General features: G+C 35.9%; 11 protein-coding genes and 1 long non-coding RNA gene across 17 annotated transcripts; 7 read left to right on the top strand and 5 right to left on the bottom strand.

The window, feature by feature from the left end:
* Positions 1-13,712: 13,712 nt before the first annotated feature.
* LOC132641399 (protein NRT1/ PTR FAMILY 1.2-like) lies at positions 13,713-18,065 on the top strand. 3 transcript variants are annotated; one of them, XM_060358381.1, is made up of 5 exons: positions 13,715-13,876; positions 13,981-14,198; positions 15,961-16,511; positions 17,046-17,776; positions 17,903-18,050. In XM_060358381.1, exons 1-5 carry the CDS (start codon positions 13,861-13,863, stop codon positions 17,941-17,943), a joined length of 1,557 nt encoding a protein of 518 aa, XP_060214364.1. In that variant the 5' UTR covers positions 13,715-13,860; the 3' UTR covers positions 17,944-18,050. The 3 variants fall into 3 exon arrangements, with proteins under 3 accessions (XP_060214363.1, XP_060214364.1, XP_060214362.1); XM_060358380.1 differs by having other exon boundaries at positions 13,713-13,849; positions 17,046-18,065; XM_060358379.1 differs by having other exon boundaries at positions 17,046-18,065.
* A 15,323-nt stretch (positions 18,066-33,388) lies between these two features.
* On the bottom strand, positions 33,389-34,156 carry LOC132639739 (uncharacterized). The gene has a single exon (XM_060356164.1). The coding sequence runs from the start codon at positions 34,154-34,156 to the stop codon at positions 33,389-33,391; it is 768 nt and encodes a 255-aa protein (XP_060212147.1).
* Positions 34,157-34,640: 484 nt separating this feature from the next.
* Positions 34,641-38,108, top strand: LOC132641398 (protein NRT1/ PTR FAMILY 1.2-like). The gene is made up of 4 exons (XM_060358378.1): positions 34,641-34,970; positions 35,065-35,282; positions 36,351-36,901; positions 37,091-38,108. Exons 1-4 carry the CDS (start codon positions 34,901-34,903, stop codon positions 37,986-37,988), a joined length of 1,737 nt encoding a protein of 578 aa, XP_060214361.1. The 5' UTR covers positions 34,641-34,900; the 3' UTR covers positions 37,989-38,108.
* Positions 38,109-59,398: 21,290 nt separating this feature from the next.
* On the top strand, positions 59,399-63,956 carry LOC132642691 (protein NRT1/ PTR FAMILY 1.2-like). Its single transcript, XM_060359757.1, has 4 exons — positions 59,399-59,626; positions 59,713-59,930; positions 62,140-62,690; positions 62,922-63,956. The coding sequence occupies exons 1-4, from the start codon at positions 59,557-59,559 to the stop codon at positions 63,805-63,807; spliced, it is 1,725 nt and encodes a 574-aa protein (XP_060215740.1). The 5' UTR covers positions 59,399-59,556; the 3' UTR covers positions 63,808-63,956.
* A 2,003-nt stretch (positions 63,957-65,959) lies between these two features.
* LOC132642690 (protein NRT1/ PTR FAMILY 1.2-like) lies at positions 65,960-69,811 on the top strand. The gene is made up of 4 exons (XM_060359756.1): positions 65,960-66,149; positions 66,283-66,500; positions 68,030-68,580; positions 68,787-69,811. The coding sequence occupies exons 1-4, from the start codon at positions 66,080-66,082 to the stop codon at positions 69,676-69,678; spliced, it is 1,731 nt and encodes a 576-aa protein (XP_060215739.1). The 5' UTR covers positions 65,960-66,079; the 3' UTR covers positions 69,679-69,811.
* A 4,683-nt stretch (positions 69,812-74,494) lies between these two features.
* LOC132641397 (GCN5-related N-acetyltransferase 5, chloroplastic) lies at positions 74,495-80,970 on the top strand. The gene is made up of 3 exons (XM_060358377.1): positions 74,495-75,333; positions 76,180-76,466; positions 80,214-80,970. The coding sequence occupies exons 1-2, from the start codon at positions 74,702-74,704 to the stop codon at positions 76,463-76,465; spliced, it is 918 nt and encodes a 305-aa protein (XP_060214360.1). The 5' UTR covers positions 74,495-74,701; the 3' UTR covers position 76,466; positions 80,214-80,970.
* On the bottom strand, positions 77,122-80,547 carry LOC132641396 (probable serine/threonine-protein kinase PBL28). Of its 2 annotated transcripts, none has more exons than XM_060358375.1 (7): positions 80,410-80,547; positions 80,074-80,261; positions 79,722-79,920; positions 79,480-79,643; positions 79,274-79,405; positions 77,862-77,984; positions 77,122-77,749 (listed from the first exon to the last, which is right to left on the bottom strand). In XM_060358375.1, exons 1-7 carry the CDS (start codon positions 80,477-80,479, stop codon positions 77,513-77,515), a joined length of 1,113 nt encoding a protein of 370 aa, XP_060214358.1. In that variant the 5' UTR covers positions 80,480-80,547; the 3' UTR covers positions 77,122-77,512. The 2 variants fall into 2 exon arrangements, with proteins under 2 accessions (XP_060214358.1, XP_060214359.1); XM_060358376.1 differs by having other exon boundaries at positions 79,274-79,378.
* A 2,471-nt stretch (positions 80,971-83,441) lies between the features above and the next one.
* On the bottom strand, positions 83,442-88,427 carry LOC132641394 (small ribosomal subunit protein uS13c). Its single transcript, XM_060358373.1, has 3 exons — positions 88,224-88,427; positions 87,181-87,405; positions 83,442-83,754 (listed from the first exon to the last, which is right to left on the bottom strand). The coding sequence occupies exons 1-3, from the start codon at positions 88,329-88,331 to the stop codon at positions 83,587-83,589; spliced, it is 501 nt and encodes a 166-aa protein (XP_060214356.1). The 5' UTR covers positions 88,332-88,427; the 3' UTR covers positions 83,442-83,586.
* LOC132641395 (uncharacterized) lies at positions 84,955-86,873 on the top strand. The gene is made up of 3 exons (XR_009582834.1): positions 84,955-85,250; positions 85,598-85,669; positions 86,422-86,873. It is a non-coding gene; the product is annotated as an uncharacterized LOC132641395 (long non-coding RNA).
* A 7,259-nt stretch (positions 88,428-95,686) lies between the features above and the next one.
* LOC132641393 (MLP-like protein 423) lies at positions 95,687-97,245 on the top strand. Its single transcript, XM_060358372.1, has 2 exons — positions 95,687-95,952; positions 96,784-97,245. Exons 1-2 carry the CDS (start codon positions 95,763-95,765, stop codon positions 97,053-97,055), a joined length of 462 nt encoding a protein of 153 aa, XP_060214355.1. The 5' UTR covers positions 95,687-95,762; the 3' UTR covers positions 97,056-97,245.
* A 24,457-nt stretch (positions 97,246-121,702) lies between these two features.
* LOC132641391 (WAT1-related protein At1g70260-like) lies at positions 121,703-127,653 on the bottom strand. Of its 2 annotated transcripts, none has more exons than XM_060358371.1 (7): positions 127,318-127,520; positions 127,167-127,206; positions 125,649-125,765; positions 123,674-123,920; positions 122,952-123,110; positions 122,687-122,838; positions 121,703-122,198 (listed from the first exon to the last, which is right to left on the bottom strand). In XM_060358371.1, the coding sequence occupies exons 1-7, from the start codon at positions 127,373-127,375 to the stop codon at positions 122,021-122,023; spliced, it is 951 nt and encodes a 316-aa protein (XP_060214354.1). In that variant the 5' UTR covers positions 127,376-127,520; the 3' UTR covers positions 121,703-122,020. The 2 variants fall into 2 exon arrangements, with proteins under 2 accessions (XP_060214354.1, XP_060214353.1); XM_060358370.1 differs by having other exon boundaries at positions 121,704-122,198; positions 127,144-127,206; positions 127,318-127,653.
* Positions 127,654-133,784: 6,131 nt separating this feature from the next.
* LOC132641388 (WAT1-related protein At3g28050-like) lies at positions 133,785-142,789 on the bottom strand. 2 transcript variants are annotated; one of them, XM_060358366.1, is made up of 8 exons: positions 142,470-142,789; positions 142,340-142,402; positions 141,693-141,806; positions 140,476-140,707; positions 140,236-140,394; positions 138,410-138,561; positions 138,089-138,252; positions 133,785-134,002 (listed from the first exon to the last, which is right to left on the bottom strand). In XM_060358366.1, the coding sequence occupies exons 1-7, from the start codon at positions 142,655-142,657 to the stop codon at positions 138,102-138,104; spliced, it is 1,059 nt and encodes a 352-aa protein (XP_060214349.1). In that variant the 5' UTR covers positions 142,658-142,789; the 3' UTR covers positions 133,785-134,002; positions 138,089-138,101. The 2 variants fall into 2 exon arrangements, with proteins under 2 accessions (XP_060214349.1, XP_060214350.1); XM_060358367.1 differs by lacking the exon at positions 142,340-142,402 and having other exon boundaries at positions 142,470-142,787.
* Between the last annotated feature and the right edge of the window lie 747 nt (positions 142,790-143,536).

Genomic DNA, 143,536 nt, shown 5'->3' with positions numbered 1-143,536 from the left:
ACTTGGTCAGTGAGACATTTTCTTTAGCCTGGCCACTTGGTCAGTGAGACAGAATGCCTGACCTACGGGTCAATGAGAATTTTTCAGAATGCCTGGCCGATGGGTCAGTGAGAATTTTTCAGAATGCCTGGCCGATCGGTCAGTGAGAATTTTTCAGTTTCCTGGCCATTTGGTCAGTGAGATATATAATAGTATTACATTGCATTTCATATGAGACATGTCAGGTGAGATTTTCAGGGCATTTTTTGGCCTCCGGATTGTATTATTTTCAGTTCAGTTTCAGTTATCTGTTGCCTTACATACTCGGTACATTATTTCGTACTGATGTCCCTTTTGCTTGGGGACGCTGCGTTCATGCCTGCAGGTTCAGGTAGCCAGACAGACGATCCAGCTCAGTAGGCCTTCCACTCAGCTACAGTCAGTGCGCTCTACTTGGTTCGGAGCTGCAGCCTTTTTTGGTATGTTATTTTGACATGTATATAGATGGAGATGACGGGGCCTTGTCCTGTCCTTTTGCAACTCGTGTTCCCTAGAGGTCTGTAGACAGTTGTATGTAGTTGGGATGTTATGTATCCTTGTTGACTCTCAGTTTTGTTGTTCATCATACGTGGTAGCCTCGTCGGCTTGCTCAGTTGTGTATTTATATTTTAGGTATGTGTGCCCAGTTCAGATAAGATGGTCCGTATATATATATATATATATATATATATCCAGATTACGACCTCGTCGGCTTGTTGGTATTATCTGTGTGCAGGTAGTCCTTAGCAGAGTATTAGATTTTGAGTGGTTTGCTCGGGTCTATTTTGGCACCGAGTGCCGGTCATGCCAGATTTGGGGCGTGACAATATTCAACAGGCTTGTGATGTCTTCTTGTTACACCTCGAAAACTTCCAATCTCGTACAGTGAATAGACTAACGAAGAATACAAGTATACGATGTTTTAATTAGAAGGGAATGACGTTTGACGACCCTAATTAAGATTTCAAAGGCAATGGGAATAAGAGGTAGGTTATGAGCCCAACGACTATTTATAGGTTCTGAAAATGTGAAAAGTTGCAGATTCGCACTTTGGTCTCGTCGATGAAATACGGACCGTAGAGTGGTATACGGCCCGTAAACTACCATGTCGTATTTCAACTTCCAAAACTTCAACTTTCTGTCAAATGCTTGAATGGTTAAAGACGACTTGAAATACGGACCGTAAACTGAAATACGGGCCGTAAATTGAGTTCGTAAATCACCATGTCCTCAGCCTACCTTTATGGTTCTGTTATGCTTAAATACGCCCACAGAATATGGACCGTAAACTGGGTTTACGACCACTGTGCAGTTCAACTACTATTCATTTCGGATCAGATTTTAAGTCATTAAAAAGGAGACCCAAGCTCATTAATTCATTTCATTTCATTTCCACGTTACTTCTCTCTAGAAACCTCTAGAATATTCTCCACTCTTCATCTACAAGAAAACAAAGGAAATCAAAGATCAATATCAAGAATCCAAGTGAACCAAGTGTGGGAAACTCATCAAAGTTCATCCAAGTTAAGAAATTTCAAGAGAAATAAATTAGGGTTTTGGTGCAAAAAGAGTAATACGCCTCAAGGCTTGTTCCTACAACATCTAAGGTAAGTTTTATGGCATCTACATGTTATTTAGGGTATGGAAGAGTTGAAACACTTGGATTATAGAAGGATGTAAGAAATGGGTCATGAAAGTGTGAATAGTAGCATTGTTGAGTAAAGGTTTGAATTGAGCCATGATCATTGATAATTTGTGATTATAAAAATGTTATGAATGACATTTAGAACATGGAATAAGTATCCTATGTAAGAAAAATGCAACAATGAACCATGGCCATGATTATGGAGAAATTGAAGATAAATTGTGAAATACGAATATTGTAAACGAATGATGAGTATTGTCTATCATATTGAGAATGTTGTTATGAACGTTTGAGAGTGGATATAGAATATGGGAAGAGTTGTATAAACAAAGGAAATGCTGTCCAATTTTCGCTAGAAATAGTAACGCGTTCTTGTAGCTGATTAACTATAGTAATGCGAATTCTCTCTTGAAGGTAGAAGCGTGACGTTGAAGGAGAACAAGCGAACGATAACTTAGTTAAACGTGAAAGGTATGTGAGGCTAGTCCCTTCTTTCTAATGGCATAAATCCTATATCATGAATCTTCTTTCTTATTCATAAATTCTCACATTCCTAAAAGCTAGAGGTCTATGTCCATGAATAGTTGTAAAAGATAAGAGACATGTTATGAGCCCTATAATGACGGTGATAAGCTAAAGTATAAAGATTCTAAAATGTATGACATGATGATCCTATAATGATAATGATGTTATTTATTGCTCACACTCACCTTATATGCAAGTTCCTTCAAGATGAGGCAGAATGTCAAAGAATGCTCCATAATGAAATCGGGGGATCACGACCTTATGTCACCCCGATAGAGTATAGTTGTCCTTGAGCCTTATACATGTACTATGATAAGCATATTATAATGAGCATATTATAATGATGATATATATTACGCCTATATGGGCGGGCAGTCACCGCTAAGGCGGGCAGCGTATACACCATGGCCAGATGGCATGGGCAGACACCACTAGTGGGCGGCATGAGATAATACCCCCGGACGCGGGAGGCCTGGACGCAGGCTAATGTTATGATTATCACACCGATCCGATACGGACGGGCAACTTATACAGTATCACACCGTACCTATATGGACGGACAACTTATACGTTTATGCATATATGATATGACAATGAGTATGAGTAAGACAGTATGCATTATTCTTTTATATTTGACAGTCAGATACAGATGTTTCATATTGATACTTCATTTATATCTTTGTCTTATTTCATTGTTTATGCCTCTCATACTCAGTACAATGTTCGTACTGACGTCCGTTTTCTTTGGACGCTATGTTCATGCCCACAAGTAGACAGGGAGGAGAGCTTGACCCAGATCCGTAGTAGCTGCTAGCTAATTGAAAGCACTCCTTTGTTCCGGAGGTGCTTGATTATTCTTTTGTGTACATTTGTATATGTATTTTGGGCATGACGGGGCCTTGTCCCGTCCTTGTATCTAGTACTCCAGTAGAGGCTCGTAGATGCGCAGTGTGGGTTATATGGTCTCACGAGATTGCTAATATGTATATGTATTATTTTGATAACCTAAAGGCTTATGTTTATAAAGGTATTTGTATCTTCAAATGAAAGATGATTTTCCTATGTCTCGAGTATAAAATTGATAAAAAGGGCATTAAAAGAGTAAGATGAGTGGTAGAACGAGTGGTGCTCGGTGGTTAGCCTCGGGTATACGTGGCCCCTAGATGGGTCGTGACACTTCTGACAAGAAGTGGTTTCTATCCTTTGGATACAACAAAAATTCGTTTGACACTTCAAGGATTTTAACATCGTCCCTCCTAAATCTTTGTGCAAATCCTTTATTGTACTGAAGTAGGGTGCCTTTTAGTGTTTTAAAAATTTGCAAACACATAAGACAATTTTCTTTATTTGCCATCCCTTGTTCAGAACATTTGTCCATGAGCTGGACATCCCTCTCTTCTCTCCTCTCAATTCATCTTTGTGAGGAGCTTTTGATGTTCAACGCTCTTTCCTTGAGTAGTGAGCAACCTTATCAAGTTGAAGTGATAGCTTAGGAACCTTAGGTCATATAAACTTACGGGATCAGGTCCTTTTATATTCTTTGGACATCTGGCTGTACCTTTTTCTTTTACTATCCTCTGCTTGAATTATTATCTCAACCTTACGCCCTGTCCTTCTCTGCTTTGTGATCTTCGTTTCTTTTCAGAGGACTTTATTAAAGAGTCCAAGGAGGAGTTCTTCATACCCTTAGAGTTGAGCTCTTTTCAAGTCTTTCTCACGATCATTCAGACAGGAGGATTTGCACTCACATCTCTTTAGAAAATTCAACTTGGGCCCCTTTTTATACTAATCAGCTCACAGTGAATACTCAGGAACAGGATCTCAACTACACACTCATTTAACATAATCTTAATGAAAATACCATTTATCATCAGCACTGTCTTGAAAAATCTTCATGAGTCTTGTCTTTCTTTTCCCAAAAGAGACAGTGGTGAGTTCTAGAGACAGAGCACACACCGATTACCCTTGTCTTATCTTTAGCACACCACTTGTTGTGATTTACTGTTGATCTCATATGAACCTGGTCCTCCAGAATTTGTGCCCTTTTCATTTATCATTGATAGGGACCAAGCATATATCTGTTTATAATATAAGATTAACCATATTGAGCTCCCCATAGCTGACCTATCTTAGTATACTTGCAATTCAACCCTTCAACATGGTATGCACATTCAAATTCATGAGAGAGTGTCTTGCCGACTTTTGTTCACATAAAGAGTGCATAATCTCTTCATGCTACCATTCGACACACTCCCACCTTTCAAAGCCTTGAGTGAGAGAAGATTAACCATTTCTTCAATTTCTGCGCTCAGAGCAATCATATTCACCAATTGTTGACTGCTCCTTTCTCACTCCGGACTATTTCTCCAATTACTTACAGAACTTAGGAACCCAAATCAGCTTGGGTCCCAAGTAATGATAGAATGGGTGAACTAGATGTCTTCTTGTCCATGCAGGTAACAAGCTCTTCTTTATTTTAGGAACAGGTCCTTCACGTCTTGGTTTGCTTTCAACATTCTCTTTGTTTCTCTGTGATGAATGACCTTTGTCTTTGTTCAAATCCTCAGAATTACCAGAATTATTATCTTAACCTTACGCCCTGTCCTTCTCTGCTTTGTGATCTTCGTTTCTTTTCAGAGGACTTTATTAAAGAGTCCAAGGAGGAGTTCTTTATACCCTTAGAGTTGAGCTCTTTTCAAGTACAGATATATATTTCTCTTCCTTGTCATTGTCATCTTCTAATCTTGCTATCAGGGCAAAGTTAGAGTTATATCCTGAATCTTTATTATCAGTGTTCATCATGGATGTCTCCCTTGCATCCTTACCATTTTCAGATTCATTATAGGAATCTTCCCAATCAGCTAAAACTTCCTCAACCAAGGTGTCGGCTTCCGTTTTTTAGTTGAGCTTGTCCCGGGGGACCAGGTACTGCTCTTTTTCTTCTTCGACATTTCTGATGCTGCTTCCTAACTTTGACAAGCCTTTAGTGATGTGCAACATTTCAAAATCACCTCCACTTGAGTCACTTTTCTCTTCTGATTTGACACCCTTCTTCTTCTTCTTCTTCTTCTTCTTCTTCTTCTTCTTCTTGTTCTTGATTTCTTGATTTCTTTATTTCTTTTTCTTAACTCATAGATCTAGAGGTCATTGATCAGTTCATGGAGTGTCAGTTCTACCAGATCCATGGATTCAAGAAGTTGGCAGAGCCCTCAACACTTTGCGAACTAAGAGATGCTCCTCAATGACTCTATTAAGGGAAATAAGTTCTTCAATGATGGAGGAGAATCTAGTGTACATATCATGAACAGACTCACTTTCCTTCATTTTGAAGAAGTTATACTTTATGGTAAGCATCTCAATTCTGAGATGCCTTGTTCTACTAGATTCTTCATAGACATTTTTTAGAACATCCCAGATTTCCTTTGCCGTTTTGCAGAAGGCGATGAAATTATACTCTTCTGACCAAGACTGCGAATAAGGATTTTCTTGGCTTTGAGATCCTTTTGTATGGCTCTTTCATCAGCATCGCTGAGTTTCTTCTTTTCTTTTGGATTTGTTTTTTCTTCAGCCTCACAATCCTTGACAGAAACATGAGGACCATCATAAATAATGCGCCACAACTCAGGGTCCTCTGTCAAGATAGAATCCCGCATCCTTGCCTTCCACCATTCATAACATTTTCCGTTGAACCTTAGTGGTCTTGTGATAAATTCTCCTTTCTCCATGTTTGGTGAACTAGCCATGACAAGGATCCTTTCTAGGTATTACCTTTTAGAAAGAACCTGCTTTGATACCAATTGATAAAACCTATGAGTTCACCCTTTTAGTGTTCACCACCTGAAAGTTCACTAGAACAGTCTAAGGAACCTGGTCCCTAAGCTGTTTCCACATATAATGGCGGAAAGTAAATAAGGCAAGATATTTACGTGGAAAACTCTTTGCTCAAGGGATTAAAAACTACAACAACTGAGCAATATTCAGATTACAACCTATTGCAACCTAGGAGTTAAACTCTTAATTCCTCTCCCTTACAATGTCTCTATTGTAAGCAACTCTCGACTACCACTAGCCAAGCAAACTAATACACCTTGCCTATACTTAGACAAACGTACCACTCAAAGGTTAAGTGGGGGAACAACCCACAGACACCTTCCGAGAATTCAAACTAATACACCTAGACTAACTCTAGCCTAATGTACCACTCAAAACTTGTAAAGATAAACTTCTTACAAGCAATCCCCTTAGAATTCAAGCACCTACAAACAACTTCTTAAAAGAGAAGAGTAGGTTTACAATTTATAGAACACAGGAACAAAGACTCAACAACTTAAGGACTTAAAGCATCTTCAGTTCAGCGATCTGGTCCTTTGGCTTGTTGAGGCTTTGTTCTTAAGAGCACCTTAGAGGGGTGGCGGTTGCACTTGAGAAAAATATAATTTTCAGATTTGCAAGTGTTAGGTCAAACTAATCGCAACATGTTGTATATATATGAGACCAATATAGAGAGCATGTGAGAAACATGTGACCATGGATGGTGGCTTTCCAAGGGCTAGTAGCTCCCAACACATACAGCTGTGTTGCTGCAGTTCTGCTAGAACCGTGCAGCAGTTTTACCAGTTGTCATGTTTCGTATAGTGCTCAGGGGACCTGATCAAGAACCTGATCCTTTGTGTGTTTGTCAAATCATCAAAACTACGACATATCATAACTCATCAATTATTTTCCGACATGTTTTTCTTTCTTCTATTTGTATTTTCAGAGAAATAGTGGGGTTCTTATGGAGTTTAAAATAAACAAAAGCAGAAGTAATGCCAATTGAAATACTCTGCATCGCGTAAAGAACAAAGAAAGGTTGAATTTTTACATTATGCAAAGAGCCCCTACAAAATCACACTTTATTCCAATACATTTATAATTGCTCTCATAGAGTCAGTGCTAATATATGTATTTGTTCTAATTAAGATATCATTAACACGGAATTGTGCCAGAACTACTTGCAAAGGAAGGAATCAAGCGGGCAAATTCTTTTATTTTTGTATTCCTATCAGTTCTACGTACCCTTATTTGTTTTTTTGACCTTATTTGCTTTACCTATTTTAAAGGCCGATAAAAGTGGAACAACTTATGTTATAATTATTTCAGCTGGGACTTATAATATTTTGGCCCGCCTGGGAAACAATTATGCTAAGTAGCATTTACATTCCATTATGTAATAGCTCTAGCTAGTTAATGGTCAAAAGGTTAAAAATAAATGTCGTCTTTCCCAAGAAATAAGTACAAGGTTACAAGCTTCATGTTACTTTGTCCCTATTCAGTGGAAGATTACGAAAATTTTAAGCTGTGATTGCTCGACTGCCTTTAATTTAGAATTATTTTCTAAGATTCGGTGTTCGGTCAATACTTTTGTATATTATTATTAGTTTTCAATACAAAAATATCGTATTCGGGTAATATTAGTATTTAGGCCCCGTTTGTCCATAGATACCAAATAAAATTTCACTTTTTTTGGAATTTTGGAGTTGGAGTTGGAGTTGGAGTTGTATTTAGTCATAGTTTTTGAAATTATAATTTTTGGTGAAATGTAATTGTAAAGAGGTGAAAAAAGTGAATTTTAAAAAAAAAAAAAAGTTTTTGGTATTACGAAATACAACTTCAGGTTATATTCGGAATTCTTATGGCCAAACGCTGTAAAGTGGAAAAAAATCCGGAATAAAGTGAATAATTCTTATGGCCAAACGCCTACTTAAAAAGAAGATTAGAATTTTTCTGAACCTGCTGCTTGTTTGTATCTACTTTTACGTTAGGCATTTTGTGCTTAGATCATTTGATCTCCTATATTCAAAAGCAAGTTAAAATGAGTAGCTGAATGAAGAAGCTTAAATTAAATTGGATTAATATAGGATGCGAATACATCAGATGTCACATATCATTGAATGTGGAGAAGCATTGAGAGCGTTAATTTTTTTGTTCGCAAAAAAATCAACTTACGTCTTGATTTGGAGGAAAGTGCATTGTCTACCCGTTGGGAAGCTGGGGTTCAAATCTGTCTCTTTGAAAGGGTGAACACCGTGAAGTCCACCTTATTATCCTAGAGGGAATTTTTAAGTGACTTGTGATGAATTAACAGATGGCGAGATAATGTGTGATGAACCTGTAGCAAGAAGTGGTAAATAAGAGGTTTGCACACCTACCTATTCTATTAAACTGACATTATAGTTCTATGAGAATTATTTATTTATTTACAAAATAATTTGTCACTTTATTTTAAAATTTGTGTTTTGTTATAAAACTTTCAAATCAAACTTGGAGTCGGATTTTCAAGTTTGTAAAAATGCTCCAAACCTCTACCCTATCTTCATAAATTTCAAATAAAATATTCTCCTCTCCTTTGCAAAAGGTATAACCAAACACAATTTCATTTTCAACTCCAACATCATAAATTTTAAATAAACCAGACTACTTGATCAAAGTTAGTTCCCCAAAAGCAGAACCAATATTGTCATATCCCAATTCTCGGAGGGTTTAGAAGCAACTAGTATCACACTAACTTCTTTAGTACTTGGGCTCTAAATGACAGACCAAGTTGGGCTTAGTGATTCTTTCAGTTTATGGCCTATGAGTTTCTTCTAGCTGATTTACACGATTATTTTTTTTATTTTTTTTTTAAATTACCATTTAGATGTTATCCTTATTTTTATAATTGTGTAAACATATCTCTTAGAAAAATTATTCTTCCAAAAACTATTAGATTCAGATATAATATTTGCTCATACTAATTCAATCTTACAAATAGACATTAGACTGTCGTCTAGCATTTATAATAACTTACAAATTTTAAATCGTAGTTTGCTCAATTCTTTAAACCGTGATCTAAAAGGTCCATAAACTGTAAGTGAAATAAAAAAGAAAGTTATTACTAAACAATTATTCGGCAAAAAAATTCACGTTTCTTCTGCTTCACAAATTTTATTGAAAACTTCCCTTACATTTTTTTCCTTAGAACTATTTTCAATTTCATATTACTTGTTCCGACAAATGATTATATGTACTATCAATCTTTAGCACTCAAAAACTTCATCAAAACCTCCGATTTGAACATTATTATTAATAGAACATTAAAAATTATTTTCATGAAAACATATATTTTAGACAAGCATTTTTCTTTATAATTACTTCGGTTATATCAAACAAGGTTAGTGAGTATTCATCATCAAACAAGTCCAATTAGACAAAAAACAAGAAAACCAAGAAGCAAAATTAGAAATTATCAAACAAGTCAAATTAGCAAAAGACAAAGGTTATAATAAATTGAAAGTGGAAACAAAATCCCTATTGATTGTAAAGCTTATCACCAAAGAGGACATATTGTTTCGACCCCTCAGAGTTATTATCAAAGATTATAAATATATGTTCGAAGCTAATCATAGTTTACACTTGTTGCACTTCAAATTGAATCACCACCTCTTCCTTCCAAAACACTGAAAATTGGATCGACACTTGGAATAGACTTAGGAAAGAGAATTTTGATCATTTCATCCACTGGACTAGCCTCGTGCCATTCTGTTTCTGGGGAATTTGGTTGAATAGGAATAGTAATCTTTTCAACCACAAGCATGAGTACCCCTCTTTTTCTCATATATATATATATATATATATATATATATATATATATATATATATTGCCAGGCCATAGAATATATCCAGGTATGCCACTACACTACAACACCTATGGCTAGGACCACAATCTCCATTAAGTGGGAACCCCCGGAGCTCACCCCCTATAAGCTCAACAGTGATAGAGCCTGTCAAGGCAATCCTGGGGTAAGAGGAATAAGAGGAGTAATCCGGGATAGAAGTGGGAACTGGGTCTTGGGCTACATGAAGAGACTCCCACGTACCACTAATAATCTGAATCCGCGACTTAAGTAGTACAAAAAATAAAAAGTTGAACCAAACTAGTATAAAAAAAAAAAAAAAAACATAAGTAGTATTCACGCATGAAATTCGTGCGTGAAAGGACCAAACTGCAAAAACACAGTTTTGACCTTTCACGCACGAATTTTGTGCGTGAATGGGGTTTTCACAAAAAAATAAAGAACATTAGTATTTTGTGCGTTAATGGTGTGGCTTTTTTTTTTTTTTTTTTGCGTTACCTTTCCAATCACGTTTTTTTCCATACTTTGGGCAAAGATTAGTCATGTTTTAAAATCCCAAAATATCAATATTTTATATAAAACTTAATATCTTTTTTTGCGTACAATAATGTCGGCTCATTACATCAAGTCCACCTAAACGTTTGGATCGTCGTTTTAGGGGTTCTAAAGTGCCCCGAAGCAAATTTTGAAACTTGTAATATTTATAGGGTTTTGATTTAAGTGTTTTATTATATTTGAATGTACAAATTTAAATATTTGATTTAATAATAATTCATCCAATACGAGAGGTCTATACTAATTAAAAAATAATTCATTCCATTTAATTACAATACTAATTCAAAGCAATACAATCTTCAAGTTCTAGAGGCTCTATTACTTCGAGACGTGCTTGTACTACCACGGCCTTGTTGCCCACACGAACGCTTATCATGGCCATATTGCTTACATATAAAGATGTGCTTGTACTACCACGGCCTTGTGGTAAGTGGCAAACGTACCACATGTCGTGTTCTCATGCTGTCAAGTGCTTCGAGAGAATGGGAAAAACGGTAACAAATTATGTGGCGGGGGAATACAAGGTCCACAGTTACCTTAGAGCATATTCCGGCCAATTCCACCCACTTGGTAATGAAGCTTATTGGCCAAACGAGCCGTTTTCGATGGTTGCTAACAAGGATTACATTAGAAAATTGAGCATTAACTCACGGAGTCGTAGACCCAATCAAATGGATGTTAGTGAAAGAACTTACTTTCGCAAGTGCTCTATATGTAAGCAATATGGCCATGACAAGCGTTCGTGTGGGCAACAAGGTCGTGGTAGTACAAGCACGTCTCGAAGTAATAGAGCCTCTAGAACTTGAAGATTGTATTGCTTTGAATTAGTATTGTAATTAAATGGAATGAATTATTTTTTAATTAGTATAGACCTCTCGTATTGGATGAATTATTATTAAATCAAATATTTAAATTTGTACATTCAAATATAATAAAACACTTAAATCAAAACCCTATAAATATTACAAGTTTCAAAACTTGCTTCGGGGCACTTTAGAACCCCTAAAACGACGATCCAAACGTTTAGGTGGACTTGATGTAATGAGCCGACATTATTGTACGCAAAAAAAGATATTAAGTTTTATATAAAATATTAATATTTTGGGATTTTAAAACATGACTAATCTTTGCCCAAAGTATGAAAAAAAACGTGATTGGAAAGGTAACGCAAAAAAAAAAAAAAAAAAAAAAAAAAAAAAAAAAAAAAAAAAAAACCACACCATTAATGCACAAAATACTAATGTTCTTTATTTTTTTGTGAAAACCCCATTCACGCACAAAATTCGTGCGTGAAAGGCCAAAACTGTGTTTTTGCAATTTGGTCCTTTCACGCACGAATTTCGTGCGTGAATACTACTTATGTTCTTTTTTTTTTGTACTAGTTTGGTTCAACTTTTTATTTTTTGTACTACTTAAGTCGCGGATTCCTAATAATCTTGTGGAATTAACAGCTATCATGCAGGGACTCAAACTTGCTATGGAACACAATCTAATGCCTCTAGAGATCAACACTGATTCAACTGAGGTAATTAAAATGATCAATGAGGGACATTTGCCTTACAATTCTATTATTTCTTATTGCAGATGCTTGATGAGAGAGCTAGGACATCCGGTGCTAAGGCATAGTTATCGAGAGCAAAACAAGGTTGCAGACCTTTCGGCTGAGGAGGGTGGGAAGCAGCATCTTTTTGAAGGAATGGAAATCCTGGCAGTTCCACCAATGCTTGTTAGGAAAGTTTTTTGGGCGGACAGGGTTGGAACTGTTTATGATCGGAATGTAAATTTTTTGTGCTGTAACACCCATAAGGGTGCAAATTCTGGACAACCTAATGGCTCTAATGCCATAAACTCCAATGTAGTTTCTGTAGATATTGGCTAATATATATCAATAATGTCTATTTAATCCAAAAAAAAAAATAGTTTACACATGTTGGAGGGACCAAATTTTCTTGTATAAATGAAAGTCTAGATATGTCGAAGAAAGATGCACTTATTAGATATGAAGTTCTTCGCATGGTAGATTTGTGCCATGTAGATTATGAAAGAATTTAAAACGATTGTTTAGTACTCTTTTCCAATATAGAAAAAAAAAAGAAAAAAAAAAGCACGAACACTACGTGTTAGACGGAGCATTAAATTGCTCTGAGCTTCTACGATGAAACCTACACCAAGTCTCCTGTCTATCTCGATCTGCTTATCTTCAAAGTTTCAATTAGATGCTACCTAGTTGGCGTATAACGACTAACGAGTGATGTATTAAAGTATAATTTTCCCGTTGAATGAGGTTACAGGCTTATATAAATATATATTTTTTTTAAATTATATTTACTTAAATTATGGTGAAACTTATTTTATATCGAGTTGGAATTTGACATAGAGTATATATTTAACAAAAAAGTTTGAATTTTAAATTTTATGTTATATTTTCGGTTTCAATTTATTTGTTTTAGTAGCATTGACTTGTTATTTCATGTTGCATGCCCTTCATTATTCAATTAGAATTGATATGTTTTGGTATATGCGTCCATGATAGTATTACAAAATGTATGCTTTTAGTTTTCATAATTAATTAAATTAAATATTATTAATATGAAAAAATATATATCAATTATTTTTTACAATATTAGTTACAAGTATATAATTGTTAATTTATATATTTTTAAGAAACGGTATGTATTTTAAATATTTAATTTAGTATCATTTATAAAGGCACATATTTGTCAAATATTAACTTTTAATTTTTGAAGATTAATTTTTATTTTTAAAATTCAATCAAATTGTGTAATTACATTTGTGCAATTAAACAATACGCTTGTAATTACACTATAGTTGCATTATGATAAACAAACAAGTCATCATAATTATCATACTGCGTAATGAGTAGGTTGTGTAATTACTACCCTAGAAATTACATCAATTTCAATTATCATGTGGCTTTCCAATAGACCCTAAATTCTTTCATACTGGGGAGCAGCAACGTTGACATTAAACACAGTGCAGAAAGCTAATACTCCCTTCCGTTTATTTTTACTTGTTCAATATTTTAAAAATAAATTTTCACTTTTAATTGTTACTTTTAGCACATCAAAAAAAGATAATATTTTTTTTCCGTTTTACTCATAGTATCAATTACTTATTTTAAATCATTTTTCAAGTCAATTAAAAATATATACTAATTAATTATGATAAATTTTGTACTTCATTTATATTTTTTAAGGGGTGCAAAGTCTAGGACAAGTAAAAATTAACGGAGGAAGTATTTCAAATATTTGGACTTATGAGTTACCTGATCAAGTTCTATTCAGAGTCTCAGACTAAAAGGTTTGGCCTTTTCTGCTCTCTCTTTCTTTTCACTCTACTTGGAGTAGGCAAAACTTTGAAGAAGGAAAAAAATGGGCAACAGCCAGAACAAGAAGAGTACTTACTCAACCACTCACATAATTCAAGAAAGGTCTAAAAACCATGCCTTTTATCATTTGTATGTGTCTATCTTTTTTTTTCTTCTCATTTCCTTGCTCTTTTTGTTTCATCTTTAATTGTTTCTTTGTGTTGCATGTTGTTCTTTTTGAACTTTTTTTGTAGTGAATGAAACATGTGAGAGATTGGCAGGTTTTGGGTTGCTCCCAAACATGATAATCTACATCACAACATTTTATCACATGGAAGCTGCTCCTGCTTCAGTGTTACTTGGATTATGGTCATCACTTTCAAATGGATTGGCTATTTTAGGGGCCTTTGTTTCTGATTCTTACTTGGGAAGGTTTAGGGCTGTTGCTATTGGAACCATCTCCAGTCTAATTGTAAGTCACACCTAATTTTGTCTGTTCTTGTTTTCAATTTGTTCTGTTTAGCTTAGCACAAGCTTTGCTATTTCATTATTGAATTAACATGCTCTTTTCTCAATTCCTAATATTTTAGAAGTTTAGTAGCTGGGTAACTCAATTTGGACAACATTGTGTGCTTCATTTGGTGCTTATTTTTATTTTTTTCCTGAACAACGGTGGAGTCTAGGGCAACTTGCATGCTCCTCGACTGGTACACTAGATTCATGCTATCTTTCACCAGCATAGTTACACGGTAACACTTCCACAATGTTTAGATAAATGAGAAGAAATCTTATAGCTTTGTAATGCAGCATGTTTGGAAAATTCTATAATTTATTGCATGAGAATGTCTAGTTAAAACAAGAAAGTTCCAATGTAGGTGTAAACATAATTTAAAGAAAAATAATGCTGTTTGTTCCAAGAAACTGGTTTTTTGCCTTTAAGATCTAGTTTAGATGTTGCTGTTGAGAGTCAATAGCGTGCGGATTGTTGAAGTGGAGAGCATCAGGAGTTCACTTATAATTACAAAAATAGGGCAATAGTAGCAACTGTATAGGGCGAAATCCGTATACACCAAGTGGACGTATAAAAAAATGACATGTGGCGATGGTGACAGGGCAGATTTGAGTCAGCAAGCGAGGGGCTCAGGGAAACATACAACGTTCCGGAGAAGTAATTTGGTAATCGCTACCGGAGACAGAAACTACAAAGGGTCTGGCGGAGTGTGCCAACTCACCGGTCAAACATTATTCAATGCACAACCATTACAAAAGACCCCCAAGATTCTTCCAGCCTTTATCTCCTCTTAATTACCTCTTATTGCAGCATTAACATTGGTAATAAAGGGGCACATGATTCATGGAACTTGTACCCCATAGCTCAAGTATAAATAGAGCTTTTCTTTCCATTGTAAGGGATACTAAAAATATATACAAGAAACACCTTGCTCTTATTTTGCTCTTAGTTCCTAATTGCTCTTATTCAATTAAGCAAAGTTTTGATTGTTCGCTTGCTCGGAGACTCTAGCTCAAAGCTTCTCTAAGGCCCAGGCTACACATCTAGCTTATGTTTTACTTTCAATTATCTTGTTAATTATTACTTGCTATTTCATAATTTTGGTTACATTGATCCACATGTCATTGACCACGTCTACCTATTTTCCGTGTAAACAGCAACGAGCTGATATTTTGTGCAGAAATAGTGAATATGTCCTTGCTTACCAATTCATTTGGTTCTGTGTGCAGCACAATTTGCCTACCAATTTTTCGCTTAGGATGGATATAGTTTCTTTCTGAACTTCGTCAATTATTTCTTACTGTTATGTGGACATGGTCAAGTTATAAATATCAGAAACACTCACATACTTCAAGCTCTCTTCTTTTGTATCACCAATCGGGTTACTGATAGCCCATAAATGGAAGATTTCTCTACTAGCTGAATTAAGATTTGGTGATCATAAAAGTTTCGGTGCAAAAGATCTGGTTGAGGCAGATTAGCCTATAGGATACAAAAAATGAAACTAGCACAAACTGCCACTTTTATGCCATGTTCTTATACTTGCTCCATCACTTTGATTGCAAATATTATAACTATTGTAGGTAAGATTTCTTAAGAATGTTATAGTGCTCAATTACTCATCAGTGCTATTTTCTTGCAGAATACAAGAGTATGTGACTTATTACTGTTTTCATCTTTTGACCTAGTTTAGTTTAGAGGTTTATTCCTTTTTTCTCAACAGGGAACATCTCTTCTTTGGTTCACCACAATAATTCCACGACTCAGGCCTTTACCGTGCGGTCAGTATCAACACGGCTGTAATGGAACAACAGCAGCTCAACTTGCTGTACTTGTGTGTTCTTTTGGGCTTATTTCCCTTGGTGCTGGTTTTGTTAGACCTTGTTCCATAGCATTGGGTGCCGACCAATTGGAGAACAAAGAAAATCCAGATAATGAGAGGGTTATGGATAGCTATTTCAACTGGTTCTATGCCAGTGTAGGAGTTTCAATTGTTCTTGGAAGTACTGTAATTGTTTATATCCAAGACCATTTTGGTTGGCAAGTTGGGTTTGGTGTCCCTGGTTTGCTCATGGTTTTATCTGTTTCCGTTTTCTTGATCAGATCTCCTCTTTATATCAAAGCAAAAGCTAGAGGCAGTTTGTTCACTGGATTGTTTCGAGTAGCAGTTGCAGCCTTCAGAAAAAGGCATATCAATGTCCAGTTGAATTATAACGACGAATGCTACTATACAGCACCTGAATCAAAGCTCCTGGAACTATCAGCTGACTTCAGGTATAGACATACAATATTTGTTTTACCGACTTGTTATGTTACATGAACTCGTGCGATGCATTTAATTAAGAAAATTATTAGTGTGTTGCGGCTTTTCATTTACCCATATCATACTCGTTTGACATATATTAAAGGAAATGATGAGTTCATAAAATAGCTAGTTGAAGGGTGTGTTTGGTACAATTTCCCATGTTTGGTTGGTCAAAGTTTTTGGAAAACATTTTTTCTAGGAAAACAAGTTCCTTAAAAATAAGGAAAATGACTTTCCTAATGGAAGTAGAGAAAACAAGTTCCATAGTGACATTGCACTTTGATCGTCTCCTCCCCACCCTCCTGCATGCTCATAGTGTTTGCCTAGATTATATACAAAAATTTCTGCGGGAAACATTTTCCTTCATACCTTATACACCTCAATTAATCTGTATTATTGTAGTGCGTAATAGATAATCTAACCTGCCTTTCACTGGAAATGTGTTTTCAGTTTCATAATGCTACTAATGGGAATACACTCCCACCATTCATTGTATTTTATAGGTGTTTGAATAGAGCTTGCATAATTCAAGATCCTCACATTGAGTTGAAGCCTGATGGAAAAGCTTCAGATCCATGTTGTCTCTGCTGTGTGGAACAAGTGGAAGCGATGAAGTCTTTTCTTAGAGTTCTTCCTATGTGGTCAACCTGTCTTATGCTTCTTGTGTCGTTAGGTCAGAACTTTTTGATATTTCAACTGATGACCATGGATAGACATGTGTTCCCGCAGTTTGAAATCCCAGCAGGATCATTCGGCATGATTACTATTATATTTGCTTTGACAATCTGGATTGCTTTTTATAATCATGCTTTAGTGCCTTTACTGTCAAGGTATACAGGACAGCCAACAGGGCTAAGTCCAGTTTCTAGAATGGGGATTGGCTTAATTCTCGGCTGCTTGGCTATGGCACTTTCAGCAATAACAGAAACCATACGACGCAACAAGGCAATCGATGCAGGGTTCAAGGATGACCCGAGAGCCGTGTTAAACATGTCAGCTATGTGGCTCGTGCCACAGTTTTCACTATATGGGGTAGCTGAGGCTTTGAATGTGGTTGGACAGATTGAGTTCATATACACATTATTTCCAAAAAGCATGTCCAGCTTTGCAGCAGCTATTTACACGGTTGGTCTTGCTATTGCCGGCTTGATTAGCAGTCTCTTGGTGAGCATAGTGGATGGTATTACCTCAGCCGGAGGCAACACGAGCTGGCTCTCGAGCAACATAAATAGAGGTCACCTAGATTACTTCTATTGGCTAATGACTTTTTTAAGTGTAATTAACTTCCTCTATTTTCTGGTCGTTTGTCGGTGTAATGAACATCGCCATGATGGTAGGGCTAGTTTACTTCCCCATGCAGAAGAGGAACAGTTCGAAAATAGGCTTTTACATGGTGCCTAATTGTAAATATGTCAGCAATCAAGTGTGTGCATTATGTTTAGGTCTGAATCATTTGAATGCCTTGTGCCTTCCCCTGACCTAAAATAAGATTGAGGCCCTCTTTCTTTCTCCTGCCTGGATTATTCTTTGCTTTTCCTTTATAGGTGCCAGGATATCACACATAAGGGGCAATAAGACCTTGCTAAATTGGCAAGGAAGGTCTTTGATAAATTTAAGGGAACCTCTCTCATGGACCTGAAATAAACTAAGCTATCTATTGTGAAGGAAAGATAATTTAGTTGATAAAGAGTTATATTTGGAGAGGTCACATATCCCAGAACTTTCATGGGAAAGGAATGGACTAACTTGCCCTACTTCCAAAGATAGATCGAAAAGGTCAAAATTTCTCAATTGGTGAGCGCCTCTTAACAGGTGATAACATACTAATAAAAGTAGTGTCAGTGTCAGTTGTGTAAGACATATAAAAAATTTCATAGAAGTAACAGAAGGTCTTCCCATAGTATATTCATCGGGAAATATCTGTTTATGCATAAATAATAGTACTTGAGTTCCTTTTTCCATGGCTAAAACGGTATCGGCCGAATTCATGAATCCATTAGCTTCTTGAGAGATACTCTTATCTACTGTGTGTTTTAATTTTCAAATAGTTAAATAGCGTGGTACTATGATTTTGTAATTAACTTTTATTGTGTAATTTATAAGACTTAAGTTTACCTTCATGAATCCCTTTTACATTTTGTTTTGTAATAGTGTGGTACTTAACTTTTATTTTGTAAAATTTTGTTTTCTTAAATTTGATAGGGCAAACTGTATTTTTAAGATATTAGTATCTCGGCAGGTCCACTGCATTGCACATGTCCATGTAGTCATATAGTATACGGTTTTTTAAAAATAATATCAATATTATCAAAATAAAATTTTAAATAAATAATTATACATTAAAGAATAAAGTACAAGTTTATGTGACTGATTAATGTGGATCGTCAAATTTTACAGGGTAAAAGATGGAGGTTATGTGTTAGATTTGATATAGACAATGAATTGAAGAAAAGAGAACAATGAAACCCTAACTTTGGGAGAAGAAAAACGAAGAGAGAGAAAGAGGATTTATTTCTGTAGAAAGTCTAAAATGTTTTAATTGAGTAAAGAAAAAAGAATAAATGGCCTTATATATTTACATTGTAGTGGGCCGGGTCTGAACATAAAATGAAACTAGACTATTACAATTAAAATGGGCCAGATCTATCAGCTGGGCCTTTAAGCCGGATCTTTGCTATATCCAACACCCCCCCCCCCTCAAGTTGGAGGGGGTTTGTACTCCAAGCTTGCCAAGCATAGTATGATGAAGAGGACCAGGCAAAGACTTGGTGAAGATATCTGCCAATTGCTCATTTGTAGCCACAAAGTGCAGAGAAATCAGCCCAGACTGCAAACTATCTCGCACAAAATGACAGTCAATGTTGATGTGTTTTGTGCGCTCATGAAAAACTGGGTTCTTGGCAATGTGAATGGCAACCTGGCTATCACAAAATATAGGAACATGATCAGTAATCAACAAACCAAGGTCACCAAGTAGGTGCACCAACCAAGACACCTCTGCTACAACCTTTCTCAAAGCCCTATATTCAGCCTCAGCCGATGACAAGGAAATGGTAGGCTGTTTATTACTTTTCCAGGACACAGGACATGAACTAAGTGCGATGTAATACCCAATAACAAATTTTCTGGACTGGGCACAAGCTTCCCAATCAGAATTAGAGAATGCAGCCAAAGAGAAATCAGGTGAATTAGAAAGGAGAATACCCTGATCCGGAGCATTTAACAGGTATCTCAAAACATGTAAAGAAGCCATCATGTGAGGAACCTAGGGGGACTGAAGGAATTGACTAAGATATTGGACTGAGAAAGCAATATTTGGTCTTGTACGCTAAAAGAAGTTGAGCTTACCAACTATTCTCCTATATGTGGAAGCATCAGTTAAAGGAGCTCCCATGTCAGCAAGAAGCTTCACTGAAGACTCAAGTGGTACCACAACAGGAGAAAAATGGTCATATTTGAATTCTTGCAAGAGATCAAGAGTAAACTTCTTCTGACTCATGAAGTAACCTTGAGGTACTTTACTGACCTCCAAACCCAAAAAATAGTGAAGATCACCCAGGTCCTTAATCTTGAAAGTGGCATCCAGAAAAGACTTCAGAGAGTCCAGTTCAGAGATATCATCTCCAGCTAAAAGTATGTCATCAAGATATACTGCTAATATAGTCAAAGAAGTCCTAGAAACTTTGGTAAATAGGGAGTAGTCATTTTTACTGGATGTGTAGCCTTTAGAAGTCAAGGCTTCAGACAGTTTAGAGAACCACTATCTAGAAGCCTGTTTCAGACCATATAGGGACTTCTTCAACTTGCAGACCAGGGCTGTGAAGGAAACTGAAGAAGTGGGAGAAAACTGAAGAACAGGTGTAACTTTCATGTATACCTCCTTATATAGATCACCATGAAGGAAGGCATTATTCACATCCAGCTGATAGATGGTCCAACCTCTTTTAGCAGCAATGGAAATGAGACATTTAATTGTAGTAAACTTGACAACTGGAGAAAAGGTCTCAGTATAATCTATTCCCTCTTTCTGTGTGTCACCTCTAATGACTAGCCTAGCTTTATACCTTTCAATAGACCCATCAGACTTCTGTTTAATTTTATACACCCATTTGCATGATATAGGCTTTTTATGAGATGGTAGAGGCACAATATCTCTTGCGTTATTAGCCTCAAAAGCTGCAAACTCCTTAAGCATGGCATCCTGCCAAACAGGGTGTGAAGCAGCCTATTGAAATGATTGGGGTTCTTGCATGTGCAAATCAACAGAAGAAACCTTAGAGGGTTGAGAAGAAGCGGTGGACAGGACAGATGTGCATATGTAATCATCTAGATGAGCTGGTCTGGAATGAGGTCTAGGTGATTGCCTTAGAGGGATTGCAGGTGGGGGAGGGATAACTGGAACAGGAACAGGTTCAGGTGGAGTGGGAGGACCAAGGTTAGGAGGAATTGTTTGAACAAGAGTAGGTGGAGTGTGAGGACCAGGGTTATGAGGTGGAGATTGAGGAGGAGATGTTGCAGATTGTGGAACAGCATCCTCATGAAAGAAATGGGGAGGAGGAGGGAAGATGGCAGTAGCAGAGCAAGAGTAAGGGAAATGTGACTCATGAAAAACTACATCTCTAGGGGAAAATATGGCATGAGTGGACAAGTTGAGAAGTTTTTAGCCTTTCTTGCCACAGAGATACCCTAAGAATACACTTGGAATTGCTCTAGAGTGAATTTATCCCTACTAATCTTAGGTGTTGTGGCATAACAGAAACAGTCAAAGGACCTAAGATGCTCATAGGTGGGAGGATGATCATGTAATTTTTCAAAGGGAGATAGATGGTGTAAAACAATGGAAGGGAGTCTATTAATGAGATAGGTGGCAGTCAAGACACAGTCCCCTCAATACTTGGTAGGTAATTTGGATTGGAATAGAAGGGCTCTTGAGGTTTCTAACAAGTGTTTGTGTTTTCTCTCAACTACCCCATTTTGTTGAGGGGTATGTAGAATTGTAGTTTGGTGAAGGATACCATTCTCAGGAAAAAAAAAAGCTTTAGAACTAGCACCTAGCTCAAAGGCATTATCTGATCTAAAAGATTGGACAGAACTGTGAAAATGTATTTTAACCATGGAAACAAAAGCTCTAAGAACAGATAGGGCATTGCTTTTGCATGATAAGAGATGTGTCCAAATGACTCTGGTAAAATCATCTACCAGGGTTAAAAAATACCTAAAACCATTGTAAGTTCTAGTGTGATAGGGCCCCCAGATGTCAATGTGGACCAACTGAAAAGGGACAGTTGTATGTGTGTGGCTGTCAGCAAATGGAAGTCTTTGCTGTCTTTCCATAGGGCAAATTGGACACATAAAAGATTGTTTAGCTGATATTTTAGAAGCTAAAAAAGGAATAGATTTCATTCTATGAAAAGGCATGTGCCCCAATAGTTGATGCCAAAGTAAATCAGTTTTATTAACAACATCATGTGAATTACAAGGAATACAATGGGAAGTAGATGCAGTAATAGCATTGTATGGAGAAGAAACAAATTGAGAGACAATACTAGCAGTAGGATTCAAAGTTGATGTACTTGATGGGTGAGTACTATCCAGAGTAGAGTGGGGATGGAAATAGTACAGACCATTGGCTGCTCTACCAATTTCTAGTGGCCTCTTCATAGAAGGGCCCTGTAAATAACAAGCAGTAATGGTCAGGATGGCATAACACTGAAATTGTTTAAGTAATTGATAAACAAAAATTAGATTGAAATGAAAAGAAGGGACTAAAAGAACATTGTGTAAAATCACGTCCTTTCTTAGATAGAAAGAACCTGTTGACATTACCTTTACTTTATAGCCATTAGGTAGGGTGATTAAGAAAGGAAAAGATAAAGGCTTAAGATCATGTAATAGATGCTTGTGTGGTGTCACATGATTAGTGGCTCCTGAGTCTAGGATTCAAGGATTTTTATCTATCTGGGATGAAGCACATACAGTATAACCATTTAAACTAAAAACAGACCCACAACGCACACTTGCAAATGGGGAACCAGCAAAGTTTGCAAAACCAGATGGCTCAGTAGGTGAGTTCACTCCAAGAAAGTTGTTGGGAAGATGTGTCTGGAACATAGACATAAGATGATCAACTTGTGCAGGAGTGAATCCATGCGAAGAATATTCAGGAGTAGGCCTTGGACCAGGAGAGGGTGTAGAGGATCTTGGGATAGGAGGGACCATAGAGTTGACAGAACCAGAAGCACCTTTTACTTGAGCACAAGCCACAAACTTCTTATTCTTTGTGAACTTGAAGTCAAGTGGGTAACCATGTCGCCTATGACAGTCATCAATGGTATGGCCACCTCTCTTACAATACTTGCAAGTGACCTTAGATGGATCATAGTTGAGAGGCTTCTTAGGGTTGAAATTAAAATTGACCTTCTGCTGGGAAGGTCTGTTGTTGTGCATGTGAGCAGAAGATGCAGAAAAAGACACAAAGTCATTTGAGAAATTAGGTGCACTAGAGTGTGCCTCTCTCTGACTTTCATCTTGTTGGAGAAGGGAATAAGCTTTGTTAATTGATGGTAATGGGGTCATCGTCAGGATGTTGCTCTTAACAGAAAAGTAAGTGTCATTCAGTCCACTTAGGAATTGGTATAGTTGTTGATCCTCTATGAACTTGGGCAAGGCCCCACAAGTACAGTTTGGGCCCACATATGCTGAATTCAGCTTATCCCAAAGGCTTCTCATCCTAGTGAAGTACTTTGCTATATCAGATACCTCTTGACTTGTTGAGTTAATTTCCTTTTGAAGTTGTATATATATAGACCCATTAGACTGCCCAAACCTATCATTTATATCATCCCAAACTTCTTTTGCAATACCACGACACATAACACTGATAGCTATTTCCCTAGTCAAAGAATTAGTGATCCAGGCCTTGACCATATGATTACATCTCTCCCAGAAGGAATAAAGGGGAGAGTTATCTTCAGGTTGAGGTGTCTTACCATTAACTATACTAAGTTTGTTTTTAGCAGATAAAGAAGTGATCATTCCATTTCTGCAGATAGCATACCCAGTTCCATTGAAAGGAACACATACAAGTTGGAAACCCGGGTTGTCTGATGGATGTATGTAAAAAGGATGAGTAGGTTCTACAGTGAACTCATTAAAACCATTAGAATCAGATGCAACATTCGTATTTCCGGTACTACGATTCCCAGTACCAGTACTACGCATCTAGACAAAGTAAAAAGAACTAACAAACAATCCAATTATACAGTATAGGTGATTGAAACAACCTAAAATTGAATTTGAAGTGCGGAAGCTCAAATACAACTCAATCTAAACAGATTTGGATCATGGAAAATTCAAAATCAACTCAAATTAAACATAAATCAAACAAAACCTAATGAATGTGCACAATCGTCAAATTTAACCCTAATTTGAACTTGAAAAACGAGAATTGGAAGGATGTTACCCGATTTCTTCGTAATTGAAGAAAATAAAATCTTCTCACCAAAAAAATCACACACAAGATCAAATAAATCCTAGATTTTGCGAATTTGAACTCAACAGACTCGAACAAAATCTCATTGGAAAATTCGAGATTTTCTTCACGGGTAATACCGGACAAAAGCTTAAAACAAGATCTATCCAACGCTTTGCTCTAATACCATGTTAGCTTTGATATAGACAATGAATTGAAGAAAAGAGAACAATGAAACCCTAACTTTGGGAGAAGAAAAACAAAGAGAGAGAAAGAGGATTTATTTATGTAGAAAGTCTAAAATGTTTTAATTGAGTAAAGAAAAAAGAATAAATGACCTTATATATTTGCATTGTAGTGGACCGGGTCTGAACATACAATGAAACTAGACTATTACAATTGGAATGGGCCAGCTCTATCAGCTGGGCCCTTAAGTCGGATCTTTGCTATATCCAACAACATGGGGTTTCTTTGGGATGAGCAACAACATGGGATAATATTGATGAAATCATTAGAGATATGCAAATCAGAAGAGCCATTTTTGCTGCTCAATGCCTTTAGGTTGAGGTAATAGATTCTTTCCTGAATTTTGCTGTTAGTCCACCCAGTGGGACTGGGTATGGTCCATATTGCATCCTACCTTCCACCTTTAAATAACAAAAAAATAAAAAAAAATCACAAATAACTTATATTTGTCAATCGACTACGTCTTAATTTCATTAAGTTTTAAGAATTATTCTAATTATGTGAGAACCTAAACAAACTTTTTTTCTTCTCAGAGTCAGATCAAATGGCTCTATTTCGGCGTAAACCGTATGGTTAATTATGAAATACTCCCTCTGTCCCATATTAGTTGTTCTGTTTGCTTTTCGAGAGTTAAAGTTGACCAATCTTTGGAGCTAAATTGGATTAGATTAATTTAAAATTTTAAAAATATAAAGATATTAAAAAATTATACGAAAAGTACTACAAGTTGCAATTCTTTTCATATCAATATGGTGAAAAAATAAAATGTTGGTCAAAATTTATATAATTTGACTTTTACAAAAAGAAAAGCGGACAAATAATATGGACGAAGGGAGTACATGATATCTATCTAGAAATCTATATATATATATATAAATAAAAGAGAGACATAGGCCCGGTAACGTGGCACTCTCTAAGACCAGAATACATATTTATCTTTTTCCTTTAATTTTCACCCTTTATCTCTATTTCAAAATTGAAACAAAAGCTTAAAAATATGGAAACTCTTCGGAAAGGTTGTGTTCTAATTAGTGACAAATCTCTCCACTAACCGTTGGCTTCTTCTTATTAAAAGAACGTCAAACTCGAAGCACCAAATACACATGGAAACCATTCAACTCTACTCAATATACAATCACCAAAAAATAGTGATAATTTTAAACTTTTGCCATGCAAACGTACCAAAAAACCAGATAACATTTGAAAATTAAAATTCTTTTACTACTCTTACACTCAGCCAAATCGCAATGGAGTTGAGACTCGGACTATCGGGCATAACTAATCAATTGTCGTAATATTCCCAATCCTCTAATTTTTCATCATTCCTTTAGAGGCGCTACATCTTCTTTAACAAGATAAATATTTATTTTCCCCCAACTTTTATATCTAAGTGGTGCATATAACAAAATAATTAAGTAGTTGTAAGTGGGGCAAAAGGGAAAGAAAAGGAAATAAAGTATTGGGGAGGATGATTGAGAGGGAGTTTGAAAAAGGAAAAAAAAAAAAACGAGAAAAGCAGCATTAAAAGGAAAAAATGAAAAAGAGTTTTTTTTTTTTTTTTTTAGGAACATAAATACATAACAGAAGTCAATGGACAACCTATGCAAATGTTGGTATTGCCACTTATTTCATTTTCTTTTTTGTTTTTTGAATTATTTACTTTTGGTTCCATGCTTTTGTTATTTGAATAGAAAAAGTTTTTAAAAAAACATCTACTTTACTTTACTATCTTATAAAAATAAATCTAAAAGAAAAATTACTTATTTATATAATTAAATTAATATGATTATGTGTTAAACCCCATCAGACACATATATAAAAGTGAAAATTTTGTTCAAAATTATTTCTTATACAAATTTTGACAGTGAAAAATGTAGTTGAATGTATGCTCTAATACTAATGAAGATGTTTTATTTGTGATTTAATTAATATATTTCAAAATTTATACTCATATGTTTGAAAATTTTATCTAGACTAAAAGTATATAAAAATGTTAATTTTAAATTTATTGATGTTTTGGGTAATATTACTAGTCTATATATGAAGCAAGGACTTAGGCACGCTTACGTGGCAGCCTGACAGGCAAGTATTCTCATTTATCTTTTTCCTCAATTTTTTGGGGTTTTCTCCATTTTTAAATTTAAGCAATATGCTTTAAAAAAAAACCAACAATCACCTCATTTTTAAGAAAAGATGCATTTCCAGATGCAAATAGTGACTGTTCAATTTCCCTTAATATTACTACTTTTTCTTCTTAGCCGTTTTTTGTATTCCATGTGTGACAATGTTCATCCAAAAAACACCTCCTTGGATATGATTCCCTTCCTTATCTCTTTTAACCACTCACAACTCTCCGTCTAAGAGTGACATTTCAAAGGGCCCCCAAATTTCACAACTTCACTCAAATCAAAGAGAAAATTAACATAAAACACAGTCACATTTTCAATTTTTCATTTCTTAAACAGAGCATCGTAATGGTTCAACTGATAACTGTACTTCTGGCACTTGTAGAAGAAAAAGAAATTGGTAGCCATCTTTCGTCTCCTTTGACTCCCCTATCTCCTATAAGTGATAATTTTTGTTCTATTCCGGCGAGAGATTACTCTTCCTATTCGGTTTATGTTAATACGAAGATGGCTTTCACTAACTGCAGAAATGAAACGGACAAGATGAAGCAAAATAAGTAGAGCAAGTATCACTATATTCTGGATAATTTCCAACAACACCTACTCAAAAGAAAACATTGAACTTTGAAATAAATAAATTCTCGAAAGCTAACGTTTACTGAGAAAGCCCATGTATACCCTAAATCCAAAGAATCAAGTATGCATACATAATCAGAACATGGGATCAACCAACAGGAAGAGAAAATTAGATGGAACAATCAAATGGAAAAGGGGAAAGGTAAAAAAGAGGCGAAGAAGCAGGAGATTTTCTCAAGGAGCGTTTCTTTTCAGTTACTGGAAATTTATGAAGGAAGCGACTGTTGGTAGTATCACATATAACACTTTTTTGTTTGAGGTTTTTTTTAGTAATGATTAAAGAAGAAAATGGCCAAAAAAAGAAGAAAATAAATAAATACAAATACTGGCTTGTGAGAAATGCCGCATCACAAAGAGCAAGTATCACTATATTTCAGATAATTTCTCATCACTTGATCAGGTTTGCTCTTTGATTTGTTAACCATTAATTTTATTAATTATAACAAAAGCGAAACATTTTATTGAAATGACACGGCCCCCTTATTGCGGTTTCTTCTTCCTTTTGATAATGACGAAAGTCATTTTGTTATAAATAAATAAAAAGAGTCTTGAAATTATTACCAAATGAGAGAGACATCTTTTTGTCTTTACAGCAAAAGTGATCCAAATATATGCTTCATGGATCGTCCTCTTCACCGATGATTTCTGCCAAACATAAGCTTTCACTTACCAGGTTTTGAAAGAACACATCGCACAAACCTAATGGTGTTTGAGAATCTTTCTTATGTAAGTTACTATTAAATAGAATAACCTGCTTGGTGAAGATATTCATTTTCTTTTCCTTTTTGAAATAGTACGTTCTCTGAATGAATTATGGCCTACACATCATCTTAATTCGTTCTGTTCGTGAAAAAAATACAGTATTTATTTTTTATCTTTTCTAAGATCGTAATGTTATTACTTAGAGAATTCATAGTTAGTGAGATTTTTCATTGTTAATGCAGAGGGCATAGTACTTTTTATATAAAAGATATAAATTTTTATATAACTAAACATATATGATATGTCAATTCGCGAAACAAAAAAAAAAATATACGCAATATGTATTAATATCTTACTATTGTTTTTACACGTAGGAAGACTTTCTTAACAGATTATGGGAGTGTTTTACAAGAATTTGTTCCCTACAGTGTGATACAGAAAAGGAGAAATAACATCGTATTTAAGTCAAAGGACATGTACATACTATTAATATGACGACATATTTATTTGAAGAGGATGGAATTTGTGGATAAAATTAGTTTTTTCCTACTGTGACAACAATTTATGCATAGTGAATCACTTCCATTTATTTGAAGAAGAAGAAGATATTTTGTGGTATATGTGTCCATTTTCAGCACTCTAACTCAACTTCTGTTGAATTTTCTTTTTCAAATGAATGACATTCTACTTGTATGTTGCTTCACATCTACTACTAACTTGTGGCTCCTAGTGTTTCTTTGAATTATGCTTTTCACCGTATTTTCCAATAAAGTAATTTAAAAGTTGCTTATTCTTTCCGCGCAGACATTTGAACGCAATAGCTGTCACTTCTAACTATTTCTTGAAAGAAGATTATAATGTCAGTTAGACAGTTATCAAAATGACATTGAGTTTCCTTCTGACTTTGTTTATAAGTATTTATTAGTGCAAAACAACGAAACATACAAATTGAATTGTTGGATTAAACTTTCCAAGTAGGCATGTGCTTAAATGGTCTTTTGGATATTTTGCCAAGTTTCATGTTATAGGAGAGTCATCGAGTTTGGATCGATTGGCAAACTTACGTACTATCGTTTGTTCGCACATTATGTTAAGCTCGAAGTTTATTTTGGTGTCTTCATTTGGATAGGATATTTACTCAAATGGCCAAAGATAAATTTGGCAAATCTTTTCCGTTAGGAAGTAAACGTATTATTGGGCTCGGTGTCGAGCTACAGTGAGAGGTATACCCTGCAGTACATTTTTCAGGAGAATATTCACATTCATGATGTGCTTTTGTATATTATATATAGAGTTGTAGAGAATAACTTGATAAATTTTTTAATGACCGCGCGAAGTGTGGGTCAATTAACTAGTTATAAATAAAATAAACAAAAAAGGGCAGAAAATACTCCTAACGTATGAGAAATGGTTCACAAATACTCTTCATCTACCTAATAGTCAAAAAATACGCTTAACCTATTATTTTAGCGCAAGAATACTCCTAAAACTAACGCCCGAATCTGATGGTTTTTTGCAAATTAAAATAGTCAAATGACTTATTATGATTGGTCAGATATATTATTTTCTAATTTAGAAATTAAACCCACTTTTTAAATCCAAACCCATTTAGGTTGACGCTAAACCCACTAAATGGATTAAACGTATTTTTAGATCAATAGGTAGATGAAGAGTATTTGTAAATCATTTTTCATATTGAAGTGGATGTCTAGATAACGGTGACGGCGTACATTCTACATATGCGTGCCTCGAGTATAACGACTTATTGTTTTGAAATTGCTTAGTACAAAATCATAAACACGTTTTACTTTATCTTTCCAGTGAATTTTGTTATAAATAATGACAGTAGACTTGTTCGTTGAGGCTTAAGATAACTGGATCTCGTCTTTGAATTTAACATGATTAAAAGAACTCGTTCCTTGTGGGGTGGTGGGTGAGCTTAAGCAAATTTATTAATCATGGTGTAGATGCTAAGCTTGTATACCTGTCATGCATCTGACATTTTTATATAATTATTTCGTGTACAAACTTTACTAACTTAATTAATTCGAATTCGATCTTATAATGTTCATAATTTAGTGTGTTGAAAATTTGGGAGAGCAAGACAACACAAATAATATTCAAAACTCACTAGAAGAGAAATGGAGGAAAGATAATTTTCTATTCAACTTGGCTTGATTAAAATGGCTAGATTACATGACTATTGATAGGTGAATTCATCCATGTATCTAGCCTAGCATACATGTATCACTATTAATAATTTCACACTTCACATCCTCTAAGTACATGAATAAGTACTCACTAGACTAATATAGAATTTTCCACCAATTCATGTATCTCCTAATACATTAATCTACTAGTTCATGAACTAAATCAAATATAATGTGAACAAATTAAATAATGTGAACAAGTTTATATTTTCAACATCCCCCCTTAAATTTGATTCACTACTCCAAGAGCCATCCGCAGCTTCTGAAAAATATCAATCTTCAACGGCTTGGTGAAAATGTCCGCAACTTGGTCTTGAGATTTCACAAAATCAAGCTCTACCTCCTTCTTCGATATGCAATCTCTAATGAAATGATGCTTAGTATCAATATGTTTGCTCCTTTCATGAAAAAACGGGTTCTTGGCCAACGCAATGGCCGATTTGTTATCAATACAAATCTTAGTTGCATCTTCTTGTGGTTGGTGAAGTTCTTTCAACAAGTTCCTTAGCCAAATTGCATGACAAACACAAGAAGAAGCTGCTACATACTCTGCTTCACATGTTGACAAAGTCACAATTGGTTGCTTATTGGAATTCCATGTAAATGCAGAATTTCCAAAAAGGAAAACAAACCCGGTAGTACTTTTCTGGTCATCAACATCACCAGCCCAATTTCTATCACAATAGCCAACAAGCTTGAAGTCCTTGGAAGATGAACAAAAAATTCCATAATCAAGTGTACCTTTGATGTACCGGAGTATTCTTTTGGTTGCTTTTAAATGAGAAGTTGTTGAAGTTTCCATAAAGCGACTGACAAGTCCAACACCAAAAAGAATATCGGGTCTCGTACAAGTTAAATACCTTAAGCTTCCAGCAAGACTTTTGAAATATGTGGGATTGATATTTTCTCCATCTTCACGCTTGGACAGTTTAACTCCACAAGCCACGGGGGTGCTAATAGGCTTGCAATTCTCCATCTCAAATTTCTTGAAAATCTCCTTTGCATATTCTCCTTGAGAAATAAAGATGCCATCATTCTTCTGCTCCACTTTAATGCCAAGATAGTATGACATTAGGCCAATGTCCGTCATCTCAAATTCTCTGGTTCTTGATTTCTTGAATTCTTCAAACATCTTTGGATTATTTCCTGTCAAGATCAAATCATTCACATACAAACAAACAAGTAATGTGTCACCATCTTCATTAATTTTTACATAAAGTGCATGCTCATGTGGACACTTTAAAAAATCATTTGCTTGGAAGTATTTGTCAATTCTACAATTCCAAGCCCGTGGAGCTTGTTTCAAACCATAAAGAGCCTTCTTCAGTTTCAACACTTTATCTTCATCTCCTTCAACCTTATAGCCCAAATGTTTATCAATGTATACTTCTTCCTCCAAAATCTCATTCAAGAAAGCCGACTTCACATCCATTTGATGGATTTTCCACTGATTCTGAGCTACCAAAGAAATAATCAAGCGGATTGTCTCCAAACAAGCAACTGGTGCAAACACCTCATCATAATCAATACCGGCCTTTTGCTTGTACCCCTTTTCTACCAATCTTGCTCTGTACCTCTCTACTTCTCCTTTGGAATTTTTTCTTTATCTTGTAAACCCATTTAACTCCAATGGTGCTTTTTCCTTTTAGAAGTTTTGCCAACTCCCAAGTGTCATTCTTCTTGATTCCCCTAATTTCTTCATCCATCGCATCTCTCCATTTTGGATTATCGCAGCATCTTTATAACTTACAGGCTCGCTGTCCACCAATAAACAAAAGTGAGTTAAATCACTTAAATTTTCTGTTACTTCTTCCGTTGCGTCATACAAGTCTCGAAGACTTCTAGACTTTCGAGGTACACTGCTTGAACTTGATTCCCCAATCTGCTCCATAACTTCTTCATCATGTTCATCATCAAGGAATGGACTAAAAGAGTAATCTTTATCTTTAGATTTACATTCCCAAGCACTATCTTCATCAACTTCAACATCTCTGCTTATGGTAACCTTGCCATTTCTTGGGTTATATAACTTATAACCTTTAGATCTTTGCGCATAACCAATGAAAACATACCTCTCACTTTTTTCATCAAGCTTAGATCTTTTCTCATCTGGCACATGTTCATAAGCAATGCTTCCAAACACTCGCAGGTGAGCAACTTTTGAAACCACTCCAAGCCTCTTGCGGTGTTTTGCCACGAACACTTTTGGTGTGACGCCGATTTGATAAATACACCGCACCGCACAAGCAACTGTTTCAGCCCAAAACTCCTTTGGCATATTTTTGCTCTTCAACATACTTCTTGCCATGTTGAGAATAGTTTGATTCTTCCTCTCCACCACGCCATTTTGTTGAGGCGATCTTGGAATGGTCAAAAAATGACGTATTCCATTTTTTCCACAAAAAGCCTTGAATTCATTTGAAGTGAATTCTCCACCATTATCGGACCGAAGTGACTTTATTTGATAGCCACTTTGTTTCTCCACCATGCTCTTAAAATTCTTGAAGTTTTCAAACACCTCAGATTTTTCCTTCAAAAAATATACCCAAGTTTTTCGAGAATAATCACCAATAAAGAGAAGGAAATAATTACTTTTACCAAGTGAGGCTGACTTGATAGGTCCGCACACATCCATATGAATCAACTCTAAAGGACACCGTGCACTTGTCAATGATTCTTTGGGAAAGCTTTTTCTTGACTGCTTCCCAAAAGACATCCTTCACAAAGCTGATTAGGATGGTTAATGATTGGCAAGTGGCAACCCTTTCACCATATTTTCCTTTTTCATCAACCTTAGACTATCAAAATTCAAATGGCCAAATCTCATATGCCAAAGCCAAGATGAATCTTTGACACATGAAAATAAGCACCTTGGTACATCACTTTGAAGATTCAAAACAAACATTTTATTTTTAGCCATAGGAACTTTGGCTAACAATCTCCCATTTTCATCTTTCATAGTCAACTTTTTATATTTCAAATGAATGTCATAATTTTTCTCCAAAAGCTATCCCAAACTCAGAATATTACTTTTCATTTCCGGTATATACATGACATTGGAGATAAATTGATGACTTCCATCTTTCAAACGAATTAAAATCGTACCTTTTCCTTTGATTTGAACTTTTGAAGAGTCTCCAAGAGTGATATTGCCACCATTAAATTCCTCAAACTCAGCAAATAAATGCTTCTTCCCGCAAATATGGCTGCTTGCACCGGAATCAAGGTACCATTTATTTCTTTCTACACTTTCTTCTTCTTTACATGCCATGAGTAAAGTGTCATCTTCATCTTCATTTTTGCTCTCCACAAAATTATTTATCTCCTCCAAATTATTTTTACATTCCCAGGAAAAATGACCATATTTATAACAAGTATAACATTCAATATTTGATTTATCATACCTTCCTTGATTTGACCTCCATCCTCTACCTCTTCGGCGGCCTCTACCTCCATCATCTACCTCTTTCTTGGTTGGAGTCTTGACTTCTATTTTCTTTGGTCGGAGGTTGACTACCACCTCTTCCTTCTCTACCACGACCTCTTCCATGCCCACGACCTCTTTGTTGTGAGCCACGCCTTTCATCTTTCTCCTTCGAAGAAAGTTTTGCTTGCAAAGCTCGTTCAACCGACTCTTGTTTCGGTTTCTTCAACTTTTCTTCATGTGCTTGCAAAGAATCCGTGAGTTCTTCTATGGTCCTGGTGTCCAAGTCCTTGGACTTTTCAATGGCAACAACAATATAATTAAATTTTGAATCTAGGGGTCGTAATATTTTTGCAACGACCCTATCATCATTCAACTCTTCACCATATCTCTTCATTTGATTGACAACCACCAAGACTCTTGAAATATAATCCGAAACTGATCCGGATTCCTTCATTTGCAGCGATTCAAATTCTCCACTTAAGGTTTGGAGACGAACCTTTTTGACCTTGTCCATACCTTTAAAGGAAGTTTGAAGAATATTCCATGCTTGCTTGGAGTTGGTTGCATTTGCAACCTTCTCGAACATCTTTTCATCCAAACTTTGATGGATGAGTGTGAGTGCCTTTTGGTCTTTCTTCTTTGTTGCAGCGGCATCATCTTCTTCATCAACACCACTCTCCACAATTTCCCATACATCATAGGCTCCAAGCAAAGCCTTCATTCGGATGCACCAACTTCCATAATTTTCTTTAGTGAGCATCCGAACTTGGAATGGAGTTCCATTGGTGTTAGTCATTTTCTCTCTACATTTTGTTGTCTCTCAAACACACCGGCTCTGATACCAAATGTTGGAAATTTGGGAGAGCAAGACAACACAAATAATACTCAAAACTCACTAGAAGAGAAATGGAGGAAAGATAATTTTCTATTCAACATGGTTTGATTCAAATGGCTAAATTACATGACTATTTATAGGTGAATTCATCCATGTATCTAGCCTAGCATACATGTATCTCCTAATACATTAATCTACTAGTTCATGAACTAAAGTAAATATAATGTGAACAAATTAAATAATGTGAACAAGTTTATTTTTTCAACAACTCCTCATTAAAAAGAATTTTATTTTAAAAAAATAAACTCAAGAATAAAGTATGGAGAAATCTTTACCATTTCAACTTGGAAACTGACTGACATTTACATGCACATGAGTCATGACTGCCTGCTATTTATATATCTAGTAGGCATTTGAACACAACTTGCAAGTTGGAAATATTGTTTTAAAATAAAGGAATCGATTGAAGCTTTTCATACTTGAGACAACATATAATAACACAAACTTCCTCCACCTTTTTTTTTTCAATATGAATATTTAATTTCATCAAATCAAAGATGGGACAAACAACATTAAAGTCCAAGCACAATTTTGTTGCTAGTAGTAGCTTGATGGAGTATTTCCTTTATACACTTTTCTTCTCCTCTTTGGTCATATTAAGCCAAAGAGTGAACTGAAGAGGAAAAACACACACAGATAGCAAAAATGGGCACAGAAATAGAAGTTGAAGAGAACCTAAGAAAGGGTGGTCTTAGAACCATGCCTTTCATTATTGGTACTACTTATCTTTCATATTTTTTCTTTTCTTTTCTTTAAATTGTTTATAATGCTCAATTGGTTTGTTTCTTTTTTTTTTTTTTTTTTTTCAGTGAATGAATCATTTGAGAGGCTGTCAAGTTATGGTTTAGAACCAAACATGATTATTTACTTGATGACATTTTATCATATGAGTGCTGCCACAGGAAGTAGCATTCTTGGAATATGGACTGCACTTTCAAATGGTTTGGCAATTTTAGGAGCCATTATTGCTGATTCTTACTTGGGTAGGTTCAGGGTTGTTGCAATTGGATCCTTCTTCAGCCTTACAGTAAGTTTGCTTCTTCACAGTTTCTACACAAATTAATGCTTCTGTTTGAAATAATAGTAATTGTTCCACCAGTTGGTTTGAGTTTGTCAAAAAGGGAAAGGCCATCTTTTATATTTTGGGTGTTTTAATTATCATCGGAAACAACCTCTCTACCTGCAAAAAGATAGGGGTAAGGTCTGCATAGACTCTAGCCTCCCGAGACTCCACTTGTGAAATTACACTGGGTATGTTGTTGTCATCGTTGCGTTTTAATTATCATGTCATTTTGAAAGATTCAACCTTTTAAGTTATAACTATTGAAGCTATTGCACTTTTGAAATTATAAGTTCAAGATTTAAACTATTTGTTGAAATTCTTGATAGCACCTTCTTACGTGAAAGAGATGGATTCATATCTTAGAGATATTTAGAGTGTGTCCTTTCTCTAATCAAACTTTTGTCAATGGCAAATGTTACAAAAAAAAAATTGTCATAAGAGATAGGCTTTTGAATATAAGTAGAATCAAAATGAAATTTTGGGCAAGTGAAAAAGTTAGAAAATACTTTTTGTTTCCCCTTAGATGCCAGTCTAGGAGTTGCTAAAGGTACAAACCATCACGAGTTGTTTGCAAGTTACAATCAACTGGTCCCTGCTTACTATTGTATTTTTGGTTCTATATCAGATAGGATGTTTGCCTCTTAAGTATGCCACTTTGGTTAACTGTTAGATGCCCGTGTTGGTTCTCGAAAATCCAGCAGCTATTTTCATTTTAGGACTTGACCTCTAGTTCAATTGTCACTTCTAAATATTTCTGTCATTTCCTGCTAATTTGATCAAATTTTATCTTTGTTGGAGAAACGACTATCTCTAAGTCCTAATGTCTCTTTGTTAACCTCAATGTGCAAAGACTGTAATCATTCGGTCCGCATTCAAGATTATGTAATTTGTCTCTAAGTTCATTTCATGTGCATTTTATCCTTGGCTTTCTGCTGCGAGCAAGTAATGTTGATGCTTCACTAATAGCACCTCGTTAGTTTCCTTCTCTTATTAGACTTATATGGTTAGAGAGTTTAAATTCTTCTTCCACAGGGAATGATTATTCTTTGGCTCACTGCCATGATTCCACAACTCAAATCTTCACCCTGCTCTCAGTTCCAACATGTTTGTAATGGACCAACATCTGTTCAACTTGCTGTTCTATTTTCATCTTTTGGGTGTATCTCCCTTGGAGCTGGTTTTATTAGACCTTGTTCTATAATATTTGGTGCTGATCAATTGGACAAAAAAGAGAACCCTGAGAACCAGAGGCTTATTGATAGCTATTTCAACTGGTACTATGCTAGTATAGGGATTTCAAGTATTCTTGCAGTTACTGCTGTCATTTATATCCAAGATTGTTATGGTTGGCAAGTCGGCTTTGGCATCCCTGTTATCCTCATGTTTTTGTCTGTCTTGATGTTCCTAATGGGGTCTCCCTTTTATATCAAAGTGAAAGCTAAAAAAAGCTTGTTCATAGGATTGCTTCAAGCAGTTGTAGCAGCTTTTGGAAAAAGAAATACCAGTCTTCCATCAACTAATTGTGATGGCTGCTATCGTCAGCCACATGAATCAGAGATCTTGGCACCGTCAAATGACTTCAGGTCCGTGCATGCCTCTATTATTTCCTCAATTTGACACGCACATTGTGCAAAACAGTCAAATATGATTTGAAGACTTTATGATCTTAATCACAAAACTGTAGCTATAAATTTTTGTCACAATTCTTTCACCTTTTCTAGTGCTAAATGATATTTCAATTCATTGGCGTAAGATTTCATTGTATGTTATAGGTGTTTAAATAGATCTTGCATGATTCAAGATCCTCAAAGAGATCTGAATCCAGACGGATCAGCTTCAAATCCGTGGAGTCTCTGCAGTGTGGAACAGTTAGAATCATTGAAGGCTCTTCTCCGAGTACTTCCAATGTGGTCGACTGGTATTATGCTCTTTCTGACCACGCGTCAATTCTCATTTTCCGTACTGCAAGCAAAAACCATGGATAGACATATCTTCCCTCAGTTCGAAGTACCAGCAGCATCATTTAGTGTGTTCATGGTCATTGCAATGACAATCTGGATTATCTTCTACGATCGTGTGTTGATGCCTTTACTATCAAAATATACTGGACGGCCAAGAGGGCTAAGCCCTGTCATCCGAATGGGGTTTGGCTTAATTGTCTCCTGTATGTCTATGGCATTGTCAGCAATAACTGAAAGCATAAGACGACAAAGGGTAACAGAGGAAGGGCATAAGGACGACCCAAGTGCTTTAGTGAACATGTCCGCTATGTGGCTCGTGCCACAGTATGTCGTACTTGGAGTGGCTCAGGGTGCGCATTCAGTTGGACATATCGAGTTCTTCTACTCTCTGTTACCAAAAAGCATGTCCAGCATTGCATCAGCTATGTCCACAATCGGGACTGCTGTGTCATGTTTGGCTGCAAGTCTTCTGGTGAGTGGGGTAGATTGGCTTTCATCAACCGGAGGTAAAACGAGCTGGCTTTCGAGCAACATCAATAGAGGTCACCTGGATTACTATTTCTGGCTACTTACTTTTTTGAGTTCACTCAACTTCTTATATTTTCTAGTCATCTGCCAGTATTATGAACCTGGCAATGATGGGATCAGTAGCTTATCTCACGAGGTAGAAGGGAAAGAATGTGATTATAGGCTTTTACCTGAATCTTGATGATATATTGTGATGCATTGTTGAATAATGCACCACTAAGAATGTGATTATAGGCTTTTACCTGAATCTTGATGATTTGTTGTACTCCATTGTTGAATAATACACTACTAAGTTAGCCAATCAAGTGTATTAATATTTATATACCTCTACATTTCTTAATGTATTTTATGAATTTTCTCCACAAAAATGTGAATATGGGTTTTGGATTACTTAGTTCAAACACACTGTCTTTGGCAAATGGAGGCTTGAGGAAATGGTACCCTGGTATCAGTTTGTAGAAATATCCTTCAGGAATGAACCTTTTGGATCTTTTCATAGTATTCTTCAAATTCTGAAGTATTAATTTCAGGAATCCTTTTTTTTTTCTTTTTTCTTTTCGTATAGAGAGGAACTTTTCATAAGAATGGGAAGTTAAAATCATCTTCTTGCAGTAATTTATGCCTAATGCTGTAAAAACCACAGTCCACATAAGAAAATACATGTATCAATTATTTTGGCATGGTGCCTCTGACGTGATTTGTTTTGATAGAAAGTAGATGGATTCTTGTTCTATATTCATTTATTTTTGGGAAAAGATGCAAATATATTCCTCGACTTTGCGATTTAGAGCAGATATATCCCTCGTTACAAAAGTGGTATATTTGCACCATTTTGTAACTGCAGGGGTATATTTGCACCATTTTGTAACGACAGGGGTATATATACACCACTTTTGTAACGAGAGGTATATCTGCTCTAAATCGCAAAATTGAGGGGTATATTTGCACCTTTGCCTTTATTTTTTCTAATAGCCGAGTGAATTTTACATAGATAAAATTCAATTTTTTTAAAACAATTCGACTTTATCCACTACAATAGTGTAGTCGCTAACTTTAACCCTACTACAAGAATAAAGTCACAAAATTATTATTTTTACAGTAAAGTAGTTGAAGTTTACACTACAGCGGCAAGTCACTCTTACCAAATACAACAGCAAACCTATTCATCAAGATAACTTTAAAGTTATGAGGAGTAAAGTTTAGCGACTTTACTGTTCTATAATGAGTAAAGTTCAGTTACTTTAATGTGATAAAAGTAATTTTGTGACTTTGATGTTATAATGGTGTGTTACTTTTAAGTAACAAAAAATAATTTATGACTTTACGGTTAGAGTTAGTAAAATTAAGTGGCTGCACGTGAAAATGATTAAGTAACAACCTCCTCCAACTATCCCTAAAGAAACTATCCACCCAATTTATTTTTATTGTTTTCAGTTGAATTCTATTAACAATAAGGCCAGCAAATATTTAATATTGATTCGTCGTGTTCTCTGTGTTGTTTCTTCTATTATTTCTTTAGGACACGTTTTAGAGAGAACATATCACCGGAATTAGCTCAAAATACTATAATCTTATATAACTCAATTGGTCTTATGGTATATAAGTCGATGCTTGCTTTGCACATTTACAATCTAAATTGTGTTTTGAACATGTATATGTTGATATAGTCATATATGACTTATAGGTATGATTTGAATTGAGACCCTATAGTTCCCATAATATTCGGATCAGATCTAGAGTTAGAAATATTGCTAGTGCGGTGTTACTTTTACCAACATATGTTTGACAGATTTTCACTTCTGACTATGGATATTAGTACAGTAAGAGCTATAGAAAATACATTTAATTTAATTTGAGTCACAAGATTCCTCAATAGAAAGTATATGAACTACTAGTATATTTAATTTACTTGTTATGGAAGTACCGCATTTAAGGCGGGGGAATATGAGGTAACGTGGGTCCTTTAATTAATGGATCTATTATGTTTTCAATTAGGTAAATGATCTCAAATTATCTTTTATTGGATGGAACCCTTTAATTACATTAAAGATTTTTTAAAAATAATCTTTTATTTTGTTCTTTTTCTTTCTATTAGAATAGACTTTAGAGGAGATTATAAGTGAAACTCTTCATCCATACAAATATAATGATACAGCTATATATAATACAAGGAATTGGAGGTGTTCCAGAGGAAACCAACAACTAAGAGAAATCTGTAGAGGAGTCCTAACTACATCCGGTTGCTGACAATCTTTTTTGCTATAGGATAGGTCTAATACCCCCCTTGCAAATCAAAGGTGGGTGTTTCACCTTGAGTTTGTCCCTTAAGAATTGGAATCTGGCTGTGGACAGTGGCTTCATGAGTATATCAGCTATTTGATCTTTAGTAGAGAGAAACTGAATCAGCAGGTCACGTTGGGCAACTTTATCGCAGACAAAATGAAAATCGATCTCGACGTGCTTGGTGCGAGAGTGAAAGATGGGATTAATAGATAGATATGCAGCGCCAATGCTATCACACTAGAGAACAGGAGCACGAGACAACTGAATACCAAGCTCAAACATCAGAGATTGAGTCCATGTCAATTCGGCAGCCGCATCTGCCAATCTCGGACTCCGTAGAGGAACGTGCCACTGTCCTTTGTTTCTTCGAGGACCAGGAGATTAAATTTGGACCAAAGTATATAGCATAGCCACCTGTAGACTTGCGATCATCAATGCTACCAGCCTAGTCGGAGTCCGTAAAAGCCTGCAATTGAAGAGCTGAAGCTTTTGAAATGAAAAAGGACATGGATTTAGTGTGTTGAAGGTACCGAAGTATGCGCTTCACAGCAGCCCATTGATTTGTCGTTGGATGATGCATGAACTAACAAACTTTTTTCACCGCAAAGGAGATGTCCGGTCTTGTAAGGCTAAGATATTGAAGAGCACCAACAATTTGTCTGAAAAGACTCGGATCATCAAAGACAGAGCTGTCACCCTTGTAAAGCTTCAAAGAGGTTGCCATGGGGGTGCTAAGCGGTTTGCAGTTCAGCATGCCAGCTTTGGTGAGAATTCCTTGAATATATTATGATTGAGAGAGCCAAAAACCATTGTTGTTGCGATGCACCTGAACACCGAGAAAATAATGAAGTGGACCGAGGTCTCTTATGGAGAAGGCACTGCCTAGAGCTCGAGTAAATGAGGCAAGAAAGGAGACACTATTCCTTGTGAGTACAATGTCATCTACATAGACCAAGATATAAGCAACAACATTGCCATGAGGAACGAATGAAGCTTGTTGTACCACGCCCTTGGGGCTTGCTTAAGACCATAAAGGGATTTGTGAAGCTTGCAAATATGCGTAGAGAATTTCAGATGAACAAAACCTGGTGGTTGAGCCATGTAGACACCCTCTTGAAGCTCACTATGTAGGAAGGCATTTTGAGCATCCAATTGGCGCAATGGCCATCCACAAGTAACTGCCAAAGATAGAATGATACGGATGTTGGTGGGTTTAACAACCAGAATGAATGTTTCATGATAATGTTGGCCCTCAACCTGATGAAATCCTTTAGCAACTAAGCGAGCTTTATAGCGCTCAATGGCCCTAACGGAGTTCCTCTTTATGCGAAAAAACCCATTTGCACCTTAAAATGTTCATTGAGGAGTTAAAGGGAACCAACGACCATGTTTGGTTTTTGAACAAGGCATTCATCTCAGATGACATAGCGTCACGCCATTCTTTGAATTTAGGTGCCTCTGTGAAGCTAGTTGGCTCAGTGGAGGGAGTAGAAGATGTAGTGGCGGTGGCTGTGCAAGCAAGACGAGAGGGAAGCTTTCGTTTGAACACTGGACGGAGCTGCATAGTGTGTAATTTTTTAGATGGTTTCGAAACTCTTGGGTTACGGTTGGACAAAGGTCGAGGAATTATAGTGGAAGGTAGCGTGGGAGGTTGCTAGTTATCTAAAGGAGTTGTAGAAGAATTAAAAACTAGCGGAGCAGTAGGGAAGGAAGATTTTATAGGAGCACATGAGCGATGATCATCAACAAGAGGTTCAGGTGAAGTAGGAATTGACCGAGAAGAGGTCAATACAGGAGAGGTACGAGGAGGAGAAGGGGATCTTATAGGTGCTGGAGAGTTAGCCGAAGACATGTGAGGAGTAGGTGGTAAAGGTCACGCCCCGAACCATAGCCTGGGCGAAACACGGCACTCGGTGCCTGACTGCATGTGACCGAGCGAACCACATGGTTTGCTAAATCATCATGGGGCATACATGAGCGGAAATATAACGTGAAGTGCATGATGAGCTTTTATAAAACATAGTAAGTCATAATATTAAACATAAGTACTTGGTTAAGTCATGAATGCGGACAATATCATAAATGAGCCAAACCGGCTAACCAACTCTGGAAGTCTAACATGACACTTGTCCTGTCTATGAAACCTCTAACATGAGTCTGAAAAACAGGTAACATACTTGCTGGGACAAGGCCCCCAGCATACCTTTAGATGCAAAACTAAATAAAGAAAGACAATGTCTAAACCCCGAATGAGATGGGGCTCACCAATAAGCTGGTACGTGCAGATCCTATTGAGCAGAGGCGTCGTCCTGTAAATCCGTACCTGCATCGTGAAATGCAAGCCCCCGGGCAATAAAAGGGAACGTCAGCACATTGAATGTATTGGTATGTAAAGCAACTGAAAGAAATAACATGGGACATGAAATAATAATGATAAGAACTGAAACCTGGTCATGAACATGAATACATATATTTATATATAACATGGTAAAAATATTATCGGTAGGGAAGGCAATAACTTATGACCGATCCATGGTCTAGTGCTTACGTCCCGCCAGCAGAACACTCAGTCCTTGCCAGGGAACATGAGATTTAATAAAATATGAAAGGATCCAGTCATTATGAGAGATCGTCCGGGACATGGGTGGAGTGATCCTCATCCTATGGTGGCTACGTAGTTTCAGGCTATCTGAAGCCCTCCTCGGTAATTAAAGCAACTCCCAAAAACATGAACATGTAAAATAAGTGGCACTTGCTGCCCATGGTTTTCATGAATATAACTTGCTTGTACATGGATATCATGAATTATAGCTTGCTTGCATGAACTTGTAAAACATGAATAGTATTTTCTTGAAATAGCATAATATATCATAAACTAGCATGCATGAACCCATGGAATGAGATATATGGGTTTTTCATAAATTACGGATAGATTCTTAATAATCATAAAGAAATATTAAGAACTCAACGATGGAATTATAACAATTCATAGATAATATAATCATGGACATGGACCTAGGGTTATCATGAGCATGGTATAGAAACCCTAGTTTTCGTAAAGAATCATAATTTATGGATTATGAGGCGTGGGGAAGAACAATGATGTTCCTACACGTAGATAGTAACTCTACATACTTTAGTCGCTCCAAAACTTGAATTAAAGACTTGAGTTTTGAAGAAGATTTCCAAAATCTTGAATTCTTGAACCTTGAGATGAGTTTTCTTGAAAACCCTAGTTTTGGAATGATAATTTCTTGTTTAGATTACAAGGATATGTATTAGAATTGATTTGCAATAATTAGAGTAGGTTTACCTTGGTGTTCTTGATGATGGAGGTGAGTAGGAGGTCGTTCTAGGGCTTGAAGGAATGAAAAATAATGATGTGAACTGATACAGACGAATATATACTGTTCTGGAAAAATAAAATTTCCGCCCAGTTAAATATTGGCCGTATTTTGAAATACTGGCCGTATTTTGAAATACGGTCCGTATTTTGAAATACGGACTACACTGCGTCTCTTCAGTAAAATGGCCATAACTCTTTGCACAGATGTTCGTTTGACCTCCCATAATATACCGTTGGAAAGGTATTTCAAAGCTCTACAACTTTCATGAAGGAAGTTTTCCCAAATTCCAAATACGTTTTGAAATACGGTCCGTATTTAACCATTTGACATCCAAATGCCAAATTCCAGAATGCTCAGAAATCCTTGGTACCAGTTTACGACTTGAATTACGGCCCGTATACTTAAATACGGTCACTGTTCATGGGCGTAAACTCCCATCCTACAACGAAACAGGGAAATTTCAATTCCCACATTCTTTATCTGATTTTCTAAGTCTAGGATCATGGTTAAAAATATGGCTGAGCATGGCTTGAATACATGAATGTGAAGAAAACATGACATGAAACATGAGACATGAAATGATGTGATTACATAAAAACATGGATACTTCTGGCATGAGACATGAAACATGAGCGTTGGATACATGACATGAGCGTGAAACATGAGACATAACATGACATGGGCATTGGAAAGTTACCTTGGAAGTTCTCTGCTTGTTATTCAAACAAAAATGGGTACTTGGAATTCATATCCTCCTCTGCTTCCCATGTAGCTTCCTCAACCTTCTGGCTCCTCCACAGGACTTTCACTGAGGCTACTTCCTTAGTTCTCAACTTGCGAACCTCATAAGTCAAGAATGGCTACGGGGATCTCCTCATAAGTCAAACCATCCTTAACTGTTATAGTATCAGCAGGAACAACCAACGACGGATCTCCTACACACTTGTGGCAACTCAAGTTCATAAGCTACTAGACCGACCTTTCGTAGGATTTTGTAAGGTCCAATATATCTGGGACTGAGCTTTCCTTTCTTGCCAAATCTCATAACACCCTTCATGGGTGAGACTTTAAGGAACACCCAATCATCAACTGAAAATTCTAAGTCCCTTCGCCTCACATCTGTGTAAGACTTCTGGCGACTCTGAGCCGTTTTCAAACGCTCCTGTATTAACTTGACTTTCTCCATAGCCTGATAAACCAAATCTGGTCCTAACAACTCTGCTTCACCAACTTCGAACCAACCAATTGGTGATCTACACCTTTGCTCATACAGAGCTTCAAACGGTGTCATCCCAATGCTAGCATGATAACTGTTATTATAAGAAAACTCAATGAGAGGTAAGTGATCGTCCCAATTACCTTTGAAATCCAAGACGCATGCTCTCAGCATGTCTTCCAGAGTCTGAATAGTACGCTCTGCCTGGCCATCTGTCTATGGATGAAAAGCTGTGCTGAGGTTCACCTTGGTGCCCAATCCTTTCTGAAAGGATTTCCAGAAGTTCGCTGTAAACTGAGAACCACGATCTGAAATAATGGACACTGGTGTCCCATGCAATCTGACAATTTCATTAACATACAGTTTGGCATAATCTTTTGCTGAATTGTGGTCTTGACTGGCAAAAAGTGTGCCGACTTATTGAGCCGGTCAAAAATCACCCAAATAGAGTCATGCCTCCTAGCTGAACGAGGTAAACCTGATACAAAGTCCATATTGATCATTTCCCATTTCCATACAGGAATATCAATATTCTGATCTAAGCCACCAGGCCTCTGGTGTTCGGCTTTCACTTGCTGACAATTCGAACACTTAGCTACAAAATCTGCTACATTCCTCTTCATATCATTCCACCAATAAATCTCCTTAAGATCATGGTACATCTTAGTGGAACCTGGATAAATGGAATACCTGGAGTTGTGAGCTTTTGACATGATTCGCTCTCTGAGCCCATCTACATCTGGAACACATAATGTGTCTCGATACCTCAAGGTACCATCATCTCCCCTTTGTTCAAAAGCTGTTGTTTTATGTTTGTGAATCCCCTCTTTCAGCTGCAACAAGTAGGGATCCGTATATTGTTTCTCTTTAACTTGAACGACTAAAGAGGAAAGAGCTCTATTCTGAACAACCACACTACCATCCTTGGAGTTCAAAAGTCGAACTCCAAAACTGGCCAAATGGTGAACTTCCCTGGTCATCACTCTTTTATCTGAATCCACGTAGGCTAAACTTCCCATGGAATTCCTACTAAGAGCATCAGCTACAACAATCGCTCTTCCCGGATGATAGAGGATATCTACATCATAATCTTTTAGCAATTCGAGCCATCTCCTCTGCCTAAGATTTAGCTCCCTTTGCTTGAAGATATACTGCAGGCATTTATGATCAGTGAAAATATCGACATGCACTCCATACAAATAATGACGCCATATCTTAAGTGCAAAAACTACAGCTGCCAACTCTAGGTCATGAGTCGGATAATTCTTTTCGTGAACCTTGAGCTGACGAGATGCATAAGCTACAACCTTGCCATGCTGCATTAAGACACATCCGAGACCAACTCCCGAAGCATCACAATAAACTATGAACCCTTCGGTTCCCTCTGGTAGCGTCAAAACTGGAGCAGAAGTCAATCTCTTCTTCAACTCTCCGAAGCTTTGCTCACAAGCATCTGACCATTGGAACTTAACTTTCTTCTGAGTCAACTTAGTCAACGGAGCAGAGATAGAAGAAAATCCTTCTACGAAGCGTCGATAATAGCCTGCCATACCCAAGAAACTTCTTATATCAGAAACTGAGGTGGGTCTGGGCCAACTCCTTACGGCATCAATCTTCTGAGAATCAACTTTAACACCTTCACCTGAGATCACATGGCCTAAGAACGCCACTGACTTAAGCCAAAACTCACACTTTGAGAATTTTGCAAAAAGTTTGCGATCTTTAAGGGTCTGCAACACTATTCTGAGATGTTCTGCATGATCAGCCTCATTACGGGAATACACCAAAATATCATCAATGAAGACAATGACGAATAAATCGAGATAAGGTTTGAAGAACCTATTCATAAGATCCATGAAATCAGCTGGCGCATTTGTCAACCCAAATGACATAACAAGAAATTCAAAATGGCCATAACGGGTTCGGAAAGCGGTCTTCGGAATATCAACTTCCTTAACCCTTAACTGATGATAGCCTGATCTGAGATCAATCTTGGAATAACATTAGGCGCCCTGAAGTTGGTCGAATAAGTCATCTATTCTAGGAAGAGGGTACCTTAATGGTGACTTTGTTTAACTGACGGTAGTCTATACACATACGTAAGGAACCATCCTTCTTTCGAACAAATAAGACTGGCGCACCCCAAGGCGAAACACTGGGCCTAATAAACCCTTTGTCAAGAAGATCTTTCAACTGGGCTTTTAACTCTTTTAACTCTGCTGGAGCCATTCTGTATGGCGGAATAGATATCGGCTGAGTATCGGGAAGTAGATCAATTCTAAATTCAACCTCCCTGTCAGGAGGGACTCTTGGAAGATCTTCGGGAAAGACCTCTGGAAATTCATTTATAACTGGTACGGACTGGAGAGTTGGAGTCTGGGCATCTGAATCCTTGACTCGAACTAGGTGATAGATATAACCCTTGGAAATCATTTTTCTGGCTTTTAGATAAGAAACAAATCTACCCCTGGGTACTACTGAATTACCCTCCCATTCTATGATTGGCTCATTAGGAAACTCGAATCTTACCACTTTAGTTCTACAACATACTGTGGCATAACATGAAGCTAACCAGTCCATACCCATAATCACATCGAAATCTACCATTTCTAATTCCACTAAATCAGCTATGGTTCTGTGGTGATAGACTAAAACCGGGCAACCCCTATAAATACGCCTAGCTATGACTGACTCCCCAACTGGGGTGGATACCTCAAAGGGTTCATACAATTTTTCAGGTTCAATACCAAACCTTTTAGCAACAAAATGGGTTACATAAGATAAAGTGGATGCTGGGTCAATAAGGTCATATACTTCAAAAGTGAAAACTGTGAGTGTACCTGTGACAATATCTGCTCTAGCCTCTGTATCCTGATGACCTGTCAATGCATACAAACTGTTTTAACCACCGCTTGTATTGTCGGACCTTGTCGTGCCACGCCCCTGCTGGGCCTGATTGTAACGAGGAGCTGCTGAATTTATAGACTGCGTTACATTACCTCCGGTACCCTGTCTGGCTGATGGACAGTCCTTCTGAATATGGCCCTTCTGGCCGCAACCATAGCACGCATTTGTACCCATACGACACTCACCTAAGTGTCTCTTGCTACACTTGCTACAAGCTGGAATAGTATAGGCTGACTGACCCACACTAGCCTGAGAATAAGAACTTGATGGTCTAAAGTTCTACTTCTTGTCATTTATGAAATTAGGGACTGGGGCACTAGCTGTAGATAGAGCGGGTCCTGCTGACTTGTTCTGAAAGAACTGCCTATCTCCTCCCTAACCAAAGTTACCTGAAGATTTAGCAATCTTGTTGAATTCTTTATCCTTTTGTTTCTGTAGAGCTTCCTCTTCCTTCAGTTCAGCTTCATTACCTTGCACAAATGCCAAGATCTTAGAGATAGTCATCTTATCATTCTGAGCAGCAGTCTTGGCATCTCTATACAATTCGGGTTTCAACCCCAGTACAAATCTTCTAACTGTTGCCCTCATGTTGGGAACCATGTGAGGAGCATAGCTGGACAACGAAATAAATTTGAGATAGTACTCTTGAACGGTCAAGCTACCCTGCCTCAACCTCTCAAATTCCATATCCTTTGCTTCTCGGACCTCGATAGGCATGAAGTGGCCAAGGAAAGCGTCAACGAACTCGTCCCAACTAGCAGAAGATGCATCCTTCCCTCGAGATTGTTCCCGTGTCTCATACTAAATATGAGTAACATCCTGCAGCTGAAAAGCACCAAACTCTGCTGCCTCAGTCTCAGTGACATGCATAATACGAAACACTTTCTGTAGGCCATCAATATAGTTCTGCGGATCCTCCTCAGCCTTAGTCCCTGTGAAAGTGGGAGGTTTCATCCGTAAGAATTCCTGAGTTCTTGAACTGTTTGACCCACCACTAGCACCTAAGCTAGGGGCTGATTCTTGTCGCTGCGCCTGGTTGGCAACGATCTGAGTAAGCAGCTGGATGGCTCCTCTAACATCCATATCCGAAGTGTTAGGAGGCGTAGCTGTAGGAGCAGTGGGGGCTGTTGTCTGAGTTGGAACCGCCTCTTCGCGAGTTGCCACTGCAGTAGCCCCCTGGCTGGTGGCTGTGGCTTTTCTGGTGTACTTCCTTTTTGCAGGCATTTTCTGAAATACGAAATTCGCACGAGTTAGAAGGATTCCTGAAGTACTGCTCTAACTGCACGATCTAGAGTATGAAAGAAGTGAGACAATCTTGAATGTCTTAGTGGTCAACTATTTATATGTATGGGGCCCTCACACATATAAAAGTGACCCCACTAGACACGGTTTCATAGACTCCCTAAGACACTTGAACCTAGGCTCTGATACCAAGTTTTGTCACGCCCCGAACCATGGCCTGGGCGAAACACGACACTCGGTGCCTGACTGCATGTGACCGAGCGAACCACATGGCTTGCTAAATCATCATGGGGCATACATGAGCGCAAATATAACATGAAGTGCATGATGAGCTTTTATAAAACATACTAAGTCATAATATTAAACATAAGTACTTGGTTAAGTCATGAATGCGGACAATATCATAAATGAGCCAAACCGGCTAACCAACTATGGAAGTCTAACATGACACTTGTCTTGTCTATGAAACCTCTAACATGAGTCTGAAAATCACGTAACATACTTGCTGGGACAAGGCCCCCAGCATACCTTTAGATGCAAAACTAAATAAAGAAAGACAATGTCTAAACCCCGAATGAGATAGGGCTCACCAATAAGCTGGTACGTGCAGATCCTAATGAGCACAGGCATCGTCCTATAAATCCGTACCTGCATCATGAAATGCAGGCCCCCGGGCAATAAAAGGGGACGTCAGCACATTGAATGTACTGGTATGTAAAGCAACTGAAAGAAATAACATGGGACATGAAATAATAATGATAAGAACTGAAACATGGTCATGAACATGAATACATATATTTATATATAAAATGGTAAAAATATTATCGGTAGGGAGAGCAATAACTTATGACCGATCCATGGTCTGGTGCTTGCGTCCCGCCAACAGAACACTCAGTCCTTGCCAGGGAACATGAGATTTAATAAAATATGAAAGGATCCAGTCATTATGAGAGATCGTCCGGGACATGGGTGGAGCGATCCTCATCCTACGGTGGCTACGTAGTTTCAGGCTATCTGAAGCCCTCCTCGGTAATTAAAGCAACTCCCAAAAACATAAACATGTAAAATAAGTGGCACTTGCTGCCCATGGTTTTCATGAATATAACTTGCTTGTACATGAATATCATGAATTATAGCTTGCTTGCATGAACTTGTAAAACATGTATAGTATTTTCTTGAAATAGCATAATATATCATAAACTAGCATGCATGAACCCATGGAATGAGATATATGGGTTTTTCATAAATTACGGATAGATTCTTAATAATCATAAAGAAATATTAAGAACTCAACGATGGAATTATAACAATTCATAGATAATATAATCATGGACATGGACCTAAGGTTATCATGAGCATGGTATAGAAACCCTAGTTTTCGTAAAGAATCATAATTTATGGATATGAGGCGTGGGGAAGAACAATGATGTTCCTACACGTAGATAGTAACTCTACATACCTTAGTCGCTCCAAAACTTGAATTAAAGACTTGAGTTTTGAAGAAGATTTCCAAAATCTTGAATTCTTGAACCTTGAGATGGGTTTTCTTGAAAACCCTAGTTTTGGAATGATAATTTCTTGTTTAGATTACAAGGATATGTATTAGAATTGATTTGCAATAATTAGAGTAGGCTTACCTTGGTGTTCTTGATGATGGAGGAGAGTAGGAGGTTGTTCTAGGGCTTGAAGGAATGAAAAATAATGATGTGAACTGATACGGACGAATATATACTGTTCTGGAAAAATAAATTTCCGCCCAGTTAAATACTGGCCGTATTTTGAAATACGGACTGCACTGCGTATCTTCAGTAAAATGGTCATAACTCTTTGCATAGATGTCCGTTTGACCCCTCCATAATATACCGTTGGAAAGGTATTTCAAAGCTCTACAACTTTCATGAAGGAAGTTTTCCCAAATTCCAAATACGTTTTGAAATACGGGCCGTATTTTGAAATACGGTCCGTATTTAACCATTTGACATCCAAATGCCAAATTCCAGAATGCTCAGAAATCCTTGGTACCAGTTTACGACTTGAATTACGGCCCGTATACTGAAATACGGTCACTGTTCATGGGCTTAAACTCCTATCCTACAACGGAACAGGGAAATTTCAATCCCCACATTCTTTATCTAATTTTCTAAGTCTAGGATCATAGTCAAAGCTTACGTTAAAGGTACGAGGTGTTACAGTAAAGTTATAAGAACTGAAGCCCAAGGATGAACATCGGTAGGAGGAGGTGGACCAAGAATAGACTTGGTGGCGAAAGGAAACTGAGTTTTATCGAAATGAACATGGCACAATGTATAATCTACCAGTGCTTGTAGCAAAACATCGATAACCATGGTGCGAAGGATTGTACCCTAAAAACACACAAGGTTGGCACCTAAAATTCATTTTGTGGCGATTGTAAGGTTATAGGTAAGGAAAACAAAGACACCCAAACACCTTAAGAAAATGATAATCTGGTGGAGCGTGAAACACAACTTCAAAGGGTGATTTCCTATTATTAGTAGGAGTAAAGTCGATTAATTAAATAAACAGCAGTATCAAAGGCAAAGTGCCAATACTTTGAAGGAGTGGAACCGTGTGCCATGAGACTTAATCCAGTTTCAACAATGTGTCTATGTTTACGCTCAACCTTTCCTTGTTGTTCATGAGTGTGAGGGCATGAAAGCCGATGAAGTATGCCTAACTTTGCACAAAGAGTCGATAAAGGGTGAAATTCATCGCCCCAATCGGTTTGGATCGACTTAACTTTTGGTATTAAATTGCCTTTCAACGAGAACTTAAAATTGAGTAAAGATAGATATCACATTAGACTTTCTGGAAATAGGAAAGCACCGTGTATAACCAGAGAAATCATCAACAAACACAAGAAGAAAATGATAACCTTGAGATGACATAAAAGGGGAAGGTCCCCAAACATCCGCAAAAATAAGCTGCAAATGTGAGGTACTTTTATTAATGCGAAGGAGAAGAGACAGTTTATGGGACTTGCCAAGTTGGCAAGCTGTACATAAATTGTGTAATCTAAAACTAGAACTAGAAAGTTGATGTCTAGATAATGTTATACCCCATTTTAACCGGGTTAAATTAAGAGTACAACATTTTGGTGATTCCTATTTGTTTTATTTTAAGGAGTCGCCACCTAATTAATTAACGGTGAATTAGGACACCTAAATGCTAACTAAGGTAAAGTTAAAACTAAACCTCCGTTAATAGTCTGTTTAACCAATGTAATTCTAGGTAAGGGGTTAGGCATCCTTTAGAATCCGTTAACTACGGTTATCCGGCCAAACTTAGGTTAATTAATTTAGATTAAATATAATGCTTAAATCTTCAGAAAATAGGTTGTAAATGTTATTAAGGTTTGAAAGGAAAACATAGTGATGTTATTTAAACTAACTTAAAGAAATACATAGTAGTCCACTCAAAAATAAAACTTATAAATGTGATTAAGCTTTAAATAATAATTTTATTTTGAAAATGAGACTTGCAAAATATAATGATTTGTATATGAATAGAAGCTTTTTAAGAGAAAACCTAGCCAATTCAACTTGGAATAAAATGACATTATATGAATATAGTGGTATAGGAAATCTAGACTTGTTATGAATAGAATGCAAGAGGAGGTGAATTTTTCTTTCTCTTTTTATTAACCTATTTACCTATATTCGGCTAGGAATATGTATAATTGAATTAATCTTGAAAATAATATTTATAAAATATACTTGAATTTATATTTGCGTATTAGTGATGCTTTAGAAAATGTATATGATAGTAAGAATAAAATATGATTCCATTAACTCAAAATACATCGTCATGCTATTTGCAAATTAATAAATAAAGTAAATATTATATGCTATAAATAGTTTTGACATAAAAGAAAAATGAAGCTTATGGAATTAACTGGTCTTTCTTAAGTTAACTACCCTTTCACTAAAAACTAAGTCTCATATTAATCTAGTAAGGTTCATTTGGCTAAGGAAACAAACAAGTAAAGTGTTAGTTGCACAAATACAAATCAAATACATGAAATGAAATAAAGGGGCAAATGATATTAAAATTGGCTCAGCCCACTTTAGGACTGCTGAGAAACTGTTCACGCTATTGAGCCTTAGCCCAGAATTTCCGTTTCTTTTGTTTTGCTGCGGACTGGCTGGACGCGGAAAAGATTTCGTTGGACTTTTAGCCCAACACCGGATGTGGAGGAAGAAAGAGCCCCTCGGACTCGTATATGATGGTCATGCATAAAAACAAAAGAGAACGATTAGTATATAATCAACTGATGAGGTTAAAACATGTAAAATATAACTCAAAACAAATCAATAGATTATGTATATACTATGTATATTTAAATATATCTCATATATACACCCTCAGAAGGATGCATAGCCATGTACATAATTTGACATGTGGAAGGAGTTTCCAGACATGTGGAAGGAGTTTCCAGACAGAACTCTTTTTTTTTTTTGTTTATTATATAAGAAATACATATAAATTAATTTCAGATAGAAATCTCGTACTATGTATAAGCAAGAAACAGAAAGAACTATCAACCAGTATCTCTCAAATAAGTAACATATTATCAGTTAGTGCACCGGAATAAACAAATATCTAGAATAACACTAAACACACCAATTTTAACTAATATCCTAGAACCTTAGCTGTGAATTATCAAATCCAATATTCAAGTTTAGCAATGAGGAAGTACTGAATGTGCATCACACAATATGGTATGACCTGGGTAAAAAGGGAACAAATGTCCATCTAGCAAACTTACTCATTATTTTAATTATGCGAGTAGAGTATTTATCAAGACATATTAATCAAATTAAGTGTTCTAATACACTGCACTGGAAAGAGAATAAGTGTGCAGCAAACTCGGCTAAAGTACTTGGCTGTTCAGAATCAATTACATCTTTGGTACAAATGTGTTTTCTGCTAAGCTAAATGGTTCACTGATCACCAGGGGAAATGCACACTTGCCCAAGCAATAAAATTCTCCCACCAGAATCATTTTTTTTTTTAAACAAAAGCAATTTTGGAGCTTGAGATAATAAACAAAAGGAAACAAACAAAAGCTCAAACAAGTCTTGGAATTAACCGTTCCTCTAAACTAAACATAGAAACTCATATTCTGAGCCAAATTTAAATGATGTCCATCTCCTAACATTTAACTGAAAACAGTGCTTAGGAATATTTTAACACGTACACACATAATATAAGGATTCCTCCAGGAATCTCGTGGCTACTAGATAAGAGGAAAAAAAAAACATAATCTGGGGCATTTAACCAATGGAAACTGAAAATCCGAACCAGTACTGTAAGAAAACAGATATTAATACTCCAGTGGCATAATAAATTCTAGCACAGCCTATTCTTATCCTTTGACAATTTAAACATTCAAGCAAGTCAATTGGAGAGAGAATCATTTTGAATTCAGACACGGTTATCAAACTAATATTCAGCTGTTTGCATAGCTAATGAAGCAAAGAGGATTTTTTAACTTAAACATAGCCCTTTTAATAGAGACACCTACTGAACTAGGTTCATGTTTGAGAAAAGACTCATTATTTGGGAAAGAAAACAATAAAGGAACTAACTTGGACAATTATCTTCCTTAAGCGGCACACCAAATTTAAACAAAAGAGTTTTGTTTCATCAATGTAGATCACACATATATATAGTTATAGCTGCAGATTATCCATCTTCCAAGATGTTTAAGAATTATTGAAGCCTAAGACAACACATAATCGTCTTGACACAACTTAGTCAGATTCTAGTCCAGGCTAACAAAGTGATCTTGGAAACATACAGTTGTATACAAACACAAGGCTACACCAATAATAGTCTATTACCTTTTTACTTAAACTATCATGAAGTTGTCTCCATTTCTTTTAGCTACATAAAATCCAACCTATGGGAGTTATCAATCATGTGCATACTTAGTATTAAACCCCAAACAAACTTATATGCATTTTCCTTTAAAGTCTGCTAGTGGTGATATACAAGCAGTTTTAAGTTATGTAAAGCAGTAGACATGTATCATGCTCGATAAGACAAAAAACTCTTAATCACATACAAGGTGCATGGATTAATGAGTTACTCTTTGTAATGGTTTAAGCTCAAACAAGGGTCAAGCAAAAGAGAACCACATAGCGAATTGATCTTTAAGCATGCTACTGCACCAAACAGGGTATACAAAACTATCAGCTAATGAACATACTAACAAACATGTAGTATGACAAGTGACAACAATTAAATGTACAGGCAAACTTAGGCTCAAAACTAGTAGGCATGTGAGGAAATTATCATTTAAGCATGACCTGATCGCATGAGAATACATGACTAAGACGGATTAAACATGAGCATCATTCAAATAAGGTACTAGACAGCATCCATAAACACATGGTTTAGTGATATCCAAACTCACATAAGAACTAACAACATACTTAAAGACTAATCATAACAACAAAAAACTAACACCAAACTGAAAACTGGACTACATTAAGGTAATAATTCAATAGCAGCTAAACTAACATATAAGCAAACAACACTATATTAAACTAAAACAGAACAGACTTATAATGTTAAAGCTGCTAACAATGCTAAACTAACCATTAATTTTAACAATCAATCACAAATGTTAACCAACACATAATAAACAGGAAATAACATCCGCACACAAACAAACTAAAACGAGCTCGTCTAAACACCAAACAGAATAGACATACGTATAGACCCGACTGTAAGCAAAATGGCTTAAAGGAGGAGAAATTACCTTCTTCGGGTGCAGCGAAGTGGGTACGAATCTTCGATCTACACTCGCAACACTTTGAAAAATCCGAGCTTGAATCCTCTCGGACCCAAAACAGTAGCGAAGTATAAAAATAAAACAAAGGGGATTTTCTATTTCGAACAAATCTCCAGGAAATATTTAAAACTGCTGAAGACTCAATTTCTAGGAAATTTTAGGCGGCTTGACCAGAACTTGTGCTTCTTTTCGGGATTTTAGCGACTGAATCGAAAACCCTTCAGGTTCTTGGGGGGTTTCACCAATCAAAAATCCCCCCCCCCCCCTAAAATGGATTTGAAGCAAATATTTATAGGGGGTAGAAACAGCTAGGGTTTCGTTTGTGATGAAGAGAGAGAGGAGCGGGGGGACAAGCGGGAATGGGGGTGGCAGTGAGCGTGGGGAACAGGGGAAGGTGGAAGTGGCAGTGGCGTGGAAGAGAGAGAGAGCGTATGAGAGAGGGAGATGAGAGAGAAGGGAGAGAAGGCGATAGGGGAGGCGGCTGATGATGAAGAGATGAAACCTAGGGGTTTCATCTTTTGTTAAAAGGCAATGGGCCGATCGGGTCGAAATTAAATGGGTATGGGCTGGTCCATTTGGGTAATTATTTGGGCTGAATTGGTTGAAAATGTGGGCTGGGGTGAATTAAAATGTGGGCTGGGAATTAAATGTAGACTGGTCTGAAAATTGAGTTGGGGTGAATTAAAATGGGTAGTGGCTTATGAAAATTATTTTGGGTTAATCCGAAAATATTGGGGTAAATTGGGCTCGTATTTGAACTAATAATAATAATAATAGCTAGTAACTATAATAGAATAATGAAACGCCGATATTGATAAGAGACTAATAATTATAGTAAAAATATAAATATATTTTTTAATTTGCCCAAAAATATTAGAAGCGTAAATAGGTATTTTGGAGGAGAGGCGGGACAAAATTGGGTGTCAACAGATAATACTTGGCTGGGAACTTTTTGATGCGGATGACCCAACCGATGATGCCAACAGGAGGATGATGCTTTTGTGGCAGTGAAAGCTGAAGGATGACCGGAGGATTGTGGCTTGATGGACATAGTGTAAAGACCATTAGCACTCTGACCGGAAAGAAGCAGATTCCTGGAGACCCGATCCTTGATAAGAAAATAATCAGGATGGAATTCAAAGAAAGCGCTATTATCACGAGCAAACTTTTGAACAGAGAGAAGGGACTCAGTTATAGAGGGAACATGAATAATATTATTTAAGGAAAATATACGATTAGAGAGATTTGAGAAAGAGGCACTACCAGTGTTTTGAATTGGCAAACCTTGTCCATTACCAACATGTAGTTGATCCGAGCCTTTGTATTCCTCAACATGCGCAAAGCTTGATAAGTTAGGTGCAATATGATGAGTTGCGCCGGTGTCGGGGAACCAGTTTTGAGTCAACGGAATCGGTGCCTGATGAGTGAGATAAGCCGAAGGATTTATAGTGTGATTGTAGCGTTGAAAGCAGGTTGCGGCTTGATGATTAGTACCATTACAAATTTGACAACTTACTTTTCCATCATTATTTGCATTCCAAGGTTGACCCATGGGAGAGTAGTTATTACCATAGTTGTTACGGTGATGCTGGTTGCGGCCACCACGACCTCCTCGACCCCTGTATGATCTACCAAGGCTTCTTTGAGAGTTATTATTCATCTGACCAGGGTTTTTTTTATCACCATGAGACGAACGGTGAGCAATATTAGCCGTCGGTGGATGAGGTATATCGCCTGAAGCAAGGGATAGGGAGGACACGGATGAGCCATGAATAAACTCATGGTTCAACAGTAGACTATGAAGCTCAGAGTATGAAACTGGTTCAGATCGCGCAAATAACGTAGTAACAATATCCTTTAAATCAGATCGCAACCCTTTAAACAGATAAATATTGAAATATGAAGCCGTCAATGTTCGCCCTGCGGCTGCTAACTCATCAGACAAAAGTTTCGCCTTTTGGAGGAATTGTGTGACAGTAAGGTCATCTTATTGGAGGTTTTGCAACTGCATATGAAGGTTAAGGACTCGAGTATTGGAAGGAGAAGACAAGGCTGCTTTCAAAGCATCCCAAATATCTTTGGAAATGTTCAATCCAATCATAATAGGTATCGTTTCTTCCGAAAGAGAAGATATGAAAAGACTCATGATGATTTGATCTTGTTGGATCCAAGTCGTATATTCAGGGTTAGGTTTAACAGTATCCGAACCTTCAACAGGAAGAAAAGAAGGTGGGCATGGCTTTGATCCATCAACGAAGCCATGAAGATTTTGACCTCGCAGGAACGACAACAATTGTGTTTTCCAAAATAAGTAATTGTGGGAAGTAAGTTTGATGGAAATAAAGTGATGAGCATGGGCAAGAGGGTTGGAAGAGGGAGAAGACATGACTGGAACTGTTGAAGAGGGAACAACGTTGGTTGGAAGAGTGGAGGACGAAGAAGAGTAACGGGCTTCTGATACCATATTAGAATAGACTTTAGAGGAGATTATAAGTGAAACTCTTCATCCATACAAATATAATGATACAGCTATATATAATACAAGGAATTGGAGGTGTTCCAGAGGAAACCAACTACTAGGAGAAATCTATAGAGGAGTCCTAACTACATCCGGTCACTGACAATCCTTTTTGCTATAGGATAGGTCTAATACTTTCCTCCTTTAGCTAATCAACCTTTTCTCTTGGTGGTTTATTAATCCATGGTCACTAATCAATCTCCTTTTTGGTCAATGGAGGTCATTTTCAACCTCCTTCTTGAACTTCCTTCTCGGTCTATTATCAATTACTTTTTGGTCGAGTAACACGTTATTGACTATAATCCATCTTCTTCTTGATCGTTATCAAACCATGGTCACTTTAATCTCCTTGGTCGATGGAGGTCATTTTCTTAACTTCAAACTTACGAGAAAAGAAAAAGGAAAAAAATTAGTCATATCCTTAATTTAAGACGTATGAGGTCCTTTCGATTCGATCTTCTTAAGTGTGTAACATGGGATATAACATTTTTATTTTCTTCTCTTTAATTGGTCCTTTAAGAAAAGAATATGTACAAATTTTTGTTATACACTATACAAGTAATATTATTTTTAGAAAATATCATTAAAACTTTAATTAAATTTTTAAATTTTATTTAATTAAAAAATTTCATCTTTTGCATTTGGCGACATATATGAAAAGAAAGAGTTCGGAGATAACGGAGAAAAAGGCCTTATAAAGAAGAAAAAGGGATAAGGATCTAATTGTTGACTCTTCTTTTGAAATTAAAAAGGTAATTTTTAATAAAAATTATTGATAACGATATTTTTGTCTTCAAAAAATGAATTTTATACTTCTGTTTTTAGTTTATATCATGAATGTTTAATCACTTTAAATTAAATAACTATAAAAGAATTACAACTTTCTAGTACAAGAAAACTAATCTTGCCTTAGGAGCGGAGCTAGCCTTCCCTATGGGTTAGCAGAATTCAATAGCTTTGGCGTATATAGTATTAAATTCGAATAATTTATCAAGAACATAGTAACTTTCTTTTGGTTGAATCTAAAACACGTAACTTAAAATTCTAGCTCCGTCTCAGCTAATTGTATAATTTTCCTTCCTAATTACGAATCTCACAATTTTGCAATTACTAATTTAAGAGAAGTGTAAGGGTGTAAGCAATTAATAATGTATATTATTTCAGCAGTAACTATAGAAAATATATTAAATTTGAAACGAACGATTATCAATGTAGAATAGAAGTCAACAACTGAGCTAATAGTAGAGTAGCACATTAATTTACTGAATAACTTATTAGATTTTGGAAGTATCGAATTTAATGCGAGAGAATTAAGGTAACATGGGGTTAACATTTATATATACTCTTTCCCTTTCTTTTTGTTCATATTAAGTCAAAAAGTGAACTGAAGAAGAAACAAACAGTGTGTTAGTAAAAATGGTGACAGAAACAGAACTTGAAGAGAAATCAAGAAAGGGTGGTCTGAAAACCATGCCTTTCATAATTGGTACTACTTCTTTTTCATGTTTTTCTATTATTTTCTTTAAATTGTTTGCATACATTACTAACTATTTTTTTTTCTTTTTCTTCCAGTGAATGAATCATTTGAGAAGGTGGGAAGTTTCGGTTTACAGCCCAACATGATAATATATTTGATGACATTTTATCAAATGAGTGCTGCCACTGGAGCTAGCATTCTTGGAATATGGAATGCACTTTCAAATGGGCTGGCTATTGTAGGGGCATTTTTTGCTGATTCTTATTTGGGTCGGTTCAGGGTTGTTTCCATTGGATCCATATCCACCCTTATGGTAAGTTGCATGTTAAATCCTGCCATTTCATAATTTCAATACTATGATTTGTTTGGGATATATACTAAATTGTTCACCAGTGTAAATTGATCTGGATTTCATTGTTAGCTTCAGTTGGTCTAGTTAGTAGTTGGTTTGAGTTCCGCGAAACACCATTGCAGTGGCAAAATCAGGAATTTCGCTAAGAGTGTTCAAGATTTAATATATACATTTTGTTTCAGTTGTTCTATTTAGCAGTAGTTGGTTTGAGCTTCACCTAACAATGGTGCGAAGCCAGGAATTTCGCTAAGGGTGTTCAAGAATTAACATATACGTTTTGCTACAGATGTTCTAGTTAGTAGTTGATTTGAGTTTCACGTAACAATGCAAAGCCAGGAATGCCGTTAAGGGTGTTCAAGATTTATTTTAGTAGTATATGTTTTGCTTCAATTGTTCTATTTAGCAGAGGCGGAGTCTTAGTTTGACTAGGCATGAGGTTTAAGAAATAAAGAGACACTTTTGAATTTTGTGGTCGTAAATTAAAGATGTTTATAATATACGAAAATGTCCTTTGAAAACTTGTCATCTATGTTGTTCGGACTCTTCACTTTCGGTGCCGCACCCGTGTCGACACGACAAGGGTGTGGGATCCATACCCGATCCGGTCAACCAATTTTGGATACTTTGACCAAAATCAAGGGAGAAATACAGGTCCAATGATTTATGTAATCAAAACAAAAGCTAGGGTGAAATTGAAGAAAATGGGATATCTTGTATATAGAAATTTCTATATCACTCCTTTTCCTTTATCTCCTTCCAAGATTCTCCTCTTAATCAATATTTTCTCCTCAAGTTTTCCAATTTCCACATAATATCTTATAAGTTAGGGTTTATAACTCTATTTTAGTATTTTGAATTAATTTTTACTGAATCCTCGCACCCGTATCCGTATCCACGAATCTTAAAATTTAAATCATGACGAATCCGACCTCTACCTGTATCCGACACCCGCACCTGAGTCCGAGCAACATAGCTTGCCATCTAGGATGTTTGAATTGTCAACTTACTAAATATAGAAAGAGGCACTCTTTTTGAGACAGACAAAAAAGGAAAGTAAAACACTTAATTGGGACGGAGAGTGTAGTTGGTTTGAGTATCACAAAAATTGGTGCGAAGCGAGGAATTTCACTAAGGGTGTTCAAGATTCAATATATACGTATAAAAATAATATTTGACGGACATACACTGTATTTCTATGAGGAAGTGGTCAACTGACCACCCTTCACTGAAGGTACGAAGCAGCCCATCTGCAATGGTAAGTGAATTAGCACCTTCTAGGCGAAAGAGACGGATTCATGTCTTAAAGATATTTAGATTGAGTCCTTTCCCTAAGAAAGCTCTTTGTGAAGTCAAATGTTGACAGTTAGAAAATTTGTCATAGCAGGGATCCTACTGGAAGTAGGTAGAATCAAAATGACATTATGCACAAGCGAAAGAAGTACAAAAATGCTTTTCCCCCCTTAGATTCCAGCTAGCTTCTAAGAGTAAAGACCATCAGGATTTCTTTCCAAGTACTAGCCAATGGTCCCTGCTTACTATTTCTCTTATGTTTGCCATTTGAAGTTCTTCTAACTGTTGCTTTCTAAGTTATGTCACTTTGACAAACTGTTACCTGACCATGTGCACTTTCGAACATCTAATAACTGTCTTCATTTCAGGACTTGACCCCTAGTTCCAAGTAAATGTTGCACATTCTAAATATTTTTGTCATTTCCTGCTTATGCTCATTAGAAAAAAAGACTTGTCTAGTACCATCGTATTAAATTGTAGTTTTCTCTATCATTGGTTGCTACATAGGATCTGGTTTCCCCTTGACAAACAAATAAAGATTCCTTGGTCAGCATTTTCATTCCTGTATCTGTATTTGTAACACTTTGCTCCATCCATCTAGCAGCAAGTTTGGGGAAACGAGTATCTATCTCTAAGTTGCAGTCCATCTAGTTCGTTAAACTGCAATAATCATTATTAATCAGTCAACATTCAAGATGATGTCATTTGTTCCTAAGTTTATTCTGCAATTTCTTGTGCATTGTAGATATCCTTTGTTTTCTGTTGCGACTACCAGTTGTACGAATCCTCATAAATTCAATTACGTTGGTGCTTGACTATGAGCATCTCTTCGTTCTCTTTCTAGTACATTTCAAGAGAGCTTAACATTCCTTTTCAACAGGGAATGATTATTCTTTGGCTCACTGCCATGATTCCGCAACTCACATCTTCACCCTGCTCTCAGTTCCGACATGTTTGTAATGGACCAACAGCATTCCAACTTGCCGTTCTATTTTCATGTTTTGGGTTTATGTCCCTTGGAGCTGGTTTTGTTAGACCTTGTTCAATAATATTTGGTGCCGATCAATTGAAAAAAAGAGAGAACCCTGAGAACCAGAGGCTTATTGATAGCTATTTCAACTGGTACTATGCTAGCATAGGGATTTCAACTATTTTTGCAGTTACCGTTATCATTTATATTCAAGATCGTTATGGTTGGCAAGTCGGCTTTGGCATCCCTGTTATCCTCATGTTTTTCTCTGTCTTGATGTTCCTAATCGGTTCTCCCCTTTATGTCAAAGTGGAAGCTAATGAAAGCTTGTTCATAGGATTGGTTCAAGCAGTTGTAGCAGCTTTTAGGAAAAGATTTACCAATATTCCATTGATATATATTGATGACTGCTATTATCAGCCACATGAATCAGAGCTCATGGCACCGTCAAATGACTTCAGGTCAGTGCATGCTTCCATCTTTTCCTCAATGGCACTGCGGTTGTCAGTATTCCTCGAATATGTCATGCGCAGATGCAATTTGTGTAAAACAATCAAATATGAGTTCAAGAAGCTTTATGATTGTGTTGATCATAGAACTGTCACTATAATTTTTTGTGACAACTCTTTCACCTTTTCCTGTGCTAAATGATATCACAGTTCATTGGCGTAAAATTTCAGTGTATGTTATAGGTGTTTAAATAGAGCTTGCCTGATTCAAGATCCTCAACGTGATTTAAATCCAGATGGATCAGCTTCAAATCCGTGGAGTCTTTGTAGTGTGGAACAGGTGGAATCATTGAAGGCTCTTCTTAGAGTACTTCCAATGTGGTCCACTGGTATTGTGATCTTTGTGATGACGCGTCAATTCCCATTTTCCGTACTTCAAACAAGGACCATGGATAGACATATCTTCCCTCGAGTCGAAGTACCAGCAGCATCATTCAGTGTTTTCCTGGTTATTGCTTTAACAATCTGGATTATCTTCTATGATCGTGTTTTGGTCCCTTTGCTATCAAACTATACTGGACGGCCAAGAGGGCTTAGTCCTATTGTCCGAATGGGAATTGGCTTAATAGTCTCCTGTGTGTCTATGGCATTGTCAGCAATAACAGAAAGCATAAGACGACAAAGGGCAATAGAGGAAGGTCATGAGGACAACCCAAGTGCTATAGTGAACATGTCTGCTATGTGGTTCGTGCCACAATATGCACTACTAGGGCTGGCTGAGGCAGCACATTCAGTTGGACAGATTGAGTTCTTCTATTCTCTGTTACCCAACAGCATGTCCAGCATTGCATCGGCTATGTCAACAACTGGGACTGCTGTGTCGTGTTTGGCTGCAAGTGTTCTGGTGAGCGGGGTGGATTGGCTTTCATCAACCAGAGGTAAAACGAGCTGGCTTTCGAGCAACATTAATAAGGGCCACCTGGATTACTATTACTGGCTACTTACTTGTTTGAGTTTGCTCAACTTCTTCTATTTCCTGGCCGTGTGCCGGTTTTATGATGGGAGCAGTAGGTTATCTCATGAGGCAGAAGAAAAACAATGTGATTACAGGCTTTTACCTGAATCTTGATGATATATTGTACTGCCTTGTTGAATGATCTACTAAGTTAGCTTATGAAGTGTTTTATATGTTGACAAAAATGTAAACATGCATGGATTCCTTTGTTCTAACACATTTTCTTTTGTCAAATGGAAGCTTAACGAAATGGTATCAGTGTGTCAAAGTAGCCTATAGGGGCGAATCTTTTTGATTCAATTTTCAGAGCTTCATCCTTCAAAATCTTAAAGATCTAATTTAACTGTTTTCTTCTAGAGAGTAACTTCAATTTATGGTGATGAGAGGGGCAAAGTGAAAATCATCTTACTGGAGTAATTTATGCATCAGAAGTTCTGTAAAACTACAATACATAAGGATATGCCTATATTATTTTGGCACGGTAATTTCCTGTCATGATCAATTTTCCCACTACTACAAATAGAGGTTTTTACCACCGACATTCAGTGAAAAGTTTGTGCTATAAAACATAATTTTCCCACCTCATTTCACTGGGAAAACACACGGTGGAAAATAGGTTCCCACTAAAACGCTGGGAAACTTTCTAATTTTTTCATGTGAAAACACTGCTATTTTTTCTTTCACTGATTCAATCAAAATATCTGTGGGAATAACCACTGACATTTTTGAGAAATTTCAATGGAAAAATACTTGATTTTTTAGTAGTGTCCTAGTAGATGGATTCTTGCCTTTTCCTTTTATATTCATTTATCTACTTTATGTATTAGCGGAGTGAATTTTGGCTATGGTCCTGAACTGTATTCCCTATACATAACAGTAAAATCACAAGTCTATTTTGTCCCATTAAAGATATAAAATAACTGAATCTTATCTTTTTTAGTCATTAGAGTAACTAAAATTTCTCACAGTACTATTTAGTCACTCTTACAACTGGAAAACTGTTTTTTCTACATTAAAGTTGCTGGATGTTATTTGAAGACTTTCCAATAAAGAAGTGTGAATAATGATGCAAGTGGAAAATTTATCATAAAGATCTACATCTATAAAGCTCAAACTGAGGTCAATAAGTTAAGAATTTAAGTATTGAAAAATCTAATTTAAGAACAAAAATGAACAAGGCAAATGCAAAAGAAGGTAACACTGTTCATGTAAAAACACCTATTTCCATGTAAAGATAACAGAAAAGCAAATACTTAGCCCCCACTCTGCCACTATATCCTGTCGCATTGTCATTTTCTATAGCTAGTTGAGTAAATGAGTTTGTTCCTTGTGGTGATATTGAGTTGACATTACAGTGTCAGAGTTAATTTTTGTCTTAAAAAGGCAAGAACGACAACAGTTGGCACTCAAACCAACAACCTTAAGGGTCTGTTTGGAAAGCCATCTGGTAATTGGAATTGGTGTAATTACTAGGTTCGTAATTTCACAACCTAATAATTACGAAGATCTATTTGTGTGTTATAACGTAATTACAGTGTAATTACAAACAATTCGTGAACCTTATTTCATTAGGGGTGTTACGGTTTGAAGACAAATTATGCTGGGATTAGTTATTTTAGTATTATTTTTTATTAACATGCATTGTATAATCTCTAAGAAGAAAGATGTTTGTTTATAAAATTTCCTTCCATCTTATTTTGTGGGAAAAGGGTTTGAGGAACGGTATTTTTGTCATTTTCATTGTTTTATCCAGAAATAACTTATTTCAGTACTTTTATTCCACCATGGCACGAATAAATTATCTCATTATTAGTTCAAAATCCTGATATAATTTATCTCAGGATTAATAACCAAACAAGATAAGGCAATACTAAGAGGGCGTTTGATAGCTGGTTTAATTTGAAGGTGAGTTATGCAGGTACTAAACCTGCATAAATAATACCGCATTTGGTAGTTGGTTACGAAGTAAGTAATTCATATAAAATTAATACTGTGTTTGATTTATAATTTAGAAACCTGCATAAAAAATACATATATAAGTTTATGCACGATAAATGATGGAATAACTAATACCTGAATTGACTAATTTCAGTATAAAGTAATATATAAATTCCTTCATAACAAATCATTGTATTACTAGTACTTACGTAACTCTAACCAGCTACCAAACGGCCCTTAAATTCATCACAACTTTGCTTTTAGTGATTTAGAGAGAAGTCTGAATACGACATGTATTTTGGAAGCATCGAATTTATGGCGAGGAATAGTGATAGCGTGGGTCACTTCACCTATGTTTCTACTTTTCTTCTCTCATTCTTTTTGGTTATATTAAGCCAAAGGGTGAACTGAAGAAGAAGAAAAAAAAAAAAAAAAAGGTTGAAGCGAAATGGGCACCAAAACAGAAGTTGAAGAGAACCCAAGAAAGGGTGGTCTTAGAACTATGCCTTTCATCATTGGTACTACTTCTCTTTCATTTTTTGCTCTTTTATTTTCTTTAAATTGTTTGCATGCATTACTAATCATTTTATTTTCTTTAAATTGTTTGCATGCATTATTAATTTTTTTTTTTAAAATTGTTTTTTCTTCCAGTGAATGAATCATTTGAGAGGGTGGCAAGTTATGGTTTACAACCAAACATGATAATCTACTTGATGACATTTTATCATATGAGTGCTGCCACAGGAGCTATCATTGTTGGAATATGGTCTGCACTTTCAAATGGGTTGGCCATTGTTGGGGCCTTTGTTTCTGATTCTTACTTGGGAAGGTTTAGGGCTGTTGCCTTTGGATCCATCTCCACCCTTATTGTGAGTTGCATCCCCAATCTTGCAACTCTTTTAAAGTACTTTCTGAGCAATTTATATTTTTTAAAAAAGGGCAGCGCGGTGCACTTAGCTCTTGTTATGCGTGAGTCCAAGAAAAGGCTGGACCACAAGGATCTATCGTACTTAGCCTTAACTAGAATTTCTGCAAGAGGCTGCTTTCATGGCTCGAACACGTGACCTCCTACTCACAAGAGCACAACTTTACCAGTTAGGCCAGGCTCGCCTTCAGCAATTTATATTTTAACGTGACAAAAAATAGTTTTGTGACTTATGTTAGAGTGGGTTAAAAAAAAAAAATAGTTTGATGACTTTAGTGAGTAAAGCTTAGTGACCATATGAGAAATTAACATGTGCGTTAAGATCATGTGATTGCATGGTACTGGAAATCTGTAAGGTAAACGAATTAGCATCTTCTTAGGTGAAAGTGATGAATTCATGCCTTAAGAGATATTCAGAGTGAGGCCCTGTCTTCTCTTATTAAATTCTTTGTGAATGTCAAATGTTGATAGTTCGAGAATCGAGAATTTGTCATAATAGTTAGCATCTTGAGTGTAGGTAAAATCAAAATGAAACTATGCACAAGTCAAAGAGTCAGAAAAATAACTTTTTCCCCTTAGATGCCCAGTCTAAGAGCTGCAAGAGTACATACCATCGAGAGTTCTTTGCAAGTACTAACCAATTCATTGCTTACTGTTTTCTTCAAATTATCAGCTTCTTGATTTAGTGTTCTTGACATAGTTCAAAACATGAAGCCTTATTTTAAGCATGAAACTTCTGAAATAGTCGAAGTTAGTTGAAATCTGCAGTTTGTTGCGTAGTTAATGATCAAACACTTACCAAAATGATGTTAATAGTAATGAGACAGAGGATTATATGGAGCATACTCATGATTTGACTCTAAAGGGGAAAGCAGTGAAGTTTAATTGGTGTTAAAGATTCTGTTTTAAAGTAGCATGGTTGGGTGTTCAAGTTTGTTATGCTAGTAATCCCATCATACCATTCGAAGGAGACCTTGCAGACAGAGACGGACCCGGGATTTTAAGACAGCGGGGGCACCATTATCTTAACATACACGGCGACAAAATTTTTAATGACGACTAAGGGATAATACCGTGTCGGACCGGTCACTAATAGCATAACAGTGGCGAAAATACAAGTATATAGGCGAAAAAAATTGTGTTGGAGCCGAGATTTGATCTCGAGTGGTGTCAATACTTTGCTCCACCCATCTAGCAGAAAGTTTGTCATTGTAGGAGAAACAAATATCTCAGTCCAGTTTCTTCTCTTTGCTAAACTAAATCTGCATTGGTATAATCATTCAGTTAGCATTCAAGGTAATGTGATTTGCTTCTAAGTTCATCTCTTCAACATTCTAATGCATTGTATCCTTAGCTTTCTGCTGTGAGTAACTGCTGCTTGAGTTCTCATAAAACTCAATTACCTTGGTGCTTGACTAATAAAAGGGAAGATAATGTTAAAGATAATTGAGTTTTAACATTCTTCTGCAACAGGGAATGATTATTCTTTGGCTCACTGCCATGATTCCACAACTCAAATCTTCACTTTGCTATCAGTTCCAACATGCTTGTAATGGAACGACAGCACTCCAGCTTGCTGTTCTTTTTTCATCTTTTGGATTTATGTCCCTTGGAACTGGTTTTGTTAGACCTTGTTCTATAATATTTGGTGCCGATCAATTGGACAAAAAAGAGAACCCTGAGAACCAGAGGCTTATTGATAGCTATTTCAACTGGTACTATGCTAGCACAGGGATTTCAACCATTCTTGCAGTCAGCATAATCGTTTATATACAAGATCGTTATGGTTGGCAAGTTGGATTTGGTATCCCTGTTATCCTCATGTTTCTGTCTGTCTCAATGCTCCTAATGGGGTCTCCTCTTTATACCAAAGTGAAAGCTAAAGAAAGCTTGCTCCTAGGATTGCTTCAAGTAGTTGTAGCAGCTTTTAGGAAAAGAAAGACCAGCCTTCCATCAACTGATTGTGATAACTATTATCATTGGCCACTCGAATCAGAGCTCTTGGCACCATCGAATGACTTCAGGTCAGTGCCTCCATCTTTTCTTCAATGGCACTGAGATTGTCAATATGACATGCACTTTGAGTAAAACAATCTGATATGATTTGAAAGTTTATGATCTGTTAATCACAGAACTGTAGCTACAAGTTCTTGTCGCTACTCTTTCACCTTTTCCAGTGCTATATAATATATTTCAGTTCATTAGCGTAAGATATTACTATACGTTACAGGTGCCTAAACAGAGCTTGTATGATTCAAGATCCTCAAAGAGATTTGAATCCTGATGGATCAGCTTCAAATCCATGGAATCTCTGCAGTTTGGGACAAGTTGAATCACTGAAGGCTCTTTTTAGAGTACTTCCCATGTGGTCCACTGGTTTTATGATCTTTGTGGCCATGAATCAGTTCTCATTTTCTGTACTTCAAACAAGGACGATGGATAGACATATCTTCCCTCGACTCAAAGTACCAGCAGCATCGTTCAGTGTGTTCCTGGTTATTGCTTTAACAGTCTGGATTATCTTCTATGATCGTCTTTTGGTCCCTTTGCTATCAAAATATACTGGACAGCCAAGAGGGCTAACTCCTGTAATCCGAATGGGGATTGGCCTAATAGTCTCCTGTATGTCTATGGCATTGTCAGCAATAACAGAAAGCATAAGACGACAAAGGGCAATAGAGGAAGGGCATGAGGATGATCCAAGTGCTTTAGTGAACATGTCTGCTATGTGGTTTGTGCCACAGTATGCGTTACTCGGAGTGGCTGAGGCTGCCCATGTAGTTGGACAAATTGAGTTTTTCTACTCTCTTTTACCCAAAAGCATGTCCAGCATGGCATCAGCTATGTATTCTCTTGGGAATGCTGTGTCAGGTTTGATTGGAAGTGTTCTGGTGAGGGGGGTGGATTGGCTTTCATCAACTGGAGGTAAAATGAGCTGGCTTTCGAGCAATATTAATCGGGGTGACCTGGATTTCTATTTCTGGTTACTTACTTTTTTGAGTTTGCTCAACTTCTTCTATTTTCTGGTCGTCTGTCGGTTTTATGAAAATGATGGGAGCAGTAGGTTATCTCTTGAAACAGAAGAGAAACAATGTGATTACAGGCTTTTACCTGAATCTTGATGATATGTTGCACTGTATTGCTGAATAATATACTACTATGTTAGCTAATTAGGTGTTTGTATATGTTTAGACCTCTACATTTCTTAATGTGTTTTATGAATTTTCGCTGACAGAAATGTGAACATATGTTTTGGATTCCTTAGTTTTAACACATTGTTTTTGCCAATTGGAGGCTGGAGGAAATGGTATCAGTGTGAAGTAAGTTGCCTCTTTATCCTTCAAATTCTTAAAGATATAATTTGGGAACCCCTTTCTTCTAGAGTAACTTGAAAAATGGTGATGAGAATGACAAAATAAAAACCTTATTAGAGTTATTTAATGAAGCAAAAGTGCCATTAAAACAACAATAAAAAAGAATATGCCTGTATTATTTAGGGATGGTGATTCCTCTTACTTTATCCATTTTCCTAACAAATAGATGGATTGTTGCTCTTCTTTTTTTCCCTTCCCTTATACTCTCCTTCTTTACTATTGTAAGGGTCTCCCCCAACTACCCTCTAAAGAAACTATTCCCCAAAAAAAGATTTGATGTCACATTTATCAATCATGTCATACTTTATTTTTCAACTTCATTGACTCTCTCTCACACACACATATATAGTCTACTTACACACAATGGATTTTGTCCGACTCATTACAACTAGTCTAAATCTAAAAAAAAAATAGAAATAACTTTATCTGAGGACTTGAAATCCGTGCAGATTTCTGATGCAAAACAAGTATAGTAATTCGAAATGCTTAATAAGGAGCAAAAAGTGTCGTGGGATAGACAAACAAATCTATGTAGACTTGTGATAATTGCTTAACACAGTTTTAGTTGGAGACTTCTCATGAGAAGTTTCTTTTCCCAATTGTTGTTATTTGATGCATATGACTCATCTATTCAGTTGACTGAATCTCTATTGAAATTCTAATAAGAGTAACATCTTATTTTAATAGTATAAGTTTCTTGGAAAACATACTTCTCTGTTATAATCATCATGCAATGCAGATTCTATTTAACACATTTTAAGTATCGGATTCAATCATCGCCACATTATTTATATAGTAGTTTTTATGCATTTTATAAATTTAACTTATTAAATCAAGAATTTGATATAACGTTTGTGTTTTTCTATTAAATTAACATTTAATTACGATTTTAGTGTTCAAATTAGGGGTGGGCGTTCGGTTTTTCGGTTCGGTTTTATCAAACTTCGGTTTGGCTATTTCGGGTTCGGTTTTTTAAGGTGGACACCGAACACCGAATCAAACTAGTTCGGTTCGGTTCTTTCGGTTTCGGTTTTTTAAAGTTCGGTTCGGTTCGGTTTCGATTTTTTCAATTCGGTTTTTTTGATATAATATTAGAAGCGATTCCATTGACACTAATTCATATTCTCAAAAGCAATAAAACATAAAACTGATAAATTGAAATCAAAATCAAACAAACAGGATACACAAGAACAGAAAACTATAATCATGATATAGGATTACTAGGTGTTATATACATACCGTAAGAATAATTAAGAAAACACATAAAGGACATACATTAGTCCTAAAGACACATCCTAGTTACCTTTCTTTGTTAAGGATATTTGATTTTCTCAATTGAAGTGAAAAATTAGGGATACAAACGCAAAAGATGACTTATTACAATTGGGTTTTTTTTGCTTTAAACTTAATGGGTCTGGACTATTTTAATTTTTTTGGGTAATGTATTAAATTTCGGTGCGCGTTCGGTTTTATCAAACTTCGGTTCGGCTATTTCGGTTTCAGTTTTTTTACGGTGGACACCAAACACCGAACCAAACTAGTTCGGTTCGGTTCGGTTTGTTGAAGTTTCGGTTCGGTTCGGTTCGGTTCGGTTTTTCGGTTTTCGGTATTTATGCCCAACCCTAGTTCAAATGAGAAGAATGGATAAAGAATATAGAGCCAAACATGTAATTTTATTCTTAATAGATTGACCCCAAAATTAGCATTTCTCTAAAATACCCAAAAGTTAGAGTGTCTTAGTTTGTCATAATATCCACATTTTAGCTCATACATGCACTCTGGGATTACACTGGATATGTTGATGTATGCACTTTGGAATAATGTTTTTACAACATAGAATTTTGTTTTTCAAATGGACTTAAACCATGCTACCGGAGCCAAAATGGGTTATTTTTGCAGCTATTAGGCCAAAATAGTATGCTTTTTTTTTTAGACCAAAATGGGTATTTCGTTGGATAACCAACGAAATACCCACACTCACACTGTTCCGGTGCCGAATGAATTGTTGCATTTCGCTACATGTGTAGCGAAATGCAACAAATTCATTTTTTATTTTTATTTTTGCATTTCGTTGTGCAATTCACGAAATGCAACAATTTTTTTTTTTATTTTTTTTTGCAATTCGTGAAACTAATGAAAAAAATTGCTTTTTTTAATTTATTTTTTTTTGCATTTCGTTGTGCAATTCACGAAATGCAACATTTTTTTTTTTTTGCAATTCGTGAAACTAATGAAAAAAATTGTTTTTTTTTTTTTTTTTTTTTGCATTTCATGATGAATTTTTTTTTTTTTTTTTTTTTTGCATTTCGTTGTGCAATTCACGAAATGCAACATTTTTTTTCCTTTTTTGCAATTCGTGAAACTAATGAAAAAAATTGTTTTTTTTTTTTGCATTTCGTTAATTGATCAACGAAATGGGTTTTTTTTTTTTTTTTTTTTTTGCATTTCATGAAATTAATGAAAAAAACTATTTTTTTTTATTTTATTTCGTTCATCTAAAAACGAAATTGGAATATATATATATATATATATATATATATATATATATATATATATATATATATATATATATATTTTGCATTTCGTTGGTAGATCAACGAAATAGGATAATATATATAAATAAGATAAAAAAAATTAGTTTTATCCTATATGTTGAGAAAATTAGTGAGCTTTATTTTCAAAAATTGAAACCACATAAGTGAAATTGACATTCACAGCTACATTACTCCGAAATTTTTATGTTGAAGTCTATTGCGCATCATCATATTATAAGTAAAGAAAACTAAAAATTTCCCGCCAATTTGGGGGAAAATTAAAATTGGAAGGGAAAAAAGAGGTTTTCTAGAAAATCGGCCCGGCCAAACCGCCTTACGGCTGTTTGCGCTGCTAGATCTCGGAAAAATATGCAAAATCAATTTATTTTTTTTGCATAAATCGGATATCCGAGCGCAAAGTTATGACTGTTTTGCATATATAGGAGAAAGAGTAGTTGTAAATTGGTGAAAGAGTAGTTGTAAATTGGTGAAACTTTAAACAGTCATAACTTTGCGCTCGGATATCCGATTTATGCAAAAAAAATAAATTGATTTTGCATATTTTTCCGAGATCTAGCAGCGCAAACAGCCGTAAGGCGGTTTGGCCGGGCCGATTTTCTAGAAAACCTCTTTTTTCCCTTCCAATTTTAATTTTCCCCCAAATTGGCGGGAAATTTTTAGTTTTCTTTACTTATAATATGATGATGCGCAATAGACTTCAACATAAAAATTTCGGAGTAATGTAGCTGTGAATGTCAATTTCACTTATGTGGTTTCAATTTTTGAAAATAAAGCTCACTAATTTTCTCAACATATAGGATAAAACTAATTTTTTTTATCTTATTTCGTTTTTTAATACACGAAATGCAAAAAAATAATATATATATATATATATATATATATATATATATATATATATATTCCAATTTCGTTTTTAGATGAACGAAATAAAATAAAAAAAAACAGTTTTTTTCATTAATTTCATGAAATGCCAAAAAAAAAAAAAACCCCCATTTCGTTGATCAATAACGAAATGCAAAAAAAAAAAAAAAAAAATTCATTAGTTTCACGAATTGCAAAAAAAAAAAAAAAAATTGTTGCATTTCGTGAATTGCACAACGAAATGCAAAAAAAAAAAAAAAAAAAAATCATTATTTTCATGAAATGCAAAAAAAAAAAAAACCCATTTCGTTGATCAATTAACGAAATGCAAAAAAAAAAAAACCAATTTTTTTCATTAGTTTCACGAATTGCAAAAAAAAAAAAAATTGTTGCATTTCGTGAATTGCACAACGAAATGCAAAAAAAAAAAAAAAAAAAATTTCATTAATTTCATGAAATGCAAAAAAAAAAAAAAAAAAACCCATTTCGTTGATCATTTAACGAAATGCAAAAAAAAAAAAAAAACAATTTTTTTCATTAGTTTCACGAATTGCAAAAAAAAAAAAAAAAAAAATTGTTGCATTTCGTGAATTGCACAACGAAATGCAAAAAAAAAAAAATTAAAAAAAGCAATTTTTTTCATTAGTTTCACGAATTGCAAAAAAAAATTGTTGCATTTCGTGAATTGCACAACGAAATGCAAAAAAAAAAAAAAAAAAAAAAAATTAATTTGTTGCATTTCGCTACACATGTAGCGAAATGCAACAATTCATTCGGCACCGGAATAGTGTGAGTATGCGTTATCTAACGAAATACCCATTTTGGTCTAAAAAAATGGCTGCAAAAATAACCCATTTTGGCTCCACTCCTACTTATGAACGACTTTAATATATCTTTATATATTTTTTCACTATACCAAAAAAAGAAGATATGAAATTATGAACCCCTCCCAACACAATTTTAATATCTTTATATAGTTTGTTTTTTCACCATACCCGAACCAGAAAAAGATATGAACCCCTCACCAAAAAATAGAGAAAAAAACTAAAAAAAGTAAAGAAAGTGAACATAGAAAATGGATCAAAACTCAAAAGGTACAAAGAATGAAAGTAACTTAACCAGATGAAGACAAACCTTAGCTTCTTCCCCATTACTCAGATTCAAACAAATTTTAACTCTCTTGGAGGCTTTACAAAAGACTAACGAATTTACAAAAATATAAAAATACACCCATTTTTTGACTTTCCACATATATCTTAGTTAATGATCACACAGTGTCCATTTCTCAAGCCAAATCTTAAGACACACAAACTCTCTTCACCACATCCAAACTTTCAGTTCAACCAAGCATTTTCATGGCTACTGCAATTTCTTTATCATTTTCTTTAGACCCTCAATCTTACCATCACCACTTTCACCATAATAATATGAACTTCAATTCACATAAAGTTTCAATCTTTACCCCAAAATATACATTCCCTTTTCTCATCTCATCAAAATCACACACTTCCAATCTAATTATCCCACTTTCAACTTCCCAATCTTCATCTCAAACCCCACTTCAAACAGGTAGATTTCTAACAAACCAAGAACTTGAAAAGCTTCAATCTTTAGAGAAATACAGGTATTTTCAAGAATTGGAATCTGGTTCATTGTGGATTCGTTTGATGAAGGAAGAAGAAATGGATGTTACTGTTTGGTTATTAGCTGAGTCTTTTGCTGAGTCAATGTTGATGCCTAAAGGTTATGTGAAATTTTTGGCATATTTAGTGAAGCAATACATGATTGAGAGAAGAACAATGATGCCACATGCTGCAACACTTCTTGGATTCTATAAAGAAAATGGTGAAGATGTGGATTTGCAATTGGCTGGAACTGTTGAAGTTTGTTTTGATAAAAGGGGTGCTAATGCTAATCCTCCCACACCTACACCTCCCAAGAACTCTCCATATATTTGCAATATGACAGTAGATAAGCTGCTTAGGAGGTTTGGTTTTTAACTGTTTCTTTCTTAGTATAATTTGTTTCTTGTGGTAGTTCTGAACTGATATATTACCAGTTCTCTTATCTCAATTATTATATTGGTGACGGAAAAAGTTAATTAATCAAATTGGTTTGTGAAAGACAAGAGGTAAGGTATAAGGCCTAATCTGACTCTGGGGCTACCTATTTGAACTAACTAGTTGTGGTTGACTTCTTAGATATGCATGTGTATATGTGTTTTTGTGTGTGTGTCTGTATATATGTTTGTAATTAATTTGTTAAATATATGCCTTAAGAGTGTAGAAGCAATTCAAGATTCGACTTGGATTCGCAAGAGATTTGCCCACCAAGTGGAGGAGAGGGGTTAAAATGGTTGGGGTGCTGAGGTGGCATGCCACATAGCGTTCATTTCATCAAAGTGTCAGTGTCACGTAGGATTGGGTGTCCACCTTGGACAGCCTTACGGGGAGAGGTATATTTGAACCATTTAAGTAATGGTGGGGGTATTTTTTATGAATAGTATAACGGAGGGTAAAATGATCCTTTTAGTATAGTAGAGGGACGAATTTGACACTTTTCCCTTCTCAGTCTGTATTTATCTCCTTCCCCCCCCCCCCCCCCCCCCCCCTCCCCCCCCTTTTTTTTTGTTTTCTTTTTTTCTTTTTCTCTTTGAACTTTTAACATATACTTGGTAACTTTTTAAAATACTTTGAGGTATAACTAAGTCTGAATAAATGAAACCATATACTTATATAGGAAAAGTTGATGAATATAATGTCATTCTTATTGGAAAAGTAAAAGGATGTTGGACTAGTATTGAGTTTCAGTATTTGTTATTATCATTTTCCAGAAGGGGCATAGGTTGGCATCTGTTGAAAGCAAGCGAGGAACTAATTTCTCAAATGAGTTCTTCTAGAGAGGTTTACTTGCACTGTCGAATGATTGATACTGCTCCACTCAACATGTATAAAAAAGCAGGGTATACCATTGTTGAGACAGACAACATTTTTATCTTGTTGACGTTGCAGCGACGCAAGCACTTGATGTGCAAAGTTCTTCCAGATTCAGAAATCCCTTTTGATGTTGATGAATGTACTTCTTCAGTGGATACGCATGTAAACATAGACAACTTTTGAGGTACTTTTTTCATCTCTTTACATGAAATTTATGTTCTTTGGGCTCTATCTGTAGTCTATCGTTCCGCTTTGTTTGTAAATGTACATAATCAAACTTGATCTAGCTTTTTTGGTTTCCTTTTCATAATCTGAATTGGAGCTGAAACTTAAATTAAACTTTACTATTGTATTCGTGATGAACTCATAACCATTACTTCTTAATCTTCCATAATCTTAAGCAAAAACGTGTCTGTTTGAACACCAGGGTGATAGTTGTCTTCAGATTTCTGCTTTGCTTGTCGATGTACATAATCAAACTTGATCTAACCTTTTGTTCTCCTTTTATAATCTGAATTGGAGCTGAAACTTGAATTAAAATTTACTATTGTATTTGTAATGAACCATTACTTATTAGTCTTCCATTATGCTAAGCAAAAATGTCTCTTTTTACACCGGGGTGATAGCTGTCTTTAGTGTTCTGCACATGTATTTTGTGTTGTCAAAGACTTACTTTTCGGGGAAATATGTCAAACTTAAACATCTCTGCTTAAAAGCAAAGCAGAAGTGAAGGCTTAGTTTTCATTCTCTGATGTGAGGACAAAACATTCTGAATGTTATACATAACCACTTAATTTAACAGGAAACTTAAGTAATTTTCTGATAAAATTCAGTTCATGTGACCAGAAATTCTCACCATTGATTCTATTAATTGGAAAATAAATGCGTACATAATCAGATCTCTGCACTAATGTGTTTGAATAGAAGCAGGCTTGCCAGAAAATTAATAGAAGGCATTCATGAGAATACTCTCTTCCTAATCTTTAATACCTCCTTGTTTTACACAGACTCGTCCAGGCTATTATTAAATTATTAAGAAAACTTGACATCTTCTGATTGAATCTGGGTCTTCTTTTATTACTTTGACAACTTACAACATCCTACCTTCCTCATTGCTCTTTCGGATGTACATTTGAAACTTTTAGCTGATACTGCAACTTCTGAATTGAAAGAATCCTTCTTGGCGCATATTGATCAGTTTTGTGTCATCAATGTCAATCTCTGACGGTCTCAGATCATTCTGAATGTATGCATCGTCATACTTATCCCTTTCGTATTCGTGTGGAGGATCAGTTGAAGTTCTTTGATGCAGTCTACCATTGAGGGTCTTTCACTACTGTCGGCTCTCACACAGCGAGATGCTAGGTTAGCAAACATGTTGATAGACTCCATTGTGTATGAACTCCGGCTAATCTCAGGGTCAATCACCTTACGCAGCTTCTTTTTGTCATTCAATATATGCCTCACCTGCAGTATCCTCAAAGCAGTGGATATCACATAGTAAAAGATCTTCGAACCAGTTTTCAATTTTTTGAACAATTTTCCTATATGATGGTAGGATTATTATTTTGGTCCTTACCTGTAGTACTAAATTCTGATCATTTGGTCCAAGTGTGAGGTCCACAGCCCTGCGTCCGGTTAAAAGCTCCAGCATAACAACGCCAAATGCATAAACATCACTTTGTAGAGTGAGTTTTCCGGTCTGTCCAAAAATAGTATTAGCAAGGTCTTTCTGAAAGAAAGCTTAATGAGGAATAACTTTTTTTCTATTAATTGAATATATTTATATCACAAGAATAAAGGATGAGCTAAGAAATTTCTTTAGGGCCAAATAATTAGGATTATATCAATTCATTATCTCCTCTTACTGTAGTTTAGTTTCTTGATTGGGGGTTAACATCTGTCTAAGAATGTCGCCATTCAAAGGGCAGCCTGGTGCACTAAGTTCCCGCTATGCGCGGGGTCCTGGGAAGGGCCGGACCACAAGGGTCTATAATAAGAATGTCTTCATTATAGTAAGATATTATAGTAAGATATTGTTTAATAGAGGAAAAATCTTAATAGTTGATATGTCAATGTTAGATTGTTTGAAATGTTGACTAACTTAGATAAAGGCAATTGCCCTCGCTTTAAAGTTTAAATAAAATAATAAAAAGAGGCATTCAAGTCGGATTTACGCAAGCTTGATTGCTAATCTTGCATTGCAGTTCTGTTGGCATTGGAGTGGAACATATTTGTTTAAAGTTCTCCTGATGGATTGAGTTTTGATAAACATGAAATTTGCATCTTATAGGGACAGTTCGATTGAAGATCTTCTATTTTCAACCTGAAACTGCTTTTTCTCTTTATGTAGCTGAGTGTCAAAACTATATGGTCAGCTAAACATCATTAGGAGCTTTATAATTTTAGATACAAGGTAACAACAAAACCACATTAAGTTTTCTCCTTGAATAATGGACAAAACATTCAGACAACTCTTTTGCATGCCACGTTTAATTTTTAGTGAAATAAGCTAGAAGAACAAAGAGCACTATAGATATTTAAAGGGAAGATGGATTATGTATGTGATTTCTTCTGTAGTCCTTTTCCTGCTTAGCTTATTCTAGTATACTCCTTTTTCCGTAATGTTTCCTAATGTGCTTAGCAGAAGTATTGTAAGTCAGCAGCCACTACCTAGTCAGAAGTATTTTCAGATTACTAATTCTTCTCTCATTTTGTAGTTTGCTTCTTGCTTTTGCATATTAACACATCGGATATTTCTTTTGTTGTTTCGTACTCTCTCCATCATTCTTGTGTTATTGCTTTGTGTTGTTTATTTCCTCTTTCTCCTTTTTCTTTGCTCACAGAGAGAGCTTTGGGAGGGGAAATGTCAGAAAGCTAGACAGCATATTGTTGGTTTTCGTAATGAAGAAAATGAACAGTACTAAATAACAATATAATATCCAACTTTATAGAAACTTCAGACTTAGATTTGATATACAAGCTACTCACCAGTGTGTATTCAGGATCAAAATAGCCAAAAGTACCTAGTACCCTAGATGTCACACATGATTGCTGGCCTTCTGGCATCAACTTTGCAAGACCAAAATCTGATATCTGTGCAGTGGATGAGTATTTGAATATCTATTAGTTCTATGAAGAGATCTCCTCTCATCAGAAACCAGAAGAAAATTAACATGGATGAAATAGTGGAGTACCTTTGCGTCATAATTAGTGTTCAAAAGAATATTGGTGGATTTAAAGTCCCTATGAATTATAGGAATTCCAACAGCTGAACTTGAATGGAGATATGCAAGTCCTCTTGCTGCCCCAAGAGCTACCTTTAGCCTTAAGGGCCAATCCATCTTCACTTCTGCAATCCCTGCAGTTTTCATCAAAACATAGTTAACCATCCAAATATAAGTCTTGGAATAAGGGAAAGTTCAGCTTATTAACCAACCATTTAAATGATCCTGAAGGTTCCCCTTGTGCATATACTCATAAACTAGAAATCTGTGCTTCCCGTCTGCACAATAGCCTATTAGTGATACCAGATTAGGATGATCCAGTCTGCTCAAAATATCGACTTCCACACGAAACTCGCGCTCGCCTTCTGCCTCTTTGAATGAAGGTAGATCCATTTTCTTGATTGCTACAATCTTCCAATTGCCAAAACAATCAAATTTATATTAGTCGATCTGCTTTCTCAAGTTTCTCTTGTTACACTAAATGAGACACAGGAGGGCTTAATCATCTAATTTGCTAATACTGTTCAATGTTAAATTCTTTCTCCTTTAACTTGTTTGTCTTACCTCTCCAGACCGCAGTGTGCCCTTATAAACTCGACCGAATCCTCCTTTTCCAAGTAGATTGTCATCACTAAAAGAATTTGTTGCCTCCTCCATTTCTTTGAGTGTGAAAACTGATGATCCATGGCGTCTCTTTGCTGCAGGTGGTTTTGGTTCTTCGATGTGCCAATATTCCACAGGTTTATATATCCCTGAAGACAACCATATTTTGTATTTTACAATGTGCAGAAGCTATATGCAACTTTGTGAACTATTATGATGCAGCACATGGCAATTATAAGAGCATGAGAAATATTGCTGCTATATAAAGAAGAGGAAGGATACGATGCTGAAACATACAAGGATTTAGCTGATCCTCAGACTTGCTTCTCCGACGTTTGTTCCACGCTGACACCAAACCAAAAGGCATGATAACTGTTCTTTCAATAGATTCAGATGCTTGGTTGTGGGTTCAATGATGTATTACATTTGATAAGACAGTAAACATTAATGGAGAAAAGGATACAAATTTCTAAGCCACGGAGAAATTCATGATAAAAATAAAGCAAACTCAGATACTACAGAATAAGTAGGTATTGAAACACAAAACCAGCTGAAGAAGGAGAAAGAAGAAGAATGAGAAAATAGATACTGAAGTATATTGGAAGGAGGATATAGAGTTGTATGAGAACCCTGTTGGAGTATTTATAAAGCAAATGAGAAGTTAGCTTATGACAAATACTTGACACTCTAAGCTCTGTTATCACATAACAACCTAAGGCTTCTCATTCTCACTTGAAGGGTAAGAAAAAGCAAGAGATTGGGCAAAAAAGTTGCTTACCTTCAAATGAAGTAGGTGAGGGTATGCCTTGAAAATGATAGAGAAGCTGCAATTTAATATAACATTCTCTTTTTTCTTTATCATTTTCTGTTTGTATTGCAAATGGCTCTTGTTGGGTGGTCATTTTCTTCGATTTCTATAATCTTTTTCCCTGAAAATTCTGGTTTCCCTGTTTCATTGATGAATCCATATTTTGTGTTGTTGGTATGGTTTTCATTCTTATTTTTACGGCTGGTGAAACATTTGCTACTTTACTATATTTCCATTCTTTAGTGTTGGTCATTCTGTGTATCTTTCAATCTCATAGTGTTGGTGATTCTGTATTTTTGCATTATCTACAAATAGAATTATTAGTACTTTTTCTATCCAAAGAATATTGTCACTTAATTCTCTAGGATCAAGAATATTAATATTCATTGACTGTATGAAAGTATTACAAACTGAAAAGTTGCAACTTTGGTATGTTTTATTTCAGTTTTATGTATACTTAGAAAGGATAAAGGATGTCTGAATTTTAAAATCCAAAACATTATTTCTAACTTTCATTTTTTCACAAAGACGTTGGGTATCTAAATGATACAACCAAAGCAGTCATAATTGTGAAAAGTTAAATACTTCCAATTCTTTTTTAGTTCCCCTAGTAATATTGCTCAAAATTTATTGTATTGATTAAAAGCGTGGACAATAAGTATGACAAAAGGAGAATCAACTTGGCAATCATCATTGCAGAAAGTTGTGTGGTAACTGATATACCATTAGTTTAGGGCCAAAAATGTCAATATCTAATTTGTTGGGTGGCCATCATTTTGTTGAGAGGATAAATTAAGAGGGCTCTGATCTTGAAAATGAGGAACTCCACCAAAGATTTAGTTTATGATAAATGCATAACCTTAAAGAAACCTTATAAAGGATAACATAGAGGGCTCTTTTGAGGGTTTTTTTTTAACTCTATTAAAGGTTTTATTTAAGCTAAATGCATAATCTAACCCGGTATTAGAGCTGGTGTGAGTAACAATTAAATAGTTAAAGTGCGTGTTAAACACCACCTTTATTAAAAAAAAAAATCATAACCTTAAAGAGACCTGGGATTGAAAGGTGAACTTCTTGTGTATTAAAGGAGTGGGACACATCTTTTATGGTCTTGCATGTGAGCTAAAAGGCAAGCCAAATCACGTTTAATGAAAAGCAAAGTTAACAAATAATGATGACATGATACAAGAATAAAAAAACCTTAGAATCTCGTAGTACAAAATGAAGTACAGACTGCTGAAGCAACCGAGTGAAATGTTGGATTGATTCAATATCGAATCCCAAATCTCCATAGACGACTAATAGTAGGGGCTGCATTGCTAAAAAAGAAAGAGGTTTGTTCCGGATAGCAGACTGACCAATGGGAATCGAGACATCACCGTTTGCGGGAGCATTAGAGATCTATACGTTGTCTGCTGACTTAAGGAAGTTGTTTGACATTTTTCTTTCTTCGTTTCAAGTATTTTATGTCCAGGCAGACAGGTCAATATATTAGTTATGGTTTCGGACGAACTCAATAAATTTTGCTTAAATAATGTATCAGGAAATTCTCGGTGCTGGTTTCACTAATGAGTAAGTGTCAATTTGACAGTTTCCTCTTTTTGTTTCCGTCTGTAGAAATTTAAAATCCCACAAGAAGAAATACTTTTAATGCCTATCTAATTAAGGAATTGATATAGTGGGGTAGAAAATGTCCATCTCGTGAAAGTAAAGGAAACGGGAGTTCGGTTTTGTTTGGCTACACTTATTTCAGGGTGTTAGTGGGTCATCTGTCAAAAACAGATGTAGCTGGAAACAATCTTTAGCCTAAAGTTAACTATTTCCAATTGCCTTACCAATTTTCATGTAAAAATTAATTTCTTATTTGACATATTAGGTTCTATTTGACTTTCCTGTAGGACTTGACTATCTATATTCATATTTAAAATTAAATTATATTCATTATTGAAGTGTAAAGATTGTAAATACTATCAATGAATTTTTACATGTGCTGTCAATCTTTTTTTTAACCATTCTTACCAAATTAAAGCATGCCTTGGACTTGGAGTTACCATATAAATGACTATTTGTTTAAAAAATTACAGTTTGCATAGAACTAACGCACAAGTGTACATGGGAAGACCTAACAGGGATTTTGTCACTAAATTCAAACTCATAATAGTATGGCTCAGATTGTAATCACTTAGGTATCATAATGATGCAAATATGTAAAGCACAACAACAAAAGGAAGATGCAAAGAAGGAACTCTAAGAAGCATATCTCCTTAAATTTGAGCTTCAACCTAGGCTAAAGAAAGGGACTGCATTACATAGGGCGGTAGATCAACAACAATTATAATGACAATACGTTACTTAACAACCCTATCTTCTATAAACCAAATCATGAAATCAAAAGTAAATTTGCAATTACTCCACATTATAACATATTTAACAAGATCTGAGAAAGAGATGATGCTTGTTTCATGTGTCATCTCCCTCAAGAACCAGAAAACAACCATCAACACTCATCGAAGACACCATGGAGAAAAAAAACTATATCTCAAAATGTAGAAAAATGATTTCAATGGAAATACTATTCAGTAACAAACAAATGCATGGTTTGCCATAGGCATTGGTGTAGCTTTTACAAGTTAATTACCAAAAGAAATGAAAAACTGATCTTTGATTTAACGAGGTGCCTTCTTCTTCCCTGCAATTGTAACTTTCTTGCCCTTCAAAGTACGGCAATTGTTCTTTGTTCGTTGTCCTCTGCATGGCAATCCTTGGATGTGCCTTACTCCTCTGTAGCACTGAATTTCTTTCAATCTCCTAATGGCAAGAGCGTTGAATCTCCTCTGAAGCCAACACCATAAGTATACAATCATTTTCCCATTTCAATCAGGAAGCATTAAAAAACCAACTATATACAGTACATAAGAATCTCAGTGGACGTTGTCAATTGCTAAAAATAAGCAATCGATTTCTTTCTGTGCGTGCAAATATTTCCAAAAGAACGGTTTTTGTATGAGAGTTATTTTAAATAAGGGTACACGGTGGTGGCTATAGAGGCCATTATCCTACATATCCAAAGTACATTTGTCAAATACATAGTACATTTACATAAAGACACCAAAATGATATCACGCAAAGTACGTCACTAACTTCATTTGTAAAATTCCAACCATAGAAGACGGGAAAGAATACACAAATATACAAGGATAAGAAGTTTTCACAATTTGAAACACAATAAATATCTGAAAAAGGACAGGCGAGGGTGAAAGAGAACATTTGCATTCCCACCAAACAATTTTACTTACACGACTGTCCTTCCGCTAGTATTTTTTTAAGCAAAATAAGTATAACAAGAATACAGAAACCGAAATTGTAGCTCCGCAAGAACACCTTTTTGAACGGATCCTTTAGGAAGGTAGTCACTACTACTACGTAACATCTCTACTAATAGAAAACTAAGCATTAAAATTCGCCTTAGACAAACACCATTTCATAGATTTCTTTACTCTTTGAGTTTTAGCTCTTATCCTTCCACTGAATAAAGGGAGGCATTCCTAAATCAGTTAACCTTAAAGCGTGCTAATCGTAGCAGCAAACCGCCAGAGGAAAATCCAGAACAATTGGATAATAAGAAAGCAAGTCACCTGTTATCCATTCTTTGCTATATTTTGTAATCAATTTTTATTTATTAGCGCCTTTACAAATAAGTATATGGCCACGTTATCTGATTGAAGTTACAAATAATGATGATTGAGTTGACCCATCCTCTAAGTGAGTCCATGCAAGCTAGACAGTTCCCTCCAATGCTACTTTATGTTCTTTTTTCTTTTTCTGTGGATAAGTAGTAGACACTTCTCAACAAAATGTTGGTTTGAGGAAAAATATGTTAAACTAGGTTCTACAGCTCCTATATACAAGTTACATTTCTAAAATTTGGGCTTCAAAAAATGTATAGGGACTTATTGTCCCCTTGAAGCAATGTTCTAACTCCTTGAAAAGTTGACCAAACTATTAGGTCCAAGGTATCAAGAAAATGTACTCCAATTAAAAGCAAGATGTAATAACCCAATTTTTAAATACGGGTTTATTTGGTAATTTTAACTAGAAGGAATTAAAAAAAAAAAAATAGAAAAGAAGAAATTTAGTGGGCCAAGCCCAAAAAGAAAAGGAAAAAAAAAAGAGAGTTATGATGGCTTCTAAGCCATCTGACGTGAGGAACAAAAACAAATAGAAGCAGAATGCACACAGGGAAAGGAAACGCAGTGGAGGAAAAAAAAAAGGGGGAGAAAAAGAAAGGAGAAGAGGAGAAAAATAGGGATTTTCAACCCTAATCATCAAGGTAATGCTTCTAATCTTTTATTTAAGTTTATTAAGTAATTATGGGTGAATATTTTTGTGGAGAAAACATGGGGATATTTTGAGGAATTGAGAAAGTTTAGCTCTAGGGTTATTCAATCAAAATCATTGATTTGAAAGGGCAAATAGTGTCGGATTTTAGACTTCTATATATCGTTGGAATCCTCTCGTTAAGGCCTTCCCGAAAACATATGTCTTGTCGGGTTTTGAACATATTGAACAGAGGGCGTTTTCGTCCTTTAAAATTTGACTTTAACCGTTTAAGCCTCTAAAAATATAGAAGTGGTTTACCCTATGGGTTTTGACCATTCTAAATCCGTTTTTGTGTAGTGTGAGGCAATTCGGAGACTCGAGAACGCAGTTTTGATTTATTGGGAAGTGTGCTTGAATTGTGAATTTGAGGTAAGTGAGACTTTAAGCTTTGGGTGCTTGCTTTTCAAAACCCGTTTTAAAAATATGTTTTGTCTGCCTGGTCCATGTGTTGGGGCGAGCGTGTGCTTGGCAGAATCGGTGGTCCTTAAGGCCAACCGCATATACTTTATTTTCAAATAATCCAATATTCTCTTTATAAATTATTTTGTGATGTGATATAACTGTGAGCCATGATATTGGGGCATCGTGTATGCTTCCCTTAGCATTGTGTATGCTTCTTGATTATATTGGGGCATTGTGTATGCTTCCCTTAGCATTGTGTATGCTTCTTGATGATATTGGGGCATTGTGTATGCTTCCTTTAGCATTGTGTATGCTTCTTGATTATATTGGGGCATTGTGTATGCTTCCCTTAACATTGTGTATGCTTCTTGATGATATTAGGGCATTGTGTATGCTTCCCTTAACATTGTGTATGCTTCCTGACGTATTTGGCACATTGTGTATGTTGTCGTGGATTCATAGTGTTGACTAATTCTTTAACTGCCACTTGTGACGGTTCGTAGTGTAAATTGTGTTGAGATATATAATATATTTGATAAACAGTGGTTTGGACCTTGGTTGCTATTATATAATGATATATTCATGTGCATAATATTTTTGTGCTTGTTGTGTGTTTGTATTTTCTAACACTTGTTCCAGGGGTATTTAAAGTGGCGCGTCAAGGATCTTACTGGGTTATATTTACATATAGCTCACTCCTTACCTGCATGTCCATGCAGATACTATGGGTGACGACGAAGCTAGTAGTTGACGAGTTTGCTGAAGTTGATCTATTAGTTGAGGTGAGCCGCCGCTTTGTTCGTGGAGGCTGCCAAAAGTGTCATTATCATTTATTTATTAATGTCTTTTCTTTTGGGGTTTTTAAACCCGAGTGTTTTGTAATTCTCTTAGATGCTCCATGGTCTAGTGTGGGATTTGGGCAAGAGTATTTGGTTAATATTTTGAGACACTAATTATCCACAATTAATTATTATATTATTTGAGTGCTTATTTAATTTGGTTAATGCCGCAAAATTATGATTAAGATATGAAAATGTGGTTCGCCTGGCCGGTGGTGTGTGCTGGGTGCCAATCACGTCTAGGGGGTATTTTGGGACGTGACACAAGATGACTAATATAAGACTTGGTCTGATGAAAATAATTTTAAGATATCGTTTTCAGCTCCAATATATGCTACTTTTCATGAAAAAATTGGACCAAACGGTTTTGTTCAAGCTACCCCTCAAGTGAAACTGTTTTTTTTGGTTCAACTCCCATCTTGAGACAAATCAAATTCACTTACTTAAAGGCTAAAGCCCAAATGGTATAATGACAAGAAGCCAAACTATAAAGCACAAAGAGACTTCAATCCCACCAAGATAATATGAAACAGAGAACCCAAATCAAATTACCTAAGCATATAAGTTTCAATAAGCATATTCACATTGGCATGAAAACAAACAAACACAAAGAGTGTAAATTAAAGCAAGGAAACTCACGAGGTCTCCTTCAATCATGTACTTGGAGACTTCATCACGAAGAGTGATAAGCTCCTCTTCCGATAAGTCTTTCATGACTTTGTTCTCCATTTGAAGGTCTACCAAAATCTGCTTTGCGCTCGTGCGGCCAATCCCATGAATATATTGCAGAGAAAACTCAACCCTTTTGTTGTTTGGAACCTCCACTCCTCCCACACGCACACACTTTATACTCAAACCTCCAATCTACACAAAAACTCATTTCAGTTCAAACTCAAAAAACAGTCAGAAAAATGGAAAATTCAGCAAACCCAATACTCCCTCCGTCAATTTTTACTTGTCCGTGTTTGACTTGGCAGACCCCTTAAGGAGCAATAAATAAAATAATAATTTTACTATATCACCCCTAATCATACCATAAATCATCTAAATAATTGAAATCAATCGAATATACTTTAAAAACTGTGCAACCACTAACAATTCCTTGAAGTTTTCAACCCAATAGTTAATAATAAAGATAAAATATGTATAAAATGGTAAATTACCTCTTGGTTTTCCAAACTCGACAAGTAAAAGTGAACATCTATTTTTAGTATACTGGACAGGTAAAAATGGACGGAGGGAGTACAATTCTAGCTCAAAAAGGTCAAAAATAGAAACCTAAGCAAGCCCAAATCAATTACAACTCAAGTCCTTTGAAAATTCAGCAAACCCAATTCAATTCCAGCTCAAAAGGTTTTAGTAACCCCATGTTTGGTTACTGAGAAAATTTCAAGAAAAGAAAGAGGAATGAAGTTTTCTCAGGGAAATAATGTAAGGAACAAAACCCATTACAATTACAACTCCAAAAAGGTCAAAAAAATTGGAAACTTTAGCAAAAAAAAATCATCTTTGGCTACTGAGAAAATTTCAAGAAAAGAAAAGGGAATGAAGTAGGGGTGAAAAGAAACAAAACCCATTATAATTACAACTTCAAAAAGGTAAAAAAGTGGAAACTTTACCAAAAAAAACCCAAGTTTGATTACTGGAAAATTACAAGAAAAAGAAAAGGGAGTAAAGTGTACCTTGGGAAAAGATGTGGGTAAAGAGAAGGAATTGTGCTTGGAGAAGGAAGAAGTGTTGGAGATAAGGGTAAGTGAAGGTAGTACAGGAGTTGCCAGTGTTTGTGCCATTCTTGAGATTGTTGAAGAAACGAAAGGAAAGTGAAGAAGATACAGCCTTTCCCTGGCTTATTTCTTATCCCTTTGGGGAAACTGGATAGGGAATAGAGGTGTTCTTGTTTTCTACATGGTTTGCCAATGTGGAGCCCCGGTTTGAAATTATTTTCTTCAAAAAGAAAATAAATTTAATTTCACTAAAATGTCATAATTCCAACTTTACTCTTTTCTATTAATTTCATAATATAGAAATTTCTTCATTTCAATTCCAGTATCCCTTTTTTGAGGAAATAAAATTTTTTGATCTCTTACAATTTAAATAGAAGAAAATGTATTTTTCAAATCTCTTTATGTTTTTTTTTTCAGATCTCTTATGTGTAAAAAATGAAGATTTCTTGTATAAAGGTCATAAAACTAAAAAAATGTTTGTAAAGGGACAAAAATCCACTTCTCCCCAACATCTATGTATTTCAATTTATTTACTCGGGCTTCTAAATTTACTGACGAGCTAAATACTTTATTTTCACTATTTTTTATTTTTTATTGCTACTACTATTAATATCGCTACTGTTATTTTCAACATTACGAGCATTACTTTACCACAAATTTTAAATGATTCGTCATCATTTCACTTTTTCGGGTTTGGACTCGTTAAATTAATTACAGAACAACACTTTGTTAAATCCTTACTTTCTATATACTAATTACTATTTATCTTCACATAATAAATATTGTACTAGTTGTCAAATTAGAAGCCCACAAATAATTGAAACAAAGAAAGAAGAACTCATTTTCGGACCAACAAACGGACCAGCCCACATTATTCCCCTACCCAAAATCAATTCAGCCCACACTTAAAATTCAACTCAGCCCCATGTTAATTTCGGACCAGCCCATTATTTCTATACCTGACCCGGCCCAACCACTTCATTTCATCAGCCAAACTAAAACCTAATCCCTCACTCCTCTCTCTACCCTCACCCGCCTCCCTCTCTTTCTCCTTTCCCTTCTCTCCTCCTTCCTCAAAAAAACCTAGCCGCTCCCCTTTCTCTTTCATCGTCACCTCCATCCTCACCCACGTTACCCGCTCCTCTCCACTTCCCCTTGTCCCCCGCTCCTTCGTCTCTCTCATACGCTCTCCTCTCTCCTCATATTTTTCTATAAAAGGGGAACAAGGATCTGGAACCAAAAGGGGGGCTACAAAAATACAAGTTTTAACCATCAAAGATAGCTTTACTCGAAAAAGAATAGCCAACAATTACTCTATTTTGGTTGGAAACTTTTGTTACTTTAATCGGGTTCTTCGAGTTCGAGTACTAATCCGAGACTCATACCTCAGTTCACTGCGACCACAAGAGGTAAACTTCCTATCTCTTTTACTTTATTTTTATTAGATTTTAGTTATGCTTTGCTAAGTTTAGTATCAGTTTAAGCTTAACGTAGTTAATTATGTTTACCAAGTTAATTTTACCTAGTTCGAACAGAGTAATTAGTTAAGTGGTAATTTTGTTTAATCGATGATGTTTTCTAAGTTATTTGCCGGCTATGTTAGTTAAATAATGTTTATTTGTTGATGTTCTGATGTATGGTAATCAAGGATTGTGTTCGTTGGGTTTGAATTATTGTTGTTATACTGCCAGTTTTAAAACTCTTGTGTATGATTTGATCTCGGTTAGTGCTTATCTTATAGTCTTTGTGCTTTCTTTACTGTTTTAATCAAATCATATTGCTAAGGTTAACTTGGCATAGCTCAGTTTCTTTTGCTTCATTTGCTGCCTTAGTCAAGAATATGTTAGTATAATCGAAGACGTTTGCTGGTAATAGTAATGTTCAAGCATGTCGTATTTGTTTAAGTGTTGATTTTCTGTTTGAGAGTATGGGAGATATACCTAAATATATTAGATGTATATAGTTCCTGTATACCTTTGAGCTACAAGAATTTATACATTAGAGTATATATAGGGTATATCATTTATGTGGACTCCGAATTATTAATTTGTGTGTCATAATGGTATTAAGTTGGATCTGGATCTTAATTGTTTGCTTCTTTGGACTGCTCTTTATTAGTTTCTAGATTCTGAATATCGTGTGTATCATTCGAGCTCTGTCTTGTTTATTAGAAATCTGGAATTAATTAAGCATAGTTGAGTTTTACAAATTTAGATATTTAGTTTCGTTTCAACTTTCAACATGTATGTGAAGTATGACTTCCTGTTGCCATGTTCTGTTTTCATCTCCATGTTTGTTAAATATGTCCATTTACAGATATGAATATCCTTGTTGAATACGGCTGTTTTGTGTGAATTGGTGTTGGTTATTGGTTTAGTTCATAGTTGGTTTAAGTTTAGTATGCATATGCTGTTTCGTGGATAATCTGGTCCTCTTTTGTTTGTTTAATAATAGCAGTATAGACCTGAGTTTTAAGCATAAATTATTGTCCTAGTGCGTATTCTAAGCAGTTGGGATCAAAGGAATATGTTACGAATAATTAGTTTCAGCTCTTGTCTTAGCAGTTTATAGAAAAATACAATGATACATGGTTACTTAAGCTCAATCTAGGTAGTATAATCTGTTAACAAGAACAGACTGAAATGTCCCCTTTAAACGGTCCTTGGATATTGCTTAAATCTGCTGAATCTTGAACCATTGTCGTGACTTTGCCCCCTGCATATTTGCTGGTTTGCTATGCCATTTCCTTTTAAATGATGAAACTGGATTTTGGTAATGACCTTTTCTCTCATTTGCAAGTTGAAGAATGAACCTTTAAATCTCTCTTCCTATTGAAATGATCCCTCTGTGCCAATGTAAGTGTTGCAGCCCTTTTTGCTATGAGACCATCTATATGCCTTGCCTTATACACCCTATATTCTTGATTGGTTTGTGCATCCTTGCACCTAAAATGTTCATTCTTTGTATCTTTACAGCACGAAAACCTATCCCATTTAACGTTGCATTGCATGATTGGGTTAATTATCAACTTGATTTGCTTTTGACTATCCCTAAGATGTCATATTATAGCCATCATCCTATTGCATCCACTTGCCTGCTAATTGGACTGTTTTAGAAAACATGTTGACACTTCTACTTTCTTGAACTCGACCTTTGTTGGCACTTGCATATATTGATACACCTATCTGGATTTAGCTACCTTTTGCTTAATAATTAAGGTTATTATGTCCTTGATAAATGTGAGATGTTCCATTTGAACTAAACCAGAGTATTGAACCTTAGGTTTTAAAGCCGTTTCATTGTCCATTATGCTTGCTGATTGCCCATGTGCATCCCACATCCATGCCTCATTCTTTTCATTTACCATTACTTGTCTGATGTACTTCCATTACTGCTTTCACTCTACTTGGCATGGTGAGTATTTGAGCTGCATTTAATCTGTCCCTTGTGCTGATAAGCAGTCCATATCCTTGTTTCCTTCTTCACTTGCAGCCACTGCTATGCCGATGTTGTTTGCCTTAGTATCTTATGTAATTCCTTCTTGCAATGTGCACTGCCGCTACTAGGCAGATTGTGTGCGTTAAATGTTATAAATGGTCTAATGTTGTTAAGACACTGAGGTTGTATACCTATGTATACATAAGGTATACTTCAAATATACCAAAATATACACAGTATGTATACAATCTGTTGATTTGTTTGAGTTTATACCTTATATGTTTAATATAATTCATCGATCGTATACTAATCTGTTTCTTTCGTTTCTTTGCATGACTATCGTATACGAGTCCGAGGACTCGTTTTTCTTCCGCATATGGCGTTGGGCTAAAAGCCCAACATGACTCTTCCCTTGTTCAGCCTCTAGCCGCAGCAGTCCACAAAAATGACTGGGCCAAAGCCCAACAACAGCCTGGTCACAGCAGTCCTAAAATGGGCTGAGCCCATTTAACTTATTTCCCCTTCTATTTTATTTTTTGAGCATTTAAGTTGTGTTGTATGACTAACACTTTTGTTTGTTAATTTAGATGAACTTTAGCAAATTAGTGGGTTTTAATTTAATAATGGGTAGTTAATTTAAGGAAAACCAATCAATTCCATAAAGTTCATTTTTATTGATTTTCAAGAGCATGTATTTATAATATTTCAAAAAAAAAAATTAAAATGTATATTCTATGTCCGTTCTTGCTCTATAGTTCACGCTACAAACAATTTTCTAGAACTCACATTGTAATGCAATAGATTTTCAGATATATGTAAATATAAATTCAAGTATATTTTATGAACACATTTTCAAGAATTATGCATAATTTAGTTAAATAAAGTTAATAAAAGAGAAAGAAAACTCACTTCCTTTTGCATCCTATTTATAAAAAAATAAGTCTAGATTTCTCTATATTGCCATATTCATATAACATAATCCAAAATTCAAATTTGCTAAGCCCTTTCCTAAAGGCTATCACATTATATGCAAACTATTACATTTTACGCAAATCTTATTTTATTTAAAACTTTAGCCACGTTTATAAGTCTTCTTTAAATAACATTTCATTTAAAGCCTTAACAATTTAACAATATTTATAAGTATTATTTTAAATAGCATATTTTCCTTTAAAACTTTAGCAATATTTATAAGCTATTTTTCTTAAATTTTTTAAAGATTACATCTACCTTTTTAGCCTTAATTAATTAACATAAGTCCGGTCGGTTAACCATTGTTAATGGGTCTTAAAGGATGCCTAATACCTTCCCTTTAGACTAATTGAACCCTTGTCTAGAATCTTAAGTTTCGCAGACCTTAAACAGAGATAACTTTAGAAAATAACTTTAATAAACTTTAGGTGTCCTAATTCACCATAAATAATTAGGTGGCGACTCCTTAACATAAACAAAAAATATGAATCACCAATATGTCGTACTTCTAATTTAACCCGGTTAAAATGGGGTATGACAACCCACATCCGAAGGGATGGCTCCGCCCCTGACTAGACATATCGTGAAATACAATACATACATCAATTTCCACATTCAAACTACCACCACCACCACAAAGTTAGCATAACCACCACCCATTTCACTATAACAATGCAAAAATCATTTCCATTGCAAAACAAGAGAGAGAGAGAAGGAGAAGAAGAGAGTTTTGTCGGAGCTGGATCTATCCAGATTTGTTCAAATCTATTTCGCCGGAACAAGTTGATGGGCACGACAATCGAAGGAGAGAGAGAGGAAGTGTGTAGATGTGTTTCACGTCTACTCGCCTGTGATGTTTGGCCGACCCCCTATTTTCCTACACTATTTTCTTAAGTTGCAATTTTTTGGAAGTGTTATTTGTTGGTAATTAAGGTAAAGTGTCTTTAAAATAGGCAATTAGGGGTGCTTTGTTGTTTAAAGTGTAAATTCTCAATTTTTTTCTACCGCTAGAAACACCCAACTTCTTAATCATTGGCCCGACCAATTCAATTTGTGCAACGCTTATTTAGGCAGGGAGGGGGGGGGGGGGGGGAGGTTATGCTTTCTACCAGAAATATTTTCGTTCACAGGACTTGAACCCGAGACCTTAAATTACAGATGAAGGAATCCTATACATTTTACCGGCCACCGCATTACTGGGCGGTACTTCAAACGATCATTGTGAGTTGTGACTTGTTAGCATTAGATCAAAATAATAAAACTGATTTGCTTGATGAATCCTTTAATCTTAAAAAAAAAGAGAGTACACCTTCCAACTGCAAAATTCTACCGCATTTACTGGCAATAACTTGTAACTGCTTCTACGGCATCATTAACAGCAACCTGCCACCTATTGAAAATGGCCAACCCCTTTATATAATAAAGTTCCAATAAACATCCACCAAATACACTAATTTTAGAACAAACTCATCAATTGCAGCCATCGAGGCTCCATAAAGTAACACCACCTTTGGTCATTTTTATTTGTCGTTTGAAGTTTTGACATATCATAAATGATATGTAAAAAAATTTTAACAAAATTTATCTCATCTTTAAATGAGTAACTAATGGTTATATGCCTTCTTGAATAGTAAGAGTGCAATTGGAAGAAAGATTAATATCTTATTTGTTTTCTAGAGCCGCAATTATTTTGGTTCAACGTTATTGGCTAAGGTAGTAAATAGGGATGGGCATGGACCGGGTTGGTTCGGATTTTATAAACACCAAACCAAACCAATTGCGTCGGGTTTTAAATTTATACACCAAACCAAACCAATAAAATTCGGGTTTTTCAATCTCGGGTTTTCTCGGGTTTTGTTTTTTGGGGAATAGTCTTGATACAACATATATAACTTTTATTTCAAATATTTCTTTAGTCCTAGTAAGATACAACTATATAATTAAGGTGTTTCTTAAAAACATAACCTAAAATGTGAAAAGAGTAATGATATTGTATTAAAATATTCAACAAAAAATAATAAAATCGGTTAAAATAAATATTGCTAATTAACAAGCCATAAAGAAAATGACCATAATCTAAAAATACTAAGTCATGCTAAAATAAGCACGGCTAATAAGTATTAATTACATGATAAAGAAAAAAACTTAAGTTATGTATTTTCACTCTCTAAACCAATTATGCAAAACTAAAGAATAGACATCCAACATTATTGTCATTCCTAGTGGTAAATTGAATTTCTTTTGTTAGCGTTAGTGTTGAGCTGATTTTGGTTTGGACTTTATTTGAGTAATATCCATAGGATATAAAACTTATTGACATTCAAAATTCTAAGTTCAAGCTTGAATAATATGATAATAGATAAAAAAAAAAAACTATGAAAAATTTAAGAAATATTTATAAATTCCATTACAAATAAATATTTTTATGTATAAAATATTTTAAAAATTGAATACATGTAATGTCGGGTTGGTTTGGTTCGGTTTGACTTTTTTTAGTTAAAACCAAACCAAACCAATTATGATCGGGTTTTTTTTCTCAACACCAAACCAAGTCAAATCAAACCACTAGTCGGGTTTTTTTCTCGGTTTGACTCGATTTATCGATTTGGTGCGATTTGTCGGTTTACTTCGTACACCCCTAGTGGTAAATAAATGACCGGAAGAAATATAAAACAGAATGAAGGAAAAAAAAAAAAATCAACCTTCATATCATGTATTGTATTCCACTTTGTTATAAGTAGGCACAAACAACAATCCATGTGAAAAAGATTTTGATTATTACATCTTCATCTTCAATGGAGAGACCATGTTTAATGCATTCACCAACTACCTCTTTCCAATTCACCGTAAAAGCATTTAACATTCAACTGTATTCGTATGTTTGTAATTAACCAAGTAGTAATGTGGACAACACAATACAGGTAGCAGAAGGTAGCTAGCTAGATTTAAATGAAAACAAGACAATGTTCACCGAGAGGTCACTTACTATATATATAACTGATTCTGAAAGTATTTTTACTCCATCACATCAAGCAATAGTCCTCTCAATTTCTTTGCAAATTAGTTAATTCCATCTTGTTAAAAAGAATGGCATCAAAATTAGGAAAGATTGATGTTGAAGTTGAGGTGAAAACTCCAGTAGACAAGTTCTGGAATAGCATTAGGGACTCCACAAATCTGTTCCCTAAGGCTTCTCCTGATCAATACAAGAGCATTGAAGTTGTTGAAGGTGATGGCAAGTCTGTGGGCTCTGTTCGCTTGATCAAGTATGCTGAAGGTAAACAAAAAATAAGCTACTTCACAGATTGTTTCCGTGTATTTTAATCTTTTGTAACATATAACTTACTTTATGATGGTTACATGTAGTGCTCAAATGGTCATTAGCAACGGAAAACTATTCCCCAGAGTCTAATTCGGTCACTAAAAGATAGCTATGGAAAAAATCTGGTCGCCACCTGTCTATAGGCTCTGCCACTAAGTCAATAGCAGTGAGATTTAATAACTGGCCCTTGAAGGATTTTAGCTACCAGCAGTATTATGGTCCCTAAAACAATTTTAGGAGTACATTACAGGTCCCTAAATAGCATGTTGGGACAATATTTTGGTGCCAATAAATTTTTCACATTTGCTTTACTCTAAAAAGTTGTGAAGGACAAAAGTTCGAGGTAGTCCTTAAATACTTGTAAGGACAGGAGCACAATTGATCCCTGAAGAGTTTAAGTTTTATACATTGACTATAGTATGAAATAATAACCCGGAAATAAAGGTCGCAACTTTATCTTACACTGTAAGTGAAATCCTTTCGAGATAGTAACTTTCATTCATGACTCCTGTGGCGTAGCCATATACTATTAGGGACAGTCGGTTATCCTTCTGTGCGTATAGAGAAATATAATAATTATATAGATTGAAAAATACTTCTTCTACGTATATATTAAGTCTTAAACACCCAAACCAAGTTTCTGGCTTCGCCACCGCATAACTCCATATGGATTCCATCCTAGAATCATGAATTAAATTTGTCATGGAATATAACTGATATGACATGTTAGCTCTGTTATTTTTTTCAGTTTTTAACTTTCGATATATATATATTTTTTTTTCACAGGGTCGCCATTGATCACATACGCAAAAGAGAAAATTGAGTCAGTTGATGATGGAAACAAAACATTGGAGTACTCTGTTATTGATGGTGAAACAATGAAATACTACAAGAGTTTCAAGGGGAGCCTCAATGTAACTCCAAAGGGAGATGGAAGTTTGGTGAAGTGGTGCTGTGAATTCGAAAAGGCAAGTGATGAAGTTCCTGAGCCACAAATCATCAAAGATTTTGCTGTGAAGAACTTCAAGGACCTTGATGCTTATCTCATAGGGGCATAATTAAGACCTGATGTGAGAGACATAATTATCAAATACTATATAGTTTACTAAATAAAACCAGGAATGTTCTCATCCAGCAGAAAGTCTAAGTAGTCTTTACTTTTCTAGTAATGTAAGTGTAACAAATCGAAATAAATAAAAGCCAGCTATGGAAATATGGTGCTAGTTATGGCATTATGTGTTTCATTTACCTGGAGTTGGTTTCACATGGATACAGAATGATATTTCTCATGCTAATCAAGTGGAGAATGCTTGGCGTTTTCTTATCTTTTTGTTGCCTCGGGGCATTTAGTTCGTCTACCAGTAATTGGATAAGACCTTATTACTATATAATATGTCATACTCTCTGCCAGAGGGTGTAATTAAGTACTCTAGCCTCGCTTGTCAGTTAAACTTATGATATCATTGATTTGCTTTCCGAGTTACTTATGGGGAAAGGGTTCAATTGAATTTCCTTCGTTAAAAAGTTACACCTTATAAATAAGGTTAAAATAATCACTTTACATTGTTAAATCCCCTTGACATAAGGGAAGCTTCTAGTGTATTGTTAAAGGTTGCTTTTTGGTAAAAAAAGAAAAATCTCTTGTAGAATTTCTAACTCTGCTGCGACTTGCTTCTCAGTGAAAGCGATTTCATAATCTCAAAATCTCTCTTGACGCCGATAATTATTTATGTTCACAGGTCGCTTAGGGGTCCAACTTCCTTCTCCCCCACCTTTTAGCCCTCTCGACCCATGAAAAGAAAATATGAAATCAAAAAGAAAGGAGAGAAACTGCGTCATCTTTTCTGAGAGAGGCCACCTTCCGAATTATCAACTCGTTAGACGAAACTGCTGATTCATACACCAAAAAGTTCACTCATCAATGTTATTCTGGAAATTAACATCTTATAAAAATATAGTACTTGATAATGATATATTTGACAGGAAAAGGATTTCATTTGCATAATATCCTATGTCTTTTGATGATAGCAAATAGCTATATCTAAAAGTAAGGTGACAATGCTTACCAATACTAATAGACTCTCAACTCTACACTATCAGCTAAGTGGATGTGATGTAGAACTTGCACCAAATTCCAACCAATAAAAAAATGTAGAATTATGATATACCTCAACAGTAGTGTTTTAGAACTGTCAATATTCATAATAGAACCTCTAAACCAATGCCTAGCACTGAAGTTCCACGTAGAAACGACTAGAACAAGAGAACGCCTCCAACTGCAAACACGAATGTAATTGAGAGTTTGCTCTGTAATAGAAGAGACCCTTCTCATTACAAATTCAAGAGTCGGGATGGAACAACAATTTATCACCACAAGTTCTGCTATGTTATGCTGTAAGTTTCTTGTTGTTTTAAGCGATATATCTTTCTATGTTAATAAGTCTACGTATGTATATCAATGCAGAATAAAAACTGGTCGAAAAATATTGGTGAACACCAAACGAACAAAATACCCATTAATTCTCTCATTCGATTTTCAAACCTAATCCTCATCAATAAATGATAATGTGATAATGTTCTCAACAAAACTGCTAACATGTATTAAGCGAAAATGATGAGGGAACACCAAAGTAGATGGGGCACTAATGAAGCTAGTTGTTGCTAACACATGTTCTCTATTGTAACTCCTTTCTGCTTCCACCTTCAAGGTAGCAACCTTCTCCGAATTTGGATCATCAGAGTTATACTTCATAAAAATCTTGTTGACCTCATCTGATATCAAGTGGCACTTTTCATATCTCTCGCCGAAGGGCAAATACTGAACCAGCTTTTTCCGCATTGTAGCTGGCTTCATCATATTCCTGTATTCTGGGGGTGAAAGAATCCCAATCTTCTCCTCTATGAAGTCGAAGTACTTGATACAATTGGTAATTGAATTTCCCCTCCAATAAAGTATCCCATTGAGGAAAACACAATCCCTACTAAAATTACCGGGAGTAGATGTTTGAGGGATTGATTCTATTTCTCCCCAGGAGTTGGTTCCTAGAGTTAGAATCTCCATCTTTAGCCGACCACTGAAGTTAAAAACATGAAGCAATTTGTATTTTTCCATGACTGTATCAAATCCGAGAAACCAATAATGATTGTGCCCATACCAATTTGTCAGAGAGGACGGCAAAACTTTGGTCTCCCCAGTGGTGACATTGTACAAGTAGACCTGAGACATATCTTCACAAAAACAAACAACAAGGCCGTTGCAATGATATTGATCTTCAATCTTGTGTCTGAATAATGATGAGGCGCGAGTTGTAAAGAAAAAAATTCTTGTCCACGTGCTCTTGGTTGAATGGTTCGAACAGCACATAGTTCAAACAAGAGGTGCATGGCTGAGGGACCACGGGCATGCGAATGAACAATGTGGGACTTGATAAAGTTGGCATCGTGTAGTATCAAAGCATTCCAAGCCTTAAGAACACACTTGAATCGCATCAGAGACTTGGCGGGGAGCCATGAGAGTATCTCAAATACTATATCATCTCCAATTTGAAGTCTTGATCTTTTTGTGGTAGTAATTTCAAGCTCGCACATCTTTTTAGTGATTAGTTCCACGTTCCTGTTGCTCTTACGAACAAGAAATTAACCTAAACATCAATTGTGTATTGCAACTAGGATTTCTAACTTTTCAATAATAGTAGAACCTATATATAATAGAGGAAATTTTAGTGATGAGTTCCACGTTCCCGTTGCTCTTACGAAGAAGAAATTAACCTAAACATCAATTGTGTATGGCAACTAGGATTTCTAATTGTTCAATAATAGTAGGAACCTATATATAATGGAGGAAAATAATTTTCAACCCAACAAAATAATGTCATCCGTAATCTACGGTACCATTTTGAGTTCAACTAAAAGATGTATTTGAGTTCAACTAAAATAGTGAACGCTTCCCTCTAAATGTGGCCCCACGAGGCGCAAATTCAAATATAGTCGGGCTCCAATGAGATTTCGGACACCGGATTCGAAATAAAAAAAAAATATTCTTTGAAGGGAAAATGTGCAAATATATCCCTCAACTTTGCAATTTAGAACATATATACACCTTGTTAAAAAAGTGGTGCATATATACCCCTTGCATCACACAAATGGTGCGAATATACCATTTTTTCACTAATGATTTTTTTCAAAAAAATTATTTAGCTTATTTTTCATTGAAAAATGCTATGCAAGAATAAGTCTACCCATTTATTTTTAGTAGACTTATTCTTTTAAAGCGATATGATAATTTTCTTTTTTGGCGGGTGTTGGTTTGTAAAAATATTTTTGTGACTTTAGAAGAAAAAGTCTACCTATTTTTTAAAAGGGGAATTGACACGCTATACCCACTTCCACAAACAATTGGCATTTCTTTGACCCATTTTTTATTTAGCATAAGCAAGCCTGATAATATTGGCATTAGGTAGCCAAATATGTATTAACCCAGCGCAAGAATAAATTATTTTTTTGCCTTTTTCTTGTTTCGTACAATAACGTATTTTCCTTGTTTACCTCCATTTATGTTGGAGTTGGGAGTTACATGCAAGCTTTGATTTTGTCTCCAATTTAATAAGCAAAGTTTCATGATAGAGTTTTATATTACTTTACCTTTTTCCTTAGTAAGTAAAACTTATAACTTCTAAACAGCCGCGCGTAAATGAGTTTGTTATTAAAGAGTATTCAAATAAAAATAATTTGAAAACATTTATTCACAAAATATTTTTCTGCCACGTTGAATTTTGGAATATATACTTGATGGTTATAGTTTGGCAAATTTAATGCATAGTTGATATTTTTATCCTTTTTTATACATAATAAATATACACATTGTCTAATAGTATAATAATTAGAATGTATAAATGGTATTTCACATTATATATCAGAATGTTACATGGTACTTCACAATACATATCGGAATGTATACATGGTATTTCAAACTATATATAAGAATGTATACATGATACTTCACAATATATACCAGAATGTATGCATGGTACTCTTCTTCTCTATCGAATTCACAAAATGTACACATGATACTCTTCTTCTCTATCGAATTCCTAGAATGTATACATGGTACTCTTCTTCTCTATCGAATTCTCGTAATGTATACATTACCATGTATACATGGTACTTGATCTTCTTCTATATCGAATTTCCAAAATATATACATGGTACTTTACAATATATATCAAAATGTATACATATTACTTCACAATATATACCAAAATGTACACACAATACTCTTCTTCTATATCGAAATCCCAGAATGCATATATGGTAATGTATACATGGTACTCGATCTTCTTCTATACTAATAAAACAAATGTATATACCAATTTATTAGATGAATAGAGACCAATGTATACAAATACATTAGATGAATACAAACCAATGTATACAATTTATTAATCTAGTTATACATCACACCAGTAAGTATACTAATAATATGTATACATATTATCCCAGCCATACATACTGGTATTATCTCTTTTTTTTTTTTAAACTATGTATACTAATTATTGCAATATATGAAATGTATTTTGATAGAATATCGGTTTTAATTAGAAATATATTAAAACAGAGAGAAACACGGCTACCGATCGATGAAGAACTAGAAAACATTTATGAAAAAAAACAAATAGAAAATAAGAAATCCTAGTGGAGGCATCTCGATGAAGAACTCGAAAAACATTTAGGAAAACAAGCAAACAGAAAATAAGAAATCCTAGTGGAGGCATCACGAAAATGTCTATCCTAAAAGCAATTGAAGAAAATAGAAAAGAAGACGTGTTCTTTTTTAAAAAAGTTGAGTTAAAAAATTAAATATATAGAGTAGATAGGGAAGAACAAGGAGAGAGAATAAAGGGCAAAAAACATATATGTACATTGTAAGAGGGTATATTTATAGAACATGACAATATTTTTCAGTTTACAAAATATATCAATAGACTTATTACAAAATCTATACGAATTAGGTAAATTAAAAAGAAGCAAATAAAACACATTAAATAAGGTAAGGAAATCCTTTTACTTATTTTATCCACTTTTTTCTCTCCATTCAAAATTTACAGATATAGCTCCCTGATTTCCTCCAACTTTTGCTTCCTTATTTCATTCACTTTTCTCTCCCCATTCAAAATTAAGAGATATTATTATCTAATTTTCTCCAACTTTTACTCAAAAAGTCCATTATAATTGGTAATTTTTATGTACAAAGTTCATACACCAAAAAATATATATGTATAATTTTCGTATGCAATATGTAAACTGTATAGATTCTTATAATTTTTATATATGAAATATGTATAAAAACTGTATGTGTATTTTGATTATTATAAAGTACATATAAATTGTATAAAATCTAATCAAAGTATGTATAAATTTTTTGAAAAATATGTATAATAAAATTTTAATTGATACAAACCAGATTCCATACAAAGTTCATACACCAGAAAATAAATATATTTTAATTTTTGTATGCAATATGTATAAATGTATAAATTCGTTATAATTTCTACGTATGAAATATGTATAAAAGTTGTAAGTATATTGTGATTATGATAAAATACATATAAATTGTATAAAATTTGATCAAAGTACGTATAAATTATGAGAAAGTATATATTTATAATAAGTTTTCTAATTGATACAAACCAAATTCTATTCACATTTCATACACATATCAATTTTCAACATTTTTAAGACTAATTGATATTCAATTTGTTCTCATTTCATACACATTCTGCCGCATATATCTAAAAAATGACATAGCAGACTCCATACATATTTCATACATATATGAGTTTTCAACATTTTCTAAAACTATAGTTTATATAATTTATATAGATTTTCAAAACACACATTGACCATATATATACAAATCAATTTTTATATAGAATTAATACACAAGTTAGTAATCAAAAATACTTTGTAATATTGGTTTGAAAATTTATACTAGGAGAGAAGATGAATTTTAGGTATGAAAATGGTATCTATCATAGAGGAAGAGAGAGAGAGAGAAATATTTTTAAAAGGGAAAAGGTGCAAATATACCTCTCAACTTTGCCATTTAGAGCAGATATGTCCCTCGTTATAAAAGTGGTGCATATATACCCCTGTCGTTACAAAAATGGTGCAAATATACCCATGCAAGTTACAAAATGGTGCAAATATACCCTTTTCACTAACGGAATTTTTTTAAAAAATCATTTAATTTATTTTTTAATTAAAAAAAAGTCTATCTATATTTTCTTTAGTAGACATAATTTTCTAAAGCCACATGATAATTTTTTTTCTGGTGGGTCGAGTCTGGTAAGTTTAAAAAAATTGGTAGACATATTTTTTTAAAGTCGCGGAGATATTTTTTGAAACTTACCAGACCCGACACACCAAAAAAATAATTACCACGTGGCTTTAGAAAATTATGTCTACTAAAGAAAATATGGGTAGACTTATTTTTTTAAAGTCACGGAGATATTTTTTGAAACTTACCAGACCCGACACACCAGAAAAAAAATTATCATGTGGCTTTAGAAAATTATGTATACTAAAGAAAATATGGGTAGACTTATTTTTTTAAAGTCACGGAGATATTTTTTGAAACTTACCAGACCCGACACACCAGAAAAATAATTACCACGTGGCTTTAGAAAATTATGTCTACTAAAGAAAATATGGGTAGACTTATTTTTTTAAAGTCACGGAGATATTTTTTGAAACTTACCAGACCCGACACACCAGAAAAAAAATTATCATGTGGCTTTAGAAAATTATGTATACTAAAGAAAATATGGGTAGACTTATTTTTTTAAAGTCACGGAGATATTTTTTGAAACTTACCAGACCCGACACACCAGAAAAAAAAATTACCATGTAGCTTTAGAAAATTATGTCTACTAAAGAAAATATGGGTAGACTTATTTTTTTAAAGTCACGGAGATATTTTTTGAAACTTACCAGACCCGACACACCAGAAAAAAAAATTACCATGTGGCTTTAGAAAATTATGTCTACTAAAGAAAATATAGGTAGACTTTTTTTTTTAATTAAAAAATAAATTAAATGATTTTTTAAAAAAAATCTGTTAGTGAAAATGGTATATTTTCACCATTTTGTAACAGTAGGGATATATTTGCACCATTTTTGTAATGGCAGGGGTATATATGCACCACTTTTGTAACGATGGGCATATCTGCTCTAAATGTCAAAGTTGACGGGTATATTTGCACCTTTTCCCTTTTTAAAAAGAAGAAAAAGTTGAATGGTAACTATCCTAGAATTAAGTCCACATTTAAAATCAGATTTTCTTCCTTAAAAAAGGCCTAAAATCGTGGATATCTCATTAAGCCCAAATTGGTATGCTTTGTAATTTTGTTGGTATGTTTTGTAAATAAGAAAAAATATCCTTATGTTTTATAATATAAAGTCTTAAATAGATATTATTAGGTCATGTTCCCGAGAATAAATGTATTGAAAAGTATGGAGAAGATTACGAAACAATTTTAGGAGAATATATAATGAAAGAGGGGGAAAATGGTAGGAGAGAGAATTGTATGTTCAGCTATTTTAAAGGGCTGATTTATGGATAATGGGATACAAATTTTAATGACCCAAAACGTGCGAAAATGGCTATTCATTGCCAACTTCTTAAACCACGACTGTTTTATGCCAAATATTTGTGGAAGTGGGTATACCGTGTCAATTCCCCTTTTTAAAAAGAATCAGACTCGGCCCACCAGAAAAAAAAATTGCCACATGACTTTAGAGAAATAATTCTACTGAAAAAATGGCAGTCTTATTTTTTCAAAGCAACGTGATATTTTTTAAATTAAGAAATAAGCTAAATGTTTTTTTTTAAAAAAAAATTATTAGCAAAAAGAGTATATTTTCACTATTTATGTAACAGCAGGATATATTGACACCTTTTCCCTTTTTCGAATAGTATAATAATATATTGATAACAAAAATGAGAAATGACTAAAATGGTGCCTTATGTTTTAGATAGATATAATCATATGATAACAAAAATGAGTCCATTTTCTCATTGAAAATAGTTGAAAAGCATTTCAAGAACTGATTTCCGAAACAAGTGTTTACATATTTTGGAAGAAGTGTTGAAATAGATAGGCGGTTGAGTGTTTGGTAAATGCGTTATTTAGCAATTTATCTGTTAAAATGATTGAAAAGTCCTTAAAAGCTATTTACACAATATAAATTTGAAAGTATTTTTCACATGAAAAATGATAAATGGCAGAAATGTAACGAAGATATAATTAGGGGTTTCATTTAGAAAAGGATATTTTGGGATTACAAAATATATGATAGATTGTTTACCCCGAATTTAGGTAATCAATTAAATTTATTAGTCAGGTATAGGATATGTGGTTGAGTTTTAATCTATTTGGTTGAAAAAAGATATATATGGATATGCTAAGAAGAAGTGAATAATAATCAATGGTTTGCACTAAATATATGTATTTAATGATATATGAATATTGTTAATCGAATAAAGCTAAAGAACAAAATACTGAATCCGAACCAAAATCAGGGAATGAGAGAGGGAGATTTTATATATTTTGCTATTACAATGTTCTAGAACTCAAGAAGTCAACCCTTGAAAGTAAAATAATGCCTCCTATTTATAGCTTTGCCTTATGGGCCTCTTACAACATAAAGCTCTTTTGAATAAAGAAAAACCCTAAAAAGGATAAGGTTGGGTCGTACGGTCTGACACCCGTACGATTGGCAGTACAATGTGACAGAACGGTATTGACGCGTGGCAATTGTGTAACGGATCACCCGGACCAACGGTCACGATCAACCCGGCCAACGGCCACGATCAACTCGACTATGGAGAAACCGGACCAAATGATGTCCTTCGCTTTCTTCGGATCAAGCACTCCTCCAGTCCCAAAAGAAAGTCTTCATGCTCGTACTTGTTTCTTTCTTCCCTCGGTCTCCGGTCTCACCGGTCTAGCATATATCCGATTTTTACCGTATACAGATAGTCCCCACACTTTCCGGACCGTAGTTTTATCAGAGTAACGGGAAGTGGATGAATCAAGAAACCGGTGGCTCCATTTGTCCGTTGTTATATTTTCATTTTAGCGGGAACTGTTGCGTCACGTCCCTCTGTCATCGGCCATGTGTCTCATCCCGGATGGTCAGCACTGACAACCCCCGTAACACACGTCGTTTCAAATCACTTCTTATTAATTATGGGACACGTGGCATTGCACGGTTGGCTAGGATCTGTAACCGCCTCGATCCCATATCTATATAACGTCTTCCACCACCTTATTTTTCCATTTTACGCTTCATTTCACTTCTCCATTTTCATTTCTTCACTTCATCTCTCCATTTCATTTCTCTTCATTTCATCTCTTCCAACCATCTTTCATCTCATATTTCTTGATCATTCAACCATTTTATCCCCTTTGATTCATTGCTTATACTGCGTAAAAGGAAAACAGCTCCATCAACTTCTTCGTTAGTTGCCCTTTGTTTCGAAAGTGCTGCTGCTTTTTCTTCTTACTCTATCACTTTGAATTTTTTCTCACCTGCTCCCTTACTCCTGTTTTTTAGCTTCTTTTTCGAATTCGCCTAATCTCCTTTTCCATATTTTCAAATGTTTGCTAACACCGAAACCACCTCTCATGGTGTTCCCTCGGTTTCTTCTCAAGGAACCGAGCCAACTTCTCAACCCAAGGGAAAAATCACCTTCGAGCCCACTGCCTTGGACATTGTACCGTCCAAACCCAACTACAAGGATTTCGAGGTTGAGAAACCTTCTCTGGTTTCCGATAGAGGGTTCGATGTAAGACGATACCCCAAGTCCATTACCGAGGACAAACACGATCTAGTCCGGGCTGATTACGGATGGGATAACCGTCCGGTTCAAGTTTTTGCCCCCGGACTAGATGAATCAGTCACCGACCATCGGGAGGGCTTCTTGTGTGTTTATACTTATCCTTTCACCCTCAAGCTCGACCCCCCGATCGATCCGGTCATTTTAGATATGAGTGGGACTTATAATGTAACCCTGGCCAGATTGGTCCGATTGTCTGGAGGACCGTGGTCTGCCTCCGGCTGTTGGCCAATAATACGAAAAAAGAGTTCACGCTGGCCCACTTCATACGGTTATACTCCCCAAGGTTGTTCCGGGGTGGTGTAATAAAACTCGCTAAGCGAAGCCGGAATCTAATTTTTTCAAAAATGGACGAAGATATAGACCGGGGCTGGTTGGAGCGTTACGTTCGGGTGAGGACCACGGACATTATTCCGGCCAACCACATGCCCTTTCCGGAGAGGTGGAATGATAATCGTAAGTCTTTGTTCTTTTAATAATTGCTTTTGAATGCTTTGTCAAACACTAGTTCTTCCACATTCTCACTCTTATCCTCTTCTTTATACCAGCCGTGGGTTGGATACCTCCGGCTGTCCGGAATATCAACGAATGGGTTAATGCTCTCCTCAGCCAACATACCCACGAAGCTCGGGCATAGGGACTCCTGTCGCGTAGCCGATGGCTCGCTCAAAACCACGGTAATACTTTGCTTCTATCGGTATTCATAGCATTTTCTACTTCTCCTTTGTGTAACATCTTCGGCTTTCCGGTTTGCCCAAGGGCTCGGTGGACCCGAGACCAGAATCAGTAGCTGAACCCGCTACGTTGGCACCCGAGTTCGATTCAGCGGGTACATCCCGTATCCTTGCTGCCGCCAACAAAAGAAAAAAGCCCTCAGACAAAGGGCAGAAACCGAAGAAGAGGGCGAGGAGTGTCGTTCGGACTTTAAGAGACGAAACAGAGCCCGAGCTCCTCGTTCGGAGGATCGGTGTGGCCCCTTCCGTTGCTTCTATTCCGAAGGAGGGTATCACCATTTCATCACTTTCTTTAGTCGGGGAAGGACCTTCAGCTCCGGCATTACACACAGGTGGGGAAGAAATTCATTACCCGACTCCTCTAAGGTCGATTGAATTCGTTGATATTTCAGGTGATGCTTCATCCGAAGAAACCCCCCTGCAAAGGACAAGAAGATCCGGGAAGGCACCTGCTGCCGAAGCCGGTCAAAGGACTGAGCTGGTCCCCGAGACCGAAGTTCCAACGGATGTTGGTCCATTGCCCGACTATGAGACTGCTGCAACTTCGGAGATCTCTGCCTTTGCCGAAGCTGCTGAGGCCGCTCCGAGTTCTCCAACACCGGCTTCAAGGTCGGATGAGTTTGATGACATGTTCTCGGATACCCTTCCTGCTACCGGGGAAGCTGCCGGTTTTAGACATCTCCCTATTCCTCGGGTCACGAGGGCGGCTAGCCGGTCCACCGAGACCGGTGCTGGGGATAGCTTGGTGCGCATCTTTCCGGCCCCGAGTGTGGAACCTAGGAGGACAAGATCGGCTGTGATCACTGTTCCCGAGGACTGCAGCTTTTTGTCTCGTCCGGTGGGTGTGGCAAGCTACTTGAGGCCCCTTGTCTCGGACTCGGACAAACGGAAGAGGAACGGAGTCCCCTGGCAGTGTCTCATTAACGAAGGCATGCACGCGGGCAATCGAGTAAGTTTATCAGCCATCCATTGCATAATTCATTGAGAATTTTAGTTTCTCGCTTATCCGAGTTATAACTTGCTTCTTTTACAGAGTGTGGTGCTTGTTAACGAAGTCTTCGTCTGTGCTCAGCAAGAGGTTGACAATCTCAAGGGCCAGCTGGATGCCCAAGGTCGAGAAACGGAGAAGTTTCAGCACCTTTTGCGGGTGAAGGAGGATGAGTTGAACCGAACAGTTACTCTTTCCAACCTCCAACCCGAGCTCGATACGACAAAGGCCGAAAACCTTCGATTAAAGGATGATCTGGCCGAGATGGTCGAAAAGAACCGGATTCTAGAAGCGGACAAAGTCGGCCTTAGCCAGGACAACACTCGTTTTTCCTCAAGGCTTGGTGAGCTCGAAACCACCATCTCTCAACTCCGGGGGGAGCTGGACTCGGTCAAGTCCGATGCCACGAGCATGGCCGAAAGGCATCGGCTGCTCGAATCTGAGAGTGCCAAGTACAAAGAGAGGATGAGGGTGTTTGAGCAAAAAGCAGAGGACAGGGCCCGGATATGTGATGAGCTGAAAACCGAACTCGAAGAGACGGCCGATGCTAATGACCTTCTCAAGGCTGAGCTCGCGTCGGCCACTCAAGTCCAAAGGGTCTTCGAGGAAGAGCGGGATGAACTGGTGGCAAAACTAGCCCAGGCTGAGGCCGATTTGGCAGAAGCCCTTAAGAGTGTGGAGGCTGCCGAGGCTCATACTACGATTGCTGTGGAGTATGAACGGTGGAAGTCTCGGAGGATCACCCTTGAGCAAGTCGGGCATGGCTTTGCGGATCTTCCGGACCTGATACTCGAAGCTAAAAGGGTCGAGGAAGAAGCTAAGAGAGCCCTCGAGACTGACTCCGAGCGGACAGTGTCCGAACACTTCGGATCCAGCCATACCGGATAGACCAGGGCCTGTACTTAGCCTTTTGTTTTTTGCCTTTGTAGGGGTTTCCGATGTAAAAACCTTTGTATAAATGGAACATGCATTTTTCTTGATTTTCTTTATTCTTTTGTTTGAATGTTTGTTATGACTTTTGCCCGAATTGTCGGTCCGTTTTAAGGACAAGCAGACTCGGAGTCATTATTCCGCACTGTGTCTGAATATCGGCTTTTCTCTTCATCCAGTATGTTTTGTTCGGGAATTTGATTGAGTTTTTTGCCCGTGGGACTTATATAATTCTTTGTGAATTCGGACGTCTCCGAATCACGATAGAAATTTTTAAGGCCGGTGTTTTCGGCTATTTTTTAGGGCCGGTGTTTTTCGGACACCTGAATCTCAGCCTTAGCAAAATTTGATATATCAGTCCCCATTCGAAGGGGTTTAAAGATTTTGGCTCGGTTCACTATGACCTTGTTGCCTTTGTCGAATTTCGACCGTAGTGCCCGAAATAGGGAATATGAATGAAGCAATGCCGAAACACGACGATAATCACCGGGGTAGGGTATTTTAACAAGAAATCATCCGAAATACCGTAATCCGAACTTTCGATAATTTTTGTATTGCAAGTATTTGTACATACATGATATGAGAATTTTGTTTCCTTCTGCTTTTGCCGCAGCAAATACTAAATGGACACGATTCATTCTGATCGTTTGGTCCTTACATCGAAATCTAATGCAGAAGGTCCGGTCTTGGTTTTGCCGTAGCAAATACTGAGTGGACACGATTCATTCTGATTGTTTGGTCCTTACATTGAAACCTAATAAAGAAGGTCCGGTTTTGATTTGATGAGCTCCTCCGTTTTCCACTAACCGGGGTAAACCTCTATGTGGGTATAATAGTCCCCTAGGGCTTATCCGAGCTGCAAGATCGGGCAAGCGCTATTAATCCTCCACTCGTAGGCCGTAACCCCGAGTTTCCGGGCGTTTGTCCTTGTCTTTGTCATGTAACACGTTGTACTTGTTGCCTCATTAAAAACCTTGTCGGAAAACCCATTTTGGGACAAAACTGTACTAAGGAAAAGAGTGCAACACGTGTTTTCAGACCTAGATTCTAACTTTATCCGGTACTTGACTTCCTGCAAAAAAGAAAAGGGTTAATAGTAAAACACGAGGTGTCCATACCTTAGCAGTAGTATCTCTTCAAATGAGCCACATTCCAGTTATTGCGCAACCGTTGCCCGTCCATGGATTCCAGCTGATACGATCTTTTGCTCGTTACCTCGGTTATCTTGTACGGTCGTTCTCAGTTCGGACCCAGTTTTCCTTCGTTGGGATTCTTGGTGTTCAAGATAACTTTCCGAAGCACCAAGTCCCCAACTTGGAAATGTCGAAAATTGGCTCTCCGATTATAGTACCTTTCCATTCTCTGCTTCTGGGCTGCAATACGGACCAACGCGTTTTCGCGAAGTTCGTCCGTGAGATCGAGTTTTACGGCCATGGCCTCCTCGTTCGACTCCTCGGTGGTATACTTGAACCGGAGACTCGGTTCACCAACTTCTATCGGAAAGAGGGCTTCGGCCCCGTAGACCAAGGAGAAAGGTGTTTCCCCCGTGCTTGATTTTGATGTGGTTCTGTAAGCCCACAATACCTCCGGTAATATTTCCCTCCAGTGATGCTTTGACGCTTCAAGTCTTTTCCTCAGATTTTGAATTATTGTTTTATTCGTGGATTCCGCCTGTCCGTTCGCACACGGGTGGTATGGAGTTGATACGATTTTCTTGATCTTCAACCCTTCGAGAAAATCATTGACTTTGCCGCCCACAAACTGAGGACCATTATCAAAAGTTATCTCGACCAGGATGCCGAAACGACAAATGATGTGATCCCATATGAAGTCAATGACTTCCTTCTCTCAAATTTTTTCAAAGGCCTGCGCTTCAACCCATTTGGAGAAATAGTCAGTCATAAACAGAAAAAAACGGGCTTTACCTGGTGCCCATGGCAGTGGACCAACAATGTTCATTCCCCACTTCATGAAAGGCCAAGGTGACACCATCGAATGCAGCAACTCCCCGGGCTGATGAATCATCGGGGCATGTCTTTGACAGCCGTCGCATTTCCGGACAAAATTCTTCGAATCTTCCTCCATCCGGTTCCAGTAATAACCGGCTCTGATAATCTTTCGGATCAGGGCTTCAGCACCGGAGTGGTTGCCGCAGGTCCCCTCGTGCACCTCTCTCATCACATACTCTGTTTCTCCAGGACCCAAACACTTGGCCAGGGGCCCGAAGAAAGACCGTCGATACAATTGGCCGTCTACCAAGCAGAAACACACAGCTTTTGTCCTTAGTGTCACGACCCAGCCCCATGGGCCGCGACTGGCACCCTACCTGGGTACCCAGACCAAATTGCATATTCATTTTCGAACCCAAACTTATTTCAGAAATTTCAAAAGTTATATCAGACATAATTTATATCGAAAATCTGTCTTAAGCGGTCATATCAAATCAAACTCAAACAAAGCGGCGGAATAGACATCGCCGGTCAAAATACAAATATATACAGAAGGGCCATTTGGGGCCATAATATCAAACGGACCGCTTTAAGACCCGAAAGCAAAATCAGACAACATACACATAGGACCCTCGCCCCACAAAGATGACTACAGGCCTCTACGAATTCAAAACATAACATATGGCGAGACAGGGCCCCGCCGTACCCAAACTGTCAAATATACAAAATATATACAGAGTAGAGGAGTCTGTACCAAAAGTGGACTCCGGACCAAGTAAGAGTACTCCGAAAAGCAAGAAGTGAAGCCTACTGCGGAGGATCACCGATGTCTGCACCTGCGGGCATAAAACGCAGCCCCCGAAGAGAGGGGGTCAGTACGAAATATGTACCGAGCATGTAAAGCACGGAGTACGGAATTATGGATCAAAACCGAAAGCAAATCAAATGTCAAAGTGGGGTACAAACTGGTATGTCAAAATCTGTATCGAAATCATATACGTATATACTATGCAAATGAAATCATGCAAACGCTTAGGAACGTGGTCGCCACTCCGACGCTGACGCCACACACAGCATAACACCAGAAGGTTTCAAATCTCCGTACATCCCCAAACATAATCATAATCATCGGCGAGCGTATCGCATCCCGAGCCATATCACAGCATAACTCCAAACGGAACCGGGCCCTATGGCGAAGCCTCGGGAACCGTAACACAGCATACAGCCGAATTTATCATACAGCGCACGAATCAAAACCGGCCCGGGAACCGGTGAACGAAGTCATAATAAGGCACGAGCGGAGTCGTGAGCAAACAAATGCAAATCGTATTTCAAAGTAGTGTTTCAAAACAAAGTAAACTCATAAATCATATCCTATTACAAAATAGTCGAATACTTAGTCGACATAAGGTTTCATTTTGCAAAACGATTCCAAAATGGTCTATATAGTTCAAGACATGGATTAGTGCATCGAATAGTCCAAACATACCCCGTGGAAGGATGTTCCAAAGATCAGAAGTGATACGTTCAACTCTGTTCTCAAAGATGGCCCGAAGGGCAATTCGGGCATTTTGGGCGTAGCGGACCCACCTCGAGTCGAAGTGAGGTGGCGAACATATTTTTATGAGCAGTTATATGCCAAGGGTCATACATAATCATTTCTAGGTTACCCGACCACATTTCGATAGGTTTCGGACGAATAGTGGCATTCTAGCCAAAAGGGAGTCTTTAGGCTTCAATCGAATTGAATGAATAGTAACTTTTCTGTGGATCGGGTTTCGAGGAGCAGAAATGCTCCGGAAGGTCTCATATTCAACTAACACCCTAAGATATGCCAAATAAAGAATTGGGAAGCTTTACATACCTCACAGATGCCGTAAGCTCCTCCAAAAGTCCCGTCCCGTTTCGTCAAAAATCTGCAAATGGTCAAAGTTACCAAATGAGATCCTTAGGCTCAAAAATGCCTTTAACTCCATATTTGCCTACCGAAATTTCGGCAGCATTTCCCCTATAAATCTAACATCCCCGAGGCATAACTCGTCTCAAATTAACCAACCACAACAGCCCACACATCAACAACCAAACCAAACAACAATCAAACCATTCTAGCTTTAAAGTTCTACATGATTTCTAAAGTTTGCAACTTCCATTCAAACTTTCAAAATCCCAATTCTACATTCACATAATTGTATTCATTTACCCATCCGACACTAGTCAAACACATTCCAAATTCAATCTAAGCCATACACGAAATTGCATCAAAATCAATAAATTTCCATAGTTCTTCAAAATATCAAAATTTCACGACGAACATTCTAACTAACGTCGTTTCATTCCAAATTCACCCATATCATTAAAAAGTCATATCTAAAGTCTCTAGTACCCAAAATATACATTGATATACATAAAGATACCAAGGATATACACTTTCCGATAACATCCAAATTCGTTTTCCACCGCCAATTTAATTCAACAATCAATCAATTACGATCTAAGGGTCACAACAACACATTATGCCAACTTAAACAAGATCAATTCAAACCATTTCTTTCCTTCCATAACTCACGGCCAAACACACTACACACACACACCCACGACTTTCTATTTACGTTAAAATTACAGGATCTCCATCTACTTCCAATGCTTAACACATTCACATCAATTCTATAACATAAAAGAGTAAGAATTCTCACCTTTTCTTGAAACCCCGACTTGTCGAAAACGTCGTCCCCGTGCCAAACTAATTATACCACGTCGGAGAGCGTCTTGAGTACTTCACAAATATGTAGAAACCAAGATTTTTGAATCACCACACAAGCTTGGAATTTTTTTCTCTCTTTCTCCTTAGTCACGGCCGAACCTCTCTATGGGGTGGTTCTTGAAATTTTGATCTCTTTTCTTGATAATCCTTAGCTATATCTCATATATATCCACTTAGGGGTCATGTGCATAGCACATGACCCTTTAAAAGTGGGCTTGGGCCACTTACTATGGCCGGCCCCCTTCAATCTTTTTGGGCTTCAATTGAGTTGTAATTTCTTTGGCCCAATTCTTGAAATGCCCCTTTTTGTAATTCCCGAAACTAATTTCCGAAATTCCAAATTTATCCTCGGCCTTCCCCGAGGTCTTAGCATTTAAAGATTTCACAACCAACATAGTCATATTCACAAAAATTAAATTAGGTCCTTCTAACACCCGAGTCATAATTATTTCTCGATTTCCAATTGTGCGAAAACACGGGGCCTAACACTTAGTGACCGTGATTCTTTTGGGTCACTCGGGAGCTTTCCGTCTCGCAAGTAGTCGACGTATTTGTTGCGCCAATACCAAGTTAAACCCATTATGTTTATTTCGGCATGTCCGTTTTCTATTGCTGAATTCATCAAGTGCACTGTAGTTCCGGGGTTAATTTCTTCCCCTTCGACTGAAGATCCTAAATTGGCCAATGCATTGGCTTCGTTGTTCTGCTCCCTCGGTACATGCTACATGGTCCATTCTTTAAACCGGTGTAGTATCACTTGGATTTTTTCCAGATACCTTTGCATACGTTCGTCCTTGACCTCGAAGACGCCATTCACCTGGTTAACGACCAAAAGAGAATCGCACTTTGCCTCGATTATTTCGGCCCCCATACTCTGGGATAATTTCAAACCTGCAATCATAGCTTCATACTCGGCTTTATTGTTAGTCAATTTAACAGTTCTAATGGATTGTCGAACGGCATCCCCGGCCGGGGTTCGAAGGACGATTCCTAGCCCGGAACCTTTGAGGTTCGAGGCTCCGTCCGTGTGTAGCGACCAAATACCCGAAGCTTTCCTCGAGGTTAACAGAAGTTCTTTCTCAACCTCAGGGACCATAGTCGGGGTGAAGTCCGCCACAAAATCGGCCAAGATCTGGGACTTGATGGCCGTCCGAGGCTTGTATTCAATATCATATCCGCTAATTTCTACGGCCCATTTAGTTAGTCTACCCGATAATTCCGGTTTGTGCATGATGTTTTTTAGGGGGTAAGTAGTCACTACACATATCGGATGACATTGAAAGTAGGGCTTGAGCTTTCTAGAAGCACTTACCAATGCTAATGCCAACTTTTCCAAGTGGGTATAATGGGTCTCCGCATCCCCCAAAGTTCTACTTACATAATATATAGGGAATTGCGTACCTGATTCTTCTCGGACCAAAACGCCACTTACCGCTACCTCGGAGACAGCAAGGTAGAGAAAAAGATGCTCGTTCGCTTTTGTTATGTGCAATAGCGGTGGGCTAGACAAGTACCTTTTTAATTCTTGTAAAGCTCTTTGACACTCCGGTTTCCAAACGAAGTTGTTCTTCTTCCTCAATAAGGAGAAAAGGCGGTGACTCCTGTCCAAGGACCTCGATATGAAATGACTCAGCGCCGGTATCCTTCCGGTGAGCCTCTGCAATCCTTTGACGTTGTTCACCACCTTAATATCCTCGATGGCTTTGATCTTGTCCGGGTTGATTTCAATCCCCCGGTTTGACACCATGAAACCCTAAAATTTACCAGACCGGACACCGAAGGCACATTTTCCGGGTTAAGCTTCGTGTTATACTTGCGGAGTACATCGAAGGTTTCCTGCAAATGCTTTAAATGGTCCTCTGTTATCAGGGACTTGACCACCATATCGTTAATATAAACTTCTATTGTTTTCCCTATTTGTTCTTCGAACATTCCATTAACTAGGCATTGGTAAGTTGCACCACCATTTTTTAATCCAAAAGGCATGACATTGTAATAGTAAGTCGCATATCAGGTAATAAAGGATGTTTTCTCTTGATCCTCCGGGTGCATCCGGATTTGGTTATACCCGGAGTAAGCATCGAGAAAACTTAACATCTCATGCTTGGCCGTCGCATCGATCATTCTATCGATGTGAGGCAACGGAAATGAATCCTTCGGGCATACCCCATGCCAGGTGTACCATTCTGTCCGGTAGATGTTCGAACAAGGTGATTTGCTCCAACTCTTCTACTGTCAACTTGGTTGCATCCAAGTCATCCGGCATGACGAATGATCTGGGTACACCGAAATCGTCCTGTTCATATTCCGGTTCCAACCCCGTGTGCTTTAGTTGCTATTTGGTGTCCTTTCCCCCGGTTGAATCTTCTTCCTTTTGATCCGATTTTTTATGCTGAGGTGTCGCTTACTCGACCGCGAACATCTTCCTTGCAGCGGGTTGTTCACCTCGGATGGTTTTTATCCTCTCTGGGGTCGGGCATTTCAGCAGCTGATGTAATGTTGATGGCACGACGCTCATGCTATGTATCCAAGGTCTACCTAGCAATGCATTATACTTCATATCTCCTTCGATTACATAGAACGCCGTTTGCTGGATAGTGCCATCAATGTTAACCGGCAAAGAGATCTCCCCCTTCGTGGTTTCGCTCGCCATATTGAACCCGCTGAGCACCCGGGATACCGATTCGATCTGATTGAGTAGCCTTAGCTGTTCGACCACTCTCCACCGGATGATGTTGGCCGAGCTACCTGGGTCAATCAAAATACATTCAACTTGTGTTTTAAAAATAAGTATAGAGATTACCAATGCATCATTGTGCGGTTGAATGATGCCTTCTGCATCCTCATTGCTGAAAGAGATGGAACCCTCGGGTAAGTAATCTCGGCTGCGCTTCTCACGCACAATAGAAACTTTCATTCGTTTCATCACCGGCCCTCGTGGGGTATCGGTACCCCCGATTATCATGTTGATTATATGCTGAGGCTCTACTGGTTCGGCCCGTTTATGAGACTCCCTTTCCTTGTAGTGACCTTTGGCTTGTTCACTTAGTAATTCTCGGAGATGGCCATTCTTCAGTAGCCGAGCCACCTCCTATCTTAGCTGGCGACAATCCTCAGTTCTGTGCCCATGGGTTCCATGATATTCACACATCACGCTCGGGTCCTGTTGGCCCGGGTCTGACTTTAGTGATCTCGGCCATCTTACATCTGCGATAAGGCCAATAGCCGAGACGAGGTCCGAAGTGTTGACATTGAAGTTGTACTCTGATATCCTCGACAAGTATTTGTTGCCGGCTGAGCTTCCGGCATCGCTCCTGAATGAGAGACCTCGACTGTTCCACCGGTGCTCGACCCGTTTATCACCCCGCCCGAAGAAATGACTCGGGCCAACCCTTGATTTTTCCGACCTGAAGCTTGGTTTTTCCGAATAAGAGTATGGCCGATACCTTTCCCTCGATGGTCTAGCTTTCGGTTCATAATTCTTTCGTGATCTTTCCAAGCTTTTGCTCATATTTACGGGCCCAGGGGAAGCTCGAATTGGTCATCCTTTACCCGAATCTTTGACTCGTATCGGTTATGGAAATCCGCCCAGGTCACAGTCTCGTATTCCAGCAAGTTTTCCTTTAATTTGAATGAGGCTGTCGAGCTCCGAGGATTGAGCCCCTTTGTGAAAGCTTGTGCAGCCCATTCCTCCGGAACCGGAGGGAGCTCCATTCGTTCCCTTTGGAATCGGTTGACAAATTCACGCAATAACTCATCGTCTGTTTGGGATATACGGAAAATATCCGCCTTACGGGCCTGCACCTTTTTAGCACCGACATGAGCTTTTATGAAAGCATCGGCGAGCATTTCGAAAGAAGTGATCGAATGCTCGGGCAGATGGTCGTACCAAGTCAATGCTCCCTTTGACAGAGTTTTCCCAAACTTTTTCAGCAACACGGATTCGATTTCATCCTCTTCAACGTCATTGCCTTTTATAGCGCAGGTGTATGAAGTCACCTGTTCCTGAGGGTTCATTATGTCGTCGTATTTCTGGATATCCGACATCTTGAACCTCTTCGGGATCAATTTCGGAGCCGCACTCGGAGGAAAAGGCCTCTGAATGTACCTCTTCGAATCCGGTCCTTTCAGAATAGGCGGAGCCCTCGGTATTTGGTCCACCCGAGAGTTATATGTTTTGCACCCTCTTTTCGGTCGAGTCTACCCGCTTCGCCAATGTTTCGAGCATTCTCAGAACCTCGGTGGATGAACCAGCTCCGGACCCATTGCTCTCAACCATCCGTGTCTCATCCCTTCTAGGTTCAGCAGCACCCTTCGCCTTTTCCGGGGTCGTTTTATCACTTCTGTTTTGCAACTGGGCTATTGCGATTCCTTGTTCGGCAATCGCTGCTCTCTGTTCCTGCAACATTTCAAAAATTAAACGTAAGTCAATATTATCATCCGGGGTATCCGGTACTTTCCGGCCTTGTGTCCGGGACAAAATAATTGAATTGTGAGTATTTAAAGGATCGGTGGCCGGCGGGGCGGCATTCTCCTGATTCACAGTGTTTTTCCGGTTGAGGCCCTCCCTCGAATTAACGGGGTTTGGGTCAGCGGGATTTGCTGGTAATCCTCGTGGGCCACTGTCTTCATTTTCGGCCACAATCTCGTTGTTGTTGACGTGACCAGATTGTCCATTGTTAGCCATTTGGTCCGTTTTCACAGAGACGAACAAAAGATATTTTTGATTCTGACGGGTAAGATAGAAATCAAGATCAAAGACCACTATTATCCTAGCCCCACTGTGGGCGCCAAACTGTTTACCCCGAATTTAGGTAATCAATTAAATTTTTTAGTGAGGTATAGGATATGTGGTTGAGCTTTAATCTATTTGGTTGAAAAAGGATATATATGGATATGCTAAGAAGAAGTGAATAATAATCGATGGTTTGCACTAAATATATGTATTTAATGATATATGAATATTGTTAATCGAAAAAAGCTAAAGAACAAAACACTGAATCAGGACCAAAATCAGGGAATGAGAGAGGGAGATTTTATATATTTTGCTATTACAATGTTCTAGAACTCAAGAAGTCAACCCTCGAAAGTAAAATAATGCCTCTTATTTATAGCTTTGCCTTATGGGCCTCTTACAACATAAAGTCCTTTTGAATAAAGAAAAACCCTAAAAAGGATAAGGTTGGGTCGTACGGTCTGACACCCGTACGATTGGCAGTACAATGTGACAGAACGGTATTGACGCGTGACAATTGTGTAACGGATCACCCGGACCAATGGCCACGATCAACCGGACCAACGGCCACGATTAACCGGGCCAACGGCCACAATCAACTCGGCTATGGAGAAACTGGACCAAACGATGTCCTTCGCTTTCTTCGGATCAAGCACTCCTCCGGTCCCAAAAGAAAGTCTTCATGCTCGTGCTTGTTTCTTTCTTCCCTCGGTCTCTGGTCTCACCGGTCTAGCATATATCCGATTTTTACCGTATACATGGATATAAATTATTCATGATATTTTGTATATAAAAATAAGTTTTTAAATAAAACATGAATAAGTATATTCTATTCTCGCATATTTTCTGACAAATTCTACGGGAAGAAGAGTACTGCAGAAGATAGAGAAGAAACAAATTGTCAAAGAAGTAAGCAAAGAATTCAATAGGTGCAACCACGAATTCATAAGTCATAACCGTGGAGTTTTACATGTGAATTACAAAAGACAACATTGGGAGAAGTTGCAAAATCCACGGGTATGACCGCCACTTTCATACTCACAACCGTTAAGTGTTGGCATTAAGAAAGAAGTTGTAAAATCCACGAGTGTGACCGCCACTTCCATACTCACACCCGTCAAGTGTTGAAATCCACAGGTGTGACCACCACTTTCATACTCACACCCGTCAAGTAAGGTCACGGATGTGAGCACTACTTCAAGGAATGCATTCGTAGGGGAAGACACTACATTTTTCTATAAATAGAAGCATTACTTTGCTTACAAATCATCCAATAACTTACAAGACAAAGTGTTAATCTTGGTCTATTTCTCTTTTCTTTCCCTTGTAGTAAAAATATTTCTCCAAGTCTTTCAATATTTCTAGTTTCTTAAATTCATATTTTTTCTTTTCTAACTGCATAATGGAGTAATCTTTTTTTTGTTGGGATAGTTGAAGAAACTTGATGTAATGTTATATTATCTTATTTTAGTTATTCCTCGTCTTGATATTATTTAAGTGTCATACTTTGTGTTGGAATGATATATTCTACTAATCATTATCGTTACTTAGTATATTTTGTGTTATGATTATAGTTATATTCATTTGTACTTCTAACAAGGAGGGAAATTAATATACTATAATAGTCGCATAAAATATATATGTAATAATAATTTTTAATCATCTATTATTCCAAATCTTTGAACTTGCTTCTTTTAATCCTAATTCTCACGGAGGGGTTATTTCAAGTTAGTTCTTAGGTTTAAATCTTTATCTTATTTCTTTCCGTCCTATTTCTCACGGAGGGACAGTCTCAAATAAGTTTATTGATTTGAGGGATCTCTATCTTATTTCTTTCAATTCTAATTCTTGCGGAGGGATTGTTTCAAATAAGTTTATTGATTTAAGGACTAATCGCAAGAGGTATTTATTCCTCATAACACAAATCAAGTCTAGGAACTATTTCTACTGTTTTGTGAAATTTACTAAAAAAAAAAAGGTTTTATTGTCATATATACACTAAGTGGATTCAACGACTCCCAACTCTTTCTTTTAAGATAATCTTTTGAAAGTTATTTCTTTTGTTAAAGTAATTTACAAATTTAAATCACTACTCTCTTTCATCAATTTGATTCTCTCAAATAGCAGCCAAAATACTACAAGTCTGTAGCATAGATTTTCCAATCTCTGTGGCACGATATATAACGACATACTTAGTGTAATCTCATAAGTGGGATTTGGGTGGGTAAAATGTACGCATATCTTATCTCTACCTTTGTGGGGTAGAGAGGTTGTACTTCTGCTCAAAAGAAATATAATCGATGCAGGATTGCGAGGAAAATTATAAGTTAAGAATAGTCAACTTATGAATTTATGAATTTTTTTTGTATTTAACAATTAATGAGTTGATAAGTCAAAGAAATCTTATAAGGCAAGCTTCTCAGCCATACGAGGACACCACTCACCATTTGGTTAATTTGAGAAACTGAAATACAGTGATATGGTAGTACCCTAATGCCTTCTCTGAATATATCCGCCAAAGTTGATTGGTTTCTATCTTTGAGCAAAATAGAGATTGTCGTAATCAAACAAAATTTCATGACAACTGTTCATCGTTTCCTTACCTTTTGTTTTCACTTTCCTAAATTTTTCTTGAGGTTGCAAGCCAGATATTCTCTCCACGTTGGTCTTTTGACATAATATAACCAATAGGAAATCCTTATTTTCCATACTCGATCAAAAGAGTTGACTCAAAAGGTAGTCGTATACAATCACAAACTCTTAATATTGATCTCAAAATCAATTCTTACTATTTACAAACGACTTCAATAAGAAAAACATACACCAAATTTCTCAATCAAACTTATCAACAAGAGCGCGTACTAACCCCTAACTAGATAGAAAATTAATATAGTTGAACAACAATTTCATTGCTCAACTTGCGATGGAAGGCTTGAAAAAATACCTCCTCCCAACACATATATACAAACTAATTTAATTCCTAGAATGCACTTACACTTATCTTTATCATCATCTTAATTTCCTTCTTAGACTTTTGAATCTCCTTCTTCTTCCTCTTCTTTTTCTTGCAAAAGTGGAACTTTCTCATCAGAAGTAGTAGTTGGTAACGTGCTACCCTTAATGTTTTTACTTGTTTCATCTTCTTTGAGTTGTCCCCAGAGTGTAGTGTAATAACCCATTCCACATACAATTGCACTAAACATGCTGCAATATTCATCATTACAATCGTGTTAGGAAAGAAAAATAATATTAATACTATTGTTTATTTGCCATTTCCAAGCTTGTATTTCTTTGGTTTAACTTATCAGGAGTTTAAGCTTGATACACGCCAGCCACATCATCCAAAGGGTATCTACGTGTAAATTGGTCATGCTAATTTTTTTTTACGATATGTTACCTCATTCCTGCTACATTAATAGTTAAAGATGACCTAGATCGATGGTAAACTAATCATGCTAATTTTTTTTCCTGGTGGCCTTTTTTAACATGTGCTTCGTAATAGGTAATTACTTGCCTTATCATTCAGATTACCAAAGTCACTTATTATGAACGATTACTTGCAATTATCTTTTATATCACCTGATAGTGCGAATTCTTAGAAGTAAAATTATTTTATTTAATCTCTTGCTATCTCTTTAACCATAAAATTAAAGAGGGAAATTAAAGTATTAGAAAAAAGGGATAAAACCTGCCTTCCATAGTGAAAAGTATCAGCAAAAAGTAAACAGCCACAAGTGCTAGCTGTTGGAATTCCCACTGGCTTGAAATATAGAGGATACGATGGTCCTTTCAATCGCGTGCACCACATCTGGACACTGGTACGTACTAAACTGCTGAAAATTGCCTATTTTTTAAGAAGAAAAAGAACTTGCATGTTAGTAATTAATATACTATAGTTTAGCCTCGGTTGTTATTGACTAAAAAATACATAAGATTTTGAAAATTTGTGTAGCTTACAGTTAAAACAATAACAAGAAGCTCCATGTTAAGCTTGAGTCTCCAAGCGTTGAGATCTTTCTCCATCCACAGAGCAAATATTGCTGATTGTATCGTCCCAAATAAAGTATAAAGAAACACTATTTTCATCATCTGTGGATACTTTCTGATAGTTCCAGCCTGACCAAAAAAAAAAATATATATATATATATATATATACACAAGTAAATATACACTGCCATACGAAGTGTGTTTGATATGACGAGAAGTCATTAAATTATAAAAACAAAAACAAGTTCTATAGAAACTAATTTACTGAAAAATATTATTCAATGTTCAGTTTGTTAGTGGAAAATATTTTACAATAAAGAACATATTAAAAATTAATACTATAATACTATTAGCAAATCGAAGAGTGTTTTGATAAAAAATTTGAGCAGTAAAGATTAATGATGGTATCGATTTGTTAATTAAAGCAAGTACTATCAAGTTAAAAGTTAATTAGATAGTTTTAACGAAAATGACTTCCACCTATAAGCGAGGAACGTCGTTTTCTCCGACTTAATAAAAAAAAAATTGTAGACATCAGAAAATAATTTTTCTGCTGAAAAAAAATATTTTCTTGAAAAATGGCTTCTGTCATACTCATAACTATACGAATTCCCATTCGATGGCTAAAGACATAGGCAAAAATGAGGAAAGAAAACAAGTAAAATTAAAGATGATAGAGTATAATTAATTACCTGAATGATATTCCATATACAAAGAGTAAATGAAGCTGCTGCAAATAAGTAGCAACCAAGAACCCAATTCTCATGTGTTGAAGTGAAAACAAGAAGGTGTGGCCTGGCTAGCTGAAGGAATAATGGGGAGTATTGCTTCACCACTGGACCTTTATAGTAAGTCATTGCCATTCCACCCATTATTGATATTATTGTTCCAATAATTCTTGCTAGGCTTTCTTGGCTCTTCAAATTTATTCTTGTTTTCCTGAAAAAAAATGGTGTTGGTAATTAAGCATATTGATTAATAATGTATAATTTCCTAAAAAGGTCAAATATTGATGGTGCATTACACATCACTTAAAAGCTAGAAATTCTATTTAATAACATTGATTGGTAACCTAAAATAAGTGACAAGTACTAGTAAATTCATTATCTTAACGGTGCATACAACTTAGATAAAAAAAAATATATAAAGCGGAGAATTACTTTTCTCACTGTTCATTATGGATATATACTTGTAGATATTTTTTGGTTGGTCTGATAATATAATTAAAATTCTTTTAAAGAGGGTAAATCGTTTTCAGGATATATTAGTTGCAATCATGGGGCCAACGCCCAAGCGTTTGTAGTGACATACTACGGGACACGTATTTTAGATTTAGAACATATTGCAATTTGCATCTACAAGGGAATATTATCTACTCTGTTCGCAGTTGCGGACTCAAGATTCAATTGTACTGGGTGCTCATCTTAAAATTAACAAAAAATATATTGCTTGAGTAGGATTCAATCTCGGCTCTTCCATAACTTAGCCTAAAGTCTACAACCTTTTAATCAGAGCACCAAGATCTTTTATTGCTTCCTGAGTGCTATTTATTGTTTTATATCAAATTTTAATATTTTTTATATGTCTACATAAAGTATCTGTCACGTTTAATGAGTGCTCGAGCATCAAAAATTAATACATGGGCCCACCCCTGTCTGTTTGCGCTGTGGTGTTGAAAAAGTTTCTCAACAATATAACATCTGGACTTTTTCGGAGAATAAGAAATTTTTAGCATATATCTATTTAATAATGATGAGTTTACTAGTGGATCATAATCACGCTACCAAATATTTAGAGATTGAGAGGCTGAAATTATTGATGTTTTTTCTATTTCTAGCCAAAACTATTTAGGAGGATCTATTTGCAACTTTTCATTGGAAGCGATTGTTTGAAATTTCAGCTTCTTATTTTTATTGCAAAACTAGTGGCACGTCATGTAGGTAGTAGGTCCATCTCTATAGTCCATACCAACCTATTACATCAACTAATTAGTTGCTACCTCTAAATATAATACTCCCTCAATTTACATTAGTTTGACTGAACACAATATTTTTTAAAAATAATTAAAGTTTTATAGTCCTGAAAATTTGTCATAACATTTGTTTGGTGGCTATAAATATTTAAAACTTTTGATTTTGAATATGTCATAACAGTTTTGTAACAATAAAAATATGTTATTAATGATAAAATTGTAAAATAGAAAGTTAAAGTTAAATTATTTTTCTAAATTTAAAAAAGAGGTCCCGTTCTTTTGAAGACTACTAGTAGTAAGAGAATAGTGTCAATTTTAGAGAAGGGAAATCAAATTTCCCTCTCTCCTTTGGTATATATATGGCCCATATATCAAGTTGGATTCAAATATATTGACGCCTTAGATATATACACACACGGTTTCTGAATCTAACCAATTGATGCCCCACTTCTAACATCATCCGCAAGTTTCTTTCTCTCTCTCTCTCTCTTTCTACATCATCTTTTGTCAATTCTCCTATTCTTTTTCCATCTTCAAGTGGCAAGAAATTAAAGGATATTCTCACTAGAAAATAATAACAAAGGTGGGAGCAAATCATTTTCTTTTGTCCAAGACTCTAGTATCTAGTTTCCAAGATTCCAATCCACACAAGCCATATAAAATAATTAAATAATAAAGAAGGTTTAAGAAAGAACCTGAGGAATATAGCGAGAATAAAAGTGAAAGCTGGAATCATGTTGGCTGCTCCACATGCTACAATTGGTGAACTGTAACTTAGTCCAGCAAATGCAAGGTTCTGAGCAATTGTAACCCTGTAAACACAACGTAAATCAAAGTCGTTATCACATTTTTCAAGTGATGTTATATTCAACATATCAAGATAAGTGGCTAAATATTAATCCTTATGTTCCAACTTATATGAACTAGTTTTGTTATTATGTTTCTAAAAGGATAATAACTTTTTATATTAAGAAACAATTTACGTTTAAACTTTTCATTTTTACCTTTAATGAGAATATTTCTATATCCCCATAAATATTTAAGGCTTGTTTTAGATTATATGTTTCAAAAAACTTTTTTTTTTCTTAAATTTTGTGTCCAATTATAAAATAAAATGGATCTAGGGCCAGGGGCGGAGGGAGGAAGGGCCAAGGAGTTCATCTTTGGTGGAAAATTACACTGCTTATACATGGTTAATTTTTTATTTTATGTATACATAGTAGACGTTAAACTCCCTTTCACTTCTTCGTGTGTTTGCTTTTTCATATTTTGAACCCCCTTAGTGAAAATCCTGGCTCTGCCACTGTCTAGGGCCTAACTCAACCCCAAAAACTAGCTCATGAGGGAAGGATTGTCCAAGTTCATATAAGGAGACCACACAACTCTTTTTCATCCGATGTAAGATTCTTAACACCCCACCTCACATCTAGCACTGGACATCTGGAGCGTGGACAGTTTAATATGGGGGACCCAACATCGGTAAACAAGAATTGAGATGGTCCTACTCGATACCATGTAAAGAATGGATCTTGAGGCCTAACTCAACCCCACCCTAAAAGTTATCTCACGAGGGGAGGATTGTCAAGATCATATAAGGAGATCACTTATCCCTTATAACACCGATGTGGGACTCCCCAAACACCCCCTCACGCCCAGTGTTGGACATCTGACGTGTGGACAATTTTAATATGAGGCCCCCAACATCGAGAAATGATAATTGAGATGGGTCCTACTCTGATATCATATATAAAAAAAAATTGGGTCTAACTTAACCCTAAAAACTAACTCAAAAAGAAAGGAAGTCCATATAAGAAGAACACTCAAACACGCCACATAAATTGATCAGACAGAAACACTCAAACACGCTACATAAATTGATCAAACGGAAAGTAAGTAATGTTATTAATCAGATGGTGATGCACCTTTCTACAATGGGTTATTGACCTGAGTCTTTTTGACACTATACATGTGTATATATATGTGCACGCTCATTCACAAAAAACATAAAATTTGTAAAAAAACTAACATCAAAGTCCATAATTTCAAAAGTGCGATAAATTCAGTCCTCAAATATTGAACTCATGAAGTTTAAATGTTGAATCTACCTCTACTATAATAATCGCTGTAATTAGTTCTTATGCAAAATAATCGACCTAGCAGAGAGAACAGAGAAAGAAAGAAAGAACTAACCCAACAAGACCAAGGAGAAATACCCGGATAAGTATCGGGAAAGTAAACAATGGCGCTTGTATCCTGCAACAAGTAAAAAAGTAAATTAACACAAATTATAGATATTCTCTACAACGTGTTTAGCTTTGTAGAAGAAATACATCAAAAATAAAAAAGATGGTGATGAAATCTTACTTGTCTCTTCGATGGTAGAGATATGAATAAGGAAGAAGAATAATTGAGCTAAGAGCATTGGTATAAACCACAAACACAAAAGAACTCATCCGTAATCTTGACATGGCTGTACTTGCCATAATAGTCAAGAAAATAGTTACAATTTCTGTTATCACCATGCCTGTGCATGGCAAAATATCTTCTACTATAGCCTTTACACCCATATTATTATCTCTTATCCTCTTCTTTCTCTCTATCTCTCTGTATTTATTTAGCTTATTAGATTAGTGTTTATAGGTGTCTCTCATTTATGAAGAAAAGGCAATGAGAATTATTCTATATACAAACATAACAAGTTAACCTTTCATATAAAGGTTAAGCTACTTTAGAAGGGAACGAGCAACTCGAATAGTGACCCATGAAGGACACAACAATTAATAATATAATAATACTACAGTCTCTTGCTATTGGTCCTACGTGGACTATTTTTACACGTATTAAACCATGGTCATATTGTCCAAAGTTATTGTGGACCCACAAGGTTTGTCTTTGTGGTTCACATTAATCATGGTCCTACAAGATATTTTTTCCCAACTCCATTAGGTATCTTCAGTTACACCTCACGATTCCAACATAATTATTTATTACAAAGCCTTTTTTTCACCCAGGAATGAGAAAAGATATGATGATTGTAGTAATAATTTATCGAGACATAATGACATATATATATTTTACTTTATAATCCATTTTTCCTCATTTATACAATGTAATGTTTTTTTTTTTTTTTTTTTTTTTTTTTTTTTTTTTGCAATGGTTAAAGAAGAGTTTCTTTGGGGAATACTCTTTTTTTGGGGAATAGTCTTTGAAAAAAAACCATATTCAAATTTGAGGTTCAAATAATGGATCATTTTGATAAACAAACACTTATTTGAAATAATCTCCAAATATAATTTCAAATTTTTGAAACTTCAAATTCCTTTTGCATTATGAATTAGTCAGGAAATGCGAACAACTACATAAGTCATCAGATGTGTAGGTTAATGGAAAATCTTCCCATTCTTCCTAATTGAAGTGAACAGGTAGCTAAGAACAGCGTTCAAATCCTGATTAATTGTTCTTTTATGTTGTTGACTTTATGACTTACTTATAGTCCACTATAGAGAAAAATATCGAACTAATACCATAGTAACTTGGCTTTGCGTGAGTTTTCCGTGGATAATGCCACCTTAAATCGTCCAACTATATATGTTAAACAAATATTAGTCGATCTAAAAGTGAAAATCAAGCTAAATTATGAAGAATTGAAATATTTTTAGCTGAAGTAGTTTCTAAAGTACCTTTGTACCATTTTTAATATCCAAGTCATTTGTAAATAACACATATACTAGCTCCATATCGAATTTTACTTTGAGTATTTATTAAATTTACTACCAATATAGGCACAAAACGATGAACAATTTCGGATACTACACATTTTATTTTTAAAATTTATTTTTTCTGAAAATTGAAATTAACGTTAGTTTGGGCAGCGAGGTTATGTGCTTTAGTCTGTTAAAATCGAAACTAAGATACAAAAAGGATCAAGATTGCGTCCTTCTCCATAATCTATTTTAAGAAAATAGAGATAATTATCAGTCAAGCATACGAATCTAATGTTAACATGGTAATCACTGATTGGCAGGTAGTGATACGTTAAGTGGTAGTTGATATAGCAAGTGATAAAGAAATTAGAAGAATTTAAGACATCAGCAATTCCAATTTCATTTGTGTTTAAACTATAGTACGTAAGCAATAAAATGTGGAAGAAAAAGACATAAAACTATTACTCTATTATTAGTAAAACGTCAGCAGACCTTTTTTTTTTTTTTTTGAAATAAATAGGTGAGAGCCCTTTGTCGTCTTGGGACCGACTGCTTTTCTCATACTTGTCAAATGTTTGTTTGTCCGCACCTTATTTTAGGTGTTTCTTAAACGTTGTTTATTTATTTATTTTTTATATTTAACTTTTTTGTCATTCGGGTTATTTGTTAATATGGCGAATATGCGCTAGTCTTAATATTGGGAGTTTATTCATCTTACATAACTCATTTTCCCCTTCTTTTCGCCCTTTTAGCACAGAAGTAACTCATTATTTGTATACCCTTTGCCAATACAAGTTCCAGTGAATTTACTTTATGCTAGTTAAAATAATACAATTAATTTGGTTAATTTCAAGAATTTACCCACCGAGACAAAGAAAAAACCGGGGGAATTAGTTGTCTTACTTTACATTCTTTAATATTATAACAGTATTATAATAATAATGTATAATTTAGATTTACTATTAAAACACAACCACATGAAAGAAAAACATTTCCAGGGTCCCTTCTCTTACTCTACAAAGGAAGAAAAAAACCATTTAATGTTAAATAATCTCTTAAGTCTACAGTACTTTATCGGATTCTATTATGTTGAACAGATTATCCTCCAGTTAACAATTGCTATTTCTAAATTACCTTATCTCTCTTCACTATTAAATTAAATAAGTTCAACAAATATAAGAAACCCTTTTCGTTAAAAGGCGTCATACTACTATTTATGCAACCTTTCTTGTATACGGAAAGGCATTTTTTGGGCAACTGGAGTCAATTAGAGAGTGCAGTGGTATAATATTTCTTAGTATATATTTCATTTCAATTAAGTAGGAAGCTGTAAGCAGCCGGCATTTGTAAGATGCTGAACACCATAATGTGATGTGTGGCTGCTACAACATTTAATTAATTAAAGACTAATTTCTATTTTACGAACTCTTATACTTGAACTAGATGCGACAGTTCGATATCTCGAATATATTAAGTTGGTGATGAATTATTAACATACACCTCGGTAGATTTTTCAACTAAACTAAAGTTGGTTGTGTATTACGCATGTCCTTAATTTATAGTTTATCCTCTGGCTTTAAACCATTAACAATGATAATTTTCCTCATCTTTGTCTCTGTTATTACATCCTCTGGATCTTGATATTTCATTTAGCTTACTATTTCATGTTCGATAGTGAGAATAATAGAAGCTGATTTTCGAGGCTTTGATTTTATGTCGTCCTCCTTTAATTTGTAAAAGCTGTTGTCAATATGTCTCAAAGTTTCTTTAGGTGTCTGTAATTTATTCAGTGCTTATATATCATCCTCGACCCTTACAATGAAACACACTTGTTTTCTCGACCTTAACCTTCCACCTCATGTTGCTTCAACGTCTATTTGTGGTGTAGTCAGAAAATATCCCATAATCCGCAGCTAAAAAAACAATTTTGCATGATCTCGCGCTTCATGATCCATAGTTATTTTGTTCTCAATGCTATTGAGGATGCTTACAGTGTTTGCCATTGAATAAAGACTATTAACCAATGTAGTATCTGAAAATAACTTGAAGGATTTCCTCTAAGTTGTTACATGTCTCGACTAACCTGACTCTGATACCAAATGCATGTTAAATACAAATGGTTGCTAACAACTTGAATTAATATGGCCGCCTTAAACTAATCATATTCTTACGAACTCTCAAACTTATGTTATCCGTCCCCCATTCACTCTAGCACCTACATCTAGCGCCTCATTTTCTTTTCACTTGTTTCTCACTTCTTGCTTACCTACACATAACTCAAATGACCACCTGATGGTAATGTAAGAAGCATCCAAAATGGAGTAGTTGAATCTATGTTACTCGGACTCTTTAAAATTATTGTCGCATTCATGATGGATTCTCAAAAATGCACTACTTTTGGAGACTCCGACACAGACACATCGATATTTTTGAAGAGTCCGAGCAACATATATTGGGTTAATATATTGCTCCATTTTACCAGTTACTTATCAACTATCAAGAATAGTTTTAGAAATTTCTTTCGTGAGTTCTTTTTTCAATTCTCTAGAATTTCTCTTGAAATATAGCTTGGATATTAAGGTAATAAAATGTTAACAGTAAATACTTAATAAATTCACTCATCGTGGTTATTATTATTGTTATTTGTTTTTAATTATTTTCTGATGATGGGTGTTCTTCTCTCTTCCTCTTGGGACAGTTAAGCTTAAGTATTATCCACAAGCCCCATCTTCGATGAAATCCAATCTTTCTTTAATTTTATATCTTTTGGTTTGACCTCCAAATCTCTGGTAATGACGTGCCAAAGCCATCTGTAAGACTAAGCTAATCTCAAAACTGCATTAGCTCCTTACTTTTATAATAGAACAATTTGATAATCCTACCGGATGAGACATGTTAATTTCTCAGGATATAACTTTAGCCCACCATATAGATAACTATAACATTTCTGATAGGTGCGTATTATGTTATTTATTATGGTTATAATATGACCCATATGAATGGGAATTATTTCACATTCAGAGCATTTTAGTTGGAAGAAATGAGAAAACGATATTCCATTTTACAAAGTAAACCGACAAACCGCACCAAACCGATAAACCGAGTCAAACCGAAAAAAAAACCCGATTAATGGTTTAGTTTGATTTGGTTTGGTGTTGAAAAAAAAACCCCGATCATAATTGGTTTGGTTTGGTTTTAGCTAAAAAAAGTCAAACCGAACCGAACCAACCCGACATTGCATGTATTCAATTTTTAAAATATTTTGTACATAAAAATATTTATTTGTAATGTAATTTATAAATATTTCTTAATTTTTTCGTAGTTTTTTTTATCTATTATCATATTATTCAAACTTGAACTTAGAATTTTGAATGTCAATAAGTTTTATATCTTATGGATGTTGGAGGGGTGTTCAAACGAAACCGAAAAACCGATCCGAACCGATAAACCAAGTCAAACCGATTTAATAAACCGAAAACCGGCTCGGTTTGGTTTGATTTGGTTTTAGATTTTTAAAAACCGATAACATTTGGTTTGGTTTGGTGTTACCCATAAAAAAAACCGAACCAAACCGAACCGAACCGATAAATATATACATATTTAAAATATTATATATATTTATATATGTTAATTAAACTTTATCTATTTTTTAACTTCTTCATAATTTAGGACCATTCCAAGAAAAAAGTCTAGCCCATGTTCCCCAAGCCCATTTACGTTTAAAGTAAAATAAAAATAAAATACTGCACAGTAAACATAAAATATTTTTTTCCCTCGTTAGATTTTCAGTTCCCTCTTATTTCCTCCCAAACCCTTTAGACCTCTATTCTCCTCTCACAATAACAATCAAATACAAGAGGCTTTAATCACACTAACTTTTTCTTCCCCTTTCTTTTTTGGTTGCTTTTTGTATGTTCCCTACTCTTTGATTTTTGTGTAATTATTTTTGTGTCTTTGAAGTTTTGCTTGAATGAATTGCTTCTGTAGTCTTTCATCTTGTATGTGTTTTTTTTTATTTCTCTGTTATTTTAGATTTTCTCCACTGATTTAGGTTTTTTCTGTTGATTTAGTTTTCATCTAATGATTTTGGATTTCTCTATTTACTGGTTTTTTTGGTTATTCCTCATGTATGTAAGTTATTAAATAAAATAAAAAGGAGAAACATACAGTTGAATTCTCTTTTATGTTGCTTTTGAGCCGCTCTATATTGCAAATAATATGAAAATTTAGTACCTCACATGTATCAATTTTTTTGCATTATAAAATACATTATTACAACCCGTAAAAACCGAACCAAACCGATAAAACCGACAAAACTGAAACCGATAGAATTTATACTATAATGGTTTGGTTTGGTTTGAATATTAAAAAAAAAACACCTTAATTGGTTTGGTTTGGTTTTAACCAAAAACCGAGTCAAACCGGACCATGAACACCTCTAGATGTTAGTAACTCATACAAAGTCCACCAAAACCAACTCAACACTAATACTAACAAAAGAAATTCAATTTAACACTAGGAATGAAAATAATGTTGGATATCTATTCTTTAGTTTTGTATAATTGGTTTAGAGAGTGAAAATACATAACTTAAGTTTTTTTTCTTGTCATGTAATTAATACTTATTAGCCGTACTTATTTTAGCATGACTTAGTATTTTTAGATTATGGTCATTTTCTTTATGGCTCATTAATTAGCAATATTTATTTTAACCGATTTTATTATCTTTTGTTGAATATTTTATTACAATGTCATCACTCTTCTCGCATTTTATGTTATTTTCTTATGAAACACCTTAATTATATAGTTGTATCTTATTAGGACTAAAAAAGTATTTGAAGTAAAAGTTATGTATTTTGTATCAAGACTATTAAAAAAAAAACCCCGAAAAACCCGAATAACCCGAGAAAATCCGAGGTTGAAAAACCCGAATTTTATTGGTTTGGTTTGGTGTATAAATTAAAAAATCCGATGCAATTGGTTTGGTTTGGTGTTTAAAAAAACCGAACCAACCCGGTCCATGTACACCTCTACCCATTTGTATAAAAAAAATAACATCATCCTTTGCCTTATCTCTCTGCAGTTTTGAGAATCTTTGCAAAGCATAGTATCACAATGCTGACCGGAGTAATAAAATCATATTCACTGATTAAAAGAGTGACAAACCAAGTCATACAGGGACTTATTTTACATTTCATAGGTTTATCTGCTCTGCATTTACAGAAATGGTGGGAGCATTTGTATGAATGTTTCAACAATTATATGCAAATTTCAGTAATTGGTAGTGGCTTCCATGTCTGCAACTTCCACAACATGCCCTGTCAACTTGCTTTGACTTCTTCCTTTCTGCAGGCAGGCAAGAGCTTATAGTCAGTCCCATCGGCATCAATCAATAAACAAAGTTATGCAAATATATTTTTCTTATAAGGTGGTATCCGTGCCAGTTGTGCACACCTCGAATGGTCCACGAGTACCTGCTACCTCTCACCAGCACAGTCATGCAAATAGATATTTATTGAGAATGACAGACTTTTAATTACACTTTCATGATGTTATTAGAAAGAAAATGACGGGAGAAAAAGTCATGATCATACTTCTGTTGACATGAAAAGAGAGGATACAACCATCTAAAGTGCCTCCTCCAGCACAGAGGCGTCGAGCATTTCACAATGAGTTATCTAATTGCTTTTTATGCTAAAGAATGAGATATCTTATAATTTCAGTCATGTATGACTTTGAAAAAAACCAATGCAAAGTCAGGCCAGAGCTTATAGCTTACACTGGTATCACCCAAATAAGCAAAGTCATGCATGTAGAAAGTTATCGAGAACAAAATACTTCCATTGACATTTCAGAAGATGATATTAGAAAGAAAATGACATGTGAACAAGTCATGAAAATACTTTCATTGACATGAAAAGAGGCATACAACCATTTAAAGTGCCTCTTCCTGCAAAGAGGCGTTGAAGATTTCACAGTGAATTGTCGAATTTTCTTTTTAGAGGCAAAGATTGAACATCTGAATATATCAGACATGTTTGACTTTCTAATAATCGATGCTGCTTTGAGTAATATCAAAAGACAAGCTCTATCAATTCTACGGGAAAGGACTCTTATCAGTTCTTTGTTTCAATTCAGATTATTAATCAATAAAGTCAAGGACAACTGCATTTTGAAAGATCAATTACATGTTACGTCAATATTTAGATTCAATTCATAATCGAAAATACTAAAATGTAGATATACCACACTATCACAAACAATGTCAACTTTTCAAACACAGAAAAAAATAAATGTTTTCATTGTCTTCATAGATAAAAGAATTTGTGGTATCTATCATTCAGTTATTTATCAGAAAGAATATGCTTCTACAGTTCTTGTTCGTCCCATTTAATTTAAAGCACTATTCTTATAATTAGCTTAATCATAAGTTCCATCAAGATAAAAGATTTATGAGCCGCATGTTCTTTCTGATTACTAATAGTCTGTCCGCTAAAAACTGATTTAATTCTGTTCCAAAATATATTATTTATTGGTGATTCATTTGGTAAAGCACAGCTAGTTCATTTTACTTGATGCTCCCTCCGCTAACAGAACAGATCCTTGAAATAAAAGAAGATAAGGACGTGCCAAACATTGAAGACCGATTGTGCTCGGAAAAAGTCAAGGGTTAAATTTAGATCCTAAAATATGCATACATGTAAGATTATTGCAAGCCAATAGGTGGAACTTATAACAAGTTATAATAGTTTAATAAAAACATAAAGTAATTCCTCGGGATGGCAGGCACTATCTATACCAAGTCCAATTCTGCACTGTGGGGCAAATGACCTTTTCTGTTCAACCCATCTTTTGACATCTTATTCTTATGACCTGTTACATTGTATAATACTGAATACGCGAGCTTGCCTAGCTCACGCAGTGGATTGAAGTCAATAGAGTTTGTATCTGGAAGGGTTTACGCAGAAAGATTCAACACAGCTTAAAATGATGAGATACAATTATGGTGGACGTCAGTTCTAAATTAAACAAACTCTAAATGGACTGGTTCAGCTGCCGCTAACATGCTACAAGCTGCCAAAACACAGAGCAGTAGCCGATATACTAGGAAATGCTTATATAACATTAAAAAATAATTGGATTTGTAACCGGAAGAACTGTTTCCATATTTAGATCATAATTTCCGCACCCCCCAAAAACCCCCAAGCCTGCTCAGTACCTAATCTATATATCTGTTTAATCAAAATAGCAAACTATTGATCTACTTTTAATCCCCTAATTGATCTCTCTGCCATCCCCAAAGGCACCTATGGGCATTTAAGCATTGCCTCCTCACCGTTTCATCCATGTAAGAATTTCATCTTTCTATCTTTTGGTACAAGACAAGAAGAGAACCCCTTACAAATGAAAAGTCACAACTTCAAAACCAAATTCATTCTTTTTTTTTTTTTTTTTTTGAGAATGAACTGAAAAATAGGGGAATGGTTATCATACTAATCATTGACATGCCAAAAGCAGAGACATAACAGAAAGGAAAAATTCCTACAGTGCACTTGCTTTTAGGTTACAAACTGTAAATAAAATTCTACAACTTCTTAAGAAGACAGCAACATTTCTACTGAGAAGGACTAACATGTTGTAGAATAATATGTGATTCAAGGATGTCCTACATGTGGGTCTATATGTTGAGATTGATCTATTTTGATGATTAAAAAACACAATGTACTCTGTGAAGGAATTGTGTTAAGACTCAGGTCCTTAATGCTGATGGATAATGAGCTGAAAGGTGTGACCATGTTGCGCTATTTTAGGGAAAATATTTTTGTATATCTTCATTATTATTCATGCAATATATTCTAAATATTCACAAGATCTTTCAAAAGTATCTGAGTTCTAAAAGGATTTCGTTTATGACCGAATTGGAGTTATTTTTGGTAAGAGACGGTTTGAGAATCCTTCTTGATAAAGGACTCTAATTGATTCGGTTTCCTTACTTGATAGAATCTTTGAAATAAGTGGTTTCTTTTTTCACGTGCTTACTAATGTGAATAGTATATATTGTATACTTACTTTGTAGGATATCATACATTCACACAAATTGAGAGATTGAGCAACAGTTTTAGAGCTTTCAAGCCACCCGTCGTTCTTGAAAGTACAAACACTGATCATCTGAGAGTGAAGAACCAGGATGAGGACTCAAATGGTGTCAAATGGTGCATGCCTAGGAGGACGGTTGATTTTCTCCTCTCATGGCACAAACAGGATTTGCATAAAGCGTCGGGTTACATCTGGAAGTCTATCCCAGCAGTAGTTTGGTGGGTCGTATGGAAAGAGAGAAATGCTAGAGTTTTTGATAACAAAAAGGACAATGTAATTTATCTAAAACACAAATGTATATTTTTGCTTAATTTTTGGTGCAACATAACCTCGGCAAATGTTTTAGAGCTGGAAGCGTTGGCTGAGTTTCTTAGTTCTTCACACTCACTGTAAAGTTTATCTTTTAGATGTACTTCTATCCAGCTTTTTCTTAAAGTTGGCCCCCTCTTTACTTCAATAAAATTCTTTCAATTACCTATCAAAAAAAAAAAAGAACCAGGATGAAGACTCTGGTCCTTGAGTCGTTAATTCAATTCATTGAGTCAATCCGAGTTCACTTGTAATAGATTTTGAGTTGTAACCTTCTACTTATGAAGTAATGTTAGGTTGCTGTTTGTTTTGTTATGCAGAACATTTTTGTTGTTTTCAAGTCAGTGTGACTTGAGGAGATTATAGCAATCAGGTGGTAGTTGATTTCAAGGCTTGGAGTTAAATCTTAGATTGCAAGGATTTGTAATCTGAATTTTTCGTCGCTTTGTTTAGTGGAGATTGTAGTAAAATCCTACTAGGTAGGACTTGGTTTTTGTACCTTTTGAGCATAGTGTTTTTCCACGTTAAGTCCTATGTTCTTACTCTTCCGCACTTTATTGTTTTTGTATTCTAAACTGAATACTCATACGAACCAAATTCTATAGTCGAGTTAGGCCAATTTTAAGGGTGACAAAAACTTGGTACGACCCAGTTTAATCCCCACCCCACCCAACTTGAGCCATGAAGGTGCACCTAAACTAACCCTATACAAAGAAAACATATGCAGAAGGAGCAAGAGTCACAACTGCCAAACCGCACCCCGACCAGCCCAAACTTTATCATTTTCTCCGTCTACTAAAGGTTTATAAAGGTGCATGGACTAATTACCTAATGGTCTTGGACACGGTATAAGCTACCAAGACCTTGGAGATTTACGCATACATTTTACCATCTTTCACCAGTGATGCACACTGCACTGAGATACTCGCTCAGCTAACTATAGATGTATAGTTACAACACACAAGATATGCATAAATTGTATTCCCTATAGGCTTTAAAAGGCTAACTGCTAAAAGGAAGACGTACCTATAATTTATGCTTAAATTTTTGTCTCACCATCCTTTACTTGCAAGAGCGGGGCCTTTGAACTGATATTTCTTGCGAGCTTGTCTTCATCCACCTTTTCTTCTTTTGTTTTTCCCCACATCACAGCGTAAAAGCCAACAACGATTATAATTGACCCTACCAAGCTGTACTCAACAAAGTTGATGATTAGGCACATGCAAACAGTACTTTACAACAACTATGAATCGAGAGAGAGAAAAGAGTACATAACAGAATTTTTTTTTCCAATTTGGATTGCCAACAACTTGACAGATATGTAAGATAGTAAAAATATAACCATACCTTCCAAGGTAGAAAATATCTCCTAAGAAGATGATACCCAATGCCACAGCGATTACAATTCCCAGAGGATGAAACATCGCAACAAAGAGAGGTCCCTTTCTACGAATGCACCAAAACATCACACTGACTTGAAATGCTGAGCCAAAAATTCCCTAAGGAAAGCAAAATACATGCCAGATGTTTGAGATATGCAGAATGCAACTGACGTACCACAAGATGCTGAGTAAATATGAAAACATACATTCAGTATTCTCTATTGACAAAACTCAAAAGATTATAGCTTTCTTATAATTACTGATCAGCCAAGCTTCAACTTAGCAAAACAAAGAAATGTATTCTCGAGGATAAGTGCTGGGAAGTAATGTTGATAGCTAGAGTAGAAGAAGTGGAAAGCTAAACCAACGTAAATGACCAACTGTTAGCCTAGGTAATTTGAAATAATGTTCTGAACAAAAGAAAGAGAAACCAAATTCAAAGCTAACATAATTACTTTTTAGCAGGTTTTATGTTTTAACACATGAATAACTTTAGAAGTTATGTAAGCAAATCTTTTGTTTTAGCAAGTAATTATGATGACTGTTTTGATTGTCTTAGTTCTCTTTTGAGAAACTTTGTGAGAATTTAAAAGAATTGAAGTTTCCAAAATGTCACTGTACCATATCATTAAGGATAAAATGGAAAGTTTAAAAGTTAAATAATTTCAAATATAGAAAGATGTCATGCTTTTTGGAACAAACTAAAAAGGAAACAATGTCAAAAGAGCAGTTATACAGAGAAAATATATATTCTAACCACCACTAAAGTGTTCAACATGATTGTCCAATGTAGTTTGTCAATTAAATGTGGCACCAGGCCCATGAAAGTTGTGCTTGTTCATAAGGCACATTACATCAAGACGTTTTCACGGTTCAAGCAATTTGTTGGCAAAAAATTTAGGTCCCCCCTCTTTCACTTTTAAGAAGATTTCATTAAGAAAGAAACTCTTCAAAAGTTAGAAATATTTATTTACTTATTGATCACTTTGCCAATATCTTCTTCTCCTTTTCACTTTCCTCTCATACATGCTAACTGAATGTTCAACACATACTTTCCAACCAGAACACTCTTGGAACAGCCACTAAAATCAGTACATATCAGCCTCATAATGGCCCCTTATCCCTCTTTATCTTTATGTTGTTTCTAGCCTTTGAGGTTCATGCTTTAGAACAACCTCCTTGCTCTAGTTTAGTACCTAACTTGATCCCACCTTTGCAAAAAAATTCCGGAGATTAAGCAAGAGCAGAAACATAAAAGGGGAATGTACCTTAGTTTGCAAATGATAAAGTCTAGGTCAAAAAGAATCTAATTGAACTAAAATTTACTACTGATAAGTGATACCAAGAAGGTGGAGATCTAGAATCAGGTTGCATAAATTCTTACCAGCCTCAGTTGAATAGGAATCATCTACTTATTGGGGAAAATTTACTATGCAATTTATGGTGCACGTGAGACATGGTCTTTCTGCAAAACTAGCTATTTTATGTACATATTTTCTAGACTTGATATAATATTACCTGCTGGCACCATGGTACAAAAAGGCTTAATGGTGCATTTGGTTGAAAGCTGAGTCATTTACCTAGAGTAACAAGGATCAATTCCCACTTAATGCATTTTTTTTCTCCTTACTTTAGTAGTGCACCCATGTTCTAGAAATCCTAGATCCACTACCTTAATATAGAAGTACCAAACAGAGCCTTACAAATACTTCGTCCATGGTTATCTTAGCATGGTCACCAACTCACAATATGAGCAGACAGAATGTAAACGCACACAATTTACTTACTTACTGAGTATAGGACAGCTAACAATCTCGTACCAGGTTGTAGCATCCAGGCATTTAAGTTCCTGTCCATAAACAGAGAGACAATTGCTGATAGAATGGATGAAAAGAAGCAGTAAAAGAAGACCACAATCAGCTCGACTGGATATTTCTTAAGGATGGAAGCCTGTAAAAAATATAAATATATCAGTTCTGGTGCTGATTCTCAACTAATAAAGGCATCACTTTCAAAGAGTTATTCTCATACCTGTACAATTAAGTATAATGAAGCCGCTACACAATCCACTACAAGATATAGTCCTCCAATCACCCAGTCAGTTTCCTGGAAATGAAGATAATTTCGAGGCTTCAAAGATGAGGAAGTCAACAAAATTTGTGGTCCCTTGTAAAGAGTGGCGGTGAATGCTCCGGCAATTGAGACGATTGTTCCAACAGATTTAATCAGGGTACTTGTACTTCGACAATCTAATTTCTCCATCCTAAAATAAAGCAAACAAGAAGTGTATTTGTGTTATTTGTTCCAGTCTCTTGTGATCAAAGAATCGATAGTAGCCAATTATGCTTCTTTAGCAGGTTTATCTGCTTATCAAAATGATATGACCCATTAACTTTGGCGCTTGCTTGTATATTTAAGCATGTGTACGTATTTCCTTTTTTACTTTATAGATACTTTTTTAATCTTCAAACTCAAAAGGCAGAGAGAAAGGAACTTGAAAACACAACATCCCAACAAAGGAAATTGATGCACCTTTGTATAGTTACATTTTTTCCAGTTCAATGTATAATTTTCCAGTTTAACAGATGTATAATCATAGATGGCTAAACTCATGTTTTGTACAATATAGTTTTCTTTTCATCTTTTTGTTCTTTCTTATCCTTTCATGGTTCCTGAACTTCCCGAGAATCATCCCATTACATTTTCTTCTCATTTTCTTCTGTTCTCACATGATCTCTAAAGGACAGAAATGAAGCATTCAATCGAATTAGAAAACAATTATGCAGCTACTGATAAGAACAAACCATGAAGGAAACAGTCACACACTGACTGCAACATTTGTAACATCGAAAAGATAACTACACAAAGTAGAAAAGGCATATTACGAACAACTCCAGTTCAGAGGAATCTGTTTACATATACTCGAAATTGAATAAACTGGCTTACTTAATACTGCATCTGTTCCATTTTATATGGCATTCTTCTCTTTTTAGTCTTGTTCCAAATGGAATGACACATTTTTATATCTGGAAACTACTTAACATTAAACTTCTCACTTTACCCCTTAATGACATGCTCACCATAAAATGCCATATTATGTTTAAGACCACACGTGTTAAGAAATCTTTTGGCATTTGTTAGTTCTTAAACTCAATACTCAGTCAAACACCATCATATGATGAAGGGTGTATTAGTTCTCGTTCTACTCTAAAAATCAACTAAAGCAAAAGTGAGAAGAGGGTAAAAACCTGAAAATGACGGCAAGTATGAAAGTAAAGCCTGGGATGAGGTTGAGCATTGCTGAGGCAAATGAAGCAGAAGTATAATTAATCCCAGTATACCCTGTTAGCTGCGCTGAACAACTACAAAACCATGAAAACCCATAACCCCAAAATTAGACCTTCAATAGTCACTGATTAACACTCTGTTTGGATGGTTGTTACATAATGTCTCGCATTATACTGTATTTTGTTGTATTGTTTTGATGAATACAACATTTAAATAGATTGTATCATTTTCCATCGTTACATAATGTCACACATCAACAATTTGAAGCATAAGCCTCCAGAAAGTAGGGTATGAGGTAGAGCTACTATAAAAATATAGGGTAAAAGATAAAATAAGATTATAAGATAATAAGTAAAGATAAAATGAGAGAAAAAAATAATGAAACGACGGGATCACACCAAATCAGTCTTTACACAAAATGGGACTTTTTGTCGTTAGGCAACGATGGATTTAATGATACGATACAATAAAATTTAAGTAACAACCAAAACAAAACACTGTATTTAAACTAACAGCACAATACAATAGGTAACAACCATCCAAACAAGCTGTAAAGAAACAGCTAATATTTCACACATAAGCCAATTGAAATATGAGAATCACATACCCAAGAACTCCAAGCAAGAAAAATCCAGATATGAGTGAGAAATTAAGTGGAGGACGAGTTGACCTACAAAATCAATTAAAGATCACAACTTTATTTGTGGGTATTTTAAATTGAAGTCAAAGAGTAGTACCTGTAGAAGAAGAAAGAAGGGAGGAGAATAAGGGAAGCAAGTGCATTGGAATAGAAGACAAAAGTGAAGTTGGTCATTCCAGTGGACATGGCTTTTTTGCCAACTATCATTAGACCAACTTGTGCAAATTGAGTTGAAGCCATTCCTATATATGGCAAAGCTTCCTTCATCTTCATATTCATCTCCATAGCCGTTTTTTCAACTTGGACTTCACCAGTGGAAAAGTGCAGTTTCCAAGAATGTGTTTGAATGGTCAACTGTTTGGATACTGGGGCCACAAGGGAATTAGGAATCTATTCCCCTTCACAGAAAAATTGACACTTCTCGGTGTCTGAGAATCAAACTTTTAAATTTTTTAAGTGTGCTAGAATTAAAATCTTTAAATTTTTCGAAATAAAATTTACTTATTTAAAAATCACATAAAAAGTATTATAAATTATCATAATTAATAATTTAAAATATTTAAAAAATATTAAAAAAATTACGATTAAAGAACAACTCGTTGACTCTCGAAAAGCTAAACTTGTCAATCTTTTTGGGACTTAGTTGTTTGTGCTATTTTCTTTGAGTTTATTTTGGAAAAAGTTAAAAAGAATGGCGCCTTATGTTTGGAGGTAGGAGCAAAATGGTACCCTAAATATATTCTTGAATAAGTTTAGTCCTTTAAGTTTGTTAAAATGAATATCTTTTTTTATTTTTCCATCAAATATTGAACCAACTCTAGCTATTAGATTTAATAAAACATTATACATTACCAAAAACATTAAGAAAGTCCTATTAAATTTTAAGAACCGCAACATCATTATACCGATGCCAAAAAAAAAAATAGCAGAAATTGTACCTCAAAAAATAGCATCAGACTTCAAAAAAAGCAAAAAATATAAAAATTGCACCTTCAAATATGATCTCATTATGAACTTTTTTTGTTCCACAATTCAGATTAAATTTAACAACGGAATGTATTAAATGTTTGATGGAGACTAAAACTATTCATTTCTGTCAAATTTAAAGAACCAAAAATACTCAAGTATATAATTAAGAGACCATTTTGAACCTACCCAAAATAT

The sequence above is a fragment of the Lycium barbarum genome, chromosome 5, assembly GCF_019175385.1.
Source record: "Lycium barbarum isolate Lr01 chromosome 5, ASM1917538v2, whole genome shotgun sequence".
Lineage (NCBI taxonomy): Eukaryota > Viridiplantae > Streptophyta > Magnoliopsida > Solanales > Solanaceae > Lycium > Lycium barbarum.
Note: the sequence above shows the minus strand (reverse complement) of the source record. Positions and strands in the feature narration are given on the sequence as shown.

What these genes read in the sequence shown, in the direction of transcription:
- LOC132641399 (XM_060358379.1), top strand. An exon ending in GAACCATCTCCAGTCTAATT is followed by an intron (nt 14,199 to 15,960) that starts GTAAGTCACACC and finishes TTTTCTCAACAG; the next exon opens with GGAACATCTCTTCTTTGGTT. An exon ending in GAACTATCAGCTGACTTCAG is followed by an intron (nt 16,512 to 17,045) that starts GTATAGACATAC and finishes TGTATTTTATAG; the next exon opens with GTGTTTGAATAGAGCTTGCA.
- LOC132639739 (XM_060356164.1), bottom strand. Translation starts at nt 34,156, where the DNA reads ATGACTAACACCAATGGAACTCCATTCCAAGTTCGGATGCTCACTAAA.
- LOC132641398 (XM_060358378.1), top strand. Translation starts at nt 34,901, where the DNA reads ATGGGCACAGAAATAGAAGTTGAAGAGAACCTAAGAAAGGGTGGTCTT. An exon ending in AACCATGCCTTTCATTATTG is followed by an intron (nt 34,971 to 35,064) that starts GTACTACTTATC and finishes TTTTTTTTTCAG; the next exon opens with TGAATGAATCATTTGAGAGG. An exon ending in GCACCGTCAAATGACTTCAG is followed by an intron (nt 36,902 to 37,090) that starts GTCCGTGCATGC and finishes TGTATGTTATAG; the next exon opens with GTGTTTAAATAGATCTTGCA.
- LOC132642691 (XM_060359757.1), top strand. Translation starts at nt 59,557, where the DNA reads ATGGTGACAGAAACAGAACTTGAAGAGAAATCAAGAAAGGGTGGTCTG. An exon ending in AACCATGCCTTTCATAATTG is followed by an intron (nt 59,627 to 59,712) that starts GTACTACTTCTT and finishes TTTTTCTTCCAG; the next exon opens with TGAATGAATCATTTGAGAAG. An exon ending in GATCCATATCCACCCTTATG is followed by an intron (nt 59,931 to 62,139) that starts GTAAGTTGCATG and finishes CCTTTTCAACAG; the next exon opens with GGAATGATTATTCTTTGGCT.
- LOC132642690 (XM_060359756.1), top strand. Translation starts at nt 66,080, where the DNA reads ATGGGCACCAAAACAGAAGTTGAAGAGAACCCAAGAAAGGGTGGTCTT. An exon ending in AACTATGCCTTTCATCATTG is followed by an intron (nt 66,150 to 66,282) that starts GTACTACTTCTC and finishes TTTTTCTTCCAG; the next exon opens with TGAATGAATCATTTGAGAGG. An exon ending in GCACCATCGAATGACTTCAG is followed by an intron (nt 68,581 to 68,786) that starts GTCAGTGCCTCC and finishes TATACGTTACAG; the next exon opens with GTGCCTAAACAGAGCTTGTA.
- LOC132641397 (XM_060358377.1), top strand. Translation starts at nt 74,702, where the DNA reads ATGGCTACTGCAATTTCTTTATCATTTTCTTTAGACCCTCAATCTTAC. An exon ending in GTAGATAAGCTGCTTAGGAG is followed by an intron (nt 75,334 to 76,179) that starts GTTTGGTTTTTA and finishes ATCATTTTCCAG; the next exon opens with AAGGGGCATAGGTTGGCATC.
- LOC132641396 (XM_060358375.1), bottom strand. Translation starts at nt 80,479, where the DNA reads ATGCCTTTTGGTTTGGTGTCAGCGTGGAACAAACGTCGGAGAAGCAAG. An exon ending in ACACTAATTATGACGCAAAG is followed by an intron (nt 79,406 to 79,479) that starts GTACTCCACTAT and finishes TAGAACTAATAG; the next exon opens with ATATTCAAATACTCATCCAC. An exon ending in ATCAGAATTTAGTACTACAG is followed by an intron (nt 77,750 to 77,861) that starts GTAAGGACCAAA and finishes AGGATACTGCAG; the next exon opens with GTGAGGCATATATTGAATGA.
- LOC132641394 (XM_060358373.1), bottom strand. Translation starts at nt 88,331, where the DNA reads ATGGCACAAACACTGGCAACTCCTGTACTACCTTCACTTACCCTTATC. An exon ending in TACCCACATCTTTTCCCAAG is followed by an intron (nt 87,406 to 88,223) that starts GTACACTTTACT and finishes GTTTTTGTGTAG; the next exon opens with ATTGGAGGTTTGAGTATAAA. An exon ending in ACATGATTGAAGGAGACCTC is followed by an intron (nt 83,755 to 87,180) that starts GTGAGTTTCCTT and finishes TGTTGGCTTCAG; the next exon opens with AGGAGATTCAACGCTCTTGC.
- LOC132641393 (XM_060358372.1), top strand. Translation starts at nt 95,763, where the DNA reads ATGGCATCAAAATTAGGAAAGATTGATGTTGAAGTTGAGGTGAAAACT. An exon ending in CTTGATCAAGTATGCTGAAG is followed by an intron (nt 95,953 to 96,783) that starts GTAAACAAAAAA and finishes TTTTTTTCACAG; the next exon opens with GGTCGCCATTGATCACATAC.
- LOC132641391 (XM_060358370.1), bottom strand. Translation starts at nt 127,520, where the DNA reads ATGGGTGTAAAGGCTATAGTAGAAGATATTTTGCCATGCACAGGCATG. An exon ending in CTCTACCATCGAAGAGACAA is followed by an intron (nt 127,207 to 127,317) that starts GTAAGATTTCAT and finishes TACTTGTTGCAG; the next exon opens with GATACAAGCGCCATTGTTTA. An exon ending in TTTCTCCTTGGTCTTGTTGG is followed by an intron (nt 125,766 to 127,143) that starts GTTAGTTCTTTC and finishes TTGTGTTTACAG; the next exon opens with GGTTACAATTGCTCAGAACC.
- LOC132641388 (XM_060358366.1), bottom strand. Translation starts at nt 142,657, where the DNA reads ATGGAGATGAATATGAAGATGAAGGAAGCTTTGCCATATATAGGAATG. An exon ending in TGTTAGCTGTCCTATACTCA is followed by an intron (nt 138,562 to 140,235) that starts GTAAGTAAGTAA and finishes TGCTTTCCTTAG; the next exon opens with GGAATTTTTGGCTCAGCATT. An exon ending in GATATTTTCTACCTTGGAAG is followed by an intron (nt 138,253 to 138,409) that starts GTATGGTTATAT and finishes TGTTGAGTACAG; the next exon opens with CTTGGTAGGGTCAATTATAA.